Raw genomic sequence first — 140,545 nt, forward strand, 5'->3', positions numbered from 1 at the left:
CCGAGGAGTCCTCCTCCTCGGTGGACTCGGGCGTGGCGGGCCGCGGCTTTCCCTCCGCGTGTGCTATCTTGCACGCCTTCTCGTGCTTTTCCTTCCTCTTCCTCTTCCTGGCGGTGGCCGCCTCCGCCGCGTCCTTCTGCTTCTTTACCGCCTCTGCATGCAGACGGTTGACTTTGTGTTCCTCCGGGACCGGGGGCTTCGAGGTGTAGCCCTTGCGGCTCACCCCCTGCAAATGCAACCAAGTCAAAATCAAGGAGTGGGGAGAGGAGTAGCACAAATCGACAACGAATTAAAGCTCGAACTCACCACAGAAAGGTACCCCACCTTGGGGCGCATCTTGATCTTCCAAAGATCCTCGGGGTTGTCGGGGAACTCCGCCACCGCGTTCTTCACCCTCCGGGCAGCGATGTCACGTGGGAGCAGCACGTACGACGTCCTCGAGCCCGCGCTCGGGGCCTCGGAGGTGAGCTCGAAAATTGGCAGGTTCCTCTCCTTGAGAGGAATCACCCTCTGCCGATGAAAGTTTGCGATGACGGCCGCCACCGTCAACCCCTTCCTTGCCAGATGCTGTAACACGTCGGTGAGCACCTCGAGCCTGGCCTAATGTGGTGGGGGCGATACTCTCCAGTCCCACTTCTCCGGCCTCTCCCAGAGCACCTTGTTGGTGAACGCCGGGAGCCGGTTGCCGAAGTTGCGCAGGTAAAACCACCCTCGGGTCCACCCGGCATTGTTAGTTGTCATCCTATTAGGGATATACAAATTCTTCCGGGTTGGGCGCAAATGGAGCATCAGACCGCCGCCGCCTGTGAGATGGAGTTGGGGCTGAAGTTATGCAGCTCCACTCTGTAGTATTCGCACATCGCCCGCATGAATCAGCCGACGGGGACGCCGAATCCCCGCTCGTGGAGCCGCACGAGGCTCACGACGTAGCCCTCGGGGGGATTCGGCTCGGTCTCCTCCGGCCGCGGGGGAATCCACGCCGGACGCTCCCAGTTGATGTTCACCGGCAGCAGCCTGTCGGCGACTAGCTGCTCCAAGACCGCCTCGGTGGCGGTGGACCTCCCCCACGACAACGGCTCCTGGACATACGACATCGCTCCGAACTGCCGAGGGACACGAGGAAGCAAGCTCTACGATGGCTAAGGTGCACTCTCGCTCTCTCCTTCTTCCTCCTCTCGCTCTCGGCTCTGGGCTCAGGATGCAGGGGAGGCGGAGAAGGCAGGGGAGACGAAGGCAAAGTGGCCAGGTGAGCCCAAACAATCCCCCCTTTTCCGCTTTTATCCATCAAGACGGACGGATTCGCCGCCGCAGCCCGGATCCACCGCATTGAATACGGTAGATTTTGCTATCACCGACAGCTGGGCCCCATGACCGCGAAGTCTCCCATGCGCGCACTCGATGATAATTACGGCGCGGTAACCGACGGGCGCAGCGCGACTGTAGCACTGTTCCATCCGTCAGCCGCCGCCCACGCCTCTTCGCCTACCCGAGACAGCCGCCTGAAAAGGCGCGCCCCGCACCGCGCTACACGTACTGGGCCACGTAGCCCATGACTAGTGGGAGACTGGCGCACACAACCGGCGACTCCGCGCTGTTTAGTGAACCGTTACGGAATATTCCCCCCGGGGATTTCTTACCGTCGAAGGAAATCAATTTTTAGGCCTTACTGATCAGGGGTTCGAAGCCTAGCCCGTCGAGGGTTCGACAGGCGCCCCAGATCACCAGAGTTAGGGACTGCATGGATGTGTCGTACAAGCTACCCTTGAACGCGGAGTTCGAGACATCCTACGCAGTGTTCAAGGCCTGTCGAGGGTGCCTAGCAGGGGGATCCCATCGAGGGAGAGCATCGAGCCATCGGACCCTATCGAATGGGTTCGAGTCCCACCTAGCGAACCCTTGCGAGCGCTTTATGCGATGTGTCCACGGACCACGAGCTGACCCTTATCGAACGGGGCACAGACGTCCACTTGAACCACCCGATAACAGCTCACCGAAGCAGCCATAGCTCGCGGCCCGGGCATAGGTAGCATGGTGCGCTTCACCCCTCCTCCCTGCGGAAGGGCGACGAGGGTCGTAATAAAAGTCGAGGGTCCCCTGAACGCCTTCACACAGGCCAGGGCTCGGGGGCTCCTCGCACACCACGGCTCAGGGCGCACCCTCGAGTGGATCGACAAACGTCGATTGTGAAGTTCCACGTGTTTAGCCAAAACCCCCACTTTTAACGCGCACCTGCCAGATGGTTCGACGGGATTCCGAGTCGCTGCGCCAGTATGAAGAACGCTGAGGCCGGCTGAAAGGAACGCCGATGCCGGTTGGAAAGGAAGCTGAGCAGCCTTCCCTGTAAAGCAACCAAGCAGGGCGACGTTTATAGCCCTTGGACGAGTGCAAACACTCCTCCAAGGCCTCAGGGGCTACACCCGCGGGTGCGCTGACGTGACCTCACGGAGGAAACTTCACACATTTGAGGATCAAAATCCTATGCAAGCCTGCTTGAATGCCCTCAGCAGCACGGCGTCGACGTGCCCAGTGGCGGCACCATGGTGCTCGAGGCGATTATGATCTGCATAGGCAACTCAGAGTGGCCACCTCACTGCTTCTCCAACGACAAACCCTGACCCTGGATCAGGCTCCTCCAACAATGCTCCCCGGAGCACAATTGTACCCCCGCCGGGCAAACCAAGACCGCCGCGGTCAGTACCCGAGTCACACCCTCGGAGGGTTAAGCCTCTACAGGGCTGATGCTCACCTTTACACCCTTGGTCATCCTCTCCGCGAAGAAGAGGGAGACTTTATTGCTCTTTACAAATAAAGATTACAAAGGTTTACCGGCTCGAAGCCATCGAAAATTACAAACGCATTGCCACTTACGTGACAATTTTCCCTGTCTTGGGGAGGAGCGAGCGCCGATGAAGAGCACCGAGTCCTTGGCTGACATTACGACTAGATAGCTTGGGATTGCGAGGAGTAGCCCCTAGACCGGACGGGTCCGGCGGGATGCCCTTCTCGCAAGCTTTCTTCTAGCTTCTCCTCCACCAAAGACTTTGCGGGGGGGCAAGCTGGCGGACAGCACCCTCTGCGCCACCTCCCCGAGAGCGACATTGTCGCCAAGAGGGACGATGCGAAGAACGGCCGCCAAACCTAGCGCCGATGCCATGGTCAGGCGTCTCAACGCCCCTTCAGGCAGAGGGACATTGCAGAAGCAGGACCCCACAGGCCCAATGTTCTTCTGCTAATCCCACTGAAGCTGAGGGACGGTGAGCACGCCCTCTCCAGCTTTCCCCCGCCGCTCGCAAGCATTCTCCTAGCATCAAAGCCTAAAGAAGCCAGGCCACCCCGTCTGGGGGTCGGCCGTGAAAGGCAAAGGAAAACATTACTAGACTTAGGCGAAGCTAGAAGTAAGAGCAGGGAAGTTGGAAAGGAAAGAGAGTCCCACGACCCCTATTTATAGCTGTGTCGAGGGCCAAGCCTTAAGCCTGTCGCAGGGGGAAGGCTTGGACCGCCCGTGACGGTGCGGCACCCCACGAGCGAAACATGCCCTCGGTTACCGTGCCGAGATGTAACAAGATAGGGCAAAGTCGAGTCTCTGGACGCTGAGCAGCGCAGCATCGGTGCTGGCCGACTGCCCTCGAACAGCGCGCCGCAAGGCAACCAGGGAAAGCAGGGCTGAGATCCTGCACGCGGGACAGCGCGGCATTAGCACCAGCTGCAGAGCAGCAGGCGCCATCATGACCCTGGCCTGCTCAGCACGCTGACGCGTCTCATCACCAAAACAAGACAAGAAGGGGTGCGCGCCTCGGAGTACTTTTTCTGCAGTCGCACTACCCCGACCGACGAGTTGTCATGTCCACCAGGCAAGCGACCGGACGCGCCCGGCGGGAACGAAACAAGGGAAAATTGCCAAATACCCTTTGGCCGAATCCCCTGACTCGACCAAAGGCTCGGGGGCTACTGTCGGGTACCATGATTAGGGGCACCCTAATCAGGGGACTAAAATCGCCCTAAAAATGCAAACACATGTTAGGCAACCAGGCCCACGAAGGCCTATAGCCTCCTTCCAATCTGGAAGAAAGGAAAGGACTCAAAGAAGCTCAATACGCGGCTCACGTACACAGTGCGGCCCATCCGCACCCCCCTCGAACCCGCGGCGCGTTCTCCGCCTCGCTCGAGGGCTCCCCGCTGAGACCCTCGACTGTGCCCCGCGTCTCCGCCTCACTCGAGGCCACCCCTCGACAGGAAGGACAAACGGCCCTTCCGCTCACCCACCCGCCATACGGAGGCATTAAACGCCAACTACTCCTCCACAACGCCCGGGTCAGACGGCGTCAGGCTGCCATTCCCCACAGTGGCTATGACCGGAGTCTTGTCCGCCAACTCTGGTCACTGCTCCGCCATTCCGGACGCTGTGGCGACACTGTGGGAACCTGCGACGCAGTGCAAGACGTGCTCGGCACTGCTCCAGCCACTGTACTGCCAACTCCCCATACCTCCTTCAAACTTCCCCCTCCGCGGAGTCCTCAAGCGGCATGGGCACGACCCTCTGAAGCGGCTCCGGCCTTGACCGGGACAAGACCCTGGCCTGCAGGACCCTCGGAACGTCGCCACACCACGCCTGGGGGACGGTACCCCCTACAGCAACGACCACGCCGCCCGCTGGAGCTACAAGGACACCGGCGCGATCTCCGCAAGGCCAAGGACGATGTCCAGGACGACTGCCACGCCAGACGCCATACTCCACAGTACACTTTCTACAGTGCTCGACCACTACGCCCCCGTGATTCGGGGAGAAGACGACGACTTGCACGATCTCCTGTGCATGTACACCGCCCCTCCTTGTGTCTATAAAAGGAGGAGGCGGGCTTTGTCTTGGAGGTCGGTCGATCCGGTAGAACACAATACTCAGCACTGCTCACAGAGCCCAAACACTCTTCTGATCCCCGATATTGGCACTCGTCTCAATCAACTCCTCTAGCAGAGACTTGGGAGCTTCCCTCCCTCTCTCGCCTCACTTGTACCCCATACTACAGGCACCTCCGGTGCAAGGCAGTACAGTGCTCTCGCACACCCCATTGCTGGACGTACGGCCCCACGGCCGGAACTGGGATAAATCTGTGCGTTACTGTGTTGCCTCTTGCATCAATATCTGGGACGAGGAACACGCAGCATCATTACTAGTTGGGTCCGGACCGCCGGGTCAGGACGCCGACACATAGGAACACACACATATGAACTAGCTAGACAAGAGGTATATATGATGATGGAGATGATGATGAGCATCGTCAGGCGGCCGAGTAAAAAGGCTACTAATGGATCGGAACAAAGGGGAGACCGGACCAGTCGCCGCGCGCTGTGCATATGATGGTCATATGGATGATGGACAGCATGCATATGCTGTGCATGCAGCAAATTTTAAAGGTGGAATATAAAGATTTGGAGATGGTCATATGGATGGATGGATGCGCTAGCCGTAGTATGTATGTATGTATGTATGTATGTATGTATGTATGTATGTAAGGACTAAGGCTGCATTGCGGCATTGCTTATCTGCACAGACGACGACAATGACGACGACAACGAGTAAGCTAAGCAGGCATAGAGTAGAAGGCCGGCATAAAAGCCAGGGAACGAAAGGGACATGGGAATGGGCACATGAAACGTAACCAGCAAACGAATTGAGGCGGCAGCAGCAGCATCATCTCGTGTACGCATCGATCACTTTCATCGCCTCATGGATGTCTATCTATCATCTTATCATCTATCTATCCGAAATAATAACATCCATGCATGTGGAGGCAATGAAAGCAGGCCAATATATATTATGCAATTGCAAGTAAGGTGTGGAAGGTTTGTTTGGATCACCTAGGGGCTAAAGTTTAGGTTACTAGAGTTTAGTAATGGCTGTTTGGATTCATGGACTAAATTTGAGATGAAGACCAGTTGAAACGTATATTTGCCCTCAATTAGAGACGCCCGAGCGGGGAGGAGAAGATGGGTGGAGCGAAAAGTGAGAGGTAAATCGATCATTTCGCAGTAAGATTGCTGGTTTTGGTGCAAATTTTAGGGGGGTTGTGTGGACTAATGTTGCAAAGTTTAGTCCACCTAGCTGTTTGGATTACCTCATGCACACGGTAAATAAGCTGAATCCCGTAGTGATTGATGGAAAACAGAGCCGGCCTTATTCGATGGAAGCAAGCAAGCATCGCACACGCCAACAACAAGTTCTAGCTATCTATGTACGGGAGTTGCGTGCATGCCCTTACTTGGCTGGCCAGGCCACCAGCCTAGCACTAGCGGTCGAGTCTGCTGCCATATTGCATTGCATTGCATTGATGCGTGTCTGCTAGTGCTAGCCACCCACCCACCTTAGCTCAGGCCTCACCTAGCTCCTCTCATCCGTCGAGATGCATATGCATGCATGCGGACAAAACATCTGTATACATAGATACACGAATATATAACAAATATATATATGTATGGATGGATTTTGCACCTCCCAATGCAATTCCGATCGATGGATCGACTTAGAGCGAAGCTAATGATTTAGTATGCTGCTGGCTGCAAGAATTTTTGCAGCTCATCTCTCAGTCCACTTGTATAATGGTTTAACTCCTCACCATAAATACATGGCCCATTTGTCTATTTCACAAAATTTTTTAGTTTTTGTGTCGAAGCTGACTGTAAGCTAACAGCTGCTCTCTCTCCTCTACCTCAGCATTCAGTCTGTTTTTAACCCACCATAATACCTCTAAGCTTGCATGCTCTAGTCGCTTACTAATCTGATATGATACCCACATCTCTCACACACACACAAGTAATAAGGGCCCACCAGCTGGTACTAGCTAGTAGCACTAGGTAAACGACAAATTAAAGGGAATTTTAAGCTGCATGCATGCATGCTTCTTCTCCCTCTTTCTTTTTTGTTCATGATGATATTCTTTGCATTGATTTCCTATATGTATATCGTGCGGGCTAGCTAGGACCACAGCTAGCTCAGTTACTAAAATTCTTTCTTTCTCTCCTTTACACGTGTGAGCGAGGTAGCTACGTATTACGTACTTATATATGCATGCATGTATGTTATTCTCATCTCCCGGCCGGCCGGGCCGATCCGATATTCCATCACCATCATCGATCCATCTATCGATCTCATGCACAGTTTCATTCATAGACATGGCTTTATTTGGTTTATAGAATACTAGAAAATAGTAACACTTTGACCGCTAATTACGGTGTCAAACAAAGTCAGTTTACAAAACCAATTTCAGAACCCCGCGCTAGGAACCCTGAAGATTCTAATGAGGTCTTTGACCGCGCGATTTGAGGACGGTTACTGTAGCATTACTGTAACCAATCATCGATTAATTACCGTCATTAGATTCATCGCGAAAAGTTGCATCCATCTCTAAAAAAGTTTTGCAAATAGACTTTATTTGGTCCTTCATGCGGAGGCTAGAAGAGCCGCGCTAGGATCCGGAACCAAACAGGGCCGTTATAGTATTTAATGCATGCTTGCCTGATGCTGTGCATGTTTATTTTCATTGTGTTAAAAAGGAGGATCTTAATTAATTACGTTTTGAGTTGGTTTAATTTGAACAGGTCAAGAGAGAATGAAAGCAGCTAGCTAAGCTGATGCAGTGATGCTGATCTGAGCACGCAGGAACAAGCAAGCATTGTATTGTCCAGTAGACAGACACGGCTGGCTGGCAGGCAATACAGTAGCAGCTAGCGCGCCCTGCCGGCCGACGCCACTGAATGACGATCATGGGAATGGGATTGTCGGATGGATGCTAGGAAACAAAATAAACAGCGGCCGGCGTCGCGTCACAAGTCCGATGTGTCCCGGCCTCCCTCTCGACAAGGTTAATAATATCATTGCCTGTACATTGGTTAGCTTTTCATTATTAATATATGACTCATTTGTCTCTCTCACAAAACTTTTTAGTTCTTGCGTTGAAGTCGGCTTTGAGCTCACAGCTCCTCTTTCTTCTCTAATCTCTTCTCCTCTTTAGCATTCAGTCTGCTTACAATTTATTATAATACTTCCTCTGACTGACGTAGAGCAGTGATGTGTCCCGGCAGACCACGCACGCAATAATTCGATTAAGACGACCAATCAAATAACGAATGAGGAAGCATCTGGACTATCTATATATGCTGGAGTGGAGGTATAGATTAGAAAGATAGCGAGGATCATATGCATGCATCCATGGACCGCACGCACGGCCGGCCGACAGGACGATCGAATCATGGCATCTCGATCATGCCTATCGATGGGTGGTCCCGTCCATGGTCTATCTCAGTCCTCCGGCTGGCTGGATGGCCGGCCACTGCGCTGTCGTCGTCGTCCTCTCCTCCGATCCGATGCTCTGCTCCCCTCCACTGTCCTCTGTCCACCCCGGCCGCCGCGCGCGACCAAGCTAACAGCCAAATTTGTTGCCGTCAGCCTCCACCTCCATCTCTCTCTTTCATTATACCATTGTCATGCATGCCCGTCCCGTGATTTTTCTATGTTTTTTGAGGGAGCTGCTAGCTTAGGCTTTGTAAGTGTCTGTCCACTAGAAAGAAGGAAATAAGAAATTGCAGCTGCTTACTTTCTTTCAACAAGACGACGAAAGAATCTTGCGACAACAACTTTCAAGAAGAAATGATGCTCTGCGATGCACTAGCTAGGCCCAGGCCCATATATTATATATCCCGCGGCCATGAAGGGCCATAGCCCATGGGCTTCTTCGTCGATGTACTTACCTCTGTCCCATTTATACATCTGTTCCAAAACAAGGGGTACAGATTAAAAGCACCTCCAAAAGACTCTTTACATCTTTTCTAGTTTACAGAAATAGAGATTTTGGTGAGAAAATGCCCTCCAACAGCTTCTTCAATTGGATATCTAAATACATACATCTTCTATTTCGGATTTCTCGCTTCTAAAGATGAAGAACGAAAATGACGACTCTCTAAACTACATCCAAGATATAGAAAAGCTGTTGAAAACTACAAAAATATAGAAAATAATTTTTTACTCAAATGACTCTCTAAATGATGATTTAGAGAATATATTTCATAAAAGTTTTTGGAGATGCTCTTACAACATGATATTCTCATCAACAGCGAAATCGTCAATCTTAAGAATTTACCAATTTAGTTTTCAGAGATGCTCGTGCGTTCATACATGTAAGTGTATGCCTGTTTATGTTGCACTGTATAATTAGAAGAAGAAAAAAAAGAGCGCGGCACATGTACAAATTGGACATGGAAGGACGTATTAGCAGGCATGATAATCGCGAACAGAGTTAAAAATGTGAGACAGCACAGGACAAGTGATCGAGATCGATGACATGGCTTTGGATCGTCGACGAGTTTGCGAGGCAACTGGTGGCATGGCTTGGCTAGTTGTTGTCGCCCCGGCGCACGGCGGCGGCGTAGGAGGGCTCTGCTGCTGGTGGAGGTGCAGCAGTAGCAGCACCAGCACCAGTAATGGCCTCCTTGTGGACGTGGCCGTCGTCCTTGGGGATGATGAGGCCGTAGCCGCCCTCCTTCCTCTTGTAGAGGATGTTGACCTCGCCGGTTTCCTCGTTCCTGAAGGCGTAGAAGTCGTGGTCGACGTTCTCCAGCTGGTCCAGCGCCTCGTCCACGCCCAGCGGCGGCATCTCGAACACCTTGGTGCGCACGACCTTGGTGAGCACCGTGTCCTCGTCCTCAGCTCCCAAGGCCTCCGTCAGGTCCTGCTCGGCATCGGCGCCTTCTTGTTGTTGGTCGTCATCGCCGGCAATAATGGCATCCGGAAGGAGGTCCCAGTCGTCCTTGATGTGGCGCGCGCGCAGCTCCGTCTCCTTCTCCTTGATCTTGCGGAGCTTGCGCTTAATGATGGCGGCGGCCATGTCGATGCTGGCGTAGGTGGACTCGGCGTCCTCCTCGGCGCGGAGGACGCCGTGGCGCTTGCTGAAGAGCGTGATCTCGCAGCGGGAGGTCTTGGGGCCCCTGCCGAGGTCGCCGCCGCGGGCCGAGAGCCGGACGTCTACCTCGCGGACGAGGTGGCAGTGCTTGGACACGGCCCGCCCGACCTTGTCCTCGATGTGCTCCTTCACCTTGTCCGACACCTGCATTATTATTATTATACTCTGCTTACGTAGCAGTATTCATTGATTGATTTGTCCTTGTTTTTTTTTGTTTTTCTGTCCGTGTTCGGCTGCTAGCTGCTCGCGGCTGCTGCTGGCTGCTCCTGTCGTTCGGCAGCTGGGCTTGCTGCTGGCTGCCTCGCTGCTGCTGGCTTGCTGCTGCAGCAGCCGCGAGCAGCCCAGTAGCCAGCTGCCGAACACGGTGGTATCTACTCCTACTCCATGCCATCCTGTGGCGTTCAATTGGAAGCAAAAGGAAAAGGAAAAGGGGAAAATGTATTGTACTCTAGAATGAAGCAAGCAAGCAATCTGACCTTGACGTTCCTGCCCTGCACGATGAGGCGCACCGAGGACAGCGGCCCGTCCCACGCCATCCGCACCGACACGCGGCGGCGCGGGACAACAACGGCCACCGGCTGCCCGGTGGCCAGCGCGCGCCCCACAAAGCCCGAGCGGAGGGAAAGGGAAGGGCAAGGCGGCCTGGGACTGGGAGCGAGCGAGATGCGCTGGTTGGGGCGACTGATGGCGGCAGCGGGAATCGCGGCGGCGGCCGCCATGGCTTCTTCAATCTCTTTCTCTGACGGATGATGTTTGGGGGGAATTCAAGAGGAGATGGATGATGCTAGCTAGCAAGAACAACGCAACTGAGCAGCACTAGTACACCTTGAATCTTGTATGTACAGAGGGAGAGGAGCGTAAAGCCGATGTGGATTGGTCCCTATCCTATCCACTCCGCTCTAGATTTTTCCAGAGCACGACAAAGCACACCATCTGCCACGTCCGACAGCAACATCGCCCGTACATTCGTCAAATCCACACACACCACTGCCGGATCAGTGCAGTGCAGTGATTCGTCCTAGCCAATTTCCATTTCATCAATCTGCAACCATCGACAAAAAGGAATCCAACAAGTTCGTTTTGTCAAACAAAGCCTGCCCGCCCGGAGAACGATAATGATGATTGTCCACCAACACCAACACACCCTACTCAATCAATTCCCCAGTTCCCGGGGATCCCTGTAAAATTTACGACTATTGGAATGCAATGGATTGCCAGAAGCCCATAACCTAGTAGTGCGGAGTAGAGCTAGTACCTCCTTGGGCCTGGCTGGGGACGCCACGGTCTCCCAGCGACCGAGCAACACAGAAAACAATCCAATAAATAAAAATCACCACATATTTTGTGTAACAAGGGGCACAAAAATAAAAAAGAGAAACAAGGAACTTTACAGACCCTGAACTCAACTCAACTGAATGGCCATTATCATCTGCAAACACAAGCCGCCACCTTTAATCCCGCCTTACTTATATCCAACAAAGGACAGAGAGATTGAGAAAGAGGGATCCATTCATCCATGGCATCGCATGGCGGCTTGCTTCGCACATGCTGTTTGCTACAGTTAAAACTCCGGCACTTGTCACAACAAAACATCCATGCCATTATCACAAGCTCAACAAGAACTTGAAAATATCACTCAGTGATATTATGCCTTCCACACGTTTGCTGCCAGCTTCCACAATGAACACTCGCCGCACCCCTACCAACAATATACAAACAAAGGTTAAGGCATTATTCTTCACCACGCAGCAGCAACCTACATGTCCCAACGGACTCACCAGGATTAGACAGTCGCTCCATCACTTTCAGCAAAGGATCGGACCGGAGGCACATCTGGCACCTCTGCCCATTGAAAAAACCAAAACGTGTATTGGCATCTTGTCCAAGTTGCAAAGCCTGAAATTCACAAAGAAACATCTTCAGGCCAAATCCAAAACATATGCATAACTTATGAGGCAGCCCATAGCATAACCACTTGGTCCCAGAATCTGAATATTAGTTAGGACACAGAATAAGCTACCAATATGTGCCTCTTACCGAGTCACCATATGTTTCAAGCTTTCAACCGAAAGATCTGACCAAGACAGGTCAGAGTGTACTAAAACTTTACTGGCATACCTGATGAATGGTCATCTCCTCCAAACGAACATGTGTGTAGACCTTGTCTTTTGCTAGGGCTGTGATGTCACTACAAGATGGAATGAACTCGACGGTAAATACATGGACTCATGAACAGATACAAAAACTAAGGTATCTACAGGTTAAAATGGTGTACCTTCTCGAATAAGTGTCAAGCAGCGAATCGTTTTCATCCACAATTGGTATTGAGCTGACTCCAGCTGCAACCAACAATGCAGACAAGCGTAAGAGATTACTTTCGCAACATAATAGAGCTACTAGTTTCAACTGATATCCAGTTTCAAGTGGAACTGGTGTTGAACTTCAGCTGTTAAACAAGAGTTGCCAAAGGAAATGCAAGCAGGAGCACCATAACAACCTCTGCATTTCCAGTTTGCAGTTACAGGAAAATGAACACAGAACATACCTTGAACCAGCATGTTAAGGGCAGAGCTAAGTGATGCATGAGGCCGCAACATAGCCAATGGACGACTGTTTGGATCACCAATTTTTGGAACCCAGGAACCCAGTGGAATTGTGCATACTGGTTGATTTAGAATAGGAAAATTACCAGTTGAGTTCTTGAAATATCTACAAATACCTGTAAAGGTACATCATATTAAGATAACCTGCACAAGTTGCTGATTGTATAGATAAGTTACACTTTTCTACAAGTGTGTGGGTTGGGGGGGGGGGGGGGGGTAACTTACATTTCAAAATTCCGGAAAGGGATGCGAGATGCAACAGCTGCGGGAATGATCCATCTGACGATGATGAATAAATAACCGGCACTGTAGAAATGCCATTTTGCAATATCTTTAGAGCAATGTCCCTCAAGGACTCGTAAGGGGTGGCCTAGACAACAGATTAATCGAGTGTGAGCAGATTGCCACATAAATAACAGTATATTTTGCAAAGTGAAGAAGCAAGGGGAGGAAGGAAAAGAAAACGAAAAAAATTTCTAAGCAATTGACATTCTCATCATTTCACAATCATGGAACTTGCAACAAATATATTGTTAAAATGCATGTAACTCATCGATATGGCGATATGTTTAAGCGTAAATGATGTATTCCCATCGATCAAGGAAAAAAGAACAACCCATCACCCAGCACTGAGAAAATGCATTCTCACCTACTCACCTACTCATGCATCACTAATGTTGAGTGTTCTTTCGTAACCAATTAAAAAAAAACATTAGTATTATTTCATCCTGATATGTTGGATTGCCAACATAGCAATTCAAGATAAATGACGACTATTCAAACTGCATAGAGATTTCAAATTCAATTTTCAATCATAAATAGGCACCAACTTACATGCACTAGAGGCTGATGTGGTCGCCACTGACCATCGTGTCTTCCATAAGTTTGCCGTTTAGCCTCTTTCCATGCAGATATGGTGTGTGTTTCAAGTTGCTCCTCTGTCAAGTTCGAGCCATGAGTTTCCAGCTGCAGCAAAAGCATAATAATTTTATAAAACAATTCAATCAAAGTAACATCCAAAAATATGCCCACATAAAACTTTTACCATATATGTTTACTGATACACCTTTTTTGGCACATACAATAGTGCTGCCAAAAGGTTTCGCAACACACAGTACAAACCCAAATTATGACACCGGCTAATACACTAGTCATCCATATCTCCAGTTGGCAGCATGTTCACTTCTATTCTCCAAAGCCCTTCCAACAATGATTCCAACCAAGCTCACTATTTTAATTCCATATTTTAGGACTGCTACCGAGCATTTTGGATGTAGAAAATTTTGACTATGTACAGTATGATGACAATCCAGTCAAATTTAAAAGTTTCAAAGCACATAACACAGCATAAAAATTGAGTATTCCAGCATATCCTATAAAAGGAGAAACCCATATTCAAGTTCACAGCATCTAAAGAAAAGACACCTGTATTCATTTAAGTCATTTGAGTTCCTACGAAGTGGACACATTTCGTTCATTGCCTACACTATGTTTAACAGAGATTACTAAGAAAGGAGCTCTGAAATCTTCTCTGCTCTATATTTCAAGCCACTGATCAATGTAACAAGAATTTAAAGAAACTAAGAGCAAGGAATCAGTGCCAAAATGATGTACCTCTTTCAATATGAGTATAAAATCCAATGGGCTCAGAAGGCCAACAAACTGACCTCTGAATGAGTCCCACAAAGGAGCTACAGGAATTCCCTGCAAATTTCACCATGGAATAAACATCTTCCAAATTACATAACTATTGAAGTTGATGGTATAATAAGATCAACAACGACACCACCACGGAGAAGACAGAAAATGGTAATGAACTCTTTGCAGCCAGATGAAACCCAAAAAAGCATTGCAAGTTTGTTGTGCCTTTTCAAAAGATAACTACAAGAAAATGTTGGAATGCAAAAAATGGTAGAGAGATCCTGCATATCCTACCATAAGGGTCAGAACACAGCTCTCAACTAGTTAACCACAAACCACGATGCAATAAAGAAACCAATAGTTGAGAACTTGAGATCACTCTGGCTACAATCATGTTCATGGTATTGACTTGTACTAGTGCACATAATAGGCTAATAGCTGCCTGTGGAATCAGATTTCATTCAATTGCAGGGGCAAATCAGATTTAATAGATTAATTAATGCTGCCTGTGGAACCAAGTATTACAATTATATGCCAGTAATTGCTACTACGAATCCTACGGTATCAACTTTGATGTAACTCTTGATCAAAGTATGAACTTGGCCAGAGTGCCAGACAAACTATGTCGTGTAAAAATAAATGGGGTAAAATGTATTGTCTAGCCAAAAACCATCTAAGAAGTAACAACACAATATAGAATGCAGGTTAAAGATTTTAACTTTATGAATGTAGAATGTAAGGCAAAAATAGATGAAATAATGGAACTATGGCTTGCTGCAACCAAAGATATAGAACTGGAAGTGACAGATTAGGTAACATTTAATACCTGTTCATGCAGGATATGGAAAGATTGCTTCACAGGTAAATTAATGTCCAGAGCAATAACCTGAATTCAAAAAAATAATAATATTAACTTATAAGAAAAAACTTTAAATTTAAAACAAAACTATAATAAGGGCAGTTAATTTTCCATACCTTGCCCGAATCTGGAAGCAAATCATAGCCAGTATGCAAACTCAGATACTCAGAAACACGACACCTAGAGATTTGTATAGCAGCCTCTGAAACTCTAGGACCACCGTCCTGAATATTACCATCCGACAACGTAACCTGATTATAAAAAGAAGTTAATCATTCGCATGCTATCCTTTATCAAGAACTCACCAGGTATTTTTTTATAGTATTAAGATAAACATTGGCACATTGTCGATAAGAGATTCAGCATAATAGCACAACGCCAACAAGACCTAGAGACTGTCCATATCTAGCATAGAAGCCTAAAAATAAAACATCCTGCTCTCCACCCCATAGAAACATCATTTCTCAGGAGATCATAACACTAATAAGCCTATGATCCCGAGGATATAATGCTCTAGAAATATGTAATTCAAATCACCGCTACTACAGCTAGGGCACATCATGTCGTCAATGACCCAATAGTCAATTATAGGTCAGCATAGAATTAATCAAGTATTATGGAATTTCTAGAAAAAGAGGAACGATTCTTACTGTACGTTGAAAATTTTCATTGTCCACATCCATCCTGGTTCCAGGTGTGCTTGGACTCAATACTGAGTTTATTTCCCTTGTCAAGTATACAGTGTTAACTATGCCATACTCTCCTGATATAGTAGGTTGGCGCTCATCGTGCCGCCACTCCCCGTCCACAAAGAACTTGTACTGCATATAAAAAAGAATCAGGTTAGGAAGTTTTTACACTAAAAAATAATTGGTGGCATAGATGGCATGCACAATTATGCAAAAAAGATAAATAGATGTAACTTCAAACATGAGAACACAAAGATAGTTGTCATGATATTTAATGAAAGAAGAGGTTCACTCTAAAAGGTACAATGCCACATGTATGGCCTGCAGACTTCATCCAGAACTACTGAGAGCCTCCAGATAAGTCTCGCACTATATTTAACTCTTGTAATATATCATGTCCGGACGCAAAAGAAAAAAGACATGTCAAAAGTTTATGAGGTGGAAGTGCACACCAATCTCAATGGATTAATAAAAAATAACTGACAGTAAATTTACAAAGTTAGATGGTGAAATGTGATAGCAGAACATAAAGCCATAAGCCAATCAGTAAACATGATAATTTTTTTCAAAAAAAAATAGCATGGTAGGTACAGGACAACTGTTAAACTGCTAGGGGGATAAAGAAGGGCACCTGGTGCATTCCTGGAGACAGGCTGCAAATAGCCTGAAATACGGTCGGACAGCCTTCAACAGGAGACATTTGCAAATGCTCTGACCACCTACGACAAATGCATGGCTGTTAGTTGCAAAGTAACAACAATTCAGGGGCGTTATGAGTTAGCGAGAGGCGGCGGGAAGGCAAGTGATTCCACCTTTACCGCATAGGAACAAAGAACTGAGATAGCCCGCAGTTTACGGGAAGCTGCATTGAATGACTAGTGGCCTCTCATGCATGACATCAGACATATCACAGATATCAAGACAGCTCCCAGCAAGGGAGCATAGAGATGATCCATTCATCAATTGCAGGAAACGTATCTTATCATGACACCAAGATGGTAATATGCAAACTGGGGAATGTGTAAGTAGGTTCAGACTCACTTGGAAAGCAAACCACGCTGCATGCACACATCAAACTAATTTTGCACACAGCACAAGGAAGGGTGAGCAGACTAGCGCTAAAACTGATACTGGTGAGATGGTTGCAATCGCGAGTGGATACACACACGGCACGGCACTCCTAGAGCAGAGCAGGGCAATTTGACGAACCTGGTAAAGGAGCCTGATACGAAGACCCTCTTGCCACCATAGGGCCAGACAAAGCGGGCCGGGACGGTGGCTCCGGCGCTGCTGACGCCGACGCCCCCGGCGTCGTGGGCGGAATCAGCGCCGTGCGAGAACATGATGGCAGAGCAGCGGGAGGGGAGGGGAGGAGATGGAACCCGCTAGCGAGGAAGGAGAGCAAACCCTAGAGCCGCGCGCGCGGGGGCAGAGGTGGAGGAGGAGGAGGGAGAAGGGCGCACCAGCCGCGACGGGATCCTCCGCGTGGTGCGCGAGAGGGCTCCCCGCGCGAGGATAGATCACCCGCGCCGGGCCGAGCAGCCCCCGCTCCAAGCCATATCCTACCCACGCGAGAGTAAGAATCGGGGCGCGGGGAATCGAGGGGAGATCGAGGCTAGCGGCGGCAATGGCGAGGGACGCGGAGTGGGGGAGGGCGGCGGCGGGGATCCGGAGATGCGAATGCGGCGTGGGGAGGGGAGGGGAGGGGAGGGGGAAGGCGGAGGAGATGGGGATGGACACGGAGACGGAGAGGAAAGGAAGAGGAGATGGTAAAAAACAAAGGGCCCGGCCCGGCCCGGCTCTCTTCCAAGGAGGGTTGAAAACGAGGCCCCTCCCTCCTCCCTCGCTCCCCGCGGGAATCTTCTGCGCCGCCGCCGCTAACCAAACGGATGCTTGAGGCTTCCTTCCTCCTCCGTATTTGCAGCCATGCAAAACGTGAGCCAAAGTTGACTACTCCACAATACAGTTGACTAATATATAATGTTATAATAACAATAAAATAGTTTACAACATACTAGATCCAATGGCGGAGGTAGGATTGAACTCCAGGAGAGGAGAGCCAGGAGAGGCCTCTCCTGTATTTCTTCTTCCTCTCGCCACCCCTTCGATCATTTTTCCTTCACAAATTTGTAGGAGAAATTTCAGAATTTGGGACTCAATACGCAAGATTTTCAAAATTTAACATCCAATTCAAAAGCCTTTCAAAATTTGACACTGGACACATGAATTTCTTCAGTTTTAGGTGTTTCTCTTTTTCTTTTACTGTACAGACCACGGAGAATGACAGACGTGGCCTTGCCTTATCCAATGGATCGATCTCTTTCTCTCTTATCGCACGGGCCTGACACACGAACCGCAGCGCCCACCCTTGCCGCTAGAACATAGAGCGCCAGCCGTGTTACTGGCTACGCTCCAAGTCGGGACCTGCACCACGGAGCTTTGCGACGGCGGGAGGTTCCTGTTCTCCGGCGTCAAGAACAACCTCTACATCGTTGGCGGACGATCCCTTGGCTTGGACGCCAGAGGCAAGGTGAAGACCCACAAGAGGGTCCTGGTGTTCAGCCCTCTCACTAGCTCGTGGCGGAAGGCAGTGCCCTATGCAGACTGCTACCTGCAGCATTCTCCACGCACCGAGAAGCATGCCTGGCGGTCAAGTCCCGGTTGGGAGGCGCCTCCGTGTATGAGGACCCGCACATGCTCTCCCTCTCTCGTCTCGCTCGGCGGCCTCCTATGCTGGGCTCCGGAAGCCTCGGCGGCCTCCGTTAGTGGGCTCTAGCGAGGTCTTGTTCTTGGATGAGAGAAAGGGCAGCGGTGGCGGCGGCGTTGTTCTTCGTGAGAGAGAAAGAGGGGAACGAGCGAGACGCGAGAGAGGAACATGTGACAGGAGAGAGGATAAGGCCAAGGGCAGATCCATCATTTCCCGCGGCCTGTACATTAAAAAGAAAAGAGAAAAGAGAGAAATTGGAGAAAAATAAAGAGAAACACCCAAATTGAAGAAATTCGCGTACTCGGTGTCAAATTCTGAAAGACTCGCAAATTGGGTGTTAAATTCTAAAAGACCTGCTAATTGAGCCCCAAATTCTGAAATTCCTCAATTTGTAGGGAGGCTAGCGGGGGGCTCCATTGGATTTTTAGCGGTAGGAGGGTCTTGACCCTTTCCAAACCCACCGCTGGCCCACCAAACTACTGGGCCGTGGTCTCGTTAAGTCATAACATAAAGTTTCTTTATAGATTTCTATTTGAAAGCCTCTACTTCTCAGCTTTATACTACCTAACTTGACAGATGTGGCAAAAAGAATTTAATCTAATTCACCAATTTGTTAACTAGTCAACCTAAGTGTCACATAAAAACTGTAATGTAGTATTACTTGTATATTGTATATGTAACGAACACATAAAGGAAATTAATGTTGTTAACTTTAATTACAGTAGCGCACATTTTGAGCCAATAATAATAATAATAATTAAGGTTATGTTTTGTTCCATACAACTTGTAAGTTTATTTAGTTTTTCGAACTTATTAGTGTTCATTTGAGATCCTTTGCTTGGTTAATCCAACGATCGAGGACGCTGTATATGTTTTGTCGATGGTCAAATGAAAACTATCCTTTTCTAACTGCTTTGGACAAAATTCGAGTTTGCGTTGCGTCCCATGATTGGGCAACAAATGGGGCCAGAGGGAAATGGTCCTCCCAAAGACTCATCGGCATAGCATACTCCGCGTCTCCCTCGGTCGTGCTCGCCGCAACATCGGAGTCGATTCCATCGACGGTGCTCGATACTAACGAGGCAACCGCCCGACCCCCCGCAATAAAGCACCCGCGCCCCGGCTCCCACTCAGTCGGTCCTCTCTCTTGCCACGCGCATCGGCCGCATAGCATCGCTGCTGTTCCCGCTTATCTCCGTGTCGGCCCTTCTTGCAGCTGCAGCCATGGCTGCTCCCGTCGCCGCAGCCGCCGGAAGATCGGCCGTCCTCGCCTACTCCCCTGCGCTACGGTTACAGGTCCCAACTTACTGGTGCACAACTTGGATCTTGATTCGGAGAAGCTGTAGGCCTGCCTGTAGCTTTGCTTTTCTGTCACTGTAGGGAATGGATGCAGTGTCGTTTCGAGCATCAGCATCTTTCCCCAGGCAAAGAGCAAGCTTTCCATCAATTCGGGTGCAGCGGATTCCAAAGCGCTTTCAAGTGTCATGCTCGGTACGTATCGTCACCATCTTTGCTGTTATTCCATCCACTGCGCTGTGCAATTGAGACGCTCTGAATGTGCCAATCTCATGGCACCTTCTCCTTTTGAGTCAACATGAGATCTTCTCTTCATCTGCACCGATTTTAATTTCGGGCCAGTTGAAGAATACACATGGCTAGTTTTTCCCACTCCAACCACCTTCAGATTTCCTTTAGAAGAGAACCTTTTTAATCATGTTATTTCTGCTACTGAGTACCAACATTGTTTGTTTCTGCTACCAGCATATTTAAGGCAAATTCATAATCTCACAGCATATTTAAGACACTGCTCCTGTAGCTTGGGCATGTTATTCTGATGCTAAAATAGACTACAAAATGGTTGTAATTGCATCTTTAAGCATTTTGCTTGATGCTTCGAACTTATCTCGTGAGAACGTATACAGCCACTACGGCAGTGTTCTTGGTTGTCCAGTGGTAAGTGTGGTGGGTAGCAGAGATTACATTGTGAAATGCTTATAGCGTATGTCTGCAGCACTGGAACTCCCTTGTGAGGGTCTCTGAAAATTGATTTTCATTCTTGAATAGGCTAAACAAGAAACTATTGAGAAGGTTTGTGAAATAGTGAAGGGTCAGTTAGCTCTACCCGAAGACAGCACAGTAACAGGAGAGACAAAGTTTGTGGACATTGGAGCTGATTCACTTGATACTGTAATTTCTTAAACTCGTATGATTATCTGGCATCATATCATCATGCTCCTTCTTTGTAATTGAGGATCATCTCTGTTAATTTTATTTTCTATGTTCAATGTTAATCTACAACATTTGTAATAGCACTATTTTTCTAGGATTTCGCAACAAAGCACCTTTTTATTGGCATCATATGAAGTTGTGCTGCTCTATGAGTTACTGGTCTGAATGCATCCTAATATTGCATACCAAATTCATTCATAACTTATTGGTCTGAATGCATCCTAATATTGCATACCATCCTGAATGTGGCACAGGTCGAAATTGTGATGGGGCTTGAGGAGGCATTCCAAATCAGCGTGGATGAATCAAGCGCTCAGGAGATCCAGACGGTGGGTGATGCTGCGGCTCTCATCGACAAGCTTATCGCAGAGAAGGATGCTTGAAAGGACTGGAGTCATGGAGTTTCCTCAATCAATAGTTTTGCAGGCACCTCCGCTGCTCTCTGTATGGTGGCGGCCATGCTTCCTTGCATTGCAATTAGTTAGAACTCTCAGGGGTGCGTGCCTTTTGGGATTAATAAAAGAGGGGATCGTCTTATTTCCCTGAGAGACGGAGTTTTTTTTTTCATCTTAATATTGTGAGAGACAGTATTCCATTCATGTAGCTGAAAAAGATGTCGCAATTTGTTGCAATGAATTTGAATCTTTTCACCCACAACTTCCAAGCCAGTGAGATTATGAGTTTGTCTTAAATATGCTGTATCTTTCGCCATTGAATTGTTGAATTTGCCTGTAAACCACAAAAGCTTTGATTCTGCTATAGGCTGGACAGCCCTGAGCAGCAAATAAAAGGAAATGAGAGAATTCATCAAAGCAAATTCATTCATTTCTCGATTCAGCCATTCATGCATGCAGCCCATGAGCACATCCCGGGGAATTCCTATTCGGCTATTCCTTTCTCCTACCAAACCGCTCCAGCTCCACAGCACCTAGCAAAGGCCGAAAGAAAATACCAGTGCAGCAGAGCCTACTTGACACGCAGCAGCAGCAGCAGCAGGAAACAAACTCAAATAAATTGTGCAGCAAGACAGTGACTAAACCCAGAGAGTTGAGGATTAGTTGCAGTTCCATCCATGTAGAAAGCCTCAAAACATGCCAGACACAAGCAAAGGGCTAGGCTAAGCTATCGTTTTGCGCAATCCAGTTCGAGGATCCCCAAGCCCGCAATGGCGCTTCCAGTTTCTTTCAGCTGCTACTGAGAAGCCACTTCTTGATTCAGATAGAAACTTCTTGCCATCTCTTCAGTCACATCACTGCACACAGATCGAGCAGGTCAATGGAAAATCTTGAGAAACGAAAACAAAAGAGGAGAAAGCTTGCAAACCTGTCAGGCGCTTCCTCTTTGCTGATAAGTGAAATATTTTTTGAGGACAGAAGCTGAAAGAAGTTAGCAGCACTACCCTTCAATCTCTCATAAGTCTTTGTTAAGAACTGGTTGAATTCCTCTGGTTCCTGATCATAAACAATATCCACCGTAAACAGAGATGACAAAGCTATCGATTTTTACAAATGACGAGACACAACCAAGCCAGTATGCAAATTACCCATGCAGCCTTACCATAAATCTTAGGACATTGGTGTGCCTAACTACTACATTGTTCCTAACAACACCCATACGGAGTGATTACCTGTTCAATAATGCAGGCCTTCCGCAGGGCAGCAAAACATTCAAGTGCTTTTTGGTAATTACCCCCCTCACGTGAGTTTTCTAACAAAGCTGCTGTGTATTTCTGCATCTCTTCGATTGCCTTCTGAACCCAAGTTGAGCTAGATCTCTTTGCCAGCATGGCTTCAAAATCTTGGACAGGATTTAAATCTCTGATCTGCTCGACGTTCTCTGATGGCGGATACAAAGCCCCCAAAACCCCATCCTTCTCTGCAGAGGTCTCTGCTTCTGATTTAGCTTGATCACCTGCATCAATATATGCCAGCCTGTCCTGTGTTCGTGCTTTCTTTTTCTGTAATCAATTAGGCAATTCAAATGATCTAGCCGTCTGGCACATTGGACCAGAATCAATATATAAATGTTTGCATCTAACCTTGGGATTCTCCTTCAGCTCAAAGGCTTTGCCTAGATTTTGGATTAATGGTGTTTGTTGGTCAATGACATCAGGATCAGGTTCAGTTATCCTCCTTAGACATCTTTCAAGTGGTGGTACATTTGCATCTGGCTGCTTCGCCTTTAGATCAAGGTAACTGTAAAATCTCTGAAAGAGGACAATGTACCATTAATCAACAAAACAAGAAACATAAAAAAAAGTAAAAATAAAAGCCACAGAGGGAGGAGGGACATCAAGTAGCAGCCCAAGCGATGTAGAATCAATCAGTGTAACTGTTAAGGGAATAAAAAAATTGACCTCTAAACACAGGCCAACCTCACGCACAAAATTCAATGGTATTGCAAAATTGTTTGATTATCTCATAACCCCCCCCCCCACCCACCACACACACATCCTTCCCAGTTTCCATACCCCCTTCTGTGCATAAAGTCCAGCTATGTTCTTAATCCTGTAATATGGGCCAAACATTTCTATGGGGGTGACAATTGATGCAGAACAGACACAAATACAACTTACCATTTGACCTGTGCAACAATTTTCACTTTTGAGAGGAACATAGTAAATTGTCAAAAGCCTACAGCAGTACACACACCTTGTTGTCATTGCATGATTTTGTTGGACTGAAAAGAACAGCCACAGTATTTTCCCACTAAGTCAAAACCTGTACTAAAGGTGCATCGATTGATGGAATAAATGAAAATAAGATGATAAATAAAGTCGTGTATAGAAGCATTCCACATGTTCTACCACAAAAAATAGTACCTCCAACATGGGATTTGGTGTAAACTCAGGCTTGAGGACTTCTCTTCCAGGTGGTGCTAGGTCTAACATCTTCACCAAGTTATCTGCAGCTTCTTGTTGTTCTTCAGTGGGCTGAGACGATGATGGCAGACTGCTAAAGGATCGGAACTGAAACTCTCTGATGTCCTCAGCAAATGGGAGCACATTGAAGTAAAATGAATCTTGCTGTAGCACATAGTAAAAAAGATTGAGTGCACACAGTCATCCATAAAAAAAAATCTTCGAATGTAAACCACAAATATAATACTTACGACATTGTTCACTGATGAAATGTTTGGCGTCAATACACCAAGAGCAACATTCCCTTGACCTTGTCTCCACACACATCGCACAATAGCAACCTTGTTCATTTGATGCATTGCTCTTGCTATGGCGGAAACTGCAAGAGTTGCTTTTGTGTTACCTGGTTCAGGTATAAACAAGCATACATCTTTCATAAAATGGTGCCTGCCAAAGTAGAAAAAAGAGGAAGCATTACTAATACATAGCCATGCAGGTTCCAGGACTGCAGAACATCAAAGAACTAGGAATACAATTTACCATACATCAAATTCCAAATTGCAAGAAAAAAGGCGTAAAAACAATTAAAACTATATGACTAAGTCAAAATTTTATAGTGGCATTGCTCAGACCAGAAGAAAACTAATATAACTATTAAGCTATCAAGTCAACATCAACATCAACAAAGCCTTTTAATCCCAAGCAAGTTGGGGTAGGCTAGAGTTGAAACCCAACAAAGATCATTATTCATGGTTCTGGCACGTGAATCGCGGCTTTCCAAGCACTCCTATCCAACTTTTTTGATTCTTGAATAAAATTCATTACAATATGTGCTCAAGGATAAAATCAAGTAGACAGGTTTCATCTGCCGAAATAACCACAAGCTTCACTGATGTAGATAGGACTGGGTAATGAAGAGTTCGCTCTTGCCTACAAGGAAGTCAAATCACTTAATTTGGCTTTGTTCAATTTATAGCTCAATTCCCCGGTTCTCATTGAAGAATAACAAAATAGAGACCATTTAGCCATCTCACCAGTGTTCCCACAAACGTTAAAATGCTAAACATTCTATCACCTATCGTCTAGCTATTTATTCAGGCTAAACATCCATTTAAGTGGGTTATAATGGTCATCAAACGGGACAAACAGCTAATTAAATGGACATGGCTAGCTACCATGTCGTGTTTGCACAGCGTTTAAACTTTCTAAACATCTGTTTAGGCGAACACCGAACAGGCACCGCCTGATCCAAATTTTATTCTTACAGAGTAGCCATGTGATATGCATTTGAAATAATTGCACAGCATATTTATTTTTCTCGAACACGCAGGAGATCTGCGTATCAATATATTAAGAAGGTGCACAACATATTTATGTTTGCATGGTTTCCAAATGATTGCCCTTGAACACTCCAAATAGACATAATATATAGGAACAATGTACAAGTTTTGTCCGCATAGTCCTTGCAAGAGTAGTAAAAATGGAATAGCAAAGAGAACATAACTTTTAAGAGTATACAATACTTGGTCTTGGGATTTATAAACAAACACTAGAGCAATAAGAAACGAAAAGTATCCCCAATTGGTAGTAAGAGAAGAGGTTTTTGTAGCAAATAAGTATAACATGGTTTATTTTCTCCTTCAGCTATCATTTTACAAATAGAAAAAAAGGAAAGGTTTCCAGAGCATTAGCTACTAGCAGAATTGAATTATCATGTCTGGCATTGATGTGACAACTACTGATAATGTAGAAAGCACAATAGCAAGTACAAACCAACAAATTCCAAAGAACAACATTTAGATACTCAGATGCCAAGTCAAAGGTTATAGCATACCGTGATATGCTGGATCTATCTGTAAATCCTAGAAGCTTCACACCTTTCTCTGGCTTGAACTTCACCGCCTCCCATTCGGCAGATGATATCGGGACAACTTGAGGACCATAAAGATATCCCTTAATCCTCTGATCTGGTGGAACAACTTTGTCTGGTTCAACAACACTTTTATACTCATAATCCACTTTGACTTCATGAGAGGCAAATTTATCACTTGGAGGAGCCTTGTCTGAATACTTCTTCAAAGTGGGGAACTTTTCCTCAGCTGTTTTCTTATAGACCCACACCTATCCACAAGAGCATCCAAATCAACCATGGCTGTGAGTAATGTTGGCGTGCTATTAATAGTCACAAACAACTTGCAAACTGAAGCAGAAGTCTTGAATTTACTATAAACTTCTGAAACTGTTGGAAACATGCATGGAAATGAATAAAACAAACTGGGTCTACCTTGATTTTAAAATTAGGGCTCACTTCCAGGTCTCCCCTGAAGACAGTAACTGGAAGCACATTTCTTGTTTTCAGAGCACCCAACAGGGATGCTGGGCTGTCAACCTGGACTACCTTTGCTACTGATCTATTTCTGAATTGATACAATAGACAGTCATTTTCTTCCATTACAGAATTATGATGAACTCCCGGTTCTCTGAAGACAATGCACTCCATCTTGATATCATGTCTTTTCATCTGGTCTGCAATAGTGTCCACCTGATCTTCTTTAGTCCCCTCAGGTGGATCTCTTAACGGATACTGTGCACTGGTGATTAGACAGAGGCGCCGCTTTCCTTTGGTATTTCCAAATTTCCTAATTACCATATCCAAGCCAACAACAATAGCATCCAGAACTTTGTGTTAGTCAAGGAATTTCTACACTGACTTTGGTCGGCCCAAATAATATCACAGAAACAGCTTAGATTAATAAAACATAGAAGTATATTGTATCATTCTATACATAATAATGAGTCAATGGCAGGACAAAATTCAATGAAGCACACGAGAAACCAATAATGTTCAATCTAGGCAGGAACCGTTACGCCGGCAGGACCATAAATGTTAAATCACTTACGTCAATAAAACTAACAAAGGGCACTGCACAAAATGCAAATGTTCAAAGATGGTCATATTAGGATTTGTATAGGCATTCATTGCATTGATTACATCTATTCCCTGTAATCCTGCACTACCATTTGTACCTGCCCTTTGGCTACATGTAAAACAGCCCCCCCCCCCCCCCCCCCCCCCCTCATTAGGGTGTGAGGTGTCCTCCTAATCTTCTCTACAGGTCAATCTAAGAAATGCTACTTTCTAACTGTCTACATATGATTTTGTTTATCTAGCACACATATATTTAGGTAACATTAGGAAAATTGGAGCCAGAGACTTACAGTTTACGTAGTAACACAAGTACTTAGCAATTTATTAGGATAAAATCAAACAATAGAAGGATACAATCACCAGGGACAGATACCGCTGGAAGATTTTGCAGAGCCTGTAACATCCCTTCGTCTACAACTTTAATATCATGCGCAACTGTCACATGCTTATAGCCCCCAATCTCCTTCGCAAGCTCATTGCATGTTTCTGAATAGATCGGAGAAAGCATTTCATAAACTTTTAACTTCCGGAAACAATAAACATAAAATGCTGGCATAGTTCCTGAATGATGTACAAACAATGTAATTCGGAATATCAATGTCTAACTAAAACAAGGGTGTTCCAACTTCATCAGAAATTTCCACCAATTCTATTATTCTAGATGCGTGGACAAAAAAAACCCCATAAAACTGTCCATTTTTAAGCAAATATTTGGTCAATCTAACTATGAACAGTTTCATGATAAGCACTCTTTGAAGTGATATAATGAACTAAAGTAGGAAAGTTAGGTTTCTCATTGACTTTATCCTTGTTTTAAAGCCCATATAGTGCCAAAATGAAGTTCATTAATCTAATGGAAGATGACTATGAAGCATTAAGTTCATCTTGAAAGGCTTATATCGTGTTGACTCCTGTGAAGTTGAAGTTAATGTCTCAACACATGAATTAGGTGCAGAAACAACCGGGCTACTGTTTTTCGCGGTTTATTATGTTTGATCAAATTTTTCTCAAAACACACTGTTTGATGCCTTCTATTAGTACTGAAAAGGGAGAGTTCCTGTACTAGATTCGGACCAGATCGTTATAAAGTGCTTACAAAGGCACAACCAGTTGGGACTTGGAACCTCAAAAAAAGAATACAATTGCTATATTGATAGTTTACAAAATCCAATCGAAGGACTAACAGATAAGATTTGAAGTAGAAATAGAATAGTTGACGCAACTATAAATAACTAACCTTTAGTTCCAAAGAGGACAATACCAACCTCATCACTTCTATTATAAACTAACTGCATAAAACAGAGGTGCGCAGGAAATTAGTTTGATCAGAGGTGGGCTGACCATGCAACTAAAGGCGGTAGCACCTAAACTTGAGGAAGCTGGATGACAAGAATGGAAGAACACGTTCTTGCCTTCTTATGCACCAGAGTCGAGCATATGTTCTTGACCTCCTGCAGCACCCCATGCATTGAAGGACCAACATCCAGTAGCAAAACCAGTGCTTCCTAAAAAATAATTATGCAAAAGCAGAGTTGTTACTAAGAGAAAGAATAAGCCCATTCGTGCATTGCTGAAAATGCGCTGTGATAAAAGAGCTAAGAAAGACTCTTTGGTTCATCCAATTAACCCTCCAGCAGGGAATCTAGTATCCAGATTGATAATGATAACAAAGATATGAACAGAATTTATGATATCTCCTTGGATCATAAACTATTATGCTTTCTGTATTTGCAAGCACGCAGATGGTCAATTTTACACATTACTTAAAATCTGTAGTTGAACTCACAGCAGCAGTTGGGCAATCATGTATTGAGCGCAAACGGAGAGCAATTTTTTCATGACACAAATTGAGACTAGTATCTCGGAGCGAATGAAATGTACCGTCCGGGGAAACAAACATCGTCCACTAGAGACGTTAACTTGGGGTACTAAACTAAACTCGAATGGCCCCAGAAACATACGTATTATTTCCCGCTCGATCAAACCCTAGAGCAGGTGAGGGATTTTGAAGCGAAATGGTTGGCGCATTATTTGGAAGGCGCGATTGGTCGAGCCACGAAAATACAGTCTGCGCGCAATCGATTGTTGAAGTTGTTGAGTTGGGGCGTAAACGAAGGGCGCACCTTGTTGCGAGCCATGGCGGATGAAGGAAGCGGGGGCTTGCCGCGCTGCAGAGAGAGTGGGGAGAAGGAGGGTTTATGCTGTCTCCATGAAAAGCAGCCCGATGCCTGGGGCAAGGTGCAAAGGGCCAACACAAGCCCAAGGGTCGAGGAGCGCGAGACCTCTGGGAGACGGAGGAGGCGAGGCGACTCCGGCGGCCGGCGGAGTGGAAAAGCATATAAAAAAGAAAAAAAGAAAAAAGGAAAGGAAAGGAAATGGAGTGGGCCGGGCCATCTCAGCCCACAATGATTACTAAATCAATTGTCCAGAGCCCAAATTCCTTGGCTGTCGGCTCCTTCCTCAGGCAGCCAGGTCTCGCTGCTTCTCCAACGAAACATCAATCAAGAGGCCCGACGACCACCGTCGACGAGGAGGCGAGATGATTCTGGCCGTGCTCTTCGCCAACTCCGACGGCAACATCCTCATCGAGCGGTACTTTCCCTCCCCCTCCCCGTCCCCTCGTCGCACAGATCTCGTCTCCATCCCGCTGCCTGATGAGATCTACCCATTCGGACGGCGCGTATCTCACGGGCCGGCTGTTGGAACTCACAGGTTCCATGGGGTCCCCCCGGAGGAGAGGCTCCACTGGCGCTCCTTCCTGGTGAAGCTCGGATCCGAGAACCTCAAAGGCTCCAAGAACGAGGAGCTCCACGTTGCATCCCACAAGTACGTACGTTTCATAATCATCCCCCACACCACCTCATCTAATTAAGCAAATAGGCTTATGGCTCTTTTTGTTATCTATAGGAATTGTCTCATATTTCATGCAAGTAAGTCCAGAAAGAAAACGTGACTTGGGCATCAACTGTTTACTTTTAAACTCGTTGTCATTTATTGATTATAAGAAGCGGTAAAGAAAACATCCCAATGAGATCTACAGCTTATCACCTGGGGTACTGCCTCTCATTAGTTGTGGTACAAGCCATAGCGCCATTTTCTAGGATTAACCTGCACCAGACCTTGCGATCAACCATGTCCTATATATGATTAAAGCCTTAGAAGCAGTTGAAGTTAGCTATATAACGCTCTACGATCATGGTAGTTGCTATAGGACACCAAAGTAGGTTACTTTTTCTCCAGGACACTAGAAATGAACTAAACACAGTGTTAAGTAGCACATAACATAATTTCAGTGCCCCATGGTTGTAGAATGTCCTCTAGCAAAGTTTCAGTCTTGCGGTTACTTCAGTTTGATTTTATATCAGGTTACTGAATAATGCCTGTCATCCCCGCTAAATTATTTTCTTCGCTAAAATATTAGATTCTTGCTCCGTCATTGCTAATCATCGACATTATCCTAGGTCGGTCTCTATTGTTTATACCACGATTGGGGATGTCTGCCTGTACATTGTTGGCAAGGATGAATATGACGAGCTTGCTTGTAAGTTTCTCATGTTATTCGCCTAAGTGGTCTACCATTTCAAATCCTCGACATATTACATCATTTACCTTGAGAAGGCATATGACAAAGTACCGAGAAATGTCATGTGGTGGGTCTTGGAAAAGCACAAAGTCCCAACTAAGTACATTACCCTCATTAAGGATATGTACAAGGATGCGACGACGTTTGTCCGGACATGTGATGACAACACCACTGGCTTTCCTATTAACATAGGCCTACACCAGGGGTCAGCATTGAGCCCTTATTTATTTGCTTTAGTGATGGATGAGGTCACAAGTGATACAAGGTGAGATCCCTTGGTGTATGCTTTTTGCTGATGATGTGGTGCTAGTTGACGAGAGTAGGGCAGGGGTTAATAGGAAGTTAGAGCTGTGGATACGTATGTTAGAGTCGAAAGGGTTCAGACTTAGTAGGACCAAGACCGAGTACATGATGTGCGATTTCAGCGCGACTAGGCATGAGGGGGAGATGTTAGTCTAGATGGGCAAGTGGTGGTCCAGAAGGATACTTTTCGGTATTTAGGATCGGTGCTACAAAAGGATGGCGACATTGATGAAGATGTTAGGCATAGAATTTCAGCTGGCTGGTTGAAATGGCGGCAAGCTTCTGGCATCTTTTGTGACAAGAGGGTGCCACAAAAGCTAAAAGTCAAATTCTATAGGATTGCAATTCATCTGGCGATGTTATACGGTGCTGAATGTCGGCCTACAAAAAGGCGACATGTCCAGCAACTGAGTGTAGTAGAGATGCGGATGTTGCGGTGGTTTTGCGGGCACACAAGGAGGGATAGAGTCCGGAACGAAGTTATTCGGGATAGGGTCGGGGTGGCACCAATTGAGGAGAAACTTACCCAGCATCGGCTGAGATGGTTTGGACATGTCCAACGAAGGCCTCCTGAGGCGCCGGTGCGTAATGGGGTTCTTGAGCGGGTCGATAATGTAAATAGGGGTAGAGATAGACCTAAACTGACGTATGATGAGTCGGTTAAGAGAGACCTTAAGGATTGGAATATTTCTAAAGAGATAGCTTTGGATAGGAGTACTTGGAGACTAGCTATCAATGTGTCTGAACCTTGAACTTATTTCTTTCGGGTTTCATCTCTAGCCATTTAGCCTATCCCAATTTGCTTGGGAAAAAAGACTATGTTGTTGTTGTTGTTGACATATTACATCATTTCAACTTAAAATCCTTCCTACCATTTGTAGTGGCCGAGGTGATATTTGCAATCACATCAGCGGTGAAGGATGTCTGTGGAAAACCTCCTTCTGAGCGCCTCTTCCTTGACAAATACGGGAGGATCTGCTTGTGCCTTGATGAGATTGTTTGGAAGGTAGAACTTGAACTCAACTTTCTGGCCACGTGCTATTTGTATGTGGCTGTTAATATGGACATAACTATTGGGTACTTTTTAATGCGTGACATAATGCTTAGCATATCGGCTGGGTGCCTGAGTAACAATATCATGCTGAACTGTGTCTGCTCTGCTATTTTTGTGCCTCTAATTATGCATATGATCATTCCATGATGCGATGCTGAGATAACTTAGTGAAGCATATCAGCCTTTGATGTCGTGCTGCAATGTATTGCCTCATGATCATCGAATCTTTTATGCAATTAAAAAGAAAGCAGCATTTTGCTACAAATTATATGTTATGATTTGCTATCTACAATATATTGTTTCAAAAAAAAAACTTGTTCTCTGATAGCTGTCTTAATCATTCATGCAGGGTCTGCTTGAAAACACAGAGAAAGACAGAGTGCGGAGGTTGATTAGACTAAAGCCCCCTGTTGAGCCATGATTTCCCTGTGTATTTTATGCAGTGTATTGCTGTTATTCAAATCCAATCCCATGTACATTTGTAGGCAAAAGTTCAGAGTTTGCCTCTCCCCTTTGTATCTGCAAGACCATCACTCGCTCATCTGAGGCCTGTGTGCGACATTTGCAAAAGATAGCCTATAATCCTTATATTTGTTGTGTTGTAGCCTGAGTGATACCGCATTGCATTTCTGCTACTGCTGTGGATACTCTCTGGATATCTCCTTTATACATGAGGTTGCAGATACCATTCTGACTCTAGAATCCGCATTCTGTTTGTATGTAGAAGAGTGTCCTGGGGAGTGGGGAGAAAAAGTTTCGAGTGTCATGCATCATCGCCCATCTATTTTGGGGGGATATGGGGCACCTCCAAAGTCCACATTTACCCGGCAGGTCTCTAATTCTCACTGTAAGTACTTTCAAGGCTGCATCTGTATTGTTAGTTCCATCACCAATTCACCATATGTTTATTTGTGCAAAATGCACAAACGAAATAGCAAAACTGTTGGGGTTGAAACACTCCAGCATTAAATACAGACCAACCAAATAAATAAAGCAGCCGCAATTTTTGGAGATAAATCCCTTCCGATTTTTACAGTTCCAAGGCAGTACATTAGCAGCCAAACCTCGGCACATTCCGTGCAAGAAGGCAAAAATAAAAATAATAAAAATATACTACTCCACTACTACAACGGTATTTAAGAAGTGACATTCATCAGATACAGAATAATCAGCCAATGTTTTCAGAGTGCCCCTTCGTGCTACCTTTGCAATGCATGGAAGAGATAAGTTCCTATGTGTTTCGGTTCTCTTCCTACAAGTATATGTCAACAAACGCTAATATCACCCAGTGCTCATTCAACCCCCAACTTTGGAACTTGTGGCATCATGCAGTAAGCCATTGTGACTATATGCAGTCATCCAGCAATGGCCACTGACGAACTGCTAATCTGCAACCATGAGACCAGATCATCCCTTGAACTGATGAAGCTGCCGACATGAGACTCGCTTGGACGGAATGGCACGGCCAATTGCTCAAGATGAGCCGCGAAAGCACTTGTCAGCCCCTGTGCAAACTTGTGGGTGCTGGACCCAGTGTACACGCTGAAGGAGACTGGCAAATCCTTGTGCTGCACCAAGCGCTCTGAGATGGTCCGCATCCAATCATCGAATGCTGTCTTGGCTGCACCAACGGAAAGGGATCGCAGATCCAGTGACCACTCCTCATCCTTTCTGCTATGAATCTTGGAGTACAAACCGTAGGTCTGGGCAAGCTGGAAGACTTCTCTTGCCCTCTGAGGAGGGAAGCCATGGTTCTGGCATATGTCGATCAAACAGTTGCAGTAAGGCCGGCGTACTTCAGGGGCTGCAGCGTTCAACACGCCCTTCAACTCCTTTGTAAGATCATCAAAATCCACCTGGTCCTCACCGAGCATTCTGATCAGCTTGACCAGGTTGCGGTTGACCTTTTCCAGGGAAGAAAGCACCATTTCCGTCTCCTCCCCGCTGCTCAGAGCGACGACAGAAAGCAAGCACCCACAGAGCCGATCATCGGGCTTGAGACCCTTCTCCAGGCCCGCCTCAAGCACCTCCACTGCCTGCTGTATCCTCTGCGCCTTGCCGAGGCACTGGATGACAATGGTGTAGCTCATGATGTTGGGTTCTATCCCGCCCTCTAGCATCTCCGCAAACAGCTGGAGCGCGCGGTCGGTGTCCCCGTTGCTCCCGTAGATGTTGATCATGGCCGTGTAGCTCCACTTGTCCGGCTCGGGGACGTCACGGCAGTCTGGGTCCTTCATCTCGTTGAACAGCTGCTCAGCCTCGTCCACCAGCCCGACGTCAGCGCACATGCTCAGCAGCGTGTTGCAGAGGATGTTATCGGCGGGCAGCTTCATCTCCCTCATCTGCTCCCAGAGTTGGAGCGCGTCGCGGCCCCAGCGTGCCCTCCCGTAGATCTTGGCGAGGGCGGTGAGCGTGCGCGCATTGGGCTCGACGCCCTGGGCGGTCATTTCCTGGAACAGGTTGCGCGCGAGGCCAGGCTTGCCGGTCTTGCCGAGCGCCTCGAGCAGGGCGTTGTAGACAAAGATGTTGGGCTTGATGCCGACCTCCCGCATCTCGTCGAAGACGAAGCGGATGCCCTCGTAGTCGCCGGCCTCCCCGAACATCTTGGCGAGGACGGCGAAGGCGACGTGGTCGGGCTTCCAGCCGCTGCCCCTGGCGCGGTCGAAGAGCGCGAGCACCTCCTCCTTCATGCCTAGCTGCGCATAGACGTCGAGCACCGCGGAGTAGGTGACCTCGTCGGGGAGGACGCCGTCGGCGGCGTACATGCGCTCGAACCACTCGATGGCCTTGGTGAACTGGCGGCAGCGGCGCGCGGCGGTGATGAGGGTGGAGTAGGTGATGTTGTCGAGGGGGATGCCGGCGCGGAGCATGTCGAGCGCGAGGCGCTCGGCGTGCGGCCACTGGCGCGCGGCGCGGAGCGACTTAAGGGCGACGTTGAAGAAGATGGTGTCGAGCGGGAAGGCGCCGTCGGGGAGCGCGCGCAGCCAGGCGAGGAGGGAGAGCGACTTTGGCCAGGACGGGTGGAGGTAGTTGAGGAGGAGGAGCGCGTCGGAGGGGGAGGGCGGGGAGCCCGCGGGGAAGAAGGCGTGGAGGGTGTCGGCGAGGTCGGCGTCGTCGGGCAGCGCGCGGATGGCGCGGAGGAGCGGCTGGAGCGGGGCGGAGGAAGGGTGGGCGGAGGGGGACCGGCGGCGGTGGCGGCGGAGGGAGAGGACGGTGGGCTTGGGACGGGAGGGGTTGACCCAGGTGGGCTCCGGGGTGGGGCGGTCGGCGGTGGGGGTGGGCTTGTCGTGGAGGAGCGTGCGGGAGAGCGGCTCGAGCTGGTCGGAGAGGGAGGAGGCGGCGGTGGCGGTGGGCCTGGGCCTAGGCCTAGGCTTGGAGTGCAGGTGGCTCCGGCTCCGCGGCGGGGAGAGGAAGAGGAAGGCGGCGGCGGCGGTTGGCGCCATGGCCGCCGAATGGATGGATGGGTGGATAGGGATCGGGTTGTGCGATGCCGAGCGCGCTCGATGACGATGATCCCCCGCCGAGAAGAACCCAAATATCTACTACTCTATTTGGCAAAATATCATCTGAAAGAATGGGCTCAATCCTGCACGGCCCAGATGTGTGTTTTAGGCCCAAAGAGAAAGAACCATCATCGTCATGCCTGACCAAACGAAACAAGTTTTTTTTTAATTATTTGGGGGGTGATACATGATAGTATATAGTAGAAAGATACTGTAACAATTTTTGACATGGATACTCTCTCCTCTCTCATCTAAATCCACTGCAAATCTGTATAATTAAAGTGTTCTGATGAGACACGCACATTCAGTTGCTGCTGTATGCATGAAACCAGGCCATTAATTTCATTCAGTTGATCTTCATGGCGTCGATGGTGGAGCTCTTGCCCTGAAGCTTGTTGGACAGCAGGAGCTTGACGTAGTCCTCGACGGCGATGGTCCTGTAGAGCGGCGCCTCGCCGGGGCGCATGATCTCCTGGATGGGGCCGTAGGTGCCGTCGAACCTGGCGGAGTGGAAGGCGGCGACGGAGACCCGCTCCTGGCTGGCGTTGACCAACGCCCTGTGCTCGATGCTCTTGTACCTGCCGTTGGTGAGCACCTCGATGACGTCGCCGACGTTGGCCACGAGGGCCCCCGGCAGCGGCTCCACGGGGATCCAGGCGCCCCCACGCCGGATCTGCAGGCCGGGCACGGGGCTCACCTGCAGCAGCAGCGTCAGCCCGACGGCGTCCGAGTGCGGCGACAGGCCCAGCACCCTGTCGTGCGCCTGCGGGCAGGGCGGGTAGTAGTTGATCCGCATGGCCTGCGCGGCGGCGATGGCCGTCATCTGATTCTTCCCGTTCCCGGCGGCTGTGTCCTGATGATCCACTAGCAGGCCCAGGTTCCTGGCCATGGCGGCGAGCATGTGGGTGGCCACCCGCTGCACCGCCAGGGAGTAGCGGTGGAGGGAGTCCCTGAACGTGGCGGGGCGGGACGGCCACAAGTTGAGGGAGCGGTACTCGGGCGGCTGCGTGGACAGGAAGAGCATGTCCGCCCAGTCCAGCTTCTGGTCCTCGGAGACGACGAAGGCCTGGCCGTAGCCCTCGATGCCGGCGGGGCCCTGCGCCAGGGCCTGCCTGTCGGCCAGCGGGAGCCGGAAGAAGGCCTTGATGTCCTCCTTGACGTCGTGGATGACCTCGTCGGCCACGCCGTGGTTGGCCACGTGGAAGAAGCCCCAGTCCTCGCCGGCGGCCCGCAGCCTCGCGGCCTCGTCGTCGGTGTGGGCCGGGTCGAGCAGCCTGGCGAGGTCCACGACGGGAACCGAGGAGGAGGCGGCAGCAAGTGCTGCGGCGTAGTTGGTAGACGACGGCGACAGAGCCGCCGGAGCGTCGTCGTCGTCGCGGAGGTAGCGGTGGAGGACGTGGTGGTCGAGGCAGGCGGGGCGCGCGGCGAGGTCCTGGACGTTGGGTACGGGCAGCGAGGCGCCCAGGTTGCGCGGCTTGAACGATGTATCATCCATGACCGGCCGGGCGACCAGGCTGAGAGTAGGTAATAATCTGTGCATCCAGCGATGGCTCGATGCGATGGATGGATGATATAATACATGCTACTGGCTACCTACCAGCAGCACAGTACCGTAAATAAACAAGCTAAGATTAGGTTTGATTTTCTCAGTTTCAGTCATAAGTTCCATTGCATCGCATATTTAAATATCAATTAGAAATACTAAATATAAATTTATTACTAACTAATTTCATAAGTTGTGACTTAATAGACTCGTTTAAAATCCTAATTATAATTTATGCAATTAGTTGTACATTAAATTGACATTTGAATATTCGACTTGACATCGAACATTCAATATGAAAGCTACTTAAAAAACTAAATGAGGTCTAAGGGGAGAAAAAAAGGATTAAAGGTTGCCGCCTTTTCTGACCCGGTCGGCGATGATGGCCGGCCGGCGGAGTGTGCATAATTTCATGAAAAAAGAGCGCCAGCCGCCAGCCGAGTGGACAAGTTTTTCTTGTATTATGGGGCAATTTTTGGGGCAAAATTTTTTGGGGCCATTTAATCGCTAATTAGAAGTATTAAATATAGATTAATTATAAAACTAATTACACGGATGGACGGGAAATTGCGAGGCGAATCTATTAAGGCTAATTAATCTGTCATTAGAGATTGGTTACTGTAGCACAACATTGTCTAATCATTGCATAATTAGGTTCATTAGATTCGTCTCGCGATTTCACCCGGAGGTTATGGAATGAGTTTTATTAGTTATCCATATTTAATATTCTAAATTAGTGGTCAAATGTTGCAAGTTATTATAGCGCGTGAAAATTTTTGGGAACTAAACGAGCTCTATATTCATGTAGGATGTAGGAGAGAGGATTCTCTTTCGGAGAGATAGGCTACAAGCCTTGCTCGTATTTTTGTCGTCGCTAGAAAGCGGCAGGCTACCTGCGCAGCGTGGTACGGTGGCCAGTCCAGCCCCTCGTAGAGGCCTTCTCCTGAGGTGAATGTGCCTGCAGAAACAACCAACTCGGTTGACTTGGAGTTAATTTCAGTGTGTGCTCCTATTGTTGCAGACAAGCAAGTCAATCTACGGCTTCATTCAGGCAAAATTCGATTCATGCCACCACAACTCCGTGAAATTGGGTTTCACGTTGAAAATCATGCCACTCAATGGCATCGATTTCAACATGAAATCAAAAATCGTGAAATTGTAGTGGCATGGATCCAACTGACCCCTTCATTCAGAGGGCCAGACTGAATGACTGATGAAGGCCCAGCTCCTCTGACATCTCTGCTCTACGCATGGCGTTGGGAAGGTCCTGCTTCTTAGCAAGCCCGAGCAGCGCAGCGAGCTCATCCGTGGCCAGACGAACACGGTCCCTGTCGCTACGGTCGACCATGGTGGACAGGTGGAGGGTCTTGAGCTTGTAGAGGATGGTGGTCCTGCCAGCAGCCCCATGGCTGGATCGGAGAGGCCTGTGATGGGTCTGATGGATGGATGAGGAGGCCGTCTCTGCTCTGCTTGGGTGCTGAGTCATCATCTAGTAAGCCATGCAAATGGTGGTGCTTCCTTCGAGCCTTCAACACAAGGCTTTTTTAGTTCCCACCCTATAAACTCCGTAAACGCAAAAAAAACATCACATTAAATATTTCAACACATGCATGGAGTACTAAATGATGTGCTGTAAATCGCGAGACGAATCTAATGAGCCTACTTAATCTATGATTTACAACAATGATGCTACAATAATCATCCGCTAATTATAAATTAATTAGCATCATTAGATTCGTCTCGCGATTTACAACCCATCTATGCAAAAAGTTTTATAAATAGACTTCATTTAGTACTTCAAATTAGTAAAATTCTTTCGCAAAATTTTTTTACATTTCAACTAAACAGGGCCCAAGCCATTTATAATCTTACCAAGGAAGAATAGGCAACTCACAGTGCCCGCAAATCTCTCGTCGATTGACACCAGCCCAAACCCAAACTATGGAAGAGACGCTAGTACTAGTATCTACTGGCCACGCAGCAAAAGAAAAGCCAACACCAATGCTCATTGCTCATAATTAACATCTCTTCACCACATCAAAGACATTCCAATGTCCAACACAATTATGCATATAATAAACCGTACTCAGTATTCATTCATTCCCAGGTTCCAGTGTCATATATAGCATCAATTGATCGTCAGTCAGCGAAAATTCCCATTGCATGACGGCATGACAGCCAAAAAAATGATTAACACAACCAGATATAATATCAAGAAGCATGTGTGGCAAGGGTGCTTTCATTTTTATGGGGATAAGGAGCCGCCTGTGACGCCTGCTGCCTCAGGCAATTATATCTCATAGTTCCATGTGCTCTCCGCAATTAGCTTTGGTGCTTTGCTTTGATCGGACAGATCAAACGTTGTCGCAACCTGCACATAGGAAGCATCGGGCGATCAGGATTAACCAAAACCATACAATCAAATGTAAGCACACCTGCACAGACATAGAAATACGTAAATTATTAAGAACGAAGATGGTGCACTCCTTGACAATACCATAATAAGAAACATTGCACCTTAATTATATGACAATCACAAAACCAAGGCAAAAAGCAGCAGAATATTATATCATCTTTACCACCCAGCAGCACAGCAGAATTGCAAAACTCAATATGGCTCAGTTTACTATAAACATTATATTCAGCAGGCCAATCCCCTTGGACTGGGTAGGAAAATTGATTCATTTTTCTTCCAATACCAACCATTTGGATCATATCCTGTCCTAATGCCAGAATCGATGCACTCGTTACAAAAGACAGTTTAGGTACTAAGCAATTATATCCTATTCCCTCCGTTCTCTTATCTACGACGCTTCAAAACTGAGTTAATTAATGCCATATATAAAAGTCAGAGAGAGTAACATTGACAAGGTTCACATCCATACCCTCAACTATAAAAAGTACAGATACAAACCACAATGCCCGGAGCCCCCTCATAATATATTCTTAGAGCTGTGATTAAATGTGTCTTTGCATAATTAAATTACCCAAGTTCCTGACCTCAAAGGCTCAAACAGCTCCAATTCTGTATGTTGAGTTCAAAAAAACTAAATTTAAACAAAATGCAGACTCAGCAATTTAATTCAGATTCGATCTGTGTGCTGTATTTACATCAAGACCCCCCCCCCCCCCAACTGCCACCCACCCAGTCCAAACATGCTCAATGCATAGCAAGGTAAGAGCGTACCCAGTGCCATAGGCTTCCCGCACTATGAGGGGACCCTTCTCCAGACCCCGCACAGTGCGGGAAGCCTACGGCACTGGGTACACCCTTACCTTGGGATCCATTGAGCATGTTTGGACTGGGTGGGTGGCAGTTGGGGGGGGGGGTCTTGATGTAAATACAGGACACAGATCGAATCTGAATTAAATCCCAAAATATCCAAAGGAAACCTCTTTCCATCATTACTATATTTTTTTCCCAACTAGACACCAACATATATCCCCTCCTAGATGTCCACAGAACAACATATACTCAGTATACACCTTTTTTTTCATCACAAGCACCTGAAAATGGGATTACTTTCCTTGGAATATGCTCTGAGCAGCTACCAAGAAGTATGAGGCATGTTTCATTTTATAAAAATAATGAAAAGGCTCTGCTGCAAGTTCCAACTACCTCTGACAGCACCCGAACCTGCACAACAAATGTGCACACATGTGCAGTTGTTCGTGAATGCCCCCATTTCAATTTTCACCCAACTGTTGGCTCGTCCTTGCACGGTTCCATGTCCTCGAGTGGAGAGCAGCAACCACTAGTACCAAAATGTGTGGAGGACACAACCATATTTTTAAGTTGCACTAACTAAATCACTCACTTTCCCCATATGCTCTTCACACAATGTCAGGTTTCGTTGATTTTTGGTGCACAACCTTTACATCCAGAACCTGTATGGACCCTTCATACAGTTCAGGAGGGGATCTTCTCCCATAATTTCCCAATAATAAAAGATTTTGTGTCATGCACTCTGAAAGCTTCAGAAAAAAATTCTTAGAACTATTTCATAGACTGCTTAAGGTGTCTTTGCATATAAAACTGTGGGACGTTTGAAGCACTGTGGGCATGTTTGGATGTGTGTTAGACCTAGGCCCATGGTATACCTGGCATGGCGCGGATCTGTACGAGATATGAGATGAGGCATGTCCTATAACCATACTTCATGTAACTACTCATGTAGATCTAGAACTAGTCGGTATAGATAGAAACCACCCGAGTAGTACTCGGGAAGGACTCTCATGCCCACACCGATCTAGGGTTTCATGTAACCATGTCCTCCCAGGTTATATAAGAGTGGGCAGGGACCCCTCCGACGCATCAATTCACCTCAAGCAATACAAACCATCAAACAGGATGTAAGGTATTATGCAACTCGCGGCCCGAACCTGTCTAAACCCTTATGTTGCTTGCACCATCGTGTTCTTGATCTCGACGATCCCCTACGAGCAATCTACTACCTTAGGGTACCCCTAGGTAGGCTTGCCAGTAAAACACCAACAATGTGGTCTTGATTTAAGTACTTAGCGCACAGCTGAATCTGAACTAAATCCCAAAATATTCAAAGCAAACCACCTCTGTAGCAATAGAGGCATAGATAACTCTCTTTCCATCATTACTCTATTTTTCCCCCCAACTAAACACCAGCATATTCCCTCTCAGATTTCCACAGAACAATCTGTAGTCAACATACAGTGTCTTTTGTCACAAGCACCAAAAAATGGGATTCGTACTGGAGGTAGGATTATGAGGAATTCGTGAGCCCATTCCATGATCCTAGTATCAGGAGTGAACCATTTCTTGTGTGCCTACACTAGGGAGTACTCTGCGCAGCTACCAAGAGGTATAAGGCATGTCTCATTTTGAGCAACAATGAATATGATTAGTGCTAAGCAAGTTACAACCACATCCAGCGATGCCCAACCGCACACAACCAAATGTGCACATTTGAAAGTGTTGGTGCATGCCTCATTTCAAATTTCACCCGCAACGGAAGCAGGTTTGTTGCACACAACCAAATGTGCACATTTGAAAGTGTTGGTGCATGCCTCATTTCAAATTTCACCCACAACGGAAGCAGGTTTGTAGCATACAATTGGTTATTGTCATATCCTAGAAGACCTGTTGTACTTGATAAAAGTTTTGTCATTTCCGAATCACGAAGGATTCAGAATCCTAGTGGAGCAGAGATTGATCATCAGGCATAATAATAATAAATAAGTAGTAGTATGTCCAAAGCAAAGCAAAGCAAACAGTAATACTAGGTAGAGTAATAGTAAGAGGGTGGATGCAGGAGTAGAAAAGTAGTAGTTCCCAAAAAAAAAGGAGTAGAAAAGTAGTAGAAACCTTGAAGGAGCCGCCGGCCTTGGAGTCCCTGCTCCACTCGAGGCCGAGCAGCTTGGTGGAGGCGTGGTAGGTGCCCTTGACGGCGTCCCCTCCCTGGAACTTCCTGGTGATGGCGAACTCCCAGGCGTTCTTGTTGGTGTCGAAGAGGGGCTCGATGGTGGTGAGGCGGTCGAACCCGTGCGCGTAGGTGTACTTGACGCGGCAGCCGCCGGAGCCTAGCGAGTGGGAGAAGTTGACCTTGTTGGCTGGATCGAAGGTGACGGAGCAGTCGAGCGCGGTGCGGGATGGCGGCGCGGCGGCGGGGGCGGGGGGCGGGAAGAGGCTGGTGGAGTGGGTGTAGGTGAGGCTGACGCGCTTGTCGAGCACGAGGGCGGAGTTCATGAACTGGAAGCGCACATCCTGCGGGCGGCAGCCAATTCCCAATTTGGGATTGGGTGGGTGAGAGGGGGGTAGGTGGAGGCGTGGTGAAGGAGACGAGCGTGCTAAAGGATTACCTGGTTGTGGGGCTTGAGGTCGATGAGGAAGGCGCCCGGCTTCTCGAGGGTGAGGGTGAGTCCCCGGAGGGAGGGCCCGTTGGCGAAGGCGGCCTCGGTGGCGGAGGCCTTGAAGCGGAGGTCGCCGGCGGCGGGGACGGCGAGGGTGGCGGCGGCCGTGGCCTTGTCGCCCTCGAAGCGGCCCTTGAGGGTGGCCTTCATCTCAGCAGAAGCAGAGGCTTGTCCTCTGAGTCTCCGCTCGCCGCCGCCGGCGTGTGCTTCCTTGCACCTCGACTTGGATTGGAGGGAGAATCCAAGGCGAGGCAACCCCGGACGTCCCCCAACCCCTCCCTCCCTATCTTCAATCTTCCGAGGGGGGAATTTAACTTTATACCATTATAACGAGAGTCACCTCCTGAGATAACATCTTTATTTTTGGCACTACAGAATCAGCATGGAAGAGAGAAAATCTTTACATTTTTATCACATTTGCCCGCGTGGACGCCAGCACGACGGTCCAAGTAGGCTCCACGTCAGCTCGTGTCCCATTGTGCCCGACCCAGCCCTTTTGTCCAGCCCGGCTGCCCAACCCGAGCCCAAACCACTTTCTTCCTCCTCCCTCTCCCCTCCTCTGCCGCGACTGCCTCCCTCCACCTCTGCTGCTGCCGCCGCCGCCGCCGAGCCGCCATGTCGCACTACATCGAGTCGGGCAGAGGTGGAAGGGCAAGAAGCAGGCTTCAAGGTGGTCGCAGCGAGCATATTGCTCTCGACCACACAGATCCAGTAGGTGAGCTCAGTGCACCGGCCGCTATATATTCCGCTTCCGCGGTGGACAAAGCCACGAAATTTTGCTTCTTACTCGACCAAGAAACTAGAGAACGCCCAAGCAAGTGGCAACCCCCGGAGGTACTCTTGCGATCCACACGGCTTCCGGCAAAATCCGAATCCGAGTATCCCAAGAGATCTAAGCTAGCGCCTTTGGGGTACCACAAGCCTATGCTAGGGGTGTACTTGAGATACCAAAGGATCCTATTCACAGCCGAGAGGTGTGATTCCTTTGGGTTAGCTTGAAAGCGGGCACACAAACACACACTAAATATTATATCGGGCCTAGATGCGGTAAGGTAAAGCAAAGACCCTATCATAAAACGATAAAGGGATTGATCAACCGGTTTACCGTCCACATCCAAGTCGAGATGCCCATTGGTTGCCATGGGGGTCTTGATCGACTTGCACTCATCCATCTTGAACTTCTTCAAGATATCTTTAGTATATTTTTTTGATGGATGAATGTCCCTTCCTTCAATTGTTTGACTTGAAAACCAAGGAAGAAGGTCAATTCGCTGATCATGGACATCTCGAATTCCCTAGACATCATGGTAGCAAACTCATGGCTTAGTGAATCATTAGTTGAGCCAAAGATAATATCATCAACATAAATTTGACAAATGAAAATATCCCCGTTGACGTCTTTTGTGAACAATGTGGTGTTCACCCTCCCGATCTTGAAGCCTTGCATGATTAGGAAGTCACGAAGCCTCTCATACCAAGCCCTTGGAGCTTGTTTGAGCCCATAGAGTGCCTTGTGCAACCTATAAACATGGTTAGGATTCCTCGGATCTTCAAACCCGGGAGGTTGCTCAACAAAAAACAAGTTCGTTAATTACGCCATTTAAGAAAGCACTTTTCACATCCATTTGATATAACTTGATATTATGATGTGAAGAGTAAGCAAGAAGGATGCGGATAGCTTCAAGTCTTGCGACCGGAGCAAAAGTTTCACCAAAATCCAAACCTTCGACTTGAGAAAACCCTTTTGCCACAAGTCTTGCTTTGTTGTGTATCACCACCCCATGTTCATCTTGCTTGTTTCGAAAGACCCACTTGGTGCCGATGATGTTCTTGTCTTTGGAGGAGCTTCAAGGACCCAAACTTCATTGCGGGTGAAGTTGTTCAATTCTCCTTGCATGGCTATCACCCAATCCGAGTCCTCAAGTTCTTCCTCTATGCTAGTGGGTTCAATACAAGAATCAAACGAGTAATGTTCGCAAAATGAAGCATGCTTAGAGCGAGTTCTTACTCCCTTGGAAGGGCTACCAATTATTTGACCAATTGATGATCCTTGGAGATGCGACCATGCTTCACTAGCGGTACATGTGTGGATGCTTGTTGGGGTGGATCATGGTGACTTGTGCTTGTGGTGGAACATTTTGCTCTTCTTGTTCTTGGACTCGGGGTGTTGGCGTTGGCACACTTTCTTGAGGTTGTGGATCATCCTTTTCTTGATCTTCATCCACTTGGGGTGCCGTGGAGGTGCTTGGTGTAGATGAGGAAGGTCCTCCCCCTTGATCATTGCCTTCATGCACCTCTTCCGGCTTTATATCCCCAATGGACATCTTCTTCAAAGCTTTATCAATCTCCTCATCACCTACATTGTCATAGCCAACAACCTCCTCTTGGGAGCCATTAGATTCATTAAACTCCACAACACATGTTTCTTCAACTAACCCGGAGGTTTGATTGAATACTCTATATGCTTTGGAGTTTGATGCATAACCAAGAAAAGAAACCTTCATCACATCTACTCTCAAACTTACCAAACATTTTCTTCTTATAAATGAAGCATTTGCAACCAAAGACTCGAAAGTATGATATATTTGGTTTCTTCCCGGTGATGAGCTCATATGGAGTTTTCTTGAGAAGTCGGTGGGGATACACTCGGTTGGATGCATGACACGCCGTATTGATTGCTTCCGCCCAAAACTTCTCGGACGTGCCATAATCATCCAACATTGCTCTTACTAGATTGATGAGTGTCTTGTTCTTTCTTTCCACCACTCCATTTTGTTGAGGTGTGTAGGTGGCGGAGAACTCATGCTTGATGCCCTCTTCATCGCACCATTCTTCAATCTTTATATTATTGAACTCGGTGCCATTGTCACTCCGGATCTTCACAATTGGAGAGTTGTACTCCCTTTGAGCTCTTCTTGCAAATGTCTTGAAGATTTCCGGAGTTTCACCCTTATCGCCTAGAAACATGACCCAAGTATATCGTGAAAAATCATCAACGATTACTAGGCAATAGAGGTTACCACCAATGCTCTTGTATGTAGTTGGACCAAAGATATCCATGTGTAGTAGCTCGAGCGGCTTGGAGGTAGACAACATCGTCTTGATGGGATGATGTGTTGCAACTTGCTTCCCGGCTTGACATGCTTTACATAGCTTGTTCTTGTCAAATGTGACGTCCTTCAAGCCGGTGATCATCCCTCTCTTGTGGGCTCTCTTGAGGTTGCTCATGCCAATATGAGCAATTCTTCTATGCCAAAGCCACCCAAGAGACGACTTGGTGAAGAGGCATGTCATGGAGCTTGTTTGCTTTGAAGAGAAATCCACAAAGTAAATGTTACCATGCCTAAACCCCGTGAATACCAATGACTTGTCTTCATCAAGAGTTACTACAACACCATTCTTGTCAAAGGTACATGTTAGTCCAAGATCACATAATTGAGCAATAGAAATGAGATTAAAACTAAGTGCTTCTACAAACAAGACATTAGAAATAGATAAATCTTTAGAGATTGCTATTCTATCCAAACCTAAGACTTTCCCCCTTGAGTTATCACCATAGGTGATATGTTCATGATCGCCGGAGTCTTCAAGAGAGGTGAACATGCTATCATTGCCGGTCATGTGTTGAGAGCAACCGCTACCAAGTACCCAATGTTTTCCACCGGTTTTGTAGTTTACCTACACACATGAGAATGCACTTTTGAGTTTTAGGAACCCAAACAAGCTTTGGGCCTTGCACATGTGTGACAAGAGCTTTTGGGACCCAAAGTTGCTTGGGGAGCTTTGAACATGCTATTATTGAAGAGAATTTCCTTGTGGATGTATTCTCCTCTTGAGAGCTTCTCCACACTATTCTTGAGGCTTGCCACTTGATCCATCAATTCCTTTTCCCTAGAAGGAGCAAGCTCGGGCACAATATTAGTGGCATTTGCATTAATGAGTAGGTCATCACATGAAGTAGAAGCATTGACCTTTTCAATAGTTTCATTGACAAAGTTCTCAAGACTTGGGTCAATTGCTTCATTGGCAAATTTAAGTTCTTGGTATTTGTGAGCTAACTCTCTATGCTCTTGTTTAAGCTTTTTGGGGCTCTCTTCAACTTTCTTAGCAAGTACAAGTGACTTATTGTGCATTTTGAGCAAGTCATTGCACTTGCCAAGCAAATCGGAGTGGACAAGCTCTAACTTGGCATGAGTGCTCTCAAGTATCTTGACTTTGCTCTTTTCCCTCTTGATAACGGATGTATACTCATTAATGAGGTTAGTGAACTCATAAGGGTCAAGCTCTTCATCACTATCACTATCCTCCTCACATACCTTTGTTTTACCTTTTGCCATGAGGCACATGGGAGGTGGAGGTAGTGATGATTCTTCATTGGTGAGGGCGATGGTGACGATATCTTCTTCCTCATCACTCGACTCTTCGCTTGATGAGACATCGGTCACCCACTCTTATTTTTCTACCAAGAAGCTTCTCTTGGCGTTGCCCTTTTTCTTTTGGAAGAGCTTGGTTTTCTTGTCATGGCTCTTCTTCTTCCCAAGCTTCTTGTTTTTGTTCTTCTTTTCATCTTCATCATCATCACTTGAATCATAGCGATGCTTGCTCTTGTTGTCCTTCTTTCTCTTGTCCGGCTTAGGGCAATTTGGAGCAATGTGACTTTTTTCTCCACAATTGTAGCAATTTTTGTTCTTGACATCTCCCCATGGCCGGAACATTCTTCTTTTAGGGTCAAAATTGAAACCCTTCTTGTTGATCTTGTCATTCAAGCGTGTGAACTTTCTCATCATGAGAGCAAGTTCTCCATCATCTTCTTCATTGGATGAGCTTTCATGATGATCTTCTTCATTGCTTGAGCTTGATTCTTGCTTGATCATCTTGAGCTTGCGGTGCTTGTTGGTCTTGGTTTTGAGAGCGATTGTTTTACTTGTAGTTGGCTCTTCGGACATACCAAGAGTACCCATTTCATGAGCGCGAATTTCGCCCACAAGCTCTCCCACTTCCATCGTATCATGATTCTCGTTTTGAAGCATAGCATTAATGATGTTGTACTTGGGCTTCGGAAGGAGCATGAGAATCTTGCGGTTGATGGAGCCACTGTCAATTTTAGAAACTTCAAGTGCATTAATGCCTTGGCAATGACATTCAAGCGAGAATACATATCATTGCAATTTTCATGAGCTAGCATCTTAAAGGAATCATACTTAGCTCTAAACAAGTGATATTTTTGTTCACGAACTTTTGTAGAGCCTTCATGAATTTCAATTAGCTCTTTCCATATATCACTTGCTAAGTCCATGCCATTTACTCTAGCAAAGACTTCCTCACTAATGACTTCGAAAATTGCATTTCTAGCCTTAGCATTCCATTTTAATTGCTCCGAGGTGGGAGTTCCAGTGAACCCGGTCTTTGTTGCCAACCACACTTCGGGGGCAATCGCATCAAGGTATGCGGCCATACGAACTTTCCAATAGGCAAAGTTCTTGCCCTCGAAGTGAGGCGGCGAACCTCTCATCTTGGCCATAGCTCTAGGCGGTGAAGCCTAATGATCCAAATAAGCAACGAGGGTTTGATACCAATTGTAAGGATCGATGGACCAAGTGGGGGGGGTGAATTGGGCCTTTTTCAAAATTCTAAAACAAAGTAAAGCAACCTTAACCTATGCAATACTAGTAAGGCTCAATTCACCAACCGGCTAGCTAAGCAAACTACACAAGCTTATGAAGAAACACCTAGATATGAAACTAAGCAAGGTAGAGCTAAGCTATGATCTCTAAGATCAAGCACATGAATAATTGCATGAAAGTAAGTGCTTGAAAGTAAAGAGTGGGCAAGAGACAACTGGATTTTTTCCCCGTGGTGTCGATGTGTTGGCACACACCCCTAATCCACGTTGTGACACTCACTAAGAGTCTTGTCACCTCCCAAGTCACCGAGACGAGGAAGCTCACTAAGAGTCTCCGTTCACCATCCCGGCGTGGTGGAGCTCAAGCCACGTACAAACTTCTTCGGGCTCCCACAATCGTTGGCAAGCTCCGGAAGAAACACCTTCAATCACCAAGAACGCCTAGGTGCTGCCAATCACCAAGAGTAACAAGCTAAGGTCTTCACTTGATCAAGAACCAATCACCAAGAACAGATGCACACAAGCTTCTCTCTACTAAAGTCCTTAGTCTTGCTTCTTGAATGATTGAATGAACAAATGTGTGGAAGATGAAGCTCAAGATGGCTCTCAACAATATATGAGTGTATGAATGTTGCCTGGTGTCAAGAGAGTGCAAAATGACTCATTGGAGGGGTATATATAGGCAGCTCACACGAATAGAGCCGTTGGAGAAAAGCTGCCAGAAAACTGCTTAGCGCCGGTTAATCCGACATACCTCCAATAGCCAGCGTCGGTTTAACCGATGAATGTAAACTGCCCTTTCTGAAAACTAGCCGTTACAACTTGGGCAGATTAACCGACGTATCATCGGTTTAACCGGCGAGTGTAGTTGTCCACTGATCAACTGAAAAACTAAGTCTCTGGACAACTGCACCGACGTTAACTCAAAACCATCGTCGGTTTAACCGGTGAGTACAACTTCTGAAATCCCTGGAAAAACCATCTCACTGGTCAATTGCACCGACGTCTCATTTCAAACAGCGTCGGTTTAACCGGTGTATTGAACTTGAAATGCCCTGGAAAAACCAACTCTGGACTAATGCACCGACGTTAATTCAAACAACATCGGTTTAACCGGTGTATAGAACCTGTCCAGACTCTGCTGACTGCGTTTAACCGACGTATAGAAAAGTGGAAGTGTCGGTTAAACCGGTGTATAGACTTTTTTTTTTGATTTTGCCTTTTCTGATTTGAGTCTTGAGTGAAATCCAAATATTCTTGAGATATAAGTTGAAAACCACTTATTTGAACTTCTAGGAATCTGAGTGACCATAGTGTGCATCCATTTTCAAATGACCATGTCCATGCTCAAGTTACTTGACCTTAACCCCTCTTAATAGTGCAATCACTACAAAACTATAAAACCTATACTAACCTAAGTGTCCTTCTCAACCTTACGACACTTAGGACTAGAAAGATCCTTAGTCTTGTTTTATATTTGAGTTGAATACCAAGATCGCCTTTTTGAATAACGAAATTGAGGGGCCTCTTTTGACATATGACCAAATGAGCGATAATGATCTATTAAGCTGCACAAACTCATTAGTCACAATAATGGTTGTCATTAATCACCGAAACATACCTTGAGGGCCTAGATGCTTACAGAGAGAGAGAGTAGACAGTCAAATCGGCGAGGAACTTACCTTTCACTCGATGTAGTGCGACATGGCGGCTCGGCAGCGGCGGCGGCGACGACGGCAGCAGAGGCGGAGGGAGGCAGTCGTGGCAGAGGAGGGGAGAGGGAGGAGGAAGAGAGTGGTTTGGGCTAGGGTTGGGCAGCCGGGCTGGACAAAAGGTCTGGGGTCGGGCACAGTGGGGCACGAGCTGACGTGGAGCCTACCTGGACCGTCGTGCTGGCGTCCACATGGGCAAATGTGGTAAAAACATAAAGATTTTCTCTCTCCCATGCTAATTCTGTAGTGCCAAAAACAAGGATGCTATCTCAGGAGGTGACACTCGTCATAATGGTATAAAGTTAAATTCCCCTACGCCCTCTGCATCGCCGCCGCCGCCGTGCCCATCTGCTTCGTCCTACTTGGGATTTGGGCCCCTACCTACCCACCTGTGTCATCCGGCCCGACCCATTCATCAGGCAGGTTGGCAGCTGGGCCGAAACTAACCGTTGGGTTGACCAGTTGACCTGAACCAAACGCACTACATGTGGGCCCGGCCCATTTGCTTTGCTTGTTGAGATCTCTTGCTTGTTTCCTCTGCTACCTTCACTCAGGGAGAGAGAGAGAGAGACCAGCTGCAAGTTTAACTAAAGCCAAAAAAAATATCCATCCATGCCAAATCACAGACACACAAGCCGACAAGCGACACACAACTACACAAGCGACACACAATTGGATTTTTGCAAGTTTAACGCGAATTCATGGCAAATCACACACAGCTAGAGTACAACAAGCCAAGTACGGATTCACACGATGACAGGGGTTATCCACACGGGCTCCACGTCGATGGAGTGGCCTCCGGTGATCGGCACGCTCCTCATCTCCTGATCCGCCAGCGAGTACTCGCAGATAGCGTGCGGCGCCAGCATCTCCACCTCCAGCCCTGCCAAGTAGACGCAGCTCTCGCGCAACCCAACGACCGGGTATAGCCCCACGGCCACCACTGCCGACGACACCGACCCCACGAACACCGCCCGCCCCGGCGTCTCCTCCATCACCTCCCACTCGCACTCCCCCTCCGACCGCAGCGCCAGCACCTCCACATGCACATCCACCACGTCGATGTGCCGCCACATCATGTACAACTTCCTCACCAGCAGGAGCTCCCCGTCACTCTCCACCAGGTACACCCGCCAGCACCCGTGCTCCGATGCCTGCTCTGCTCCCCGCAGCAGCGACACCACCGCCGCACGCGCACAGGTCGCCGCGGAATGCCAGCACCGTGTCGTCGTAGCCCAGCGCGCACAGCCGCCGCTCCAGAAGGCCATGTCCCTGAAGCCCCCATGCTGGGCTCCCTCCTCCACGCCGATGGTCATCCAGGCACCGGGCACGGCCGGCTGGAGCAGCGCGATGGTGCCCGCCCGGCCTAGCACGGCCGTGACCCAACCCGGGGAGGTAGGCGCCCCGGAGAGGATCACCTTCGACACCGGGAACACCGGAGCCGGGGGCACGACGATGGATTCTCCGAAGACGAGGTTGCAGAGGACAACCGAGCGGTCGGCGTACAAGGCCATGGCAAGCCAGCCGCCGATCTGGCCGCAGCATCGACCGGTGCTGATGCTCGCGGGGAGCGCGAAAGGTAGGACCGTGCGGTGGTGGAGGCTGAAGAAGGCCAGCCCGCCGGCACGACGGAGGAGGAGGTTGTTGGTGGAGAGTGTCTCCGGAACGGAGGGACACTACAACCGTAAAAAATGAACACGCAAAACAAGGAGGAAATATTCTCTCTCTCTCTCTATTCAATGTGTCCCATCAATGAACATTACAGGGGGTATTTATAGGTGGCGTTATGCCTCCCATGTATCATTACTCTTATACCCCCTTACAACGGTCATATTCCCTGAATATTCCCGGGCGTACACGTGATTTCCCTATTACAGTGTGGGTGCGGTACAGCTCAGAAAAGCCCACAACCCCAGGCGGTCCTCTTCACCCTAGTCGACGAAGACCACGGGGCCTACTGACAACTCGTTACCATGATGCTGGCGTCGCCCGGTCTTCAAATGTCTTCGCGTTCCTACCCGAAGAGTAGCGAAGACGGGCCACCTCCGCGCTTGCTCCTGGCATCGGCTTCAGTGCTCTTGGTGTCTTGTCTTCGCCTTCTTACCCGAAGACGAGCGAAGACGGGCTACCTCCGTGCTTGTTGTTGGCATCGGCTTCAGAGTCCTTGACTTCTTGTCTTCGCGCACCTTCGGCGACCGGACCGAAGGTGGTGTCCCCAACAGTAGCCCCTTGGAGCCTCGGTCCGATCTTCGGGAGGGGCGGGGCTTCGACTCTGTGGGCGCCGTGTGCGTCCCGAAGCGCCACCCTTCGGGCTGGGCACCGCGATGGTGGCCAGCGAAGCACAGTCCGTGTTCACCTGCAAAAAAGTTATAGTCTGGTGGAGGAAGCAAAATTTTCATGTTCTTAACTGTTAGCTTGCGCCCAAATTATTGGATTCAAACTCTTGGCGCGAAACCTTGCGAAGACAGAGTGGCCCCTCGGTTTCTTAAATCTTACGCGCGCAGTGCGGGGTTCTTTAGTCTTTTCCACAAGCTTGCCCCACTCCCCACCTATAAATACTAGCAATGCGACTGTTTTACTTTTCACTGCCCTTGCTTCCCAGCCTCCTCTCTCTTCCTTTGGCGAAGGTTCTGAGCTCGTTTTTCTTCGAACTCTTCTGGTGCTGAACTTCAAGGGTGGCGATCTCAGAACATTCTGCATCTTCGGAGATGGCTCCGAAGAGGGATCAATCAAAAGGGCCGACGACAACTGTGCTCGGCTTGTCGAAGATGACTCCTTCCCTCCTCGACGACCTGGCTCATTGGGGCTTCGTTTCTGCAGATGGTGTCAGGGCTCCACCGACGGGTGAGACCGTCGCTCATCCTCGCGCAGACGAAGTGATCGTGTTCCGCGATCTGTTTACCGTCGGTCCTCATATGCCCCTCGACTCCGTGGTAGTGGACATCTTTAGGCTGTTCAAGGTATATCTGCATCAAATGACTCCTACTTCGATCATGCGGCTCAACTTGTACATGTGGCTGGCGAAGACCTGCCGCCTTTCGACAAGCGCCGAAGGCTTTGCTCGTGCCTTCAGGGTACACTATCAACCGAAGAAGATTTCCGTACAATCGGCCGGAGGTGCGGAGATATCAACCATTCCCCAATATGGCTGCTATACCTTCGCCTTCCACAAGAACCTCCCGTGCCCAGTCGCCGCGAGCAAGAACAATTGGGCCAACGACTGGTCATCCTACTGGTTCTATCACAAGGTGACGCTGGATCCCATCACGAAGACCCATCCCCTCGTCATCGACCACGTTCCTGCCCTTGGCGAGGTGCCGAAAGTCGCCTGTCTTGTGATGGATTCTTGTTAAGATGTGCTGCTCGCTACGTTACTGATGGTTTGTGCCTCTTCGGCAATGTAGGGGTAGATCCTGCCATTATCGAGAGCTGGGCCGACGAGATGGTCGGATTGGTTTCGAGGGACGAATACAAGGCCATGGTGGCTCACCTCAGCGGAGTCTGTCGGAATTGGGTATTTCATGCCATGGGCCTCTCCGCTCCTCAGTGGGCAGCCGAGGTAAAACTTGCGGAGGGCCAGGACGCCGCCCCTGCACATGCCTCAGGGAAAACAAAGGCCTTGGAAAAGACAAAAAGGAAGCGGGCGTACTCTTTGGCAGCCCCAACGAAGAAAAGCCAGATCCTGGATGACATCCTGCAGCAGTCACCCCTGCGGAGCAAAGGGGAATCCGAGGATGGCGGGAGCGAAGACAGCAACCGTCCGCCTACTGAGGCAATGCCTTTCGGCATTCCACAGGTGGCGGTGCCACTGAGGACGGTCCATCCCGGCCTGGACATTGTGTTCAGCGCCGCCCTGGAGAGCGAAGACGAGGGCGACGTCGAGGAGGTCAACATCATGGTCGACTCCCCCCCCCCGCTCGTCTCTCCGGCGCGGAGCCCCTACCTCCGGCAAAGAAACCGAAGTGCCTTCCGGGAAAAATGCCGAAGCATCACCCTCGGCCGAGAAGTCCATCTCCTCCTCCGGGACGAAAAGGAGTGGCGGCGAAGGGTCAAGCAGTTCGTCGGATAGCAGTAGCTTCTTCGTTCGTGACGTTGATCCTGAAGCTGCTGCTCTGGAACTCGGTGCGAAGCCCACTATTGTGCGCCCCGGTGGGAACATCGTCAAATCTCTTCGTTTTGAGAGCCGGGAACGCGAACATGGGCTTTTAGCTGTGGCGGGGGACTCCTTTTGCTTTCCCCTCATGGAAAAAGACTTGATGGGGAGCAGGCTATGTAACATCCTAGAGAGCGCCCAAGACTTGTCGCTGAAGGCCTTCGTGGTTGCGAGCTGTGCTACCCAGCAGTTGGCGGCTGAGGACAGCTCAAAAGTTGTTGTTGCTGACCTGGAGGCGAAGGTGGCCTCCCTGGAAAAGAAGAAAGCAGAGCTGCAAATACACCTCGACAGACCTGCTGAGGAGAAGGCGACTCTTACCACGGAGCTGCTTGCGTCTGCTGATCGGGCGGTGAAGGCGGAGGACACCGCGAGGGCCGCCAAGTTGCTTGCGGAAGACGTTGAGAAATGTCGAGATTTGATGCAAAAATGGCTCCGCACCTTTAAAGAGGCTATAAAGACCGGCTCGGAGAAGTTGCAGGAAGAGCTTCCTGACCTCCTCGCCAGGTATGGGCTTGTGGCTCCGGATATGTTTCCGGAGGGCACCGACACAGTTGGCCTGGGCTCTTTTTTCCAGTGGCTTCGTGCTTGCATCGCCATGCTGGACGCCGGGGCGCATTTCCATGAAGATATCAGTGCCATGGTCGCCGTCCGTACTCTCAGTGCCGCAGTGTACGGTCTTTTTCCCTCCGAAGCTGGACAGACTAGCGGGGTGATGAAGGATCAACTTCGTTCCCTTCATGACTCATCCTTCCGCTGGCCGGGCGAGGAAATTGTTTCTCCGGAGACGCTGCCGGCTTTGGCAAAAAACCTCGCCGTTAACTTCATGAAGCGCTTCTTCAAGGGCGAAGGTCGTGCCCTTGTAAGCCGTGAAGTCGAGCGGATGAAGCCCCAGGTGATTGTCTGTGCTTCTCTTTATTACAAAAAACCCGCTGACTTCTGGTTGGCATCGTTCAACTCCAGGCAAGGCTGATGCCATCGCGGAGCCCATCCTCAAAGAATTTGTGACTGCCGAAGAAGGACCTGGTGGCGAGGGTGCGAATGGCGAAAGCGGCCACGACGCTACTGACGGAGCCCCGGTGCCCGAAGATCGGACAAGGGCGTCCTCTTCTCGTCCTTCGGCTGGCGAGGTGTGAAGGTCGTTGTATGCTATTTTATAGGGGTCTTCTGGTTGTAATTATTACTTTTGTAAGCTAACACCTTCGGTGCCTGCGTAGGACCCTGCGTTGGCCCCTGCACAGGTGACCGAAGGCGTGCTTCCTCGCAAGCTCAATCGAGGGGATTTCTATGTCACTGGTGCGTCCTGGGCGAAGTTCCATATTCGTTACCCTTCAGTTTCATTTAAAGAATTTTGGGCGGATAGGGTGCGTGTTTACGACCTTCAGAACGCCGATACGAAGTGTTTTTTTGCCGAATTTCAGTGTGATCCGGAAAAACACGTGAAGATCCTTGCTGACCGCGTGTTTCGTCGCGAAATAAAATGGATTCTCGATACTGATAGGCCGTACAGTGCTCCCGCCGGTCTCCGTGAGCCAAAGCCAGAGCCGGTGGACGAAGAGCCCCTGACGCCTCACGAATTAATGTATCAACGCAAAGGCATCATCGACGAGAGATCTAGTTAATTTGCGTTGCCCTCGGTTTCAGGGGACGACTTCGAAGCATTTCTTCGACGGACAGCCGAAGAAATAATAGATGTGGCGGTCCGGGAAATCATATCTGAGGTGGACTTCCTAGTCTTCGAGGAAGAGGCCTCGGATGTATCTATGTAATTTATTTCTTCGTGCCTTCGCGCAAGGTGTATCTTCGCGGTGTAATAAACCTGTACTTTGTGTGTAATAAATTATGTAATTTTTTGGCATTTATCCTTCGACTATGCACAAATATATTCTGCGAAGCGCCACCCCCCCTTTGCGCGGGCGAGGTTACAAACGCCTTTTTGTTTGTTCATCTTCACCGGCGTCGTGCGTGTTTCTTGTTTTGCGAAGCGCCACCCCCCTTCGCTCGACTGGCGAGAATGATGACTGTGAAACGTGTTTTAGCCCCTCCGGACTCTTGCTTGAATTATGCACGTGTTTGCCTTCGGCTTTGCTCGTGAGGGCTTGCACAGGTTTCTTCGGCTCTTTTGCCGGAGAGGTTCGCGATTAGCCTTCGGCTTTCGCGCGACAGGACTTTCCACCCTTCACTTTCATGCGAAGGGATTTTGTTAGGGGACCTTCGGCTCTTTAACCAGAGAGGTTTGCGCCTAGCCTTCGGCTTTCGCGCGACAGGACTTCCCACCCTTCGCTTTTATGCGATGGGATTTTGTTAATTTCTTCGGAAGTGAAGCTAAGAGGAGAGAAGCCCTTAATCGGGGTTGCGCCTCGTGCTTACTTCTTTCAAGCGTTATGGTTTGTACTTCGCGCCGATGACTCCCCTGTTCGCTTTGACGAAGAGGGATAGACGCTTCGGGGCCTTTGTAGCGTGCTTGTTCCTTTGACTCTTTTGTGGGGGCCTAGTTTATATTTCACAATGGGTTACATAGGGTTCTGCCTCGTTAAAAACCTCACACCTTCGTCACCCGAGTGGACACTAGAAAGCTTCCCCCGTGAGGAAAAGAGTACGGGCCCTTCGGTACATTGTGCGGATTTACACATGAGAAAAAGGAAAGATGCAAAAAGAATTTTCCCTACAAGCCCCTTCGGTTATTTTCCTCCGGTGGCTTTTACACATCTCCTACACGTAGTACTTCTATAGCATGTCCTTGTTCCATGAATAAGGGTCTTCGGTGCCTTCTAACGTGTGGAGCCTGCAGGCCTCTGGCCTTGCCATAGATGCGACGATGAATGGGCCTTCCCACTTGCTATGCATCTTGCCCTTTTGCTTGGCCTTCGGTATTCTTCGAAGCACCAAGTCGCCCTCTTTGATGTTTCTAGGCTTCACTTTCTTATTCTTCCACCTTCGTGTTTCCTCTTGATATTTACCCAAGTAGATTGCTGCTTGTATCTTGCCAGCTTCGATTGTGTCAATTGAGGGCTTGATGTCTTCTTCGATGTTTTCTGCCCCTTCGGCTGTTCTCCAGGATTTGAGTTTGATTTCCTCGGGTGTTACGGCTTCTTTGCCATATAGAAGCTTGAAAGGGGTGAACTTTGTGGTCCTTGACTCTGTTGTGTTATGAGACTATATGACTCTCGGCAGCTCATCTGCCCATTTCCCCTTTGGCAACTCAGTGATGTTTTTCTTGATGCCTGCGAAGATGATGCCATTGGCCCTTTCCACCGCGCCGTTGGACTGCGGGTGGTAGACCGAAGCGAAGCATAAGTTGGTGCCAAGTTCAGTGGTGAACTCCCGGAAAGTTGCACAAGCAAACTGCTTGCCATTGTCCACTTTAACCTCCTTCGGGACCCCGAAGCGACAGACGATGTTCTGCCAAAAGAATTTTTGTAGGGCTCCTGCTGTGATATCCCTGAGTGCCTTGGCCTCGACCCATTTGGAGAAGTACTCTATCGCCACGGTAGTGTACTTGTAGTTTCCTGGAGCTGTAGGCAGTGGTCCAACAATATCAATGCCCCATCGTGCGAGGGGCCATACCGGAGGCAGTAGCTGCACCTTGTCGGGTGGGAATTTGCTGTATGGGGCATGCCTTTGGCAATTTGGACATGTGCGAACCACATCGTGAGCGTCCGCCACAGCCGATGGCCAATAAAATCCTTCGCGGAAAGCTTTGCCGACCAGGGCCCTCGTTGCGATGTGCGAAGAACACATCCCTGCATGTATCTCTTCAAGCAGCTGTTTGCCCTCTTCGCGTGAGATGCACTTTAGGAGTGGTGCGCAGACCGCCCCTCGGTATAACTCTAAGCCTATGATTCTGTAATTCCTGGCCCGAAGTGCCATTCTCTTCTCTTCCTTCTCATCCTCTGGGACGAAGTGTCCGCGAAGATAGGCCATTATGGCGGCCCTCCAGTCTTCGCTGGTTATGGCGTTGATGAATTTGGCTAGTTCTTCGGCACAATTGACGGAGGCCTACTTTAATGTTTCGAAGAATACATCTGGCGGTAATGGATCGAACTGCGCTGCTTCCTTCGCCAGTTGATGAGCTTGCTTATTCTTCGTTCTGGAGAAACTGCGAATACTAAACCCGAGGAAGTATTTCTCCATGCTTCGCACTGCTGCCAGGTACTTCGCCAATTCTGGCTTGAGAGCCCTGTTTGACTTGTTTATTTGGCCTGTGATCATCTCCGAATCAGACCTGATCGTTAATCTTTGTGCGCCCAGCGTTCTTGCTTTGCAAAGACCCAAGAGAAGGCCTTCGTATTCTGCGACATTGTTGGTGCACCCATTGAAGTCAAGTCCGACTGCGTACTTCAGTTGTGTACCCGAAGATGCTATCAGGACTGCTGAAGCTCCTGCTCTATCTCTCTGGTAAGCCCCATCACACTCAAGTTGCCATATTGGTTCTATCTTCGGCTGCTCTTGCGAAGGTGCGACTGGGGTCCAGTCTGCGATGAAGTCTGCCAAGACCTGTGACTTGATTGCTGATCTGGAGACGAAGTCAATGGTGTGCTCGGCTAATTGCGTAGCCCAATTGCCTATCCTGCCGGAGGCTTCTCTGTTTTCAAACATGTCTCGAATTGGGAAAGAGGTTGGAACCTTGATTTCGTGGCTCTGGAAGTAGTAACGAAGCTTCCATGCTGCCATGACCACCGCATATGCCATCTTCTCAATTTCTAAGTATAGCAATTTTGACCTGTTTAGGGCTTCGGAAATGAAGTATATGGGCACCTGTGTGAATGCCCCTTCGATCTCGCGCTCTTCGACAAGAGCAGCACTTATGGCTGCACCTGATGTGGAGATGTATAACAGCAACTCCTTCTCCGAAGGGCTGGACATGACTGCCAATTTCTCAATGTACTGCTTGAGGTCTTCGAAGGTCTTCGCCTGCTCTTCACCCCATTCTAAGTTGCCAGAGCCTTTCAGCGCCTTAAAGAATGGGAGGCACTTCTCTGCTGACTTCGAGATGAATCTGTATAGCGAAGCCAACCTGCCTGTTAACTTCTGCACCCCCTTTCTTGTGGTAGGCGGCTTCATCCGCCTAATGGCTTCGATCTTCTCCGGGTTTGCCTCGATTCCCCTTTCAGTGATCATGCAGCCCAATAATTTCCTCTTCGCACGCCGAAGACACATTTCTCCGAGTTCAGCTTGAGTCCATGGCGACGAAGATTCGCAAATGTTTCGCGAAGATCTTGAATATGATCCTCCTTCTTTTTGCTTCTTACAACCACGTCATCGACATATGCGGAGATGTTTCTCATCAATTGATCCCCCAATACTTTTTTGATCATTCTATTGAAAGTGCATCGTGGTAGTGGGTATTCGTCCTTCGGGCACGCCTTGTTCAAGATTGTGAAGTCAATGCACATTCACCACTTCCCGTTCTTCTTCGGTACCATGACAACATTTGCTAGCCACTCCGGGTACTGGACCTCGCGGATGACGCCCGCGTCCAGCAATTTTTGTACCTCGGCTTGAGCCGCTTTCTGCCTTTCTTCGGACATTGACCTTTGGCCCTGCTTTACTGGTTTTGCCTTCGGGTTCACCCTGAGCTCATGCTCGATGAAATGTCGACTGACCCCTCGCAGATCCGAAGAGGACCAAGCAAACACATCTTGATTGTTGCGGAGAAACTGTATAAGCCTAGTCTCTTCGGCCTCTTCAAGCCCTTTTCCGATGATCACAATTCGGTCGGGCACATCGTCGCACAATGGCACCTTCTTCGTGTGTTATGCTGGAGATACGCCCCCTGACTTCTCTGGCTCTTCGCTGTTTACCGCCTCATTATCTTTATTTGGGGTTTCAATGACATTGACATTCTTATTTGCGGTTGATGCATTGTCTTCGCACCTTCTTGCTTCTTCCTGGTTGCCGAAGACTGACAATTCCTCCGGCCGTAGGCAGCTTCATGCATAGGTACGACTGATGGATTACTGCTGCGAATTTGACCAAGGTGTTGCGGCCGAAGATGGCGTTGTAGGGGTAGTTAATGTCGACCACATCGAAGGTTATTGCTTCGGTTCTCTGCGCTGCACCTTCGCCGAACGTGACATTGAGCTCTATCTTTCCAAGAGCTTCGATTCTCTTGCCTCCGAAGCCAATGAGCGGATACTGTGACTTCTTCAGCACTGATTCTGTGAACCCCATTTTGATGAAGCATTGCCGCACGAGGATATCTACAGAGCTCCCATTGTCCACCAAGATTCTTCCTACATCGTTCCATGCGAAGTGCACTGAATTCTTGCCGATGTTTGCCCTTATGATGAGGGGGTCATTATGTGGATAGTGCTGCAGCCGAAGGTCTGCCTACGTGAAAGATATTGGGACATGCGACCAAGTTGTTCGGAAGCATCTGCCCTCGCTGACGTGGGAAACGGTTCTAAAGTATTCTTTGCGCTGCTTATTCGTCTCATGTACCGGTTCGTTGGATCCTCCGGAGATGGCATTGATGATGTTGACCCTGTTGCCGGAGGGTCCCTCGCTTGCTCTTTCTGGAAACTGCCCCGGTTCGAGCTTCGGAGGTGGGGGTAAAGTTGTCGGGTCGTAAGACTGTGGTGTGGAGCGCCTCGACCATGTCTGACTATAGTGCGAAGGTGGTAGCATCAGTAATGATTGTTGCGAAGGTGGCGCATACGGTAGCGGATTGTAGTTGAAGACCGGGTATGACACCGGCCAATTTGGTGTAGGAGCCCAAGTGGTTGCCGTCGCCAAAGACTGAGGTGGCAACTACGAGGTATGATTGACTGGCTTCGCTGGCTGGGAATTCTGCCGATCAAACTCTTCTTTTCTTTCAATGGCGAAGGGGCATTCATTTGTCCAATGGCCTTTGTCCTTCCCGTGGAAGAAACAGAATGGAATTTTCTCTCTTCGACCGCCGCTGTCTCTTCGGCCTTTGTTGTGTCGTTCTTCGCGATGGTGACGATCATCGTGGTTGGATCTTTCTTCGTGGCGGTCCCTCTCGCCTTTGCCCCTGTGATGGTGTCTGTGCTCTTTGGGGGTTCTTCTTCGGACACATTGTTCACTGTTCTTTTCTGCTTCGGCTCGTCAGCATGCCATGGTTTTGAATGGGACCTCTCGCTGCTTCGTGACTTCTTCTGCTCGTTCTTCTCCTCGAGCCTTCTCCTCTTCGCACGGTCAGATATGCAATATTCTTGCATTATTTCGAACATCTTCGTGACTGTCTTCGGCTTGCACCGGGATATGTACTCTCTGCACGGTCCCAGGTTGATCCTCTTCACCACCGAATCGATTATGCTCTGGTCAGCAACATTAGGTGCTCTTGCGCGAAGCTTCATGACACTCTAAAGATATTCTTGCAAGGTCATGCTTCCTTGCCTTAGATCGTGAAAATCGCAAGATGTGACTTTGTCAGGCCTCACGGCACGGAAACTTGCACATAGCTCGAGGCGAAGCTGCTTCCAAGACAGAATGGTTCCTGGTGGGATGTTTGCATACCATTGCTGCGCCAAGCCCTTCAATGCGAGGACGATCGCCTTCGCTTTACACGCGGTGCCTCCTCCTAATGCTTCTATGGTGGCTTCGTATTTGAGGAGGAACTCTTCGGGGTCTGACTCCCCATCAAACTGCGGCAATATTGCTGGGTTGAGGCGATGGGGCCACTGCACCTCCTCCAGCTCTTTGGACAATGGTGATATTCTTTGATGCCTTCTTCGGTAATGCTCTTCGGCGTCTGACTCAGAGTGGTCAGAGATCTCTTCGACCGGCACAAGCTTTGGGCGGAACCTTGGTGGTTCTTATTGCTGCGGGTTGACCCCGATCATCTCCTTCTGCGGTGGTGGTGGTGGAGGTGCCTACAATTCCTCGAGCTGCAGCCGCTGGGCACGGAGCTTCTCCTGCATCGCCTTGCAGCGAAGCTCCTCCTCCATCAACTTGTTGTACTGCTCTTGACGTTCTGCTTCGATGAGCATGGTCTACTTCCCCTTCGCTCTTGTCGTCATCTGTGGCTCCGAAGGTTCTGCTTCCATGGCCTGCTGCTGAGCCCTTCGCGCCTCTTCGATGCGAGTGTCAATGCGACGCATCGCCATGATATCTTCGGCTGAGACGCCGAGGTCTAGAAGGTTGACTTCGAGCTGGCCATCTGCAAGGGAGTCGACGGAGACACCGTCGCTGCTAGCCCCGTTCGCCTGTGTTGCTGCCGCTTCGTTCTGCAAGGGTGTTGTCATCGTGTCCTCCGAAGTGGCTCCGGTGGTTCCTCTCTTCTTCGTCGCCGCCATGTGGTGTATCGAACCGACGGGTGGGCGCCAAACTGTTGGTGGAGAGTGTCTCCGGAACGGAGGGACACTACAATAGTAATGAATGAACACGCAAAACAAGGAGGAAAGGTTCTCTCTCTATTCAATGTGTCCCATCAATGAACATTACAAGGGGTATTTATAGGTGGCGTTATGCCTCCCATGTATCATTACTCTTTTACCCCTTACAACGGTCATATTCCCTGAATATTCCCGAGCGTACACGTGATTTCCCTATTACAGTGTGGGTGCGGTACACCTCAGAAAGGACCACAACCCCAGGTGGTCCTCTTCACCCTGGTCGACGAAGACCACGGGGCCTACTGACCACTCCCTACCATGATGCTGGCGTCGCCCGGTCTTCGCCTGTCTTCGCGTTCCTACCCGAAGAGTAGCGAAGACAGGCCCCCTCCGTTCTTGCTCCTGGCGTCGGCTTCAGTGCTCTTGGTGTCTTGTCTTCGCCTTCTTACCCGAAGACGAGCGAAGACGGGCTACCTCTGTGCTTGCTGTTGGCATCGGCTTCAGAGTCCTTGACTTCCTGTCTTCGCGCACCTTTGGTGACCGGACCGAAGGTGCTGTCCCCAACAGAGGCGCGGGGCCTCGAACAGGAGGTCCGAGGGGAACGACGCCCGCACGCACGCACGCTAGGAGGCGCAGACGAGGCGGACGGCGATGCGGTCCAGCGGAACGAGGACGGCGACGATGCGCTCCAGCAGCTCCGGTGGGAGATCGGGCCATGCCGACTGCTATTGTATACAGGGGCGGCGGCGCTGGGACTGCGAGACCATAACATCAACAATTACTCCGATGGAGGACCTTGAATCGAATCAATGGGGATCCACATCAGCCGATAGTAGATGGGAACTAGAAATAGATCCCCCCGCTACTCAACGGCCACGCTTGTTGACGGTGACGACCATCTCTTCTCACCCCTCTGAAATTCACCTCTCTGATCTAACGCCCTCCGCCCAACAGGCGGCGCATATGCTCCCTCCGCCCCATGTTTCTTTGGTTGGATCTGTCTACTCCCTCCGTCCCAAAATAAATACATATCTCGCACTTCGAGGAGTCAAATCCTTCAAAATTTGACCAAATATACATTAAAAAATATTAACGATTATAATACTAAACAAATATCATTAGATTAATCACATCATATATTTTCATGATAAACTTGTTTAGAGACACAAATGTTAATATTATTTTTATATATACAGTCAAACTTAAAATTTATTCACTTCTCGAAATGCGAGATGAACACTTATTTTGGGACGGAAGGAGTATGTCCCTGTTTCCACTGCTTCTCTCCTCTTCATCCTATAACTTTTTCCAGAAGGCAGCGTTATATTAATTTAATAATTAAGCCCATTTTACCTCCGACCTTATTACGGTCGAGTTTGAAAAAACAGAATCTCCCAATTGAAAATCTAGAAAACTACTCCCTCTATCTGTCTCTAAAAGACAGAATAAATTACTCTTCTAGTAGAACAATACAAAGTGGTTTATGAGATGATTAGAAAGAGATGATTTTTACTGAGGTGGCATGTCAGATCCTCCTGATAGCATGTCTTAACATTTTCTCTCTCGGATCATCTCCAAAAATCTAACTATCCTGACTTGGTTAGCTAAAAATAAAAAAACAAATACTCCAAAAATTGGATCCAACAGTGTCGGCTTGGAAAATGGCCAACTATCATACTACTCGATTGCAAGTGTGTCGTGCGTTGGATCGGAATGGTTTAGCACACAATGACTCGAGAATTTAGACTGGTTCAGGCCGGAAATGCCCTACGTCCATTATGGGAGTGGTTCTCTTGCTCTATTGCTCGAGCCCAGATGCTCAAAGTTAGAGGGGAGCTTACAAGCCTTCAAGCAGTCGTTCTCTCGGATTCAGAATGAATCGAGAGCCGGATCTCTTCCTACGTGGGGGTTTCCCCTTTTATACCTCAAGGTGGGGCCCCCTATTTACATATTTCTATCATGGTGTCTTGGTCCGCCCGGGGGTCCTTCGTCTTCGCCAGTCGGTCAGGAGTGGAGAACTTGTGTCAGGTCGGCTTTTCTCAGGCGACGGGTTGTCAAGCTGCTGTCCCGTCTTTGGTCAGTCGGAGTGGCTTTGCCACTCGGTCGGGGGCTTCGGCGGTCGTCTTCTCTCCTGTCCGTCTGTATGGGTGCCTCCGTCCGTATTGCTGCTGCTCGTCCTACCCTGCGTGGCTTCTGACCGAAGGATGGCACGCCCATTGAGGGTTGCCCTACCGCAGTCAGGCAGCGCTGCCCTGTCACAGACGCTGACGTAATGGAGTGGCGTTCAGGGGAACCCATTTTTACGGCATGCGGGATGGAGCTCGTTGACGCCCTCTCATGTCCCTCATCCATTGCGTCGTGCAGGCTGCACGGCCCGCACTATGCCCATGTCAGGGGGTCCTGTGGATCATGCCGGCGTGGCGTGCGAAAGGAGTGGGCAACGTGTGCGCTCGTACGGGGGCCGGATTGACCGGCACGCCAGTTGTACTGGGCGGTGTTCTTGGAGCGCACGGCCCGGATTGCCTGGTATGGCGCTGACCCGGAGGGTCCTCGGTCGGGAGGCCTCCACGTGTCCCTTTCGAGGGTTGGTATCTGGCCGGGCCGGGCTCTGGAGGTCGGCGTTCATCCGTACCCTTTGTGGGCTTTGTTGGAATGCACCCAAAAGGATGTTGGGCTATTATTATTTTAAGGCTGGCCTGCTCCTAGTGATCCATCTGCGTCTATAAAAGACAGGTGAGGGTTCAAACGAGGAACACACAACGAGCAGAATCATGGCTCAAAATTGGTGTTGTCGGTTAGAAAGCTCTCGTCCTCCTGATAAAAGTAGACACTTGTCAGCAAAAGGTCCTAGAAGAGTACTTGCGAGTGATAAGGGTAGTCTTAGCCACCGCAAGCCTCATTCATGGCCTTCCCGACGGGTCCATTATGGGCATCATGCCCCTACAAGTACCCTGGAGGAAGGTTCTCTGTGGACGGGTTGCCTCTAGTTGTGCCATACGCTTGTAATTTCCAAGATGGACGGCGGGACAGCTTATTCCTGAGCCACGTCCCGTCGGGCTGTAAATGGGCGGTGGACGGGACCCACCACCATTTACCACACGTCCCGTCACGGTAAAACCAGGGCGGCTCGAGCCGCCACCCCGGGGTTGACCTGCGGTCAACCCGGGCTGCAAAGGGTCGCGGGGTGCCTCTGGGGCCACCTCGGAACCACCCCGGGATGCCTCGGAACATGCCCCCGGGGTCACCCCGGGATGTGAGGACCCACATGGCACCCGAGGCCACCCTGGTGCACCCCGGGACCTCCCCCGGGGCACTCCTGACAGCGCGGGACCCCTCCCGAGCCTGCTACGTTGGGCCCGACAAGCCGCCTGCGCACCTGACAAGGAACAGGACAGCCTGGAAAACGGCGCCCACCATGAAAAGGGGGCATTCACACAAGTTAGAGAGAAACAGAGGAGACCTGAAGCCTATAAATAGAAAGGTTTCTGGACATGTAAGGATGACCTTTTTCGGAGGCCTTTAGATCCCTTTTTTAGACTCGGGCCCTGGGATCGGATCCAAGAACACTGATTGGCAAGAACCAATCACAACACACGGGACGTAGAATATTACACCTCAGGGCGACCTGAACCTGTCTAAATACCACCGTCTCAATCCGCTTCCGCGAGGAAGTTCTTTGCGTGTGTTACATCTCTGGCCGAATCTCTAAGCGGGGGCTCCCACGAATCCCTGCTAGCGGTACTCACCCACCGTCAGAGAGAGTTGGAGGAGCTGTTGGGATTTGGAGAATGAAAAATAGAGAGTCTGTTGGAGTAAGCAACTTTGGAGAAAAAATTATTTTACAAAGTTAAATGGAGAGCCAAATAGAGAACTAAAAATAGCTACTCTCTTGGAGATGTCCTCACTTACATACAGGTTCCGCCTAGCATCACCAACCTTTTATAGGTATGTTTGGTTTATCTGCAAAACTAGCTTGGTTGGCATACGGAGCCAGGTGTTGGCGGTCAATTTCAATAATTTCTACCGCCAACATTCCTTCAGATTTCATGCATTTGGAACTATACTACTTTGATTTTTACTAACATTAACAAGTTTCACAAGTTTGATGCTTATTTGAAATTAGGAGCAACAGGTATAAATTTGGGCCAAATTGGGGCAAACTCCAGGCCGGCCGGCCTACCCCTGCCACAACTTGTCATGAAATTTCGTGGAGAGTTACCTGAGCTCGAGGGTGAGTCACACCAAGATGGGTTTTGCACAATTCATGAGTTAAGGCCGAAAGGCCTGAACCAAGTTGAGTGGAGGTCAAAACCCGTGACAACTCAAAGAATAAGAGCCCAATTCAACCTGAGAAGCAACATGGGCCAAGTGATCAACAAGTCGGTGCAAAACGAGCCTGAGCCAAGCCAGAGCCAGGCCGGCCGGCCTAGGAGAGGCCGGCCGGCCTTTAACTGCCGACGTTGGAGCTACGCAACCGTTACCGACCTCCAGAGAAGATCCAGAGCGTCCCTGCAAAGGCAATGGCCACGCGGTCGCATCTCCAGGCCGGCCGGCCTAGGGGAGGCCGGCCGGCCCCACATGACAGCCTCTGCTGCTCTCCCTTGGCGTGGAAGACAAGCTCAACGAACTTACCTGCGTGCAACTGACGCTCAGCCCAGTACCGACTTCAAAGTAGTATAAATAGAGCACCATACCCCTCTTGTAACAAACACCATTCGATAGAGAAGAGAGTCTCTTGTACACTTGTGTTGAGTAGGAAGAGAGTGAGGTGAGTGCTCTGGTGAAAGCCGAGCTGAAAGGAGCGGACTCGAGTTCTCTCGGTCTTACTCCACTTGTATTCGCATCGGAGGAATTTATTTGAGTAAGTTCATTGTCTCAACTTCAGTTTCTCACTAGCTTTACTTTCTGTCTTAGTTACTTGTTAAGTACTTTCTTTGATATGCGGGATCCTGAGTCCGCGTAAGTAGGAAGTTCTACTTATTTGAGGTTGCTTTCTATCTAAGTACACGGTAGGAGCAAGTAGCTCGAGGGTTGTGGGCGTGGTGCCCAGGCTTGGTAGTTACCTTAGGTTGTGTTCCACCCCACGGAACCGTTGTGGTAGTAGATAGGTGGTGACAGCCCTATCCGTCCTTTGTAATCCACCATATTTGGGTGTTTTCATAGCAGTAGTGCAGGTTGCCGTCGGACTCCCCTCTCATCCCTTTCTGAAGTTCTTCCTCTTCCAGCCGCTGAAGCAGATCAAGTCAGTAGTTAGCTCGTTAGCTAGTCAGAGTAGTAGGTTATTTGGAGTTAGGCCCTCTTTCCGTATCTTCTTCTCACTGGTTGTGTCCGGTTGACGATCTTTAAGTTTGGTCGAAGCTTTACCGTTCCTTGAATTCGATATTCCAGATACTCTCTGGTGAAACCTACAATCGGTCTCTGTGCGCTTGCGGAGTAATTCGTTAGGCTAAGGAGTGTCAACACCAGGCCTGTCAAAGCTTGTATCTCCAAGTACATTCAGTATCCGAGAAGCATTGTGTTGACGACCAAAATTGCCACGGCTGTGCATACTGGTTTGACCTGTATGTACAAACCGGTCATACTGGTTTGGGTGACTTTGTCAAAATACTTTGACTTCACCATTGCGTATCTCGCGTTGAGACGATCAAAATACATATATAGAATATCCGATTTGAATTTCGAATGAGAGAGTTATGACCTGAGGAAGATTTGAATAGGACGGTCAGACCGGTTTAGACAGCTCAGTCTAAGTCGGCGAACTGGACACGAAATTAATTAGGATTTCGATCCTCATATGACAAGACCTTCCCTCCCTATGTTGAGTCAGGATTGCCATAATTAGGTTGTATTTTTATTGGTGTGGCATGTGAGATCAACCTGATAGCATCTCAACTTTTTCCCGTTCACTTACATACATGTCCCACCTAGCATCACCAACCTTTCGTGAGTCTGTTTGGTTTATCCACTAATGCTAGGCTGGTTGGGATCAGGTTTTTTTTCCCAACCGGTAACCCCAAACCGGAGCACTCCGGTTCCGGTAAACCGGACCGGTTTGACCGGTTACCGATCGAAACCGGTCAAATTCAAATTTGAATTCAAAAAACTCAGTTCAACCGGTTCGTACCGGTATACCGGTCGGTTAGACCGGTTTACCGGTCGGTTTGACCGGTTTACCGACCGGTTTGAATTCAAATCCAAATTTAAAATCGCATGTGTAACCGGTTTGGACCGGTTTACCGGCCGGTTTGACCGGTTTACCGGCCGGTTAGACCGGTTTATCAAGTGGGCCTTAATGGGCCGTCTCATTTTTCTTTTTCTTTTTCTTTTTAACTTTAAATGCCTAAAAAGTATGTTAAACGAATGAATTTTTGAGAAAATTTGACACCATTAGATTCGTCGCACCTTGAAGTATTTTTAGGAACTTTTTAGGAATTTTTCATTTTTTAAATTTAAATTTGAATTTTGAATTTGGGCCGGTTTGGTACCGGCCCAAACCGGAACCGGACCGGACCGGTTTGACCGATAACTGGTCAAACCGGTCCGGTTCCCACCGGTAAGGGAAACCCTGGTTGGGATACGGAGTCAGGCCAGTCAAAGCTTGTCTTGTAAGTACTTTCAGTTAGTGATGTAAGCGGATCAAATACGAATGAATATTATTTATATCGTATTTATTTTCATATTTTTGTCGAATATGGTGTCAAATACGGATGGTGTTAGTTTTTACTGGATAAGATTGTAATGGATGTCAACATCATAAAAATATAATTTTTATTATCCGGATACGAATCAGTTGCGAATATTGAATATTTAGAATGGGATACGGATGGATAAAAAACCTTTCCAAATCAGATCGAATTCGAATACCGTGTGTAAATATCGGTATCATTTACCGTTCATGTTTCGTTGCACATATCTGAAAAGCCTGGTTCCATTCCGTTGCGTTTTGTTACCTTGCATTCGTAGTATCAGTTTATATTTGCAAGCGGTAAGCGGCTCATTTATCACCTCCTCTGCTCTCAAGCCATGCCCAAGCTGTGCCTTCAAATCCGTGCTCAATGAGGAGATTTGTCGACGGGCTAGCCGCAGGCGCACCTAGCTCTGCCAGCCCACGCGGGCGAGCTCCGACGCCGCCAATGTGCCTAGCTTTGTTGGCCGCAGGCAAACATGTTGCGCCGCCGTGGCCGGACGAGCTTCGGCGCAACCGGTCGGACTAGTCTTGAATCTCTTGATAGCCACGCACGAGCGTGCTGCGCTGCCATGGGCTTCTACCGGCCGTACTCTGTAAATGGGTTGGAAACCAAACTAAATTTACACCAACTCATTCTCGTTAGGGAAATTAATATTACCCACACCACTCCAGATCACTACCACTACAAACTAATCCAATCCAAACATTTCAGTTCATAATGTAATAAACTATTAGCCAAAATATAGTTACAACTCAATAAAAACTCGTTTCTCAAAAAAAATTATAGTGTAGATTTTGCCACACCGTTTTGTATAGAGTAGCTGTCAGTTATATTGAGCCATCTCCAACAAATTTTGGTTAATTTCGATATTATAGCGTGAACGCGATGTTTTATTTCTAGAGTCCGGCTCTTGACGCGGGACCAATGTGTAATTCTAGCCACGCTGCTTTGCACAAAGTAGCTCCTAGTCATACTGAGTCATCTATAACAAATTTTAGTCAATTTCGATAAAATTTTATAGTGTGGACGCGAGGTTTTATTTTTAGGTCTAGCTCTTGATATGGGACCCACGTGTAATTCTAGCCACGCTGCTTTGCACAGAGTAGCTCCTAGTCATACTGAGTCATCTACAATAAATTTCAGTCAATTTCGATAAAATTTTATAGTGTGAACGCGAGATTTTATTTCTAGGGTCCGGCTCTTGACGTGGGACCTATGTGTAATTCTAGCCACGCTGCTTTGCACAGAATAGCTCCTAATCATATTGAGTCATATACAACAAATTTCAGTCAATTTCGATAAAATTTTATAATGTGAACGCGAGCTTCGGCTCTTACAGGACCGACATTTATATATAGTCATACTGTTTTACATAAAAAATACATTTGGAGTCACTGCGAGCGTGCTGCGCCACTGCGGGTGAGCTCCATCGACGCATGCGCCCGAGTGCCACGCGTAGGGGTGGGCTCGACTCATCACCATAGTAGGGCGGATGTCCTCGATTATCCCCACCTCGTTTCTCTGTTCTTTTTCTCCTCCTCCCTCCAGCTCCTCCTCCTGCTTCCCCTTGTTCCAATGGAGAAGATTGCAAACTAATAGGGTAATGCAGCCCCCCAGCACCTCTGCATCCGCCACTGGCCACGCGGGCAGGCTTCGATGAACTCCAGCGGCTGCGACAGGGGGCGAATGCGGACTCCGTCGCCACAAGTAGGAGAAGCCCGAAGGTGAGCCAACTCGAGGTAAATGTATCAACACCCGGGCTTTGTGGAAACGCTTGGCGTGTGCGTTTTCTCCAATCCTAGCTAGGATCCCCTCTTCCTTGCACTGGTGGATGCTAAGGGGTCTAAAGTTCTAAACAGGTAACCAAACGGGCATTCCTTGGTTTGGTAGGAATTAGCCAGGCAAACCAACAGGTTCTATTTTTTCTCTCATAATCACTTATTCGTTCTCCACTATGGCCATCGATCCCCTCAGTGCTGGCTAAAATCCAGTCGCTGCACCACGGCCCCACCACCTTCGCTAGATTCCACTCACCTACGACCACCCTACATTTAGAGTCTTTATAAAAGATGGTGCTTATATATATACTATTAAAAAGTTCGTTCGCATTTGTGTACCATCGCGCTAGCTTTTTTTTCCCTCTATACCATTCCGTTAGGATTTACCGGTTTGATAGCACTGACAAGTGGGATCGGGCGTATAAAATGATTATTTTACCCTTTGCAATTTTAGCTCTTGTTTAGTTGCAAAGTTTAAAATTTTAAAAAAATTCAACACCTGCATGGAGATTTAAATCTAGACGAAATAAAAAACGCATTGCACAGTTTGTCTGTAAACCGCGAGACGAATCTAATGAACCTAATTAGGCCGTAATTAGACGCTAAATTGCTACAGTAATGTTGCAGTAAACAACCTCTAGTGACGGATTAATTAAGTTCATTAGATTCGTCTCGCGATTTACAGACGAGTTCTGTAATTTATTTTGTGATTAATTTATATTTAATATTTTAAATATAAAAAAATGATTTTTCAAAAAATTTATAACCTGCGACGTACAAACCCTATCCTCTGGATCGGGATCGACTCTCCAGACCGAGACTCGCACCGACTGCCACCCCAGCAGACTCCCGCCGCCGCCACCCCTCCCGGCGGCTCCCGCCGCAGCCGCCCTCCAGCGCCTCCCGCGCGGCTCCGGCACCGGGCGCGGGCGGCCTCGGTTCCCGCCGCCGCGGGCAGGTCGGCCCCGGACGCCGCAGGCGTGGGGGGGCACGGCCGCGAAGCACCGCCACCCTGCATCCACCGCCACGGCCACGAAGCGCCAGTTCGGGATCCTGCCGCCCTGCATTTTCTTTACGGCCTATATGTTTGCTTGGTTTCTTGGTTCTTGTTTTTCAACAAAGTCATGCTACTAACCTCCGTGTTCACGAATACTTGTCAGCTTTGACTTTTACTATTGCTACTTTGACAGCTAATTTTTTAAAAAGTATCCAATTAACAAGAACACTTAGAGTATCATTGTATTTTGTGTCAAGAATACTTTAAGTATGACACATGTTTAAAATGACATAACAATGAATTTATAAGAAAATTGAAAGTCAAACTTTGAATAGTAAAGTCAAAGTTATCAATTATTTATGAACGGAGGTTAGTATAATTAGTAGTCTCTAAAGATTACCACATACCATTTGTGGGTGGTAGTACAAAGTACAAACTGAGTACATGGCATCAGAAAAACGACCTTAATTTGAAATCTAAGATTTCACATGTTATGGACTGCATTGGTAGAAAACTAAATATGCAGGCAAACCTGTACATCTCATGTTATGCTGTTACCTATCTTTTCAGAATTACTCAGCTGTGTAAACCCTTGGCAGTAGTACTAGTACATAGACAATCAAATTGTAAACACTAATGAGTTGGAATGTTGGTTTTAATCCGTGCATGGTATCTTATCAGATCATGGTAGACTGTCATCGTTGGTGAGGCTCCCTGATGTCTGATGTGCTGCTCTATGAGGAAGACTGAGCGAAATGGATGAACCTGTCATCTTAGGCCTGCTTCTGGTGCCTCCTGGAAGAGCTACTACTATGAAATTCCTTGTTTTCTATTGAGTTGAAGCTCGACTGGTGCATGCCATTGTGATCAAGTTAGCTGTGGATGTTCTTGTTAAATTCATCCTGAATGCCAGGCACATTTTTCAGTTACTGTTTGGTTAATGCATCATTCGGCTACATGGAACAAGATTGCGTGCTGTTGTTGTCATGTTATAAAAATAGCATTGGCATTCACTGTTAGTTTATGTACGTCAAGATGTTTTCAATTTAGTAAGGAGTTGTGTCCGGTTAGAAATGGTGGTGAAAGAAACAACAATGGAGGCCTCATCTCACCAGAATTCAACTATTGGTGAACACTGACACATCTTGTGATGAGTACTCACACAGTGGAAGTACAGGAGTTGTGATCAGAGACAACCATGGAGGTGTTATAGCTGCTTCAAATAAGTTCCTACCTAATGTGGTTGATGCTCATATGGCGGAGGCTTGGGCTTTGTATGATGGTCTGTTCTTGGCTCAAAGCATTGGTGCAAACAAAGTTGTATGTCAGACTGATTGCCTTGAAGTGGTGACAACCATACAAGATGGGGGTTTCTCAGCTACCCCGGCTGCGGCAATCTATGATGAATGCATGAGATTGTGGCGAGACTTCACTGAAACTTTCATCAAACATGGTGACCGTGAAGCGAATTTGGTCGCTCATGGTTTGGCTAGGCAAGCTTTTATTTCTAAAACTTCTTGTACCTGGTTAGATGAAACTCCAGATTTTATTTTGAGTGTTGTTGCACGTGATGTAACCGTCCTATATGATCAATAAAAGCTTGCCTTATGGTGTTCAAAAAAAATCCCAGCTTTGTGCCTTCGTATTGATATTCGGTGATAGGAAAAAAAAACAGATCAGCGAACAGATCGGTTGGGAATCATCAAATTTAGAGGCAAGGTAACCCCTCATCCGACTGCATATCAACGGATGGGGGCACACAACAGAATGACGTGGAGTGGCATGGAGGGCAAACCAATTTTGGGCACCAAAGGGTATAATTAATGGTCTTTCTGTAGCTCCGTTAGCCTTCGTTACCACTTCATCCGTCCAAAATACTCTCTCCGTTCCAAATTATAAGTCATTTCAAGAATCTTGGAGAGTTAAACCATCTCAAAATTTGACCAAAATTATATATAGAAATACAAAGATTTATGACATCAAATAGATATACTATGAAAATATAGCTAACAAAGAATCTAATGATGTTTAATTGGTATCATAAATGTTATTATATTGTTATATAAATTTGGTCAAACTTGAAAAACTTTAACTCTCCAAAATTCTTTGAATGACTTATAATTTGGAACAGAGGGAGTAGTACACAGGACAAAAAAAGTTCACACGATATTACACAGGTGCGAAGGAATCTTTTAGCGGTATAGAAATAAGCACCAACTTTTATAATGGTACACAGTTCGTGAGGGGGGCAGGCTGTCACAACCCAGGAGAAAAAAAAGAGAAAAGAAAATAAAAATTCCGCGGGCCCCACCTGTCAGCCACCCTTTTCCCTTTCCCCTGCTCTGTTCGGCGCCGCGCGCTGCACGCGTCGCCAGCCGGCGTCCATCCTCGCATTCCGCGCCACGTGCCGTTGATCCTCGCGCACCGTGCCGCCCCTTCCCTCTTCCCCTCGCCCTCTCTCCTTATCCGCACACGGCCTGCCCCCGCTCCCCTTCAAACCCTAGCCCCGAGCACCATTGCCGCCGCCGCCGAGCTCCGTCGCCGCCGTGATTCACCCGCTCCGGTGAGCGCCGCCGCGATTTCTCGCTTGGGGAGCTCCCTTGCGTCGTCATCTTTCGATTTTGCCCCTCACCCGGCCCCTTCCCCTCCCCTGCAGGGCCACCGCCGCTCGCCTTCGCCCGCCGCCGCCCCTGTCCGCCGTGCCGCTAGCCCGCTGCCGCTCTCCGCCCGTGCTCTTGCCGGTGAGGTTCGCCGCCGCCTTCTTCTCGCCGTGCGCGCCTTCCCTGGCCCTCGCCAGTCCTCCTCCGCTCGCCCCCTCGGCCACCGCTGCCGACGTTGCGCCGTGGCGCGCGCGCCGCGCGCGTGGGCGCGCCCAGGCGCCGGGTCTTGGCCTTGACCGGCCTGGGTGGGGCGCCTGCCCGTGGGACCCACCTGTCGGCCCCTGGCCTGACGGGTGTGGCTGCCCCGGGTGGACCTAGCAATTGTTGCTAGGGTTTCTTTAGGTTTATTTGTGCTGCAAACTTCCAAAATTCATAGAAATTCATATATAGCTCCAAAAATTGTGAAACTTATTTTGTTGGATTCCTCTAGCTGAGATATACTCAAGAAAAATATTGTTTTGCATGTTAATTTGTTTTAGATTTATCTATAGATTTATCTTACAAAAGTGAGTTTATTGCTTAGTTATTTGTGTGCTGCTTGAAAAATGCCAAACCAAATTTTGTTAGACTCCTTGTGAGGTGTAGTTTTCAGTGGTGCATCTTACTCTTGTGTTTCCTTGCTGTTGGTTAGGGTTTCATTTCGATTTCGTGCTTGCTGTCCAAAAGGTGGTTTAGTATAGAACTTTTTACTGGAAAGTGATAAAATGGCAAAACCAGTTTTGTTAGATTTGTTTTAATGCCTTGTAGCTAAGATAATTTTCTTGGATTTGTTTAGTTCAGTTTGTATGCCTTTCCCGATTTTTCTTGCTTAGAGTAGCTGAAAATTGATCTATTTATGTTTACTTATAGGAAAATGCTTTTCCTGCAAAACTAATTTTCATGAGTTCCCTGCATTGTCTTTTGCATGCTCAATTTATTTCATGATTTTTGCTCGCGGTTTAGTTCATTCCTTAATTCGTGCATCGCATTCATGCATTTTAGTGACCGGACCGTCGGAGAACGAACCCGTGGAGCCCGCCGAGTCCGTTGAGCCGGAGCCTGGAGTCCCGTTCGTGGTTGAGTCCGAAGTTAATCCAGGCAAGCAGCTAAGTATAATTCCTTGCTCCTATTTAATCTGAGTTAGTTAGTTATCTCACCGGGTAATGTTGGGTTATTTGTAGTACGTATGTATTGCATTTTTTGTACCTCATTTGATGCACTATCCTTCCTTGAATTGTTTAACCATGTCCTTGCCACTAGTTAGTTAGATAATTACTTAAATTGACTAGATGCTTAGCCCCGCTTAGAGTACTCATTTTGCTCGCTAGACAGGAATGGTTTGGGAGGATCACGTTTACCGTTTACCCTTGATCGCACTGGTTCGGTCAGTTTGTGAAGAGGTTGGTAGTATCGAGATTCGAGCGGAATGTTAGGGCCTAGAGAATGAAGTCACATGGGCATAGTCCGCTTGGATCGTTTAAGGACCGTTCGTGGATGATGTCGGCTTTGAGCACCTTTTCGTGCTACCACATATCCAATATAATGGAACGGATAAGCCAATTACCTTCCTTGACTTGATCATTGATGTACAGTCCTAGATACGTGGCCAAGGGCTATGCAGAGAGGCTTAGAGGTGTCCCCGGGTGGACCTGCGAGTAGGAAAGTTTAGAGATGTCCCCGGTGGAAACTAAGTCTCTACGCGTAAGCTAGGTGTGAAGATTTCAATGATCGAGCCATGTTGGGAATGGTTGACGCGAGTACCCTCTTATCCAACTTTAGCGGGTTGGGTGAGTCGCATGGTCCTTGCGTCGTGTGGGTAAAGTAGTACACCCTTGCAAGGTTATAATCAATTCGAATTGCCGCGCTCTCGGTTATGAGCAAGCTCTTTGTCCGTTGAACTCTTCGTAGAAAGTTTCGGTTATGTTGGAAATGGTTGATGGCATCTCTGTGCCTCATTATATTGTATTCTCTTAATGTACTAAAATTGTTTAGGGGTTTGGGCAACATTAATCAATTCTGATAGGTGATAGTGCAGAGAACTAGTGCTGATGCAATAAGTACTTAACCCTAAAGCTTTTACTTGAGCCAATGCACGATCCTTGCTTATTTAAACGCGTAAGTCTTGCGAGTACCTTTTGTACTCAGGTTGCTTTCTAAACCTAGTTGCAGGTGAACCCGAAGTGGTGTTCGGCCATTTCTACCCCGCTGATCCAAACGCGGGGGAAGAATAGGTCGTGGTGGCTGTAATGATGTCCTTGAGCAAGGCGTCATTACTTTAGTAAGTTTTTATCGTAATCGAGCTTCGCGAGAGCATGTAAATGCAATAAACTTTATGTTTCTATTTAATATGACTATCGTGAGCCCAAGGCTTGTAAGCGAAGTTTGAAACCCACCTATGTTGAACTTGTAATATTAAGCTGTGAACTCTGTTTGTATGAAACTGCTCTTTGTGGATTATTGGCAATGTATTCGATTGTAAACGGTATGTGCATATGCTGATTCTGGGCGTATGTTGGAGCACATACCGGGACTACCGGATTTGATATTATTTTGGATGAATGACGTGTTGGTTATTCGTGTCTCTAGATGTGGGATAACACGTGGCATGCTCTCGGGCAAGCACGTGTTAACTCTCATCTGGATGATAATAACCGGCGGTTCGTTTAAAATAGTATCAAATTTGGCGGTTCTCACAACGGGTATCAGAGCTGAGTTTTCATGAAGTGAACCTAAAATTGGCTTTGTGGGTTGAGAGTCAAATAAAATTTGACTACTTGCACTAATGTTTACTTTTGCTAAAACTTTGAACTTAAGGCTGGTTGCTACCTTTCTTCCTTGGTCTTAGAGCTATTTCTTCCTTATTGCTTCACTTGTCTAATTAAAAAGTGCTTAACCTCTCTTGTCTGTATGAGTAGCGGGAGCGTAGGAAACCCTTTCACCCTCTGGAAACCTTTTAAGCCTTTTACCGGGGTGGAGACGGTGAGAATCACCCATTGTCCTGAGCGCTAGTAGTAGGGTTGTAGCGCTGCTGGACAATGCGGTTGTTTTGGGTCGTGAGTGCTAGAACGTTAAGACGTGCTCACGATGTGAGGAGACGTCATGTTGCATTCATACCTCGCATGCATGCATCCCTTCTTTTGGTTTTCAAATCTGCATCTAACCAATCTAGTGTGTCGTGATCTAGATTCCGTTGAACTCGTTCTCGCTAATCTTAATGGGCCAAATCTATCCTTTCTCTTAGATATGTTGTTCTAGTATTGGTATGTGTTAGATTTTTATCTACACATTATCTTTCCACCTTCCTTTGGGTATCATTCTTCATCTTTCATTCCTGATCGCTAACTGTTTTGTTTATTAACAGGATGGTGTTGCGTTCGGGTAATGAAAGGGATGGTGCCAGTGGTTCGGGTGGCAATAACCACCGCAACAACGAGGATCCCCTTCCTAATCCTCCAGTTCACCCAAATCTCGCGGACGTCTTGGCCCGGCAAACTGAACTGATGGCGACCTTAGTCAATCAGTTGGGCAATGCCGGCAATAATGGTCCAAGAGCTGAGCCTCAAGTGAACAGGTTCGGGGATTTCTTCCGCACCAATCCTCCCATCTTCCGTGGTTCCAAGGATCCTCTGGATGCGGATTTCTGGCTCAATGTCATTGAAGAAAAGCTTAGTCTTATTGAATGTGAGCCACATGAGAAGGTACTCTTTGCTGCTCATCAACTGCATGATGCCCCTGGGGTTTGGTGGCGGAACTTCAAGGCATCTCACCCTGCCAACTACCGCTTCACATGGGAGGAGTTCCGCACAGCTTTTCGCTCCTTCCATATTCCCAAGGGTATCATGGACATCAAGAAGAAGGAGTTTCTGAATCTCACTCAAGGAGGTCGTGATGTGATGGCCTATGTCAATGCCTTCAACACCCTCTCCCAATATGCACCTGAAGAAGTGGCCACTGATGCTAAGAAGCAAGAACGCATGTATGATGGCCTCTCTGCAGAATTGCAAGACAAGCTCTCCACTACCAAGTTTGAAGACTTCAATGACTTGGTGAATATCGCTATCAGAGCTGAGCACAAGATGAAGAATCTTGAAGCAAAGAACAAGCGTCCCGCTCCTACCTCTGCGGGCGGTAGCTCCTCACGTCCACGTCTGGGGCCTTCTCCTTTTCTACCTCGGGCGCCGGGTGCTCAAGCTCCACGTCCTATGTGGATTGTGCGTCACCCTCAACCTCCTCAAGGACAAGCTCCTAGGCCGGTCAGTGCTTATTGGAACAACCCAGGTGTGACCGCAAAGGGTCCGTGCTTCAATTGTGGTGGCTTAGGCCACATCTCTAGGGACTGCCCCTCTCCGAGGCGTGGTGGTGCCTTCAATGCACCTAGGCCCAATACTCCTCTGCCTCAAGCACAGCGTCAAGAAGCTAAGCCACAACAAGCTCCTAAACGTGGCCGTCTCAACTACACCACCACCGAAGAAATTCCGGAGAACGCTGAAGTCCTCATGGGTACGCTCCTAATCAAATCTCACCCTGCTATGGTTCTTTTTGATTCTGGGGCAACTTTTTCATTCATCAGTAAGAAGTTTATACTGCATAGTAAGCTAGAAATGCAAAACCTACCAGTGCCGTACCGTATAGAATCACCGGGTGGAGAGATCATTTCTAGAAACTTTTTGGACAGAGTTCCAATTCTCATTGAGGGAGCTATTTTCCAAGCTAATCTTCTTGTTCTAGATCGAATGGGTTTAGATGTGATTCTTGGGATGAATTGGTTGGGTAAGCATGACGGAGTTATCAAATGTGGGCCCCGCACCATTGATCTTTTGCACCCTTCTGGGAGTAGAGTTTTACTGTCTCTTGCCAATGTGGAATCTTGTTTATATGCCTTGGCGAGTACCATAGCCACGGCTTTGGAAAATATTCCCGTGGTTTGTGAGTATCCGGATGTCTTTCCAGAAGAATTACCGGGTATGCCTCCTGATCGTGAGGTGGAGTTCGTCATAGAGCTCAAGCCCGGAACAGCTCCCATCTCTAGACAGCCTTACCGAATGCCTCCCAATGAGTTGAAAGAATTGAAGAAACAACTCAATACTTTATTGGACAAGGGTTTCATTCGTCCGAGCTCCTCTCCTTGGGGATGCCCGGCTCTTTTTGTGAAGAAGAAAGATGATAGTTTACAGTTGTGTGTTGATTACCGTCCGTTAAACGAAGTCACTGTCAAGAACAAATATCCTCTTCCACGGATTGATATCTTGTTTGATCAACTCTTTGGAGCTCGTTATTTTTCTAAGATTGATTTAAGGTTGGGTTATCATCAAATCAATGTCGTGGGGTTTCTAGGGGTACCCACAGCCGGGTGGCGGAGCGCACCCGCCTATTCCCTTGTGAGGGAGTACTCGGGAAAGTTCTAGGCGATGGGGCTGAATCTACGCTGAGACAAGGACTCAGGAACACACGATTTAGAGTGGTTCGGGCCGCCGGAGCGTAATACCCTACGTCCACTGGGAGATGTATTGTTCTTGGTGGTGTGTATGAACCTATCCTCTGCTGGCCTTGGCCCTTTCCCAGCCTGAGGTCTTCTAGCGGCGCCCCCTCCTTTTATAGATCAAGGGGGAGCGAATACATTGGACGTTGGGCCCCGACAAGTGGGCCCAACGTGCTGTGCAGCATACTGCGCAGAGTACTTAAAAGACAACAGTGGTTACGAATCTTTTCCTCCGATATGCGTACTGCTGCTCTTCTGACCCAGGGGGGTCTTTCCTTGTCCCGTCAGCTAGGTGCCCGTTGGAGTAGCGTAGCTTGCGGCGTGGCCTGCTGAGGCTATTATGTAGGCGTCATAATGGGCGAAACCGAGCCGTCGTATCCATCTGCTATGGCAGACTGGCAGGCGCGGCGTGGGCGGCGCCGGCGGCTCCACTACCTTGGTAATACGTGATCAATAGTGCCTCATGGTCAAAGAATCGCCTCGGCTTCCACTGTATCAACGCGGTCGTCCACCTACCGCAATAAATGCAGTGGTGGGTGAGGCTTAATATGGAGACCAAGCGCCCTTGTATACGTGTCCGCGCCGGACCACCCAGAGGTAGGGCGTCGACTTCTTCCCTTAGCGAGGGGTCCGGTTACCATACAGGAGGTCCGAGACCCTATGAGGGGTACGGGACTTCCACGGGGGTCCGGCCCCCTTGTGGGGTCCAGAGCCCCGGCTGTTCGGGCTGAGCGCCTGCCTCTTCCGGGACACGCGTCGTTCCCGGACCTTTCCCAGTCGTGAGGCAGGTCCGGAACCGTTGCCGAGGGATCATGACTTCGGACCACAGGGGTCCGGCTGTTTGGACGTAGTCAAGGATAACTACAAGACCCTTGCCTGGACACAGCAAGAGGGGGTACCCCAGTCCTAGGGTACCGACAGTGGCCCCCGGGCCCGCCTCGGGAGAGGTACGAACCCGCGGGTGGGGCCTCTATCATGATGTGTCTCTACGCAATCTGATTGCGTTGGTGTGCTCATGGAGAGAGCGGGTGCCCGGACCCTTGAGGCCGGTACACCTGTTGCCAGGCTCAGGTACTAGAGCGCTCTCCTCAGGGCGACGAGGGTGTAGGCTTAGGGCACGGAACCAAACTAAGCGGCTACACGGACCTCGGGTCGCTCAGGGAGCAAGCACCACTTCCCGGACCCGGCACTTGGAGCGACCGTGGCGAGCGGTCTCCGCCGGAGCGGGCCACCGGAGTGGACTTGGAGCGACCGTGGCGAGCGGTGTCCGCCGGAGCGGGCCATCGGAGTAGACTTGGAGCGACCATGGCGAGCGGTCTCCGCCGGAGCGGGCCACCGGAGTGGACTTGGAGCGACCGTGGCGAGCGGTCTCCGCCGGAGCGGGCCACCGGAGTGGACTTGGAGCGACCGTGGCGAGCGGTCTCCGCCGGAGCGGGCCACCGGAGTGGACTTGGAGCGACCGTGGCGAGCGGTCTCCGCCAGAGCGGGCCACCGGAGTGGACTTGGAGCGACCGTGGCGAGCGGTCTCCGCCGGAGGAGGCCACCGGAGTGGACTTGGAGCGACCGTGGCGAGCGGTCTCCGCCGGAGCGGGCCACCGGAGTGGACTTGGAGCGACCGTGGCGAGCGGTCTCCGCCGGAGCGGGCCACCGGAGTGGACTTGGAGCGACCGTGGCGAGCGGTCTCCGCCGGAGCGGGCCACCGGAGTGGACTTGCAGCGACCGTTGCTGACAATCCGATGAAGTATGTTACCGGACCTCTGAGTAAGGTGCAAAGAAACCAAACCTTATACTAGGAGAAACCCCGGGACCTCTAAAGACAGCAGTCCTGGATACTAGAGTACTTGTAACAGGGTAGTGAAGTACGTAAACTTAGGGTACATTACCAGGCTAATCTACGCGTATCTTCTCTGCCCCAGGATACAAATACCACTTCTCCAGAGCAGGTCCTTAGGGGTCCGGACTGCCTTCCAGCTAGAAGGGGTGTCTTCACCTGACCACAAGCCAGCAACTTAACTTGGATTGTTAGCAACAAGGGTAACTCCGTTCAAGAGGAAAGAATAGTTAAACCAAGGCGAATAAATGTAATCAGGATGGAGCCTAGGTAAAACTGAGGAAGAAAATCTCCTTTATTATTGTGGTTGTCACGGTATACATCAGAGGTCGGGATTACGAGGTCGGACCTCCACCGCTCCGGACCGCTTTTTGCCTGTTTGTGTGATAGGGCCAGAGGTCGGGTTTACAAGGTCGGACCTTGACCGCTTTGGACACACACGTAGGCGCCCTGGATGTGCCTGAATCGCATCATCCAGCACCACCTCGGGAGCTCGGGGGATCCCTTCTTGCCTAAGAGCTGTCACATGCTTACATGGCATGAGACAAATTCTTTGGCCTTGAATGGAAGAGGCCCCCAGCCGTCGTCGTCGTCTGCCGATGGAAACCAGACGCCCTTGCGCAGCAGATGGACCAGACGTGGAGCACGGAGAGGTGCGGTCGTTCGCCGGCTTGTCCTTGGTGCTAGCGCCAGGGGTCCCCGCGCCTGGCGATGGGGGCTCGTCTGCAGCAGCACCGAGCTACGCTGAGGCGGATCTCCGGGCTGGCGATGGCCGGACGACACGGCCATCTTCCTCCGGGATGGCCGTCGGCTCCGGGCTCCATGTTGAGAGAAAGCCTTGAGCCGACGTCATGCCGTCGGAGTGGAAGGATGGCCGTTGCTTGAGAGAAAACCTTGAGCCGACACTGGGATGGCGCGGGGCAGCACGCGACAGGCGTCGCTCCCGCGCACCACCGTGCCGGCTCTGAGGCGTCGCAGTGGTGACGCACAGCAGGCGCAGCTGCCGTGCACCGTCGGACATAGGGCGCTGGCGCCCCAGTGCCACAGCATGCGGCGTGGGTGCCACCATGCCCCTCTTCATCTTCTTGTTCGTCGTTGCCGAGGATGAACACGGCCCCAGAAGCCTGAAGATCCAGCCAGCGCCTATTCTTCCCCACGGACGGCGCCAAAATGTCGTGGGGTTTCTAGGGGTACCCACAGCCGGGTGGCGGAGCGCACCCGCCTATTCCCTTGTGAGGGAGTACTCGGGGAAGTTCTAGGCGATGGGGCTGAATCTACGCTGAGACAAGGACTCAGGAACACACGATTTAGAGTGGTTCGGGCCGCCGGAGCGTAATACCCTACGTCCACTGGGAGATGTATTGTTCTTGGTGGTGTGTATGAACCTATCCTCTGCTGGCCTTGGCCCTTTCCCAGCCTGAGGTCTTCTAGCGGCGCCCCCTCCTTTTATAGATCAAGGGGGAGCGAATACATTGGACGTTGGGCCCCGACAAATGGGCCCAACGTGCTGTGCAGCATACTGCGCAGAGTACTTAAAAGACAACAGTGGTTGCGAATCTTTTCCTCCGATATGCGTACTGCTGCTCTTCTGACCCAGGGGGGTCTTTCCTTGTCCCGTCAGCTAGGTGCCCGTTGGAGTAGCGTAGCTTTCGGCGTGGCCTGCTGAGGCTATTATGTAGGCGTCATAATGGGCGAAACCGAGCCGTCGTATCCATCTGCTATGGCAGACTGGCAGGCGCGGCGTGGGCGGCGCCGGCGGCTCCACTACCTTGGTAATACGCGATCAATAGTGCCTCCTGGTCAAAGAATCGCCTCGGCTTCCACTGTATCAATGCGGTCGTCCACCTACCGCAATAAATGCAGTGGTGGGTGAGGCTTAGTATGGAGACCAAGCGCCCTTGTATACGTGTCCGCGCCGGACCACCCAGAGGTAGGGCGTCGACTTCTTCCCTTAGCGAGGGGTCCGGTTACCATACAGGAGGTCTGGGACCCTATGAGGGGTACGGGACTTCCACGGGGGTCCGGCCCCCTTGTGGGGTCCAGAGCCCCGGCTGTTCGGGCTGAGCGCCTGCCTCTTCCGGGACACGCGTCGTTCCCGGACCTTTCCCAGTCGTGAGGCAGGTCCGGAACCGTTGCCGAGGGATCAGGACTTCGGACCACAGGGGTCCGGCTGTTTGGACGTAGTCAAGGATAACTACAAGACCCTTGCCTAGACACAGCAAGAGGGGGTACCCCAGTCCTGGGGTACCGACATTCCGAATTGAAGACATTCGAATTGAAGATTCGAATTGAAGACATTCCGAAAACGGCTTTCTCTACTAGATATGGTCTCTATGAATTCACTGTCATGTCTTTCGGCCTCACCAATGCACCGGCTTATTTCATGTATCTGATGAATAGCATCTTCATGGAGGAACTGGATGTCTTTGTGATCATCTTCATTGATGATATCCTCATTTATTCCAAGACCAAAGAAGATCATGCTCGTCATATTCATATCGTTCTCCAAAAACTTAGAGAGCATCGTCTTTATGCTAAGTTTAGCAAATGTGAGTTTTTGCTTGAAGAGGTATCTTTTCTTGGTCATGTCCTCTCCAAGGATGGTATTGCTGTGGATCCTAGTAAGGTGCAAGATGTTCTCGATTGGAAGCAACTTCAGAATGTCCATGAGGTTCGGAGTTTTCTGGGACTTGCGGGATATTACCGCCGGTTCATAGAGAACTTCTCTAAAATTGCGAAGCCTATGACCGAGTTATTGAAGAATGGGGTCAAGTTTGAGTGGTCCCCAGCCTGTGAAGAAGCCTTTCAAACCTTTAAGGATCGTCTCACTACTGCTCCAGTTCTTGCTCAGCCAGATATTTCCAAGAGTTTTGATGTTTATTGCGATGCTTCTCGCATCGGTCTTGGCTGTGTTCTTATGCAAGAAAGCCGAGTGGTGGCCTATGCTTCTCGTCAACTCAAGCGACATGAAGAAAATTATCCTACCCATGATTTAGAGCTTGCGGCTGTTGTTCATGCTCTAAAAATATGGCGTCATTATCTGCTTGGTAATCACTGCAACATCTATACTGATCACAAAAGTCTCAAGTACATTTTCACTCAATCTGATCTAAACATGAGGCAACGTCGATGGCTTGAACTGATCAAGGATTATGACATTGAGGTGCACTATCACCCTGGTAAGGCGAATGTCGTCGCTGATGCACTAAGCCGAAAGGCTCAATGCAACTGCTTGACCATAGCTCCTCCTGTGCATACTCTCTGTGATGATCTTCGGAAACTCGGAATTTCTATGGTCAAAGAAGGCTATCTTGCTACTCTTACAGTCAGATCTAATCTTTATGATCAAATTAAGGAAGTCCAAAAGAAGAATAAGGGTATGGCTCGAATTCGGGAGTTAATGAATCAGGGCAAAGCTCGATGTTTCTCTACGGATGATCAAGGGGTTTTATTCTTTGGGAAGCGAATTGTGGTGCCTAAGGATCATAAGCTCAGGCGAATTATTCTTGATGAAGCCCACAGTTCTCAATTTTCCATTCACCCAGGTAGTACAAAAATGTATCAAGATCTCAAGCAAAGATTTTGGTGGACTCGCATGAAGCGAGAAATTGCTCGGTACGTCTCTGAGTGCGATGTTTGCCAAAGGGTTAAAGCCGAGCATCTTAAACCAGCTGGTACTCTTCAGCCCTTGCCTATCCCATCATGGAAGTGGGAAGAAATTGGAATGGATTTCATCACTGGGTTACCCAGGTCTTCTCAAGGATATGATTCTATATGGGTAATTGTGGATCGACTGACGAAGTCGGCTCATTTTCTTCCAGTAAAGACTACTTATCTTGTCAAGCAATATGCGGAGTTGTACCTTACCCGCATCATTTGTCTTCATGGTGTTCCTAAGAAAATTGTCTCTGATCGTGGTCCTCAATTCGTTGCTCACTTTTGGAGAAGTCTGCATGAAGCCATGGGAACTGATCTCACCTACAGCACTGCTTATCATCCTCAAACCGACGGTCAAGCCGAGAGAGTTAATCAAATCCTAGAAGATATGCTACGATCTTGTGCTCTTATATATGAGAAGAAATGGGTTACTTGCTTGCCGTTCGCAGAATTCTCTTATAACAATAGTTATCAAGCAAGTATCAAAATGTCACCTTTTGAAGCTCTTTATGGAAGACGGTGCAGAACTCCGATCAACTGGTCCGAATCGGGAGAAAGGCCTTTCTTTCGTCCAGATTTGGTGAAAGATGCCGAGGATCAAGTCAGGATTATCCGTGAGAATCTTCGCATTGCTCAATCTCGCCAGAAGACTTATGCTGATCGTCGTCGCCGAGAACTTCATCTAAAAATCGGTGATTATGTCTATCTTAAGGTTTCTCCATTTAAGGGCACTCGCCGTTTTCAAGTCAGAGGAAAGTTAGCGCCACGCTATGTCGGACCTTTTCGAATCATCAAGAAAGTTGGAGCAGTGGCTTATCAATTGAAACTTCCTCAATCACTCTCTGCAGTGCACAATGTCTTTCATATCTCTCAATTGAAGCAGTGTCATCGTGTTCCAGCTGACGCCGTCGACCTTGGGTCACTTGATCTTCAACCGGGCCTTACCTACGAGGAACACCCAATTGCCATTCTTGACCGAGATGAAAGAAAGGTGAAGCGTAACATGATAAAGTTTATAAAGGTTCAATGGAGCAATCACTCCGAAGATGAAGCCACTTGGGAGCGTGAGGATCGGTTACGTCAAGAATATCCGGAATTCTTTTCCGATGAGTAAGTTCTCTATCTACCACACCCCGCTTTCCTGATGAAGTTTAGTTTCCTAGATACTGTTATATGTGTACACAGTCACCATCAAGAAAACCCTAGGAATGTCTCACACCACATCATCCGGCCTTTGTGCATCATCTCTTAGATGTTTATCTTGTCTAGGTATCAGAGTTTTATCCTTCTTCTCTTGTCTGCCTAAATCTCGGGACGAGATTTTCTTAGGGGGGGGGGAGATTGTCACAACCCAGGAGAAAAAAAAGAGAAAAGAAAATAAAAATTCCGCGGGCCCCACCTGTCAGCCACCCTTTTCCCTTTCCCCTGCTCTGTTCGGCGCCGCGCGCTGCACGCGTCGCCCGCCGGCGTCCATCCTCGCATTCCGCGCCACGTGCCGTTGATCCTCGCGCACCGTGCCGCCCCTTCCCTCTTCCCCTCGCCCTCTCTCCTTATCCGCACACGGCCTGCCCCCGCTCCCCTTCAAACCCTAGCCCGGAGCACCATTGCCGCCGCCGCCGAGCTCCGTCGCCGCCGTGATTCACCCGCTCCGGTGAGCGCCGCCGCGATTTCTCGCTTGGGGAGCTCCCTTGCGTCGTCATCTTTCGATTTTGCCCCTCACCCGGCCCCTTCGCCTCCCCTGCAGGGCCACCGCCGCTCGCCTTCGCCCGCCGCCGCCCCTGTCCGCCGCGCCGCTAGCCCGCTGCCGCTCTCCGCCCGTGCTCTTGCCGGTGAGGTTCGCCGCCGCCTTCTTCTCGCCGTGCGCGCCTTCCCTGGCCCTCGCCAGTCCTCCTCCGCTCGCCCCCTCGGCCACCGCTGCCGGCGTCGCGCCGTGGCGCGCGCGCCGCGCGCGTGGGCGCGCCCAGGCGCCGGGTCTTGGCCTTGACCGGCCTGGGTGGGGCGCCTGCCCGTGGGACCCACCTGTCGGCCCCTGGCCTGACGGGTGTGGCTGCCCCGGGTGGACCTAGCAATTGTTGCTAGGGTTTCTTTAGGTTTATTTGTGCTGCAAACTTCCAAAATTCATAGAAATTCATGTATAGCTCCAAAAATTGTGAAACTTGTTTTGTTGGATTCCTCTAGCTGAGATATACTCAAGAAAAATATTGTTTTGCAAGTTAATTTGTTGTAGATTTATCTATAGATTTATCTTACAAAAGTGAGTTTATTGCTTAGTTATTTGTGTGCTGCTGGAAAAATGCCAAACCAAATTTTGTTAGACTCCTTGTGAGGTTTTGTTTTCAGTGGTGCATCTTACTCTTGTGTTTCCTTGCTGTTGGTTAGGGTTTCATTTCGATTTCGTGCTTGCTGTCCAAAAGGTGGTTTAGTATAGAACTTTTTACTGGAAAGTGATAAAATGGCAAAACCAGTTTTGTTAGATTTGCTTTCATGCCTTGTAGCTAAGATAATTTTCTTGGATTTGTTTAGTTCAGTTTGTATGCCTTTCCCGATTTTTCTTTCTTAGAGTAGCTGAAAATTGATCTATTTATGTTTACTTATAGGAAAATGCTTTTCCTGCAAAACTAATTTTCATGAGTTCCCTGCATTGTCTTTTGCATGCTCAATTTATTTCATGATTTTTGCTCATGGTTTAGTTCATTCCTTAATTCGTGCATCGCATTCATGCATTTTAGTGACCGGACCGTCGGAGAACGAACCCGTGGAGCCCGCCGAGTCCGTTGAGCCGGAGCCTGGAGTCCCGTTCGTGGTTGAGTCCGAAGTTAATCCAGGCAAGCAGCTAAGTATAATTCCTTGCTCCTATTTAATCTGAGTTAGTTAGTTATCTCACCGGGTAATGTTGGGTTATTTGTAGTACGTATGTATTGCATTTTTTGTACCTCATTTGATGCACTATCCTTCCTTGAATTGTTTAACCATGTCCTTGCCACTAGTTAGTTAGATAATTACTTAAATTGACTAGATGCTTAGCCCTGCTTAGAGTACTCATTTTGCTCGCTAGACAGGAATGGTTTGGGAGGATCACATTTACCGTTTACCCTTGATCGCACTGGTTCGGTCAGTTTGTGAAGAGGTTGGTAGTATCGAGATTCGAGCGGAATGTTAGGGCCTAGAGAATGAAGTCACATGGGCATAGTCCGCTTGGATCGTTTAAGGACCGTTCGTGGATGACGTCGGCTTTGAGCACCTTTTCGTGCTACCACATATCCAATATAATGGAACGGATAAGCCAATTACCTTCCTTGACTTGATCATTGATGTACAGTCCTAGATACGTGGCCAAGGGCTATGCAGAGAGGCTTAGAGGTGTCCCCGGGTGGACCTGCGAGTAGGAAAGTTTAGAGATGTCCCCGGTGGAATCTAAGTCTCTACGCGTAAGCTAGGTGTGAAGATTTCAATGATCGAGCCATGTTGGGAATGGTTGACGCGAGTACCCTCTTATCCAACTTTAGCGGGTTGGGTGAGTCGCATGGTCCTTGCGTCGTGTGGGTAAAGTAGTACACCCTTGCAAGGTTATAATCAATTCGAATTGCCGCGCTCTCGGTTATGAGCAAGCTCTTTGTCCGTTGAACTCTTCGTAGAAAGTTTCGGTTATGTTGGAAATGGTTGATGGCATCTCTGTGCCTCATTATATTGTATTCTCTTAATGTACTAAAATTGTTTAGGGGTTTGGGCAACATTAATCAATTCTGATAGGTGATAGTGCAGAGAACTAGCGCTGATGCAATAATTACTTAACCCTAAAGCTTTTACTTGAGCCAATGCACGATCCTTGCTTATTTAAACGCGTAAGTCTTGCGAGTACCTTTTGTACTCAGGTTGCTTTCTAAACCTAGTTGCAGGTGAACCCGAAGTGGTGTTCGGCCATTTCTACCCCGCTGATCCAAACGCGGGGGAAGAATAGGTCGTGGTGGCTGTAATGATGTCCTTGAGCAAGGCGTCATTACTTTAGTAAGTTTTTATCGTAATCGAGCTTCGCGAGAGCATGTAAATGCAATAAACTTTATGTTTCTGTTTAATATGACTATCGTGAGCCGAAGGCTTGTAAGCGAAGTTTGAAACCCACCTATGTTGAACTTGTAATATTAAGCTGTGAACTCTGTTTGTATGAAACTGCTCTTTGTGGATTATTGGCAATGTATTCGATTGTAAACGGTATGTGCATATGCTGATTCTGGGCGTATGTTGGAGCACATACCGGGACTACCGGATTTGATATTATTTTGGATGAATGACGTGTTGGTTATTCGTGTCTCTAGATGTGGGATAACACGTGGCATGCTCTCGGGCAAGCACGTGTTAACTCTCATCTGGATGATAATAACCGGCGGTTCGTTTAAAATAGTATCAAATTGGGCGGTTCTCACAACGGGTATCAGAGCTGAGTTTTCATGAAGTGAACCTAAAATTGGCTTAGTGGGTTGAGAGTCAAATAAAATTTGACTACTTGCACTAATGTTTACTTTTGCTAAAACTTTGAACTTAAGGCTAGTTGCTACCTTTCTTCCTTGGTCTTAGAGCTATTTCTTCCTTATTGCTTCACTTGTCTAATTAAAAAGTGCTTAACCTCTCTTGTCTGTATGAGTAGCGGGAGCGTAGGAAACCCTTTCACCCTCTGGAAACCTTTTAAGCCTTTTACCGGGGTGGAGACGGTGAGAATCACCCATTGTCCTGAGCGCTAGTAGTAGGGTTGTAGCGCTGCTGGACAATGCGGTTGTTTTGGGTCGTGAGTGCTAGAACGTTAAGACGTGCTCACGATGTGAGGAGACGTCATGTTGCATTCATACCTCGCATGCATGCATCCCTTCTTTTGGTTTTCAAATCTGCATCTAACCAATCTAGTGTGTCGTGATCAAGCACGAACAATGTGAAATGTTAAAAATATAAATACAAAAAGACACGAGACAACCGGATTTTTCCCCATAGTGCCGAGGAGTTGATGCTCCTCCTAGTCCACGTTGGAGCACCCACTAAGGGTATCGCTCCCTTGCATCACAAAGAAGCAAGTCTCCACTAAGAATGCTCTTTCTCCATCTCCGAAACGGCGAGCTTCACACCGTGTACATGCTTCACTTCTTGGGGCTCCTACAAACTCCAAGAGCTCACCAAGAACCTCCCGATCACCAAGACCGTCTATATGCCGTCAAACACCAAGAGTAACAAGCTCTCAAGGCTTCACTTGACCCTCACTAAGATGGCCCTAAGCTCAGCACACTTGCTACTCAAGGAATGGTTTAATTCTTTAAGTCTGGATTAATTTCAAACACTAGATCTTCATCCAATGGCTCAAAGCACTCTCTTCTTTTCTTTAGGGTGGCCTCAGCTATTCAATGCGTCAAAGACATAATAAATGAGCCAGGGGGTGGACTTATATAGTGTAGAGAAGCTCCCCTAGCCGTTACAAACCCACTAAACAAAAGTCGTGAGCGTGGTTAAATCGCAGTGCAGGCATCGGTTTAACTGGTCTCTCTGAGTCCAAATAGTAGCCATTACAGTTCTGACACAGGAAAACAACTGACGTTAATGCACTGATGATTCAACTGATGTAGCGTCGGTTAAACCGGTCTTGAAGAGGATTCTTTCAACTTGAAAACATGCTCTCTGAGTAATTGTAGCATGAATGCACCAATGCTATTATTGAGGACGTCGGTTCAACCGGTGATGTTGGCATTTTCAGCATCTTCCTCGGTCAACCGTGTTCCCAATGCACCGACGCTTCTGAATACAGCGTCGGTTTAAGTGTCGGTTTAACCGCTGATTGGCCTCCGGTTACACCGACACTTTTCAAGTATAGGGTGTCAGTTTAACCAGTGCTTTGGTATGTTCTGCCCCAAGTTTAACTGATTTGAGATTCATTTTGACTTCGAGTTTCTTTCATTTTTAAGTGTTGATTGGACTTCTGTGAGCTTCACAGAACTGGGCTTTGAGCAAGTATGCGAGCTTCTAAGGCTAAATCTTGTTAGGTTAAGGTAGTAACTTAAGAACCTTTTTAATAGTACGGTCAAGAACTAAAAATTATAAACCTCAACTAAATCAAGTGTACTTCATCTTCTTGTGACACTCGACACTAGAAGGGTCCTTAATCTTTAAACAATGAGTTCTTGGCACGCATGATTGTTTGAATTGAGGGGTCTCTTTTTATATTTCATATGTGACTTAACTTGTAAACATTATTTCTTTCAAAACACATGTTAGTCGCATATGGTTATCATTAATCACCGAAACTTATCATATACATCTACAAGGCTAGATGCGCTTGTGCACAGTGCGGGGATCACCCGTCAATTACAATGAAAAAAATTAAGATTACATGTAAATCGACTCATCATTGTTGGGGCTTCATCCATCATCTTGCATTGCTCCCGATATTGGTTTAATTTGCAAGTTGGGGCTTCATTGTTGTTGGTCGATCCGTACCGGCGGAGAACAACATGCAGTGAGAGAGGACCAAGCCAGGAACGGCGCCAGCGGCCGGCCGGCTAGAGTACGGCAGCGAGGAACGGAGGAGCAGCGCGCTGGACTGGCGTTTTCTTCCACGAGACCAAGGATTGGCGAGGCACATGACGGCCCAAGGCTAGCGATACAATGCAACCAAAAAAAACTCGACCTTCGAGCGGCAAACCGCCCCCGGGCATTAATGTAAGAAAAAGATCTCTCACGCAGGCCGAGAAAACCCTCGAACCCCTGCCCCACCCTTACACAGGGTGACAGGGGCGCCGTAACCCATATCGTAACCCGGTGACAGGGGCGCCGTAACCCATATCGTAACCCGTGTGAGAACGGGCCGGGGTGAGCCGGGACTTATTTCCATGTGCTTTGGCGTGTAGGCAGGCGAGGGGATTTTTTTAACCTCAGCCCGAAATTCGCTCCCATCGGGAGTTGAACCCAGGACCTGAGGAGTGCTACTGAGGCCACCTAACCAATCCGGCTAGGCACAACCATCTAAGGTTAGTCCCAATGGAGATTTTATCAGAGTTTCATAGACATTAAAATTATAACATATCAGCAAATTTACTAACATGGCAGGTAATTAAAGAGGAGAGAAGGAAAACGGGTTTCATCGCCTCGACACGGTACCGGCACAGATACCTAGTCTGACGACACGCGATGAAACTTGCACTGAGGCGGATTCGTTTCATCGGCGGATCCGCTGCTCCCCGCTCCTCACAGCCGGCCCCCTCCCCACGCCTGCGCTCGTACCGCAAATCGCGCCCCGCGCGCCAAATCGGCGGCGGCGCCGGCGCCGCCCCCTCCCATCTCACGCGGCGGACCGACTGAGGCAAGGAGTTGCTGTCGTCGCCTGGCCGGTCGCGGGAGAGGAGATGCGGTGTTAGGTTGGCTGCGGGAGGAGGAGAAGCGGCGCCGGGGCTGCTGCCAGGGGCGGAGACTGGGTGGCGGGCATGGGCCTGGCCCCCTATAGTTCCCAAATTTACATTGAACATTTGAATTTTGATTAAATCTTTATATAAATTAGCATGGTTGGTTCCCTTAATAATAATAAAAATAAATTCCTGACTCCGCTCCTGGCTGCTGCCCGGCCGGCCGCGGGCAGGTAGCGCGGTGCTGGCCAGGGCCGCGCGCGGGAGTGGTGGCGTCGGTCGGCCGCGGGCGCTCGGGCCGCAGGCGGGAAGAGGCAGCGCTGGGCCGGCGGCGCGAGACTGGCGGCCGGCCGGCCGGCTGCGGCGGGAGAAGCGTCGCTGGGCTGGACGACCTTGCCTCCTGGGCGGCCAGCCGGCGAGGAGCGGCGGGTCGGTCTCGGGGCTGGCTGCCGCGGGGGGAGGGGTCTAGCGGCTCGGCCGACGCCGTCGCATCCTGGCTGCACGGCTGTCGTCTGCTTGGGGAAGCTCCGCCACACGTCCACACCACCGTCCTAATCCTTGCACAGAAAGATGCTTGCACGATGGGAGATAGAGAGGCCTCATGCTCCTCTGGATGGACCGGCCACACCATTTAGTGTCGTATGAATATTGAAATTAATATAATTATATTGTATACATAGTTTACAAAAGGTTACAAAGTTCATATGCCATATTTGATCACACCACCATTGTATTGTTTAGTGCTGCAATATGTCTATGAAACTGTGCTATGAAACTATGCACTAAGGCTGGTTCCAACAGTGGGTCTGCAGCCCCAGCCCGCAGCCACAGCCACATCAGCGCCACGTCAGCTCTCGCCAGCCCACTCGACCCCAGCGCTCCATCAGTGAGCCTGCAGCCTCAGCCCACAGCCACGTCAGCGCCACGTCAGCTTTTCCATTCCAGACTTAACCATTTCAGAACGCGTTCTTTTATAATTTAAATGGACACAATAACCTCATTTTATTAAATTTAAAAATTTGGAAATTACATAAAAATTCGAAATAAAAATTACACGACAATTTAAAATAAAGGAAATTACATAAGAATAAAAATTACATAAATTACCCCGCCGTCTTGAGGATGAAGCTTCCATCTGCGCCTTCAGCGCGGCAATCGTATCCTCAACGGCGGCGAAGAGAGCATCGCCTAGCCCGTCGCTTGAACTCGAAGAAGACATGGCGTGGGTGAGGAAGTGAGTGAAATGGGGAGTGAGAGGTGTGGAATGAGCTTCAACCAGCCCTCTCTATTTATAGATGAGTTGGGGACGAAATTTGTGATTTTTTGGAAATTTTTTCGAATTTTTTGGAGTTCAAACGGTCAAAAACGGCTAATTCTAATTACAACGGCTAGCTGACGTGGCAGCCGTTGGCCAATCACAGAGCGCCATGTGGCAGCCGACCGGACGCCGGGTCGGTACCGACCGGCCGGTACCGACCGCGCGCGGCTCCAACGCCGGTCGGTACCGACCGCCCGGCAGGTCGGTAGCGCTACCGCCCCGCGCTCTCGGTTTCCGCGCTTACCGACCGGCGCGGGTCGGTAGCCGGGTCGGTACCGACAGGCGGGGGTCGGTACCGACCCCGTTGGAACCAGCCTAAGAGTGACTATTTCATTCCAGTGTCAAGCTGACGTGACATTCTTGGTAACTATGTGATGAAACTCTCCATTGAGACTGGTCTGATGGGCCAACACAGCCTACAGTAACTATAACAATATAATTGTCGCTGCTGCTTCTTTTAATTTGAATCTGCAGCCAGAAAGTCAAAAAACTACATTTGACTGAAATAAAGTTGTGAAAATTGAAGTAAACATGACATGAAACTTAAGTAAGCCGGCGGATTACGTATTCGTACCATTTTCCTTCCTCCCCGCTCTTGTATAAATAAGAAAACTTACCGTCAAGCTAAAGTGATCAGGATCGATCAAGAGGTAAATAAATAAATAAATTTGCTTTGAGTATATAGCAGGATAATTAGGGATCCAACTTAACAGTCCTTTAATTTGTCGTCGAACCCATCCACAATACCCTACCAATGATTTGAAATTATGGTTCTCAATTTTATTTGTCACCATGCACGGAGTATAACAATGAATTCATTCACTCATCAATGAGCTAGTTTTAGTCCCGTCACATTAAATGTTTGGATACCAATTAATTAGAAGTATTTGAATATGAGCTAATTACAAAAAAAACTGATTGTATAAACATAGGCTAATTGTCGAAACGAACCCAGATTATGATTTGGCAATACTATGCTACATTAAATATATGTTAATTATGAGCTAATTAGATTCATCTCGATAATTAGCCGTGACTAGGATCCAGAGAAAATACTCAAGTTTAGTTAGCTTCTAGAACCTAAACACCCTCTAATAATAAAGTCCTTACTAATAACTACTATATATCCTCTCGCTCTGTTCCTTTGTGCGGCCGGTGTATCTGGGCGCTATTTGGTTCGAAGAAGTAGTATAAAAATTTTGACCAATAATTAGGGGTACTAAATAAAGTCAATTTACAAAATTAACTCCAAAACCCTGCGCTACTTCGCGAGACGAATCTAATGAGGCCTTCGACCGCACGATTAGAGGATAGTTACTGTAGCATCATTGTAGCCAATCATCGATTAATTACTGTCATTAGATTCGTCGTGAAAAGTTACACATATCCGTAAAAAGGTTTTGCAAATAAACTTCGTTTAGTACTCCATGCATGTGAAATTCTTTTCTCGGGAATCGTGTGCGCTACTCGTGCCACTGAACCAAACAGGCCCTGATATATGCATGCATGACTGTGCAGCTGCAGCCTACAGGTCACCAATGGCGAACTGTGAAGCTAGCAAGGTTTACAATTTTGGCGAAATTTCGCCGAAATTTCGGTATTTTTTTCGTTTTCGCTAGTTACCGGGAAGTGGAATTTCGGTAAATTTCGTTTCAAAATTCAAAAATTCAAAAAAAATTGTGAAAAATTGTGAAAAAAATATGATAAAAACTAGGTGTTTTTCTGAGCAATTAGCACTTGAAATAATTGAAAAATAAATTGATTTTGATGGTTAAAATAACTAAATGGGTTCGGACCCGTTAACCAATAATAAACCCGTTAAGCGTTTTAACCTACCCAACTCACCTGGGTCCGCCCCGACGCAGCTCGTCACTCTTCCAGTGCCCTCCTCGCTCTCCTCTCTGTTCCCCTTCATCCCTCCGACCTTCCGCCGCCGCCAGCAGTCGATTTCGCCGCGTAGCACCGTAATTTCGGCGGAAAATCACCGAATTTCGGCCGGAATGTAGAGGATCCCGCTGCTGGGTAGGCGCGGCGACATACCGCTGCATCCCGACCGGATTTCGCTGTCTTACCGGCGAAAAACCGCTACTTATGTCCGGATTTCGGCGCTGGCTCCGGGAAAGAAAGGTATGAGAGGTTATTTTGCGATGGTGATGCTTGTTGATGTTGATCTAAGTTAGTTACTGGTGATATGTGATGAACTTCATGCTAGTTAGAGGAAATGGGGAAGCTAGGGTTAGAGGAAATGTTAGGATTTGTTAGTTGATTTGGCATGGAATGTATAGAAAAAATCATTCCAACATTTTGGATATGAGTTGTATTGAATATTAGTGATGAATTTAATAGCCGATTCATGAACTTACACCGTGTTATTTTTCTGTAATTGTAGGACAATGCCAGACGTAGTGTGGGAGCATGGCCAAAAGGTCGGGTGGTTTCAAATGCAAGTATTGCAGGGATGAGAAGGGTGGGGGAGGAGCAACACGCTTCAAAGAGCATTTGGCACATAGGGGGAAAGATGTGAAGGACTGCCCTTCGGTTCCGACCGAAGTTAAGGAATTCTTTAGTGAGCAGTTGGACAGGAACAAGGTTAGAGCAAAAGCAAGGGCCCGAGAAAGAGTGCTGAGGGACCAAGCAGCAAGGGGCGCGGCACACTGACCTAGAGGAGGAGGGTGGCCAGGGGCACGACGAGGATGCAGAGCTACAGGCTGCCTTACACCAGTCCCGCCAAGAGTATGACTTTATGCAGCAAGCTGGGCCACGATACGAGAGGGGTGGCGGATCTGGAGCTGCTTCTGGATCTAGAAGTGTTGGTGTTGGAGGCAGTGGTGGACCACAGCCTTCGATGTTCAGAAGGAGTCAGTCACAAGTCCCCGAGAGGGTTAGGGACTACCACCTAGGTTTGAGCAGTGCTCCACGGCAGCAAAGAATTGATACCGGCCCATGGACTGTCAAGGGGAGGACATCAAGAGAGCTTCTAGGGAGGGCATGGGCGAAGGCGTGCCATGCTGTCGGTATTCCCGGCCGGAAAGTCGATGACCCATACTTTAAAGTTGCGATCGTGGAGACCCAGAAACAAGGTAACAATGTATATTTTGAGCTACATTACATATCCTTCATTGTGATCTTAATGCTTTCTCTTCTATGACCGCAGGTGTTGGAATCAAAATACCATCCGGGAGGGAGATAGATGGAAAATATTTGGATGAGAATGTGAAGGAGATAGAGAAAGAGATAGAGAAGTGGAAGAACGAGTGTGATGAATGTGGAGTCACGATCATGTGTGATTCGTGGACGGGGCCTATGCGTAACTCGGTCATTAATTTCTTGGTGTATAGCGGTGGCACCATGTATTTCTTGAAGTCCATCAATGCGTCCGACAAAATACAGGACCATCAATACTTGTTGAAGGTAAGTCCATGTATCGATGCATTGTTCTCACCTTGGCATAAAATATAGGACCATACGCATATCACATTGGCAATGTTGTGCAGGAGATACGAGCAGTGGTCATGAAAGTGGAGCCTCACAATGTGGTTCATCTTGTCACGGATAATGGTTCGAACTACAAAAAAGCCTGCAAAATTCTCTGTCATGAGTTCCCTACCATTGCATGGCAGCCTTGCCTTGCCCATACCATCAACCTTATGCTGAAGGACATAGGGAAGTGGCCGGAGCATGATGCTTGTATTCGAAGCACGCAATGAATTTGCAGCTGGCTCTACAACTCCAACAGTTTACACAGCATGATGAGGGAAGCCATCGGTGGAGAGTTGGTCAAGTGGAATGTAACAAGATTTGGGACCAACTACATGTTCCTTGAAAGCATGTATAAGAAGAAGGACCAGTTCATGACATGGTTAGTGTCACCTGAGTTCCGACGGTCCCGCCACTTCAAAAGTGAAACTGGAAGGTACATTTACGAATGCATCACAAGTATTGAATGGTGGGCGAATATGGAGTATGTGATCAATGATGTTGAGCCTCTGTACATGTTTCTGAGATTTGCTGACACAGACAAGACACCTAATTTGAGTGAGGTGACAATGGAGTATCAAAACATGAGGCAGACATATGCCAGCAAGTTCAGCAGTGACTACCCCCGGTTTGAAAAGATCATGGCTGTGATAGATGCAAGGGTGACCACAGTGATGTCAGGCACATATATGGCCACTGCTTGTGCTCTTAACCCTTACGTGCAGTACAGTTTGGGCACATCACAGACAGTCATGGCAGTAATGCGCAATGGTCTGGAGAAAATGTTGAATACTAATTCAGCAGCAATTACATTGTAGGAATTTGAAATATTCAGGACGAAGCAAGGTGAGTTCTCTAGTGACATTGCTAGGCGAATGGCCATTGACCGGAAAACTTCACCAGCTGCTTGGTGGGCTACATTTGGAGGAGATACACCAGTGTTGCAAAGGGTCGTCCGACGCTTGTTGTCGCAGTGTGCAGCCTCTAGTGGATGTGAAAGAAACTGGAGCACCTTTGCTTACATCCACACCAAACTGCGCAATAGGTTGAGCCACCAGAAATTGGACAAATTGGTCTTTGTGAACTACAACCTCCGCTTGCGTCTGCAACGTGCTACTAGAGGGGTCGATCCATATGACTATGATCCAGTTAGCAGTTTCATGGATCTTTCTTTGTACCGGCAGTCATCAGCAATTCAAGATTGGATGAAGCAATCAAGGTCCAATGGAGACCCAGCATTTGATGAAGACTCAGACTTCACTGACACTCCATTGCCGAGCCAGATGTTCACTGACATAGGCTCTTCTCATGGTCACGATGAAGATGTGGAGACATGGGCCGAAGAAACAATTGGGGACACACATCTGGGAAAAAGGAAGACTAAGATTGGTCCCGAAATGAGAAAATGGAAGAAACCACGCACTGAGGAGGAGTTAGATAGTGACGATACCACACCTGAGCCTAGTGGTGGTGAGGACATTGGTGATGATGATGATGATGATGATGATGATGATTCCAGTAGCAGTGAAGGTGATGGCAACGAAAGTGGTGGTTATCGTATATCTCCTACTATAAGGTTCACTGGGGAGGAGGACTTCACCCATGCAACACAAGATACAGATCATGGAGCACCTACTTCACAACGACAAACAACATCGACACGTCGACATGGTCGACAGGCCCCACTTGCATATGATGAAGATAGCTCCAACTCTGCCTCCAGTGGTCAGTACTACAACCCTTACAGTACTTCTCCCCCTGCAGGGGGCTTTCTGTGGCCACCACCAGGGGTGGTGAACCCGCCACTTCCGCATGCAGTTGCAGCATTGCCTTATTTGGATTATCACGGCTACCTACCATATGAAGCTCCACAGTTGCAATATCACCCACCTACGTATGTGTATTTGCCACCAACAGACGAGCCGTATGAGGGACCACCGGGAGAGAGATTTGAGGACTGAAGAATGCAGGTACTTATCCTATCAACAGAACTTATCTATACATTTTGCTTACTCTACTTATTCAATTTATTTCACATAAATATTTAAATGCAGAGAATATGCTACATGGATTATTCTGGACTATGCCTTTGCCTCTGTTGTATCTTTGGATTGTAATAATTCTAATGGACTTTGGATGTATTGCGTTCTATGTGTGGACTTTGGACATGAGTTATGTGTAATAATTCTAATGGACTTTGGATATATTACGTTGTATGTGTGGACTTTGGACATGAGTTATGTGTTAAATGGTGTATTTGTCATTGTTTTGTGGAGTTATATATATGTTATGCATTATAAACTGTCAATATACACATAATCAGGGGAAATTTTGCCAAAATTTTCAATTTTTCCATATATACACATCATTTTCTGTTAATTTGCATCATTTTACGGTGACAAAACCGAAATTTCGGTCAAAATCACCGAAATTTCGGTCAACAAAACCGAAATTTCGGTCGGAATGCAACGAAATTTCGTTTTTCGAATTCAAAATCACTTTTCGGTCGAAATTACCGAAATTTCGCCCGAAATTCAGTTTCCGCCGGATGGCGGGATTCGGTGCAAAAACGAAAAGGAGAACTCTGCGCTACTTCGCGAGACGAACCTAATGAGGCATTCGACCGCACGATTAGAGGATAGTTACTGTAGCATCACTGTAGCCAACCATCGATTAATTACTGTCATTAGATTCGTCGTGAAAAGTTACACACATCCGTGAAAAGGTTTTGCAAATAAACTTCGTTTAGTACTCCATGCATGTGAAATTCTTTTCTCGGAAATCGTGTGTGTTACTTGTGGCACTGAACCAAACAGGCCCTGATATATGCATGCATGACTGTGCAGCTGCAGCCTGCATGTCACCAATGGCGAACTGTGAAGCTAGTAGCTGTTCTCAACCATGGCAGCGATGCTAGTTCGGTCGCTTGCATCGATAAAGCTAGGAGCAGCTCCTCGGAACGCATGCATGCGCTGCTGCTGCTCCGGCCGCGTGTGGTTGCAGCAGGTGGTTGCAGCTTTCGATCGAGCAGATGAATTAAATTAAAGCTACTGTGACACTGTCTACTGTTACTGTGTGAAGCTTGTTTTGCATTTGCGTTGCTCCAAAATTAACACGTACTCGTACGTACGTACATACTACAGCACATCACATACGGCGCAGCGCAGCAGCTGCAGATGCAGTAGACTTGCAGCCCAGGTTTGTCTTCAGTTACCCATCTATCTATATTAGTTCCGTGAAAAGTTTTCAAAATTTTTCAATGACGTACATCACATCAAATCTTACGATACATACATGGAGTATTAAATGAAGTTAAAAATATAACTAATTGTACAATTTGATTGTAAATGACGAGACGAATCTTTTGAGACTAATTACTCCATAATTGGACAATAGTTGCTAAATAAAACCGAAACGTGTTACAACAATTTTTTCGCGAAGTTTTTGCGAACTAAACACACCCATACTTATCTCGCATCGTGATCGATGGCTGCCCCTGCGCCTCACGGGAGCAACAGCATCTATCATTCATTACCTGGGTACTACAGTGCCGCCACTTCTTGTTCTTCGTTCTCTCTATATAAATATATCCTGCAGCAACCTCTCTCTCTATATATACTCCCTCCCTTCCAAATTATAAGTCATTCCAAAAACTTTTGAGAGTAAAAAATTTTCAAATTTGACTAAATTTATATAATAAAATAATAACATTTATGATACTAATTAAATATCATTAGCTTTTTTGTTAGTTATATTTTCATAGTATATCTATTTGATGTCAGAAATTTTTGTGTTTCTCTTTATAATTTTGGTCAAATTTTGAGATGGTTTGACTCTCCAAATTTTTTGAAATGACTTATAATTTGGAATGGAGGGAGTATGTGTCAGATATATAGTACAAATGATATTCTAGATTACAGATATATAGTAAAAACGATAGTATATAAACGAAGCATTCTTTTCTTGATCAGGTGATGATCGAGACAGAATAAGGAAAAGGCCGGAAGGGCGTGCGAGCATCATATAGTACATCCATTGATCCTCTCCCCCATGCAGTCATGCAGAATCCGGCCGGCCGCGGCCGGTCTGTGTCGCGACACTGGCAGTTCCCTGACCAAAAGACAGGGGTCGCATGCATGCCAAGAGATGCCGTATGTGCAGCAGAGAGAGATGCCTGCTCTGACCTGCCCCATGCATGAATCCATCAGGCAACACATATCAGGCATCACCGCATCAGGAGAGAAGCGAAAGAGACATGCATGTAATGCACTGGAGCAAAGTATTGCATGCATACCGTATTAAATTAAGTTTTTTTTGTAAAATCTTTTTTCACAGATAGATGCAACTTTACGAGCCGAATCTAATGAGCCTAATTAATTCATACATGATCAAGAACAGTAATGCTCCCGCGGTCAAAGACCTCATTAGGTACAGTCTACAGTACCGTGGTTGTGGAGGTGATTTTGCAACTAATCTCATTAATACCTCTAATTAGTGATTAAAGTTGCAAAAAGTTTTCACGAAATTTCTTTCGCGCCCAACTAAAAAGCCTATCAATAAGTTAAGATATGATGATATGATGGAGGTCTATATATATATCAGGCCGGAGTACAGTAGCCGCTGTACGTGCTGTGTTGGCCTGATGAGCGAATGCTCCTCATTTCTTTTTCGAACGAAACTGACCGAATTGTACATATTATGGGGGGGAAAAGAAGCACGCAACATATAAATTAAATTGATGCCTCTACCGCTCCATGTGACACTGTTGTCCCTTTTATATGCATGCATAGTCGATCGATTGGATGTCATTTTCTACAGCGGCAGGTCAAGGGATCATGCCTGTCTGGACAGTGCCTCTGACCCATCGTTGTAGCTCCACTTTACAACAATATATATAGACAAATATGCCCTGAATTTCTGCAGGTAAAATCAGATATACATATAGTTGCTCGTGCATTAATTTGTAGATCTACGTGATCGAGTTATGGATGTAAGCGAACTAAATTAAAATTTAGGTGGAAACATTACATGCTTTAGAAATAGGTATTGATAAAGTTAGTATGAGTATCAGATACTTATAGTTACCCATGTATATACTTCCATAAAATAATTTATAAGGACCTATGTGATCGAGTTGTGGATATACAGAGGATTAGTCCGACTCACATACGGTATATATGGATTAAGTTCCACCTAATAATGATATAAAAAGGTAGTCGAAATAATATAATTAAAACGAGTTAGTTGACGGATGAACAGGAGAATTGAAGGAAGGTCCACGACTCACATACAGATATTGCATTGGAGTGTAGCGTTTCAGTCGATCGGCACTGAAGCAATGCAAACACTATGCTATCTAGCTCCATTTCTGCTGCCTGCCGGTGCCTTGAGCTGTCACGTCGTCGATCCTCACGACTCATGAGCTCATAACCGGCCGACCGGCCGGCCGGCATTGGCAGTGAGGGTACACTTTCTTTTTATATAGGATTCGAGTTCATCCAAAACAGATTCTTACTCCATCATCAGCTTGCTCGGTCGTGTGCAAATATATATACAAGACAAATCCAATCGCGAGCTGGGTCTACCACAGATATGCATGTCGGTTAAGTTGCTGCCAGCAGCCAACTCATCAGAGGCAATACATATATACTAGCTACCATGGATCACTCTTCTTGCCTCCTTCCTGCTCACAGTTAGTTCGTTGGCGCCACCATGGCTATTTTAATTAGCTAGGATTGAGCACTATTCTCTACTCTGCATATTATACATTTCAGCTGATACTAGTACACATCATCCACCATATATGGTACTATATACTCACTTAATAACATCTCAAAAGTACGTAGATCATTATACTAGCTAGCAGGCTCGCTCATCAATTGGGGTGCGCACATTGTTAGTCCTTCTGCATTAATTATATATTGTTCACAATTTACTTTAGAAATAAGTATTAATTTAGACCATGTTTATTGTTTACATCAGCAAGCAACCAAGCATATATAATTTTCTGGAGACCAAAATTTGATATTTATTAATTTAGTAATATGGTAAATCAGTATATATATATATATATATATATATATATATATATATATATATATATATATATATATATATATATATATATATATATATATGCAAATGTCATTTCATAAGTTGCAGATTGTAGAATAAGAGATTAAGTCATTCAAAATCTGCAGCAATAGTTGAGAACCACATATTCCAATGAGACTCAGCAGGTTACATCTATATCCTAATAAGAAAAGGCAGCTAGCAGGCGTCTGCAGAATACACACACAGACATATGCTGGATTTACTATGAATAGGAACGTACGCGGGTTCGATCTACTAGTAAAGATGATGATCCATGCAATTTACTGGGGAAATGATGGAATCTGAACACATATTTATATATGTTCTAATGTTAGTTTATTTTGTAAATATATCTTAGCTCTGAATTAATCATAATTAAGCACAAAAGAATAAATTAAGTAAACCAGGTGCATATATACTTATAGCTTGTAATAACCTATATATATTTCATCAAACATATATATCACTACTACAGATCGGGCCATTTGTCCCGGTTCCAAAGGGCTATTTGTCCCGGTCTTGGAACCGGGATTCGGCTGCCGGGACAAAAGCCCTAGAGGGGGTGGTAGAACCGGGACAAAATGTCCCTCGCGCTAAAAAATCTTTGCGCCCTGCGGGATTCTAACCCAAGACCTATTGCCTAGCGCATGGCTTCCTTGCCAACTCACCTAAGTAGTACATGTGACTCAATAAAGAATAACTCCATTTTGAACTATCACGTGGAGGGGCCTTTTGTCCGGTTGGTAACACTAACCGAGACAAAAGGATCCTTTTGTCCGGGTTGGTGCCACCAACCGGGATAAAAAGGTCACACTTTTGTTCGGGTTGGTGTTACCAACCGGGATAAAAGAGTTGGGCCTTTTGTCTCGGGTGAAGCCACCAACCGGGACAAAAGAGGAATCTTTTGTCCGGGTTGGTACCTCCAACCGGGACAAAAGTCCCCTATCCCCCTACTGGCCCGGCTAGCATTTGGACCCGGGACAAAAGCCACCTATTGTCCCGGACCCAAAAGCAACCGAGACAAATGGACTGGAACAAAGAGCTATTCTGTAGTAGTGTATATGTCATATATATGTTGTAGCCTAGCTTCGTTCCTTATACCTTGGGCCTGTGTGCTTGATCGATCCCATCAGAACTTGTGCCACTCGTAACTTACCCCTCTAGGGTAGATGTTTTCAGTATTCACAGAAGGGTTACTGCTGCTGCTAGGCTCCAACTCCTCAAGCTCCGCAAAAACCTCATCTGCCGCAGTTTGGATTGGCTGATGATAATGCATCATCTCCTCCTCATCAAGAGAGCCGATGGTGTAGGCAACGTACCCTGCTGCTGCTGCTGCTGCTTCTGCATTAATACCTTCTTCCATCATGTCTGTCGTCGTCGTCATCTGCTGGCACTCGAGCTCGAGGTTGCCACTAGCAACCCCGTTATGCTCGGAGTAATAGTTGGCGTTCTTTGACGATGACGATGAAATTGTTGGATCAACCCTGCAGGTGTTTTTCTTCTTGCAGCTGCTGGTGGATGTGTGAGTATGAGGGCGGGAGTATCCGGCGAGTACATTGCGTTGCATTGGCCAAGGGTGGTTGTGCTCTGCCGTGTAGGTGATCACTAGCATGTTTGGGTCACTGCGGCTGCGCTCTACTTGCTTCCTCGCCATACATCCCTTGGAGCTGCTGCACCTGTAGTAACCTCTACAAATAAAAATAAATGTGCATGATGAGTGTGTGTATATATAGATTGAATTATTAATATAATGGGAAAAGGGTTGACTATTTTATAATTGAAGAATATACATAAGAAATTGTACTACCTAGACTCTACAAAGTAGCATCCGCTGTTTCAGATTTGAAAGAATTGATATAAATAACTGTATCAGATTCTATAAATTAGCGCACAATTCGGGCTTCTGCATTATTAGGGTCCATATATAAGACACTAATATAATGGTGTATATATAGATCATGAAAAGTGTAGTGCATCAATTGGTGGTACAGATGAACTGTATTTGCGGATGTGTGGAAAGATATTCAAAAAGCCTGCTAGCTTAGGCACACCTTAGATTTATGCAAACTTTAGTAGCCTAGAAATATAGTTGGTTGATATACTACTTATATTTCATTAAATGAAGTTATTGTAACATTTTCTGTATTTCTTTCGGTGGCTATCATACCTCAGCGAAAATGCAGATTCGTATTAGCGAAAGAATAATTAAAACTTTAAGCACATCTAAAACCGCCAAAATAAACTTGTGGAATATATACCCATGTGCAATGAATATTATTAGGCTAGATCCACTTCACCGGAATGATCCATTTGAAATTTCATTTAAATTGAATACTAATAATAAACACATTGGCTGTGCAAAGAATATTACTAGGGTTGATCCACTTCACTGTAACGTTCCATTTGGTGAAAGCTAATTTCTCATCAAATAGGTTAAAATGAACTAGAACAAACAAGCTCCAATCTATGACTCAACCCACTTTTGATCCGGTATTATGCTTTAACCTTATATGCGAATATAGGCAGCAACAGACCAGTTTATCATGTACAAGAAATGTTATGGGGACTTAATAGAAAGTATATGCAGATAAAGAAAGAGCTTTCTGGTTATGCTTAGTTTTCAGCTAAAGAGAATTCACCCCTCTAGTAGTCTATAGCTAATACTCCCTCCGTTCGGAAATGATCTACATATTTTGACTAGAGAAAGTCAAACTTTATAAACTTTGACTAATAATTAGTTAAATTATATGTATAATTAGTTTATAAAATTTATGTCAATACATATGTATTCAAAGAGGTTTTGAGATGACATTGAGTTATTCGTAATTGACATTATATTCTAAGAGTGATTAATAAGTCAAACTTTACTTCGAATGACTTTCTCTAGTCAAAATATGTATATCATTTCCGAACGGAGGGAGTAGAATTATCCTTAATTAGTTTTCTGGTTATGTACAAAAATTGAGTGCGTCTACTTCATGTGATCATCGTTTGAAATATTATGAAATCCAACATGTTCTATATACAATTTGATCAGTTGGAGGAGAATTATTAAGATCTAGATACAGGTATATACATACATACCGAATATAATAGTATTATCATTGAAAGTTTGAAGTCATCTTCTATGCCATACTCCCTCCGTCCCGCAAAAAAATGTAGTTTTAGAAAATTTTAAACACATTACTCATCCAAAAAAATGACTTTGTTGCCCCTAATTACTTCTACCAATTATGATTGAAAATCATGTTATTTATTTGATTTTCTGGATCCCCAATGAATGCATAGAAAAGTGATATCTACTAAATATTTGATTGACTCTATACGTTTTCCTATGCAATACTTTCTTGGTACTTGATATTACTTTAATTAAATATGGATCTCATTACAAACTAAAACTACACTCTTTGTGGGACAAAATTTGAATGCTAAAACTGCACTCTTTGTGGGACGGAGGGAGTATATACTAATTTTTCAAGTAGCAATTTGGACACCAGGCCATAAATTATATATGGACTGGATTTTTTACATGATTAGCATAAGTTCGTTAATTCAGCACTGAATTCACATGAACCTATCTTAATTTGTATATATACATATGACAGTCGATGGATGTAACTGATCGATTGGAAGAATAGTGAAGAAATCAATAAGGATGTGTTGCATAGATTGCTTTCTTATTATTATTAGTTTGCTAAGATCACGTTAAGATCATGTTCCTCTGGATCATATTGCAATGATCAATTAACCTGAGAATGTTAGTTACTGGTCTAGCTGGAGATAGTTAGTACGAACTATAACCATAGATGCTTTAATTTGTACATATATATTTGTACAAATGACAATAGTTTCTTTATAAATATTTTCCCTTGCAATATAACTAGTTCTTCATAATTTTCTAGCTAGATGGCAACTAAATGTAGTGGATATGTTTTCTGAAGATATATTTCTAAATGCCTGTTTTCTGAACCAATCAATTAATAAGAAGTCCTAATCAAGGAAATTGGAGCTGCCTTTTATCTAATTATGATGGCCATGGTTTTTGTTGCTCTTACCACGATGCTGGTCTAGCACATACCTGCACATATACGAGAGCAGTGTTTGTTAGTGAATGGGAACATTTGGTCGATTCACATCTCTACACCTAACATAAAGACGGCACTACTCCTTTTCCGAAAAAAAAGCATCGCCAAAGAAATTAAAGATATCTGATGGCGATAAGTTTTAATTATTGTGGGTCATTATTATTAAGTTCTTGCCTTGCCAAACGAAAAAAAAACAGATTAATTTTGTATGTGGGCATGCACCTTGGGTAAGGCGAGCCCTTGATGGGTTTCTGGCCGTATTTCCTCCAAGCCCAAAGATCAGACGGAATCACCTCTCCCCCTCCTGGCCGGCTGCTCGTCGGAGGCAGGGCCGGAATACACACCACCTTCTTCACCTCATTTTTTCTGCAGCATGTATGTATATCCAAAACTCTGAAATAAATTCTGGGGCAGCAATGCATGAACAAAATGGATTGGTGATGCAAATTAAAATGTATGAATTAACTGATGTCCAAAGCATCAAATTACAAAGAATCAATCTAAGTCATCAAGTAGCTTAATTATTCATACCGAGCAGAATGACCAAACCCCCAAGCTAGCTATCTAGGGAGCTTCTCCCGGAGACAAAGGATTTAATTTGATGCAGCTAGCTAGCTGTCCCATTTTATTTATTAAAATGAACTGTTGTCCAAATCAGTTTTGACATCCCCAAAGCATTTGAAAGCTATCAGCTATACCTATCCAAAAAGCTGAGTAAACTGCAGTTGAAAATAATTAAACCCCCATGAATAAGTTGATCTCTCCAAGTTAAGACAGTACTGCAATAATGTGTGCGAATTGAATCAGAGTAACCGCGAATTGAAAACAAGACATGAATTAGCATGAAGTAACAGTAGAAAAGGCAAGGGAATAATAAAGGGATTGATTGGTAAAGAGAGAGGTATATATATGGCAAATCATGCGAGATCTTAAGAATTAGTTAAGGAAGAAGAAGGCAACTGTTAATCCCAAATTAAGAAGAACGCCACACAAGATATATATAGAGCTAACCTCTTGATGATTTGATGAGCAGCTGGAGAGATCCTCATGGCCTCTTCGCCGTCGACATCGGTGGCAGCACCAGCCATCGCCACGTCGCGGCCATAGCCGCAGGTGTGCTGCTGGGAGATCTGGACCGCCAGCTGCGGCGGCGGCAGCCAGCAGGACGCGCCGCGCGGCGCCGTCGCAGACGACGACAGGTATGGATCGACCATGCACGGCGCCTCGAGCATCATCACAGGCCGTGACTCCGCCTCCTCGCAAGGGACCATCTGTCGTCGGGCCATTGCAGCAGACGACGACATGTGACCTGCTGCGGCAGCAAGCAGAGAGGGAGGGGGTGGTGTCCGGTGACTCGTTGAAGGCGGTGCGGCCATTGCACCTGCACGAGCCACGACGTCGGCGAGGTCGCCTTGAGCAGCAGCGCCGGCGACGGCGGCCGCCATGTCCATAGTGGCGCGTAAGTACTCTTTCTACTTTCCACTACCAGCTAGCGCGACCCCGGCCGGCAGCTGGAGCTGGAGCTAGATAGCAGTCAATGGACATACAGTCACACACACGCACACATGAGCATACGAAGGTCGTGTTTAGTGACTCCCGTAAAATTTTTGAAAGGATATCTTTTTATATTTAAATTACTAAATATAGATTAATTATAAAAAATAATTACAGAACTCGTCTGTAAATCGCGAGACGAATCTAATAAGCCTAATTAATCCATCATTAGATGTTATTTACTGTATTATTACTGTAGCAATTTATCATCTAATTACAGCTTAATTAGGTTCATTAGATTCGTCTCGCGATTTACAGACAGCAGTCGCAATGCGTTTTTTATTTCATCTAGATTTAAGGCTGCATACAGGTGCCGGAAATTTTTTTGGAATTTTGATTTTTAGAACTAAACATGGCGCAAGTTAGCGGGAGAGAGACGATAAATGGATGGGATGTTTTTAGATTCTAGCGTGTAGTGTGCGTGTGCGTCTTTACAGCCACACGCTGAGGTGAGACGACCAAGCGATCTGTATTTATTTGGCCCGTGTTTAGATGTAAAAATCAAAATTCCAAATTTTTTTTTCGGCACCTACATGGAGACTTAAATCTAGACGAAATAAAAAATGTATTGCGACTGTTGTCTATAAATGGCGAGACGAATCTAATGAACCTAATTAGGCTGTAATTAGATTCTAAACTGCTACAGTAATGCTACAGTAAATAATTTCTAATGACAGATTAATTAGGTTCATTAGATTCGTCTCGCGATTTACAGACGAGTTCTGTAATTATTTTGTAATTAGTATATGTTTAATATTTCAAATGTATAAAGATGTTTTTTCAAAAATTTTACATCGCGCCACTAAAGGGCCTTGGGCACCGGCTACAGCTCCCGGAACTGTTCATACCAACTGTGGCCCGCTTATTGCACCACAGTCCCAAAGACACTACTACTACACAGCTAGTCAGCTAGCTCGCTCGATGTGCCTTTGCCCTCTGCCCTTTGCCTGCTGCTTTCCTTTCAACCATCCACCACACCACCCATCTCGCTGCTACTGAAGTACTCTCTCCCTCTCCCTCCCCTTTGGTGATGGAAAGAGGAAGAAAACGACAAGGGGACAGGTACAAGGAGAGAGATAGAGATGGAGAGAGGTAGAGCAGTAGGGCAACCTTTGCCTCATTTGTTGGCTTGGCTCCTTCTTTGCCCCTCATCTCAGATCAGCTCGGTCCCTCTCTTCGATCTTTAATTTTCTTCCATCCACCACCTTTTCTTTTGGTTGCGTCTATTTGCGATAACATTTCAGCTATCATAAATAAATGCGCATTCGCAATAATATTGATAGCTAAGCTAGCTCAGAATGAATATTTTTTTCAGATTTTTTAGGTTCAAATATAGCTTTGTTGGTCCGGAAAGACAATGTCATCCAGATTACATTAGTATCTTCATGCGTTCTAAATAGCGGGCTAAGGGATTTAGCTGCTGGACTCTAAAAATAGCTAATATTAGCGTGCTAAATGAGGCTATATATAGTGGCTAAATTACATATGAGTTTAAATAGCTGTACCCTATCTCAAATAGCTATAGCGGGCAATAGTGGAAGCTGATGATCTTGTATCAAACAGTATCTACTTAAGCTTGTTTATATTTGAAATGGCATTGCTTATTGGGACGGGGCGATCAAGTAGCAGCACTATTTTGCTGGTTATATTCACTCAGTTATAGTATTGCAATCTATAATCCCATGATAAGAAATAGCTAAAATAGGAATAACACCTTAGCTACTACCCCGATTTAAGTTAACACCCTAATCAGCTTGTCAAGATTATTAACATGTGTGCATATGTATACTATTTAGACTGATTAATATGTCGCGACCCGCGTGACACGTTACACTTATTTAATGATAAAAGACACAAAGCACGAGATTCAAATAACCATGCAATATTCTCCCTGTAAACCTTAAATATCTATTCTTAGACAGAGGTTGATTTGGCTGGTAAAAAGCCGACTGATTTCGAGTAATTAGTTTCGGCTATTTCAATAGTATTATATGAGAGAGAATAAACTAAAAATAGACAAGCCGAACACATTTAGACACTTTGTGGTATTTAGCTAATTATATTTTATTTATTTTCTCTCCAAAGTAGCAACTAGCCAAAAGATTCATAATGATGTGATTTCATATATAAACAACACATAGAAGAATAACTATTCATTTGATATAACCACATTGTACACTACCATTCACTAAGGATTATATATATAATTACTAAAAAAAGATTGATCGTAACAAAATCATTATAACCAATTTATTATTTTTAAGAGTTGTGCAAAATCACTAAAAGTTGCACTTGCATCATCTTCTTGATCAATCAATGAGAGGTGGTTCGTTGGTTGCTGATGCCATTGAATGAGGGTGGGTTGGAAGAATATTACTATTATATAATACTCCCTCTGAAAGGATCGATGGACCAAAAGGGAGGTGAATTGGGCATTTTTCAATTTCTAAAACACAATAAAGCAACCTTAACCTATGCAATACTAGTAAGGCACCAATTCACCAACCGGATAACTAAGCTACCTACACAAGCTAAGAGAGATAACGAGAAGTAAAGCCTAGCAAGGTAGAGCTAAGTTATGATCTCTAAGTCAAGCACATGAATAAATTACATGGAAGAAAATACTTGAATAAAGAGAGTGGACAAGAGGCGACCGGATTTTTTTTCCCGTGGTATCGATGTGTTGGCACACACCCCTAATCCACATTGTGACACTCACAAAGAGTCTTGTCATCTCCCAAGTCACCGAGACAAGGGCGCTCACTAAGAGTCTCCGTTCACCATCCCGGCGTGGTGGAGCTCAAGCCACGTATAATCTTCTTCTCCGGGCTCCCACAATCCTTGGCAAGCTCCGCGAGAAACACCCCGATCACCAAGATCGCCTAGGTGATGCCAATCACCAAGAGTAACAAGCTAGGGCCTTCACTTGAGCAAGAACCGATCACCAAGAAAGGATGCACACAAGCTTCTCTCTACTCAAGTCCTTAGTCTTACTTCTTGATTGATTGAATGAACAAGTATGTCAAAGATGAAGCTCAAGGTGACTCTCAACAATGTATGAGTGTATGAATGTGTCCAGGTGTTAAGAGTAGGCAAAATGACCCATTGGAGGGGTATATATAGGCAGCTCACACGAATAGAGCCGTTGGAGAAAAGCTGCTAGAAAACTGCGTAGCGCCGGTTAATCCGACGATCCTCCAATAGCCAGCGTCGGTTTAACCGATGAATGTAAATTGCCCCTTCTGAAAACTAACCGTTACAACTTGGGCAGATTAACCGACGTATCATCGGTTTAACCGGTGAGTGTAGTTATCCACTGATCAACTGAAAAACCAAGTCTCTGGACAACTGCACCGACGTTAACTCAAAACCATCGTCGGTTTAACCGGTGAGAACAACTTCAGAAATCCCTGGAAAAACCATCTCACTGGTCAATTCCACCGACGTCCCAATTCAAACAGCGCCGGTTTAACCGGTGTATAGAACCTTGAAACACCCTGGAAAAACCAACTCTGGACTAATGCACCGACGTTAAATTCAAACACGTCGGTTTAACCGGTGTATTGACTTGTCCAGACTCTGTTGACTTCGTTTAACCGACGTATAGAAAAATGAAAGCGTCGGTTAAACCGGTGTATAGACTTTTTCCTGATTTTGCCTTTTCTGATTTGAGTCTTGAATGAAATCCAAATATTCTTGAAATATAAGTTGAAAACCACTTATTTGAACTTCTAGGAACCTGAGTGACCATAGTGTGCATCCATTTTTGATTGACCATGTCCATGCTCAAGTTACTTGGCCTTAACCCCTCTTAATAGTGCGATCACTACAAAACTATAAAATTTAGACTAACCTAAGTGTCCTTCTCAACCTTATGACACTTAGGACTAGAAAGATCCTTAGTCTTGACATATAATTGAGTTGAATACCGAGATCGCCTTTTTGAATAATGAAATTGAGGGGCCTCTTTTGACATATGGCCAAATGAGCGATAATGATCTATTAAGCTGCACAAACTCATTAGTCACAATAATGGTTGACATTAATCACCGAAACATACCTTGAGGGCCTAGATGCTTACAATCTCCCTCTTTTTGGTGATTGATGACAACACAAACATAAATAACGAGAGAGCGAGAAAGATAAAACAAGATAAACACAAGCAAACTCGAAAAAGGACCAAAGAGCTCAACGGCTCAAACGTAATCCATAGATATGTCTCAAACCACAGCAAACTCAAGCGTCAAATGTACATATCCATGAACTAACACCAAATGAGATACAAAGCATCAAAGTCCTGATAACTACGAGCTCTCTCTAACTCTACCCTCCCCCTGACTCCAACTCCCCCTGACTCTCGCCTCCTTTGGCGTCAAAGCACCAAAAAGGCGAGCTACTGATCCGGCTGTCGCGGCACGGCAAGGAAGCGGTCCGGGTCATCGTCGTCATCGTCGTCGGACGGTGTACCCTCGGTGACAGACGGGAGTTGCTGGTCAGAACTGCCTGCTGGATCTGAACTGACTGGGGGTGTAGCTGTCGTCGAGGCTCTCGTGCTGGCACTGCCTGGAAGAGGGTCCGTAGAAGTGGTAACCGGCTCAGCAGAAGATGTGTCAACATCTGAAGTAGTAAGTGCTGAAGCTGCCAGCTGTGTCGACTGCTGAAGCAAAGAACCTTCTCCTCCTCCCCCTGAAGGTAGTGTCTGTGGTACAACTGGGAGGGCGACTGACTGGACTGCCGAAGGAGAGTCCTGGAAGAGTGAAGTCGCTGGCAGTGGTGAGAAAAGTGGATGACCGGCAGACCCAAGTAGTGCGGACATCGAGAACGTGGTCTCCGGTGTCGCCGTAGTCGCTGGAGCTGCAGTAGGGGCTGGAGCTGGAGTGGCTGCAACCTGGGGTGCTCCAACGCCCTGAAGGCCTGGCTGTCCTGGCTGCTGCGGGGCGAGTCCGGTGTGAGAGTAAAGCTGTGAGATCATCCCGAACATCGCCATCATGCCCTGCTGCATCTCCTGGAATTGAGCGTCTGTCCTCTGAGAGACTCTATCAATAAGCCCGACAAAACGCTCCTCGGTCGCAGCCCGTTCTCGGGCGGCCTCCCTCTGTATAGCAGCAAGCTGAGCCTCATGGGCTCTCCTGGCCTCCTCTTGTGCAAGCCGGTCCTCTCGCTGCTGAGTCACGAGCTGCTGTAGAAGTGCGGTGAGCTCGGACGGCTGAGGCACCTGGGACGCAGAGACTGTAGCAGCAGCGGCTGACTCTGGGGCTGGCTCTCTGGACCCCCCCTGCCTCGTGGTCGTGACTAGCTGGGGCTGCTGCAGGGAAGTACTCGACGTCCTCGGAGGAGTCTGACTCAAGCTCAGACCAGTGTATCTCATCATCTCCTCCGGGAAGCTGGGCCTCTGCAGCTAGCAGTGCCTCATCCTCCTGTGCCACTCGGGCCTGTGCCTCTGGTGACAACTGTGCCATGACAGCTCTCTCTGCCTGTCTGCCCCTCCTCCGGTCCTGTGGTGCTGTCGGTCGGTAAACTGGGAACTGGGGAGCCTCGTCCTGATGGTACACACTGCTGACAGGTGACTCTGCTGGTACAATCATCGAACAAATATAGCTGATCCAGTGTGCATAGGGGAACTGTCTCACGACCCCTATCCCGTCAGTGATCACATCCTCGATCTCAGCTAGAATAAAGTCAACAATATCGAACGGCTCGTGAGTGAGGATGTGAAGTAGTAACAGCTGCTGCAAGCCTGTAAACCCCTCTGGGTAGCCACTCCTCGGCAACAACGTCCTCCGGAGGGCCATGTGTACTGCGTATGCCTCTGGGGTCAGCAGGCTGGGAACTCTGGCATACGAAGCTGGGAACGGCTGGCGGTGGATCTGCATCTCCGTAAACCATCTCGTGCAGGGAGACGTCAACCAAGTCAACTCCGAGAATCCCTGCTATAGTCTCCCTGGACAGACCAAAGACCTGGCCTCCAAACACGAAGTGTACTGCTCTGCGCTCGGGAGCGATCCAGGCTGTGGCGTAGAACACTCTGACCGAGTCCTCGATATATCTGTTCTGCTCTATTTGGAGTAACCTGGGCAGGCCCCTGAAGTGAGCGAAGTGCTCTCTGACGTCTGCTCCCCCTGCGGCTGTCCTCAGTGACACCCAGTCAAGCACTCTGTGCGGGAAAATCTTGTGGCCCCGCCTCTGGTAGGTCTCGTAGAAACTGGCCCGAAGAAGCGTCCAGAACCTACGGTCGACCCTGCTGTCACGAGCCACGGGGAACCAGTCCTCCTCCTGAACACTCCACCTGAGCCTCTTGACCTTCGCCGCATTGGCCTTGGTCAAGTTCTGGAGCAGCACACCTGGCTCCAGACGCACAACAGTGTCCATACAGAACACTGCGCGCTCGGCCTCTAGGGCATCGGCTCTACGAGCTGCTGCTGCTGCTGCTGCTGCGGACCTGCGAGGCTCCTATGGCTGGTGACCTCCTCGCGTCCTCGGTCCAGTGCGACGCTCGGTCGCCGGAGAAGACTCTCCTGCTGGGGACGTCTGCCGAGTGCGGCTAGAACGTCGTAGAGTTGGTGACTCCTGTGTGCCCTGTCCCTGTGACTGCTCAGACTGCTCTGCCTCTGAATCTGCATCTGACTCTGCAGCTGAATCTGAGTGATCTATCTCTGCTGCTGCCTCGGTCGTGGCTCTGGTGGCCCTGGCACCTCTGACTCGGCCCATACCTTGGCCTCTGCCCCTGCCCCTGGCTGGCGGATCTCTGATCGCGAACGGGCGAGCACGGCCTGACGCCTGCTCCTCGGCGGCTTTGGCCACCATCTCGGCCCTCTCGGCCTCTAGCTCTGCGCGAGTCCGCTTGCGGACTGGCTTCTCAACAACTACCTTCTTCCCCTTCCTCTTCTCGCGACCCATCTCGATCAGGCAAAATCTCGAACACCTGGTGAGCGTGGAGCGGCTGCGGTTGTGGTGTAGATGTGCGGCTGCGAGGATGGCGCAGCGTGCGGGAGCGGCGGCATTGCGGAGTAGCAGTGGTGGCGGCGCGGGCAGCGCTTTCGGCGTTGGCGGAGGCGCATGAGCGGCACGGTTGCGCGCGGGAGGAGCGCGAGCGGTTGCAGGCTGCGCGCAGCGGCTGTGGGCGAAAGCTGAGCGGCGGCGCGGATGGCGCACGACGGCGCGTGGGCTGTGGCGGAGCGACGACGGTGGTCTTGCAGGCGAGTGGCGGCGTGGGATCGTGTTAGGGCGCGGCGGCGGTTCGAGATGGAGGGACGTGGGTGAAACAGAGAAGGAAGAGAGGCGGCGGCTCGAGCAAGACTCATATATGATAGGAGGGTCCCGCGAATTTCCTTAACGCCGGTTAATCCGATGACTAGGTTTAGAACACCGGTCGATTTCATCGGTGCAGTTCACCCGAGACTCAGCACAAAATCCTTCTGAACGCCGGTTGATCCGACGATATGTAAATTGAACTCGCCGGTTGAACACTGGTAACACCGGTTGATTGACAGGTCAGATCTATGTTACGTTCACTGGTTGATCCGAGGCTCCGAAATTTGTATACGCCGGTTGAACGCCTGGTTTGACTGAGCTGAGGCTGAAACTTAGTAACGCCGGTTAAACCGATGAGTTAAAACCTTTTAAGCGTTGGTTTAACCGGTGAACCCAAAAACCTTCACTCAGCTCACACTTCTATGCTAAGTCCAATAAACTTATAAAATTCAAATAAACTCAAGTTAATGGACTTGCATAGGTGACTTTACCCCTCAAAATAAATAGGATAGCATACTAGCTTAAATAATTTTCTTTTCAAACACAAGGAAATGCCGCAAAGCGAGACAAAGCGCCAAATAAAATGTATGAGCCATGTCATAGGAATATTGAAGATAGAAAGCTTCAAACTCATCATGACATTGCTCACTAGGCAATAACGCACGTAAAACTTTGTTCTTTTCACTTTTCATGAATTAAGATCTTGTATATGAAACAAGTCTCATTTTCATCAAGTGATCTCCTTTGTGACCCTTACGCATGCAACGATAATGCAAACTACAACCACATGCGAAAGTAAAGTAAACATGAAGTGCATATCTATATGACAAGAAATGCATAATAAGAAATTAAGATCTACTTGTCAAGTTTGAACCCACGGGAAGCTTCTTCATGATGAGCCTTTCTACAAGCCTAGACGAAAACAAGTGGACCACCACCTCTAGCTAAACCCTTGCTCATCACTATCTTACCATGGTTAGACAAGTGTCCTATATGTATGCATTTTTCTATATGACAAGGCAACTTACATGACGTTTGCCGCATCTAACACATTAAGCTCATTCCTTAGCCTTACAAAAGTACTCTCGACTAAAGGTTTTGTGAAAATATCCGCCAATTGCTCCTCGGATCTCACACCTTGAAGAGATATGTCTCCTTTGGCTTCGTGATCACGCAAGAAGTGATGGCGAATATCAATGTGCTTTGTGCGAGAGTGTTGAACCGGATTCTTGGCAATTTTTACGGCACTTTCATTGTCACAAAGGAGTGGGATCCTATCTAGTTTCACACCAAAGTCCAAAAGGATTTGCTTCATATATAGGATTTGGGCACAACATGCACCGGCCGCTATATATTCCGCTTCCGCGGTGGACAAAGCCACGGAATTTTGCTTCTTACTCGACCAAGAGACTAGAGAACGCCCAAGCAAGTGGCAACCCCCGGAGGTACTCTTGCGATCCACACGGCTTTCGGCAAAATCCGAATCCGAGTATCCCAAGAGATCTAAGCTAGCGCCTTTGGGGTACCACAAGCCTATGCTAGGGGTGTGCTTGAGATACCGAAGGATCCTATTCACAGCCGAGAGGTGTGATTCCTTTGGGTTTGCTTGAAAGCAGGCACACAAGCACACACTAAACATTATATCGGGCATAGATGCGGTAAGGTAAAGCAAAGACCCTATCATAGAATGATAGAGGGATTGATCAACCGATTTACCGTCCACATCCAAGTCGAGATGCCCATTGGTTGCCATGTGTGTCTTGATTGGCTTGCACTCATCCATCTTGAACTTCTTCAAGATATCTTTAGTATACTTTTCTTGATTTGTTTGACTTGAAAACCAAGGAAGAAGGTCAATTCGCCAATCATGGACATCTCGAATTCCCTAGACATCATGGTAGCAAACTCATGGCTTAGTGAATCGTTAGTTGAGACAAAGATAATATCGTCAACATAAATTTGACAAATGAAAAGATCCCCGTTGATGTCTTTTGTGAACAATGTGGTGTCCACCCTCCCGATCTTGAAGCCTTGCATGATTAGGAAGTCACAAAGCCTCTCATACCAAGCCCTTGGAGCTTGTTTGAGCCCATAGAGTGCCTTGTGCAACCTATAAACAGGGTTAGGATTCCTCAGATCTTCAAACCCGGGAGGTTGCTCAACATAAACAAGTTCGTTAATTACGCCATTTAAGAAAGCACTTTTCACATCCATTTGATACAACTTAATGTTATGATGTGAAGAGTAAGTAAGAAGGATGCGGATAGCTTCAAGTCTTGCGACCGAAGCAAAAGTTTCACCAAAATCCAAACCTTCGACTTGAGAAAACCCTTTTGCCACAAGTCTAGCTTTGTTGCGTATCACCACCCCATGTTCATCTTGCTTGTTTTGAAAGACCCACTTGGTGCCGATGATGTTCTTGTCTTTCGGAGGAGCTTCGAGGACCCAAACTTCATTGCGGGTGAAGTTGTTTAATTCTTCTTGCATGGCCATCACCCAATCCGAGTCCTCAAGCGCTTCCTCTATGCTAGTGGGTTCAATACAAGAAACAAACGAGTAATATTCGCAAAATGAAGCATGCTTGGAGCGAGTTCTTATTCCCTTGGAAGGACTACCAATGATTTGACCAATTGGATGATCCTTGAAGATGCGACCATGCTTCACTAGCGGTGCTTGAGTGGATGCTTGTTGGGGTGGATCACGGGTGACTTGTGCTTGTGGTGGAACACTTTGCTCTTCTTGTTCTTGGACTTGGGGTGTTGGTGTTGGCACATCTTCTTGAGGTAGTGGATCATCTTTTTCTTGATCTTCATCCACTTGGGGCGCCGTGGAGGTGCTTGGTGTAGATGAGGAAGGTCCTCCCCTTGATCATTGCCTTCATGCACCTCTTCCTGCTTGATATCCCCAATGGACATTTTCTTCAAAGCTTCATCAATCTCATCATCACCTACATTGTCATAGCCAACCTCCTCTTGAGAGCCATTAGATTCATCAAACTCCACATCACATGTTTCTTCAACTAACCCGGAGGTTTGATTGAATACTCTATATGCTGTGGAGTTTGATGCATAACCAAGAAAGAAACCTTCATCACATCTACTCTCAAACTTACCGAGCCTTTTCTTCTTATAAATGAAGCATTTGCAACCAAAGACTCGAAAGTATGATATATTTGGTTTCCTCCCGGTGATGAGCTCATATGGAGTTTTCTTGAGGAGTCGGTGGGGATACACTCGGTTGGATGCATGACACGCCGTGTTGATTGCTTCCGCCCAAAACTTCTCGGACATGCCATAATCATCCAACATTTCTCTTGGAGTTTTCTTCAATCTTCATATTCTTGAATTCGGTGTCGTTATCACTCCGGATCTTCACAATTGGGGAGTTGTACTCCCTTTGAGCTCTTCTTGCAAAAGTCTTGAAGATTTCCGGAGTTTCACCCTTATCGCCTAGAAACATGACCCAAGTGTAACGTGAAAAATCATCAATGATAACTAGGCAATAGAGGTTACCACCAATGCTCTTGTATGTAATTGGACCAAAGAGATCCATGTGAAGTAGCTCGAGCGGCTTGGAGGTAGACAACATCGTCTTGATGGGATGATGTGTTGCAACTTGCTTTCCGGCTTGACATGCTTTGCATAACTTGTTCTTGTCAAAAGTAACATCCTTCAAGCCGGTGATCATCCCTCTCTTGTGGGCTTTCTTGAGGTTGCTCATGCCAATATGAGCAATTCTTCTATGTCAAAGCCACCTAAGGGACGATTTGGTGAAGAGGCATGTCATGGTGCTTGTTTGCTTTGAAGAGAAATACACCAAGTAAATATTGCCATGCCTAAACCCCGTGAATACCAATGACTTGTCTTTTTCATGAGTTACTACAACACCATTGTTGTCAAAGGCACACGTTAGTCCAAGATCACACAATTGAGCAATAGAAATGAGATTAAAACTAAGTGCTTCTACAAACAAGACATTAGAAATAGATAAATCTTTAGAAATTGCTATTCTACCCAAACCTAAAACTTTTCCCCTTGAATTATCACCATAGGTGACATGTTCATGATCTCTGGGGTCTTCAAGAGTGGTGAACATGCTATCATTGCCGGTCATGTGTTGAGAGCAACCGCTATCAAGTACCCAATGTTTTCCACTGGCTTTGTAGTTCTCCTATACACATGAGAATTCACTTTTGAGTTTTAGGAACCCAAACAAGCTTTGGGCCTTGCACATGTGTGACAAGAGCTTTTGGGACCCAAAGTTGCTTGGGAAGATTCTTCTTTAACTCCTTAGTGAGTTTGCCAATGAATTTGGCCTTCACCTTGCCCTTCACTTTACTAAAGAGAAAATGGTTATTTTGAAACATTGATGAGTAATTCTTGGGTAAATTAGAAAGAGGACGTGATGGTAAAGTGCACTCCCTAGTGTGGTGCCCGCTGACTTGGCAATGTTGGCAATATGAACCAACTTCCTTGATGAAGCTAGTCTTGATCTCCGGAGAATGAGTAGTAGCTATGTTTGGCTCTGGAAATGAACCAAGACCTCTCTTGCCATAGTCACGAGCATTGTTGAAGAGAATCTCCTTGTGGATGTATTCTCCTCTTGAGAGCTTCTCCACACTACTCTTGAGGCTTGTCACTTGATCCAACAATTCCTTTTCCCTAGAAGGTACAAGCTCGGGCAAAGCATTAGTAATATTTGCATTAATGAGTAGGACATCACATGAAGTAGAAGCATTGACCTTTTCAATAGTTTCATTGACGGAGTTCTCAAGACTTGGGTCAATTGCTTCATAGGCAAATTTAAGTTCTTGATATTTGTGAGCCAACTCCCTATGCTCTTGTTTAAGCTTTTTGTGGCTCTCTTCAACTTGCTTAGCAAGTACAAGTGACTCATTGTGCTTTTTGAGCAAGTCATTGTACTTGCCAAGCAAATCGGAGTGGGCAAGATCTAACTTGGCACGAGTGCTCTCAAGAACCTTGACTTTGCCCTTTTCCCTCTTGATAACGGATGTATACTCATTAATGAGGTTAGCAAACTCATTAGGGTCAAGTTCATCATCACTATCATCTTTACTCTCACATACCTTAGAGTTACCTTTGGCCATGAGGCATATTGGAGGTGGAGGTAGCGATGGTTCTTCATTTGTGAGGGCGATGGTGATGATATCTTCTTCCTCATCGCTTGACTCTTCGCTTGATGAGACATCGGTCGCCCATTCTTGTTTTTCTACCAAGAAGCTTCTCTTGGTGTTGCCCCTTTTCTTTGGGAAGAGCTTGGTCTTCTTGTCATGACTCTTTTTCTTCCCAAGTTTCTTGTTTTTGTTCTTCCTTTCTTCTTCTTCATCATCGCTTGAATCATGGCGATGCTTGCTCTTGTTATCCTTGTCTTTTTTGTCCGGCTTGGGGCAATTTGGAGCAATGTGACCTTTTTCTCCACAATTGTAGCAATTTTTGTTCTTGACATCTTCCCATGGCCGGAACATTCTTCTTTTAGGGTCAAAATTGAAACCCTTCTTGTTGATCTTGTCATTCAAGCGTGTGAACTTTCTCATCATGAGAGCGAGTTCTCCATCATCTTCAACATCGGATGAGCTTTCATAATGATCATCTTCTTCATTGGTTGAGTTTGATTCTTGCTTGATCATCTTGAGCTTGCGGGATTTGTTTGCCTTGGTCTTTAGAGCAATTGATTTGCTTGAAGTTGGCTCTTCGGACATACCAAGGATACCCATCTCATGAGCGCGAATTTCGCCCACAAGTTCTCCCACTTCCATTGTGTCAAGATTCTCTTTTTGAAGCATAGCATTGATGATGTTGTACTTGGGCTTCGGGAGGAGCATGAGAATCTTGCGATTGATGGAGCCACTGTCAATTTTGGATATTTCAAGTGCATTAATGTCCTTGACAATGACATTCAAGCGAGAATACATATCATTGCAATTTTCATGAGCTAGCATTTTAAAGGAATCATACTTAGTTCTAAACAAGTGATATTTTTGCTCACGAACTTTTGTAGAGCCTTCATGAATTTCAACTAGCTCTTTCCAAATATCACTTGCTAAGTCCATGCCATTTACTCTAGCAAAGACTTCCTCACTTATGGCTTCGAAAATTGCATTTCTAGCCTTTGCATTCCATTTTAATTGCTCTGTGGTGGGAGTTCCGGTGAACCCGGTCTTAGTTGCCAACCACAGTTCGGGGGCAATCGCATCAAGGTATGCGGCCATGCGAACTTTCCAATAAACAAAGTTTTTGACCTCGAAGTGAGGCGGCGAACCACCCATCTTGGCCATAGCTCTAGGCGGTGAAGCCTAATGATCCAAATGAGCAACGAGGCTCTGATACCAATTGAAAGGATCGATGGACCAAGAGGGGGGGCGGTGAATTGGGCCTTTTTCAATTTCTAAAACACAATAAAGCAACCTTAACCTATGCAATGCTAGTAAGGTACTAATTCACCAACCGGATAACTAAGCTACTTACACAAGCTAAGAGAGAGATAACGAAAAGTAAAGCTTAGCAAGGTAGAGCTAAGTTATGATCTCTAAGTCAAGCACATGAATAAATTGCATGAAAGAAAATGCTTGAATAAAGAGAGTGGACAAGAGACGACCAGATTTTTTCCCGTGGTATCGATGTGTTGGCACACACCCCTAATCCACGTTGTGACACTCACAAAGAGTCTTGTCACCTCCCAAGTCATCGAGACAAGGGCGCTCACTAAGAGTCTCCGTTCACCATCCCGGCGTGGTGGAGCTCAAGCCACGTACAATCTTCTTCTCCGGGCTCCCACAATCCTTGGCAAGCTCCGCGAGAAACACCCCGATCACCAAGATCGCCTAGGTGATGCCAATCACCAAGAGTAACAAGCTAGGGCCTTCACTTGAGCAAGAACCGATCACCAAGAAAGGATGCACACAAGCTTCTCTCTACTCAAGTCCTTAGTCTTACTTCTTGATTGATTGAATGAACAAGTATGTCAAAGATGAAGCTCAAGGTGACTCTCAACAATGTATGAGTGTATGAATGTGTCCAGGTGTTAAGAGTAGGCAAAATGACCCATTGGAGGGGTATATATAGGCAGCTCACACGAATAGAGCCGTTGGAGAAAAGCTGCTAGAAAACTGCGTAGCGCCGGTTAATCCGACGATCCTCCAATAGCCAGTGTCGGTTTAACCGATGAATGTAAACTGCCCCTTCTGAAAACTAGCCGTTACAATTTGGGCAGATTAACCGACGTATCATCGGTTTAACCGGTGAGTGTAGTTGTCCACTGATCAACTGAAAAACCAAGTCTCTGGACAACTGCACCGACATTAACTCAAAACCATAGTCGGTTTAACCGGTGAGAACAACTTTAGAAATCCCTGGAAAAACCATCTCACTGGCCAATTGCACCGACGTCCCAATTCAAACAGCGTCGGTTTAACTGGTGTATAGAACCTTGAAACACCCTGGAAAAACCAACTCTGGACTAATGCACCGACGTTAAATTCAAACACGTCGGTTTAACCGGTGTATTGACTTGTCCAGACTCTGTTGACTTCATTTTACCGACGTATAGAAAAATGAAAGCGTCGGTTAAACCGGTGTATAGACTTTTTCCTGATTTTGCCTTTTCTGATTTGAGTCTTGAATGAAATCCAAATATTCTTGATATATAAGTTGAAAACCACTTATTTGAACTTCTAGGAACTTGAGTGACCATAGTGTGCATTCATTTTTGATTGACCATGTCCATGCTCAAGTTACTTGGCCTTAACCCCTCTTAATAGTGCGATCACTACAAAACTATAAAACTTATACTAATCTAAGTGTCCTTCTCAACCTTATGACACTTAGGACTAGAAAGATCCTTAGTCTTGACATATAATTGAGTTGAATACCGAGATCGCCTTTTTGAATAATGAAATTGAGGGGCCTCTTTTGACTGAGATCTAGCTGCGCAATGGCCAATTCCTCCGGTTGGGGTGCTCGAAACTCCGACGGGAGCACGAACACCATGTTCACGTTAGCCGATGGCTTCTCATCGGCCTTTGTCTGCTTGGGGCGCCACTCCATCCTCGGGGGGCGCCTCTCTTCCCTCTGCGGTCGCCTAACTTGCTCTTCACCCGAGTCGTCAGATTCTTCAGCTTGTGCCATGTTTACATGGCGCCTGAACTTGTCCTGGTACAGCTCAGGATGATAATGCTCGTATGCGGTAAGCTTCTGCACAAGGTGCGCCAGAGACGTAAGCTCCAACTGAAAAGCCGCATCCTTGATCGGCTTAGCAAGTCCCAGGACAGCCAGATCGACTGCCTCTTTCTCTGTGATGCATGACGAGTAGCATCGGTTCTTGACCTCCCTGAAGCGCTGTATGTACTCTGACACGGTCTCTCCTCGCTTCTGCCTGACTTGGGCGAGGTCGGCAATTCCAGCTTCTGCAGCTTCCGAGTGGTACTGGGTATGGAATTGATCTTCAAGCTGCCTCCAAGTCCGAATCGAATCCGGAGCTAGCGACGCGTACCATCCAAAGGCTGGGCCTGTAAGGGATTGGCTGAAGAACCGGACCCTCAATGGATCCGACACTAAGATCATCCCAAGCTGCGTTAAGTATCGGCTCACATGCTCGATGGAGCTGGCTCCCTCTGATCCGTTGAACTTGGTGAACTCAGGAAGCCGATACTTGGGTGCCAGTGGGATCAAGTCATAGTCGCTTGGATACGGCTTGGAATAGCCGATCGCTTTCCTCTTGGGCAGGATGCCGAACTGGTCTCTGAGTATTGCACTGACCTGCTCCACACTAAGAATTCCTAGGGCCGATGGCTCAGCACTCGGCCCAGTAGCGTACTTTGCCTGCCACGCTTGTTTTTCTGCGTCTGCTCCAGGAGCTCCTGGGTTCACCATCTGCACCGAGCGTGCTGGACTGACGCTGTCAGGATGTAGGCGCACGTGTAGCCGTGTGGAATCTCCTTAGGTGGCTCGGTGAGGAACTGGCCTTCTCCAAGATCACCGCCGATCTTGTGGACGACGTAGATCGGCGAGCCGTGTGGTCTGGGAGCTGCAAATGAGAATGGCAGTTGCGGCCTAGAATGCAGTGCAGCTTCCTCTGTGTGACTCCCCAGGATTGGCCCCGATGGAGAGTACTGGTTCTTGATTATCTCCTGGATGACGCGATGCGCCATGCGCTCGAGTTCGTTCATCAAGCTCTGAGAGTGCCGATGAAGCGCATGTGCCACCATGTAGTTCATCTCCTGACGCAGGGCTCTGGTGCGTTCTTCAGATGGTACAGACATATCTACATTGTCCAGAGCGCCTTCTGGTGGGAACCCCTTCCACTTGATGCCATGGTTGCGAGTCCTCTCAAAAGAGCCGATGAGATCGGCTTCCAGCAGAGCTTTGATCTCATCATACTTCTTCTTGTGTTCAGGAGGAAGCTCTTCATATGTGACGGGCTTGGGAGCGGGTTCTTGATCTTGAGCTCCGGTCATCATTGCGGTGGATGTTGTTGCCGAGGGTCCCACTGGGCGTGCCAAAATGTGTTGTCGACCGAAACCCACCGGCGAGCAACGACGGGCAACATGAAGAGCCGGGAGGTTGCTAGGGCGCTAGAGGCACTGCTCCCTCGTCGACGGCGCTAAAGACATGTGTAAACGTAAGTCCGAGCCGTGGTCGGCTCCCCGGGACGACTCTTGCATCGGCTTTGAAGAGCCGATTGAGTCCCGGTGTCAGACGGGATCTGATTGTATCCGGATATGATAAATAGAGCAAATCACTGTAAAAACTGCTTCAGTCAAATCTAATTGATCTAATCCACGATGGTAACAGCTTCACTTCTAGATCGGAACATCCTACACGTGACTAGGCCTAGCAAACGTAACAGACAACTAAACCACAACCTAAAACAGAGGCCTAAGAACTAGCAAGAGCCGATTCCCGGAACAATCCCTATCAAGGCTAAGATAAAGCATCTACTACGCCACCGGATCATCCAATCCGTTTGCAAGGCCTAACCTAGCAGATATTATGCCAACTCTTAAGATAAGAGCAAACCATAACAGATCGGATCTACTAAACATGAAAGAAGCAGGGTGTTGCCCCTGTGCGACTAATTCTATGCGATAAGAACTAGCTAGAGATTGAAACGTGACTGCACAGAGACAACATGATATTCGTAGATGATAAGCAACGAAGCACAAAAGATCTACTAAAAGCCATGCTACGAACATCATGATAACTAGCACTACTCGCCATCAAAAACGCTTCAGTACGAGTAATACCAAGGTAAAAGCAAGAACAATACTGCCCTGATCGCAAGAAGCGATCAGGGCAGCATGGCACTTACTTGGATGAAACCCTAGGATTAGGGGTGGCGATGCGCCGAGAGTTGTTGTTTGCGAGTCGTGATGACACTCTCCTTATGAATAACGAAAGATACATATTTATAGTCCGGAGACTTGGGAAACAATCTAAACTAATCTTGTCCCGATTGGACTCTATCTCTAATCTCAAACTAAATCTAAGGATACACGGCCAATGTGGCCCAGATGCTCACGCAGGAGCCGATTTACAAGCCTTCCTCATCTTTTGCTTTAAGCCCATCTTGATTTCGGCTTGGCGATAACACATGCCCCCCTGGTTTTGGCAATGATAGTTCCAAAACCAATCCGTCGCTTCATCTTCCCGTTAATGTTCATTAATCATATTGCAACCACCAAGGAAGACGCAACGTCTCTGCAACTGGCTCCTCGTAGAATGTGAAACTGCCGATCCGTCTTCCATCTTCTCACTATTTAATCTCACCCGAATCGGCTCTTCTCCACAGGAAACTCCTTCTTCCTCCCAAAGCCAGTAACGCAGAAAACCACCCAATCCTCCAGCAGCCATGGCCATCTCTTCTTCCTCCGGCTCCAACTCACTCGGAGACTCTTCTTCTTCTTCGTCTTCCCCTTCTCCTTCTTCCTCCCTCTCGGCTTCCTCCATCGACTCTATCCCAGAGAGCCGAGAGCCGACCCCCGAGTGGGACCCAACAGCAGCCTACGAGGTGCTGGCTCCTCTGCACTGGGACGCAGAGGAGTTCGACTTCGGGGTCGCCTCCGAGGAGGACGAGCCCATGACTGAAGGAGAAGACCTCCGACTCCTATTCCAAGAAGAGTCGGAGAACGACGAGGAAGAAGCCCCCTCGTCGGACGGAGTCGACTCTTCCTCGGAAGAGGAGATCGACTCCCCCTCCGATGACGACGAGCCGATGGGCGGAAAGCCCTTCCAGTTCCTCGGGTCCTCCGAGGAAGACAGCGAAGAGGAGGTCAGCGGCGACGACGGCGGCTGGAGCGACTCCGGGTCTGAAGGCGGCAGCAGCGCCTTCAGCAGCGACGACGACGACGACGACGGCAGCGACGACGACGGCAGCGGGGATGTGCCGGCCCGAAGCCCCAAGCGTCGTAGGTACTAGGTACCTACGAACAGTAGTAATATCGTAGGGGTAGAATCACAAAGCCGAAGGATTGATTCCTTTGTAAAATCGGCTTTCCTTGTAATGAACTTTCCTTTAATGAAATCGAGTTTCTTCAATTTTGTGTGTCTTCGTTTACTTTCCTAAAAAGCCGATGGCAACGCATCAGGCTTCCATCAATATCCAAGAGCCGACGAAATTCAAACTAGAAGCAACCCGCACAAGAGTAGAATATCGCTTCCAGCTTGAACCGAACTCGACGTACCCTCAAATTCGAGTGTAACTCGAAAAAACAAGCTCTACAAATCCGAGCAAGAATTCTCCAGGCAGCCGGAATTCGAATCAGAGCCCACAGCAAGCAAACCCTAAGCCGACAGATCTGTACCATGGCAGATTCTGCAACTCGGACGACAAGCTCTGCAACCGATGATACGGCAATCTGCGGCCTGAAGGTAACATCCGGCCCAAACCTTTAATTTTCTTCAGCTTACCAAATTCCCGAAACTGAAACTCTGAAACATGACACCAAACGCATATTTCTGAACTTCTGAACTTCAGGTGTCAGACATCCTTTTGCCGCATCCCTCTAATCCAAAATCTTTCTGTCTTGGCCCACAAACCCATGAAACCCCCACAGATTTGATCTCTTGTGAAACAAATAGGATTCCTTTTGTGAGTCAAAACATTGATTTGAACCTCTGGGCTGACTGCTTAAGAGCCTGGCCTAATCCACCTGAAAGCTGGATAACATGGTAGAACAGAGTAGGAAAAGCTCACATGCCCTTGTGGCAAGATTTAAACATAGCCGATGCACTTAGCTTATCACTGTCACCCCTTGACAAAGATGAAAATCTTCTGAAAACCATCGGCTATTTCTGGTCTGATGCTCTGAATTGTTTCCTTTTTGGTCATGGACCCATGACTCCCACTCTGCTAGATGTTGTCATGATCACCGGACTAGACATTAGCTCCCCCAATCCTGCTGCTCACAAAATGACAGAAGTCCCCTTTAAACTTTCTTCCAAAGTCAACTGCACAAATTGGGGTACTTACATGAATCAGCACATGAAAACAAAAGGTCCAGTGACTGAGAAGGAACACACAGCCTTCTTAAATTTTTGGTTAGAGCACTTCATCTTCTGTGGTCCTTCCTTAGCTCCAACTAAGAACTATCTCCCCTTGGCCTACCACCTGGCCCATGGTAATCACACCGGCCTAGGCAAACTTTTTCTCGGAGAAACATACAGATATCTCCATTTAATGACATCTAACTTGCTCAACCACAAGAAACTGAAAACTGGAGGCCCTTGATGGTTTATTCAGTTTTGGGCACAACTGTACTTCCAGCATCATATTCTCAACTTCCAAGGCCTGACCAAGAACTCTTTCCCTGATGAGAGTGGCAAACCAATTAGATGCACAAGCTATGGCCAAGCTTTATTCAGTCTTCCTGGCAGTAAACTAAATTCAGCAGATGCAACAAACTGGTTCAGAGTCTTCTACAAAGGACTAGATAATCCTCTCTACCTTCCGTTTACTGAATCTGAATCCTTTGAGAACCCAACTACCTTCAGATTAGATAACTTTGCCGATGACGACAGCACTCGGCATCTGTATTCTTTGATGATTCGACATGGCTTCCTCCCTGTTGGCATCAGTACTTCTAACAGAATTATCAAGCCAGGCTATGAATCCTACCAGCCAGTCATAGTAGCTTGGCAATTTGGCCTAGGACAGGTCCCTCCCCACTTCCATATTCACCACTTGGTGGAGAGCAGAGCCGATCTGCCTGACGGTCTTACTAGCTCGAGATGCTACAGCATGTTCGATGACCTCCACATTCCAATACCAGCCGATCTGTCCTTCACTTCTTCATCAATCGGCTTTGATACCTGGTGGAAGATGTGGACAACACATATCTTCAGAAAAGCTCTAGGCCCTCAACTGCAGCAAATTGATCCTGAATACGTAATCCCCGAGGAAGAGGTACTGATTTTATGCATCCATCCTTTTAAATCCTCTACTCCTTTCTCTTGGCTTAACCTGCTCATCCTGTCAGCAGCAACGAGATGGTCCAGAACCCACGACCAGTACTGGGGAACCATTTCACTTTCTTCCAACTGCTCCTGGTGTACTTTTCTGCAAAGGATCACCACCAATGAAGAAAGTGATAATGTCTGTTCAGCCAGACTTACTTCAGTCGGCTTCCAAGCGAAGACAAGCCTCTGCAGTAGTTGCCCCCCGAGTCTTGACCAAGAAAAGGAAGATGATCACAAGGCGAGTGATCAAGAAACCAGCACCAGTATCTCCGAGTCCATCAGAGTTCAACACCAACTAGGTAACTCATCTTTCAAAACCTTCTTCTTTATTTTAGACATATATGCTCTGGTTGACTATAATTCTATTTCCAGGATGCAGCTGAAGAAACCTCCAATGTAGAAGGCCTGAATCAACATGAGACGGCTGCAACTCCCAATGCACTGATGGATACAAGCGAAGAACAAACTGATACAGTCGAGGCTCTTGACGCTAACACCAGCTCGGATAGGACGATTGCTCCCGAACCGACCAACACTTCTTCTTTAGAACAGGTAACATCATAAAACCAATTCTGAACCAGCCGATAACTTTATAAATGTATATTGTTCTAACTTCTGAGATGTCCATAGAGCTTTGACATTTCAGGTTTACTTTCCTTCGACCCGACATCAATGGGTCTGATTGTCCCTGGAGCAGAAGCATTACCTCTGCAGCAATCGGCTAACTTGTCACATCAGCTTCGACTCATCAGGGATTTTCTATCTGCTCCAATCACCGCTCTGGTTGATGATTCCAGCAGCATAAAGAACATCTTTGAGCAAATAGAACCCCAACTCCCGGAGCCATTGCAAATCAAGCTCTGGTCAGCCAGCAACCTCCCATTCTTTCGGATAGAAGTCAGTAAAGCACAACGAAGGATGGAAGCACGTCGCTCTCAAGCTTCTCTGAAAGCTGACATTACCCAAAAATGCAAGGCCCTCAACCAGAAGAAAGCAACTCTAGATATCAAAGCTGACGTGTCTGCCAACATGAACCGACTCGACCTCCTGAAGAAAGAACTGGCGGAACTCAAAGAAAATGTCCGCACCACCAAAGAACTCATCCAGGCCGAGGAAATCTCCATTGCAAACTCCAAACAAGAAACCCAGGAAATAGCCAAGCAGATACAAGCAGAGTTTGCAGAAATTAGCACCTTGAGTCGGCAGATAGTCACAGGCGATGACAAGGATGACGAAGCAATTATAGCACGAGCAGATGCCGTCCGTACTGAAGCCATCCACGCCATAGAAGAATTCCTGAACTAGTAGATATGCTCAAGATAGAATTAGTACCGCCTGTTAACTTGAGATTTGTAACTGTCCTTTAAAAACATCTTAAGTCGATGGTCACACATCGACTGTTCGCTTTTCATATATTTCACTAGCCAACTCAAAGTGTTGGCCTGTCATGATTTTTTTTACTGGCCAACTCAACGTGTTGGCCTTTCATGACTCTTTTTTTTTTGCGCGGCCAACTCAACGTGTTGGCCTATTACACTGCAGCCAGATGGATCTCATTGGCTTTTCGTTACTCGCCTTCCCACATGCTCGGGAAATACTTCTTGAGATGCTGACCATTGACAGCAACAGGAAACTTGACGCCGTCCAATTCTTCGAGCATGTATGCATTCCCAGGCAAAACCTGATCAACCTTATACGGCCCATGCCAAGTCGGAGACCATTTACCAAACTTTTTGTCTTTAGTTCCCAATGGCAATACCGCCTCCCAAACCAAATCTCCAACTCGGAAATCTTTAGGCTTGACCTTCTTGTTGTATGCACGGGCAACTTTAGCTTTGTTCTCTTTGATTTTTTCCAGCGACCAAAGCCTTAGCTCTGTCAGGTCCTCCACATTATCGTTCATCAAGGCTGCATACTGTTCAGTAGATAGATCATTCTGAAACTCAACACGCCTTGATCTAGCCGTGATTTCCCATGGTAGCACAGCATCCTGGCCGTAGACTAGATGGTACGGCGACGTCTTGGTGGACCCATGACACGAAATACGATATGCCCACAAAGCTTCTGATAACACCTCATGCCAGCGCCTAGGGTATTCATCAATCTTTCTCTTTATGAGCTTGATAAGGCTCTGGTAGGATGCTTCAGCTTGTCCATTAGCTTGGGCATAATACGGAGATGATCTGATCAGCTTAATCCCCATGTCATCGGCAAACTTTCTGAACTCCTCTGATATAAAGACCGATCCTCCATCGGTCGTAATGGTCTGAGGGATCCCAAATCTATGAATGATGTGTTCTTTGACAAAGCTGATCACATCTCTCGATGCTACTGACCTCATGGGCACTGCCTCTACCCACTTTGTGAAATAATCTATGGCAGCTAACACCCATTGGTGACCCTTGCTAGACGACGGGTGGATCTGTCCAATCATGTCCATGCCCCCATCCTCTGAATGGCCAGGGTTTGATGATAGGATTCATCACTGATGCTGGCACTATCTGAATTTTGTCAAACCTCTAACATGCTTGACATCCCTTATAATATTTGAAACAATCTTCAAGCATAGTGGGCCAGTAATAACCCGATTGCCTAATCAGCCATTTCATCTTATGAGCCGATTGGTGCGTACCGCAGGCTCCTTCATGAACCTCATGCAAGAGCCGATTTGACTCTGAAGGTCCCAGGCATTTAAGTAATAGTCCTTCCAAGGTCCTGTAAAACATGTCGTCCCCTATCAGAACATACTTCATGGCCTTGAGTCTTATCCTTCTGGGTGCCCCCCGAGCCGAATTCTTCAAGTAATTGAAGATATCGGCTCTCCAGTCTCCAGGTTCTAGAAACTAGACCTCCACCTCGACTCCATCGGCTGTCTCCTTGTAGCCAGAAGCCATCTGTGCCAAATCATTGGCTTCATTGTTCAGAGTCCTGCGTATCCAGTGGAAATTGATGTACCTGAATCGTGACATCAACTCACGGCACTGCACCCATATCGGGAAAAGAGCCTCGCTCTCACACCTATATTCCTCCGTGAGCTGAGAAATCACCAGCTTCGAATCTCCAAAATTTCCACTGCTTCTGCACCGGCTTCGAGAAGCAACTCCATCCCTTTGCGAACGGCTTCATATTCCACCAGATTATTGGTGCACGGGGCAGTCATTCTGATGGAGAAGGAATAAGTAGCCCCTCGAGGTGACACCAACAGAATTCCCACACCGCATCCATCATCACAAGCCGATCCGTCAAAGAACATAGCCCAAGCACGAATAAATAACACAGCAATATCAATGCTGATCCTGTCCGCAACAAGATCTGCCAGTGCTTGTCCCTTGACTGCTTTCGCAGGCTGGTATCGGATATCGAACTCTGATAATGCAAACATCCATTTTCCGAGCCGGCCTTTAAGGACAGGGGCCGACAGCATATGTTTTATGACGTCCGATTTGCATATGACAATTGTTTCCGCCGAGAGCAAAATATGGCGAAGCTTTGTACATGTAAAGTATAAGCAAAGACAAAGCTTCTCGATTTCAGGATACCTGGTCTCGGCGTCTAACATGCGTCTGCTGAGGTAAAAAACCACCCTCTCTTGGCCGTCATGCTTCTGGACTAGCACCGAAGCAATGGAAGTGTCACCAACAGATAGGTACACATAGAACGGCCTATCTTGCTGAGGAGGAACCGATACTGGAGGCTTTGACAAATATTCTTTGATTTCATCGAAAGCTTGCTGCTGTTCTGCCCCCCAGCGAAACTCATCATCGGATTTGATCTTTACTAAACCCATAAACGGCTCAATGCGTCCGGACAGATTAGAAATAAATCGCCGGACAAAGTTAATTTTACCGATGAGTTTCTGTAACTCCTTCTTTGTAGTAGGTGGCTTCATCATCTTCACGGCTTCTTGACTTTTTAGGCCGATCTCGATTCCCCTTTCATGCACTAGGAATCCCAGAAATTGACCGGCTGATACACCGAAGGCACACTTCTTTGGGTTCATTTTGAGCCCGAACCTTCGAGTCCGCTCCATAACTTGACGCAGATCTTCTAAATGCCCCGCAGCTGACTTGGACTTGACCACAACGTCATCAATATAAATCTCTACCAGCTTGCCGATGAGATCATGAAAAATGTAATTCATAGCACGTTGGTAAGTTGCACCGGCATTTTTCAGTCCAAAGGTCATAACCAAGTACTCGAACAAGCCAACTGCACCTGGTACTCTGAACGCAGTCTTGTTCACGTCCTCTGGGGCCATGAAGATCTGGTTGTAACCGGCGTTGCCATCCATAAAACTCATCATTTTGTGGCCAGCAGCGGCGTTGATCAACATCTCTGCAACATGCATTGGGTATTCATCCTTTGGAGTTGCTCTGTTGAGATCTCTAAAATCGACGCAGACACGCCATCGGCCATCTTTCTTTTGTACCGGCACCACACTGGAGATCCATTCTGCATACCGGCACGGCCTGATGAACCCAGCATCCAGCATCTTCTCCACCTCTTTCTTAACTTCTTCTAGGACTTCGGCCTTCATCTGACGTGCTCGTTGCTGAAACGGCCGAAACCCTTTCTTGAGCGGGAGCCGATGCTCGACTATGCTTCTATCCAATCCAGGCATCTCCGTGTAGTCCCATGCAAAGCAATCCCGGTATTCTTTTAGCAGTGTGATCATCTCCTCTCGCAAAGCCAGATCCAACTTACAGCTGATAAATGTCGGCCGTGGCTTATCCCCAGGACCGATGTCAACCTTTTTCAAATCATCAGCTGATGTGAATCCGTATCCGAGTTTGCCGTCATCTAAAAAATCGGCCGCGAATGCGAGCGAGTCTTCACTATCCACAATGTCAGCAGCAAACACAGGGAGATGACAAGAAAAATTATTTGGCCAACCGCACGGGCTGGCCGCTTCTATACTTCTATTATTTCTCAGAGCCAAATAGTCAATAGATAGCCAACTGCTACAGGAGGCCATCATGCGTACATGATGTAACAATTCCGACCAAAAACAGAATTTTTCTATTTTTCGGGGCCGATCGCCGGGATCGGCCTCTCTATTTTCCTTACACCCCGTGGCTAGCAAGGGTGCATCTATTATGTGAGGCCAGTGGATAAGACCAGCCTCAGTCCGTTTTTTGTCGCCTCAATCCGATCACAGTCTTCCAGGGCGATCCCGGAAATCAGCTCTTGTCCTTCCGCATCCCAGGCGTTCATATCTGCGACCAAGACCTCGCTGGAATCATCTGCAGGGACCACCTCTACTTCATCCCCATCCCATTGGACGAGGTACTGGTGCATTGTGGAAGGGATACACCAGTTGGCATGAATCCAGTCTCTTCCAAGCAGCACCGTGTATGTGCTTTTGCTGTTAACGATGAAGAACAATGTCGGTACAGTCTTGCGGCCCACTGTCAGTTCCACATTAAGAACCCCCATCGCCTCTGATGGCTGTCCATTAAAGTCGTTGAGCATCACATTGGTCTTGATCAAATCGGCAGAAGAACGACCCAATCGGCGCAGCACAGAATATGGCATCAGGTTAACTGTAGCACCAGTGTCGACCAACATCCTGTTCACAGGCTTGCCGTCAATGAAGCATTTGAGATATAACCCCTTCAAGTGTTTGTAGCTCTTCTCCTTGGGCTTCTCGAAAATGATTGGCCGTGGGCCGAGATCCAACTGCGCGATGGCCAATTCCTCCGGTTGGGGTGCTCAAAACTCCGACGGGAGCACGAACACCATGTTCACGTCAGCCGATGGCTTCTCATCGGCCTTTGTCTGCTTGGGGCACCACTCCATCCTCGGGGGGGTGCCTCTCTGCCCTCTGCGGTCGCCTAACTTGCTCTTCACCCGAGTCGTCAGATTCTTCAGCTTGTGCCATGTTTACATGGCGCCTGAACTTGTCCTGGTACATCTCAGGATGATAATGCTCGTATGCGGTAAGCTTCTGCACAAGGTGCGCCAGAGACGTAAGCTCCAACTGAAAAGCCGCATCCTTGATCGGCTTAGCAAGTCCAAGGACAGCCAGATCGACTGCCTCTTTCTCTGTGATGCGTGACGAGTAGCATCGGTTCTTGACCTCCCTGAAGCGCTGTATGTACTCTGACACGGTCTCTCCTCGCTTCTGCCTGACTTGGGCGAGGTCGGCAATTCCAGCTTCTGCAGCTTCCGAGTGGTACTGGGTATGGAATTGATCTTCAAGCTGTAACGACCCGGCCCGGGATAACGGCTAAGATCTACTCTTCAAGTTGAGTAAACCACACCTACTAATTAATCCACTTGCGCTTTCGTCCTCGCTTCGCGCAAAAAAGATCGATCCGGAATTAATTAGCTTCCCGTGACTCGGTATTTAAATTGGTCTGGCTCTCAACCAACTTTCAGTATGGGACAGTTCCCGCGGATGAACAGTGCCGCGACGCTACAGTACCCGACGTGCTACAGTGCTCGAGCTACAGTAACCGCCATCAGGCCCGGCCCAATTCGGCTACAGTACTCTAGCTACAGTAACCCGTCTTGCTATAGTACCCGGCCCGACACTGTTCCCCTGGGCTGTTACACAAGCTGCCTCCAAGTCCGAATCGAATCCGGAGCTAGCGACGCGTACCATCCAAAGGCTAGGCCTGTAAGGGATTGGCTGAAGAACCGGACCCTCAATGGATCCGACACTAAGATCATCCCAAGCTGCGTTAAGTATCGGCTCACATGCTCGATGGAGCTGGCTCCCTCTGATCCGTTGAACTTGGTGAACTCAGGAAGCCGATACTTGGGTGGCAGTGGGATCAAGTCATAGTCGCTTGGATACGGCTTGGAATAGCCGATCGCTTTCCTCTTGGGCAGGATGCCGAACTGGTCTCTGAGTATTGCGCTGACCTGCTCCACACTAAGAATTCCTAGGGCCGATGGCTCAGCACTCGGCCCAGTAGCGTACTTTGCCTACCACGCTTGTTTTTCTGCGTCTGCTCCAGGAGCTCCTGGGTTCACCATGTGCACCGAGCGTGCTGGACTGACGCTGTCAAGGATGTAGGCGCACGTGTAGCCATGCGGAATCTCCTTAGGTGGCTCGGTGAGGAACTGGCCTTCTCCAGGATCACCGCCGATCTTGTGGACGACGTAGATCGGCGAGCCGTGTGGTCTGGGAGCTGCAAATGAGAATGGCAGTTGCGGCCTAGAATGCAGTGCAGCTTCCTCTGTGTGACTCCCCAGGATTGGCCCCGATGGAGAGTACTGGTTCTTGATTATCTCCTGGATGACGCGATGCGCCATGCGCTCGAGTTCGTTCATCAAGCTCTGAGAGTGCCGATGAAGCGCATGTGCCACCATGTAGTTCATCTCCTGACGCAGGGCTCTGGTGCGTTCTTCAGATGGTACAGACAGATCTACATTGTCCAGAGCGCCTTCTGGTGGGAACCCCTTCCACTTGATGCCATGGTTGCGAGTCCTCTCAAAAGAGCCGATGAGATCGGCTTCCAGCAGAGCTTTGATCTCATCATACTTCTTCTTGTGTTCAGGAGGAAGCTCTTCATATGTGACGGGCTTGGGAGCGGGTTCTTGATCTTGAGCTCCGGTCATCATTGCAGTGGATGTTGTTGCCGAGGGTCCCACTGGGCGTGCCAGAATGTGTTGTCGACCGAAACCCACCGGCGAGCAACGACGGGCAACACGAAGAGCCGGGAGGTTGCTAGGGCGCTAGAGGCACTGCTCCCTCGTCGACGGCCCGCAATTTCCGTCACGCGCCCGGAGGATGTGTGAAAACCGGGCGTGCCACCTGACCTATACCCGATCAGGAGGGTGCAGACGTGCTCCGAACAGTTTCATGCATACAAAGACACGTGTAAACGTAAGTCCGAGCCGTGGTCGGCTCCCCGGGATGACTCTTGCATCGGTTTTGAAGAGCCGATCGAGTCCCGGTGTCAGACGGGATCTAATTGTATCCGGATATGATAAATAGAGCAAATCACTGTAAAAACTGCTTCAGTCAAATCTAATTGATCTAATCCACGATGGTAACAGTTTCACTACTAGATCGGAACATCCTACACGTGACTAGGCCTAGCAAACGTAACAGACAACTAAACCACAACCTAAAACAGAGGCCTAAGAACTAGCAAGAGCCGATTCCCGGAATAATCCCTATCAAGGCTAAGATAAAGCATCTACTACGCCACCGGATCATCCAATCCATTTGCAAGGCCTAACCTAGCAGATATTATGCCAACTCTTAAGATAAGAGCAAACCATAACAGATCGGATCTACTAAACATGAAAGAAGCAGGGTGTTGCCCCTGTGCGACTAATTCTATGCGATAAGAACTAGCTAGAGATTGAAACGTGACTGCACAGAGACAACATGATATTCGTAGATGATAAGCAACGAAGCACAAAAGATCTACTAAAAGCCATGCTACGAACATCATGATAACTAGCACTACTCGCCATAAAAAACGCTTCAGTACGAGTAATACCAAGGTAAAAGCAAGAACAATACTGCCCTGATCGCAAGAAGCGATCAGGGCAGCATGGCACTTACTTGGATGAAACCATAGGATTAGGGGTGGCGATGCGCCGAGAGTTGTTGTTTGCGAGTCGTGATGACGCTCTCCTTATGAATAACGAAAGATACATATTTATAGTCCGGAGACTTGGGAAACAATCTAAACTAATCTTGTCCCGATTGGACTCTATCTCTAATCTCAAACTAAATCTAAGGATACACGGCCAATGTGGCCCAGATGCTCACGCAGGAGCCGATTTACAAGCCTTCCTCATCTTTTGCTTTAAGCCTATCTTGATTTCGGCCCATAAATTAACCCTGTTAATTTATGGCGATAACGCATAGGCTATAGCAATAAACAGCACTAATAACGAAGAGTTCTTAGTTAAAACATTGGAGAACAAATAAAAAGTTTGTGTTGCATTTACTATATGATAAGTAAGATTATTTTTCTTAATCATTGTGTCAAGGTAAAATATAGCTATCAAAAGTGAATGGAGGGAGTACTATAATGTCAATCTCAATAGGGGTTTTTTGGAGGGTTTCATGGTATTAAATATCATCAGTTTTGCTGATATGACAAGGAGAGAGGATGATGGAGTTTCATGTGATGTGAAGAGAGTTTCATCATCATAAAACTCATTTACCTAGTTTCCAGTCTAGGTAACTGTACCATAAAACTATGCATTGAGACTCGCCTAAGCAAAATCAATCAACTACGATTCCAGTGTGATATTTGTGCCGCCTCGAGTCCATTGTGCTAGTCTCTTCCTTTTCTCAACTGAATGTTATTATATCCATCCATATATTTAAGAAGAGGGTGCGTGTGTATTGCTAAAAAAATACTTTAAAGTTTATTATATTCTTATAAATATTAAACCAAAAAACTAGTCAAAGATGTGTATTATTTATATATATTAGTAGAGATCATGTATCAGTATCAAATAAAGTGACTTAATCTTTGTCAAGCCTTCTTCTGTGGAAATGTCTGCTTGTAGAGTCTGAATGGTTCTTGCATTACCCTTATCCCAAAGACAGATGGCCCAACCAAAGTGAATGATTTCAGGCCTATTTCCCTCATTAATACTTCAATGAAAATCATTACCAAGCTTGTAGCAAACAGGCTGCAAAAGGTGATCCAACAAATTATCCATAAGAATCAGTATGGTTTTATACAGGCCAGGACAATTCAAGATTGCTTAGCTTGGGTCTTGGAGTATTTGCATATATATCATCATTCCAAAAAAGAGCTTATATTATTCTAAAGTTGGATTTTGAAAAAGTCTTTGACAAGATTGAACATGAAGCAATGCTAAACATCACGAGGCACAAAGGTTTTGGACAAAAAATGGTTTGTCTTGGATGAAACTAATTTTCTCTTCTGGCACCTCATCTATCCTTCTAAATGGTTTTCCTAGAAAAACCTTTTACTCCAGAAGAGGGGTAAGCAAGGGGGCCCTCTCTCTCTCTCCCCTACTTTTTGTGCTGGATGCTGACCTTCTACAAAGTGTGATCAATAATGCAAAATATCAGGGCCATTTGACTTTCACAATCCCATTGCAATACAGCCAGGATTTCCATATTCTCTAATATGTTGATGGATACTTTCGTAATTATGGAAGCCTATCCCTCTCAAATGTTATTTCTCAAGTTCCTTTTGCAGAATTTTTCTACCTTCACATGCCTTAAGGTCAACTTTGCAAAATCCATGCTTTTACCAATTAATCTAGAAGAAGACAGAACTGCCCAGCTTGCTCAGCTCTTTGGTTGTGTTGTTGGAACACTACCCTTCACTTATTTGGGTTTGCCTCTGGGTCGGACCAAACCCGAAGTAATTGATTTCTTACCTCTGGTAACAAGATGTCAAAGGCACCTAGCATTTACATCTCCCTTCCTTTCTCAGGCTGGACGTTTAGAGCTAACAAACTCCATTTTTACCTCTCTCCCAATGTTCTTGGAGAGGTGCAGATGTTCATGATATATAGAAAGCTAGCTAAAGTTGCTTGGGATTTGGTTTGCTTACCAAAAGCTGAAGGAGGTCTTGGTGTGTTAAATCTGCCAACACAAAATGAAGCCCTGCTGCTAAAAAAATCTCCGTAAGTTCTTCAACAGATATGGCATTCCTTGGGTACATCTGATTTGGGAAATTCATTTAGCAATGGAGCCCTGCCTTCTTCTCGGCGGCAAGGATCTTTTTGGTGGAGAGATAATTTAAAGGCTTAGCAATGGCTAATATT

At 47.4% G+C, this 140,545-nt stretch overlaps 11 protein-coding genes, 1 long non-coding RNA gene and 1 pseudogene across 13 annotated transcripts; 4 read left to right on the forward strand and 9 right to left on the reverse strand.

The window, feature by feature from the left end:
* Positions 1-9,113: 9,113 nt before the first annotated feature.
* Positions 9,114-10,827, reverse strand: LOC120687419 (ribosome-binding factor PSRP1, chloroplastic). The gene is made up of 2 exons (XM_039969418.1): positions 10,427-10,827; positions 9,114-10,094 (listed from the first exon to the last, which is right to left on the reverse strand). The coding sequence occupies exons 1-2, from the start codon at positions 10,667-10,669 to the stop codon at positions 9,384-9,386; spliced, it is 954 nt and encodes a 317-aa protein (XP_039825352.1). The 5' UTR covers positions 10,670-10,827; the 3' UTR covers positions 9,114-9,383.
* Positions 10,828-11,180: 353 nt separating this feature from the next.
* On the reverse strand, positions 11,181-17,550 carry LOC120687388 (sucrose nonfermenting 4-like protein). The gene is made up of 13 exons (XM_039969367.1): positions 16,952-17,550; positions 16,374-16,461; positions 15,704-15,874; positions 15,170-15,304; positions 15,021-15,080; positions 14,168-14,257; positions 13,388-13,519; positions 12,779-12,923; positions 12,496-12,669; positions 12,226-12,289; positions 12,069-12,138; positions 11,729-11,846; positions 11,181-11,649 (listed from the first exon to the last, which is right to left on the reverse strand). Exons 1-13 carry the CDS (start codon positions 17,083-17,085, stop codon positions 11,555-11,557), a joined length of 1,476 nt encoding a protein of 491 aa, XP_039825301.1. The 5' UTR covers positions 17,086-17,550; the 3' UTR covers positions 11,181-11,554.
* A 1,902-nt stretch (positions 17,551-19,452) lies between these two features.
* LOC120687452 (acyl carrier protein 3, chloroplastic-like) lies at positions 19,453-21,370 on the forward strand. The gene is made up of 4 exons (XM_039969451.1): positions 19,453-19,745; positions 19,830-19,940; positions 20,514-20,636; positions 20,933-21,370. The coding sequence occupies exons 1-4, from the start codon at positions 19,674-19,676 to the stop codon at positions 21,059-21,061; spliced, it is 435 nt and encodes a 144-aa protein (XP_039825385.1). The 5' UTR covers positions 19,453-19,673; the 3' UTR covers positions 21,062-21,370.
* Positions 21,371-21,664: 294 nt separating this feature from the next.
* LOC120687370 (ATP-dependent DNA helicase 2 subunit KU80-like) lies at positions 21,665-28,795 on the reverse strand. The gene is made up of 12 exons (XM_039969340.1): positions 28,591-28,795; positions 27,880-27,972; positions 27,705-27,756; positions 26,822-26,953; positions 25,823-26,217; positions 25,373-25,659; positions 23,790-23,985; positions 23,500-23,703; positions 22,717-22,884; positions 22,306-22,635; positions 22,002-22,129; positions 21,665-21,930 (listed from the first exon to the last, which is right to left on the reverse strand). The coding sequence occupies exons 1-12, from the start codon at positions 28,603-28,605 to the stop codon at positions 21,870-21,872; spliced, it is 2,061 nt and encodes a 686-aa protein (XP_039825274.1). The 5' UTR covers positions 28,606-28,795; the 3' UTR covers positions 21,665-21,869.
* An 82-nt stretch (positions 28,796-28,877) lies between these two features.
* On the forward strand, positions 28,878-32,092 carry LOC120687451 (TSET complex member tstD-like). Its single transcript, XM_039969450.1, has 5 exons — positions 28,878-29,059; positions 29,180-29,293; positions 29,929-30,008; positions 31,235-31,359; positions 31,757-32,092. Exons 1-5 carry the CDS (start codon positions 29,007-29,009, stop codon positions 31,826-31,828), a joined length of 444 nt encoding a protein of 147 aa, XP_039825384.1. The 5' UTR covers positions 28,878-29,006; the 3' UTR covers positions 31,829-32,092.
* Positions 32,093-32,372: 280 nt separating this feature from the next.
* Positions 32,373-34,921, reverse strand: LOC120687369 (pentatricopeptide repeat-containing protein At5g46580, chloroplastic-like). Its single transcript, XM_039969339.1, has one exon. The coding sequence runs from the start codon at positions 34,848-34,850 to the stop codon at positions 32,763-32,765; it is 2,088 nt and encodes a 695-aa protein (XP_039825273.1). The 5' UTR covers positions 34,851-34,921; the 3' UTR covers positions 32,373-32,762.
* Positions 34,922-35,049: 128 nt separating this feature from the next.
* Positions 35,050-36,442, reverse strand: LOC120687408 (S-norcoclaurine synthase 1-like). The gene has a single exon (XM_039969399.1). The coding sequence runs from the start codon at positions 36,403-36,405 to the stop codon at positions 35,257-35,259; it is 1,149 nt and encodes a 382-aa protein (XP_039825333.1). The 5' UTR covers positions 36,406-36,442; the 3' UTR covers positions 35,050-35,256.
* Positions 36,443-37,642: 1,200 nt separating this feature from the next.
* On the reverse strand, positions 37,643-37,942 carry LOC120693047 (ADP-ribosylation factor-like). Its single transcript, XM_039976445.1, has one exon. It carries the CDS (start codon positions 37,940-37,942, stop codon positions 37,643-37,645), a length of 300 nt encoding a protein of 99 aa, XP_039832379.1.
* Positions 37,943-38,499: 557 nt separating this feature from the next.
* On the reverse strand, positions 38,500-42,653 carry LOC120687435 (outer envelope pore protein 24, chloroplastic-like). The gene is made up of 3 exons (XM_039969436.1): positions 42,289-42,653; positions 41,795-42,193; positions 38,500-38,824 (listed from the first exon to the last, which is right to left on the reverse strand). Exons 1-3 carry the CDS (start codon positions 42,487-42,489, stop codon positions 38,744-38,746), a joined length of 681 nt encoding a protein of 226 aa, XP_039825370.1. The 5' UTR covers positions 42,490-42,653; the 3' UTR covers positions 38,500-38,743.
* Positions 42,654-50,420: 7,767 nt separating this feature from the next.
* LOC120693050 lies at positions 50,421-66,816 on the reverse strand (annotated as a pseudogene).
* A 4,558-nt stretch (positions 66,817-71,374) lies between these two features.
* On the forward strand, positions 71,375-72,607 carry LOC120687461. Its single transcript, XR_005680747.1, has 2 exons — positions 71,375-71,634; positions 72,270-72,607. It is a non-coding gene; the product is annotated as an uncharacterized LOC120687461 (long non-coding RNA).
* Positions 72,608-98,237: 25,630 nt separating this feature from the next.
* LOC120693057 lies at positions 98,238-99,670 on the forward strand. The gene is made up of 2 exons (XM_039976456.1): positions 98,238-99,332; positions 99,417-99,670. Exon 1 carries the CDS (start codon positions 98,238-98,240, stop codon positions 99,321-99,323), a length of 1,086 nt encoding a protein of 361 aa, XP_039832390.1. The 3' UTR covers positions 99,324-99,332; positions 99,417-99,670.
* Positions 99,671-104,137: 4,467 nt separating this feature from the next.
* Positions 104,138-109,078, reverse strand: LOC120687409 (probable WRKY transcription factor 14). Of its 2 annotated transcripts, XM_039969401.1 has the most exons (4): positions 108,552-109,078; positions 107,763-107,906; positions 107,511-107,533; positions 105,007-105,143 (listed from the first exon to the last, which is right to left on the reverse strand). In XM_039969401.1, exons 1-4 carry the CDS (start codon positions 108,989-108,991, stop codon positions 105,091-105,093), a joined length of 660 nt encoding a protein of 219 aa, XP_039825335.1. In that variant the 5' UTR covers positions 108,992-109,078; the 3' UTR covers positions 105,007-105,090. The 2 variants fall into 2 exon arrangements, with proteins under 2 accessions (XP_039825334.1, XP_039825335.1); XM_039969400.1 differs by lacking the exon at positions 107,511-107,533 and having other exon boundaries at positions 104,138-105,143.
* Between the last annotated feature and the right edge of the window lie 31,467 nt (positions 109,079-140,545).

The sequence above is a fragment of the Panicum virgatum genome, chromosome 9N (assembly GCF_016808335.1).
Source record: "Panicum virgatum strain AP13 chromosome 9N, P.virgatum_v5, whole genome shotgun sequence".
NCBI lineage: Eukaryota > Viridiplantae > Streptophyta > Magnoliopsida > Poales > Poaceae > Panicum > Panicum virgatum.

What these genes read in the sequence shown, in the direction of transcription:
- LOC120687419 (XM_039969418.1), bottom strand. Translation starts at nt 10,669, where the DNA reads ATGGCGGCCGCCGCCGCGATTCCCGCTGCCGCCATCAGTCGCCCCAAC. An exon ending in TGCAGGGCAGGAACGTCAAG is followed by an intron (nt 10,095 to 10,426) that starts GTCAGATTGCTT and finishes ATAATAATGCAG; the next exon opens with GTGTCGGACAAGGTGAAGGA.
- LOC120687388 (XM_039969367.1), bottom strand. Translation starts at nt 17,085, where the DNA reads ATGTTCTCGCACGGCGCTGATTCCGCCCACGACGCCGGGGGCGTCGGC. An exon ending in TGTCTCCAGGAATGCACCAG is followed by an intron (nt 15,875 to 16,373) that starts GTGCCCTTCTTT and finishes TTTTATATGCAG; the next exon opens with TACAAGTTCTTTGTGGACGG. An exon ending in CTTGACACTTATTCGAGAAG is followed by an intron (nt 12,139 to 12,225) that starts GTACACCATTTT and finishes TCCATCTTGTAG; the next exon opens with TGACATCACAGCCCTAGCAA.
- LOC120687452 (XM_039969451.1), top strand. Translation starts at nt 19,674, where the DNA reads ATGGCTGCTCCCGTCGCCGCAGCCGCCGGAAGATCGGCCGTCCTCGCC. An exon ending in CCCCTGCGCTACGGTTACAG is followed by an intron (nt 19,746 to 19,829) that starts GTCCCAACTTAC and finishes CTGTCACTGTAG; the next exon opens with GGAATGGATGCAGTGTCGTT. An exon ending in GCTTTCAAGTGTCATGCTCG is followed by an intron (nt 19,941 to 20,513) that starts GTACGTATCGTC and finishes ATTCTTGAATAG; the next exon opens with GCTAAACAAGAAACTATTGA.
- LOC120687370 (XM_039969340.1), bottom strand. An exon ending in CGACTCTGGTGCATAAGAAG is followed by an intron (nt 27,757 to 27,879) that starts GCAAGAACGTGT and finishes TGTTTTATGCAG; the next exon opens with TTAGTTTATAATAGAAGTGA. An exon ending in TTTCATCAGTGAACAATGTC is followed by an intron (nt 23,704 to 23,789) that starts GTAAGTATTATA and finishes TATGTGCTACAG; the next exon opens with CAAGATTCATTTTACTTCAA.
- LOC120687451 (XM_039969450.1), top strand. Translation starts at nt 29,007, where the DNA reads ATGATTCTGGCCGTGCTCTTCGCCAACTCCGACGGCAACATCCTCATC. An exon ending in GGCAACATCCTCATCGAGCG is followed by an intron (nt 29,060 to 29,179) that starts GTACTTTCCCTC and finishes TGGAACTCACAG; the next exon opens with GTTCCATGGGGTCCCCCCGG. An exon ending in TTGATGAGATTGTTTGGAAG is followed by an intron (nt 31,360 to 31,756) that starts GTAGAACTTGAA and finishes TCATTCATGCAG; the next exon opens with GGTCTGCTTGAAAACACAGA.
- LOC120687369 (XM_039969339.1), bottom strand. Translation starts at nt 34,850, where the DNA reads ATGGCGCCAACCGCCGCCGCCGCCTTCCTCTTCCTCTCCCCGCCGCGG.
- LOC120687408 (XM_039969399.1), bottom strand. Translation starts at nt 36,405, where the DNA reads ATGGATGATACATCGTTCAAGCCGCGCAACCTGGGCGCCTCGCTGCCC.
- LOC120693047 (XM_039976445.1), bottom strand. Translation starts at nt 37,942, where the DNA reads ATGATGACTCAGCACCCAAGCAGAGCAGAGACGGCCTCCTCATCCATC.
- LOC120687435 (XM_039969436.1), bottom strand. Translation starts at nt 42,489, where the DNA reads ATGAAGGCCACCCTCAAGGGCCGCTTCGAGGGCGACAAGGCCACGGCC. An exon ending in ACCTCAAGCCCCACAACCAG is followed by an intron (nt 42,194 to 42,288) that starts GTAATCCTTTAG and finishes TGCCGCCCGCAG; the next exon opens with GATGTGCGCTTCCAGTTCAT. An exon ending in AGGCCGGCGGCTCCTTCAAG is followed by an intron (nt 38,825 to 41,794) that starts GTTTCTACTACT and finishes TCCTATGTGCAG; the next exon opens with GTTGCGACAACGTTTGATCT.
- LOC120693057 (XM_039976456.1), top strand. Translation starts at nt 98,238, where the DNA reads ATGGCCATTGACCGGAAAACTTCACCAGCTGCTTGGTGGGCTACATTT.
- LOC120687409 (XM_039969400.1), bottom strand. Translation starts at nt 108,991, where the DNA reads ATGGACATGGCGGCCGCCGTCGCCGGCGCTGCTGCTCAAGGCGACCTC. An exon ending in GCTCATCAAATCATCAAGAG is followed by an intron (nt 107,907 to 108,551) that starts GTTAGCTCTATA and finishes TACATGCTGCAG; the next exon opens with AAAAAATGAGGTGAAGAAGG. An exon ending in AAGGGCTCGCCTTACCCAAG is followed by an intron (nt 105,144 to 107,762) that starts GTGCATGCCCAC and finishes TTTTATTTGTAG; the next exon opens with AGGTTACTACAGGTGCAGCA.